This window comes from Sorex fumeus, unplaced genomic scaffold (assembly GCF_029834395.1).
Source record: "Sorex fumeus unplaced genomic scaffold, SorFum_2.1 ptg000078l, whole genome shotgun sequence".
NCBI classification, from domain to species: Eukaryota; Metazoa; Chordata; class Mammalia; order Eulipotyphla; family Soricidae; genus Sorex; species Sorex fumeus.
Genome location: NW_026606135.1, coordinates 5620461 through 5764639, shown reverse-complemented (window position 1 = coordinate 5764639; position 144179 = coordinate 5620461). Strand labels below are relative to the sequence as shown.

The 144179-nt window shown below is 40.9% G+C and overlaps 3 protein-coding genes across 10 annotated transcripts in view; all 3 read right to left on the bottom strand.

Moving 5' to 3' along the window:
* MARCHF8 (membrane associated ring-CH-type finger 8) overlaps positions 1-14374 on the bottom strand; it is a 116640-nt gene extending 102266 nt beyond the window's left edge. For 2 of the 3 annotated variants that reach the window (XM_056130424.1, XM_056130426.1), the window contains exon 1: positions 13818-13964. The gene's annotated coding sequence lies outside the window, so the exon portion shown is untranslated. Of the gene's footprint in view, positions 1-13817; positions 13965-14278 lie in introns of those variants that run through there. The other variant, XM_056130425.1, reaches the window with a different exon arrangement.
* A 13671-nt stretch (positions 14375-28045) lies between these two features.
* ZFAND4 (zinc finger AN1-type containing 4) lies at positions 28046-61362 on the bottom strand. Of its 5 annotated transcripts, none has more exons than XM_056130454.1 (10): positions 61305-61362; positions 57986-58286; positions 56408-56483; positions 55333-55400; positions 48684-48870; positions 42272-42419; positions 36716-37879; positions 35844-35898; positions 30179-30296; positions 28046-28934 (listed from the first exon to the last, which is right to left on the bottom strand). In XM_056130454.1, the coding sequence occupies exons 2-10, from the start codon at positions 58254-58256 to the stop codon at positions 28799-28801; spliced, it is 2223 nt and encodes a 740-aa protein (XP_055986429.1). In that variant the 5' UTR covers positions 58257-58286; positions 61305-61362; the 3' UTR covers positions 28046-28798. The 5 variants fall into 5 exon arrangements, 4 of the variants coding, with proteins under 4 accessions (XP_055986429.1, XP_055986428.1, XP_055986430.1 ...); XM_056130453.1 differs by lacking the exon at positions 61305-61362 and adding an exon at positions 60926-61055; XR_008794740.1 differs by lacking the exons at positions 35844-35898; positions 61305-61362 and adding an exon at positions 60926-61055 and having other exon boundaries at positions 28798-28934.
* Positions 61363-63807: 2445 nt separating this feature from the next.
* Positions 63808-120732, bottom strand: WASHC2A (WASH complex subunit 2A). 2 transcript variants are annotated; one of them, XM_056130415.1, is made up of 31 exons: positions 120712-120732; positions 120476-120598; positions 119209-119373; positions 114570-114632; positions 111277-111450; positions 110448-110541; positions 108996-109057; positions 106550-106597; positions 104320-104427; positions 103701-103788; positions 102878-102934; positions 101726-101844; positions 99624-99681; positions 98277-98336; positions 96551-96724; positions 92429-92547; positions 91094-91180; positions 88717-88818; positions 85642-85773; positions 83951-84120; positions 82034-82136; positions 78898-79053; positions 75374-75553; positions 73482-73610; positions 73282-73362; positions 72197-72307; positions 70993-71055; positions 70444-70659; positions 67288-67902; positions 66149-66326; positions 63808-64156 (listed from the first exon to the last, which is right to left on the bottom strand). In XM_056130415.1, exons 2-31 carry the CDS (start codon positions 120596-120598, stop codon positions 64017-64019), a joined length of 3975 nt encoding a protein of 1324 aa, XP_055986390.1. In that variant the 5' UTR covers positions 120712-120732; the 3' UTR covers positions 63808-64016. The 2 variants fall into 2 exon arrangements, with proteins under 2 accessions (XP_055986390.1, XP_055986391.1); XM_056130416.1 differs by lacking the exons at positions 70444-70659; positions 70993-71055.
* Between the last annotated feature and the right edge of the window lie 23447 nt (positions 120733-144179).

Here is a 144179-nt window from a genome sequence, read left to right as displayed (position 1 = left end):
ATGGGGGGTAGGGGATGATGGGAGAGAAACTGGGCTGGGGACACTGGTGCTGGGAAATGTACACTCGTGGCAGGATGGGTGTTGAAATACTGTATGACTAAAATCCAATCACAAACAGCTTTGTAAGGGTCTATCTCACAGTGATTCAATAAAAAAATTTAAAAAAACAAACTATCTCGCCTTCCCTAGCCCAAGCTTTTTTCTTCTCCAGGTCATAAAATGGGCTCCTATAACTATAACTAGCTTGATTAATATTCAGGAGAGCTGAAATAAAGTACAGGTGTAGGGTGTAGGGCGCATCCAGTTGTACTCAGGTCTTACTTCTGGCCCTGTGTTCAGGGATCACTCCTGGTAGTGCTTGGAGAACCATATGCAATGCCAGGGATCAAACTGGGTCAGCTTCATGCTTATCACCCGTGCTATCTCTCCAGCTCAAAAACTGCCTTTATTTTTTTTAACTCTGATGACAAAAGAGTAACATTTTCCATTTCTATAGGTTTTTATTTAATTGTCATAATTATCACAACTACCATATGTAAAGTATGTCTTACCATCTCCATTAAAGGATAGAATAACCCAGGCCTAAGGTGATAATGAAAGCATCGAGTTAATATCCTTAACCACAATGCCACCTGGGCATATACCAGAACATTTATAACATTGTCACAAATAAATTAACAAACTTAAGTCTTCCAGTAACTCTCCAAAATGTTAATGCTTTGCTAGCATATAATAATGACCCTTCCTGTGAAGGAGAAGGTATGTGACTCAGTGGTACAATACCTGATTTTAATGCATGAGGCCACCAGTTCCATTCCTGGCATCAACCTACACTGCTGAGTGTGATGCCTGGCACCACTACTGTGGTTTCTGACAACACAACCTCCAGTATGCCACAACCAAATGTATGCAAACATCATGATAGAAGTGTGCAATCCCCAGCAAGAAGTGAAGCCAAGTGGGTGAGCAATATACCCAAGCCTATGTGACCCTTCCATCAAGTCACTGAAACAATTAAAAGGGAAATGCTCACCTCCATCATAAGGGAAATACAAAACAACTAAAATGAATTATTACCTCACATTTGTGATAATACCTATATGACAAAGACCATAAACAACAAATTTGGAAAGATTGTGGAGAAAAACGAATTGTATATTGTTGATGAAAATGTGAACTAGTCTAGTCTCTTCGGAATCAGTGTATAGGTTTTGTAAGATTCTGAAAGCACCATACAAATTAGCAATTCCACTCCAGGTGTTTACAGAAGAATATACAAACTCTAAAAGAATACATGTGCTCCTATGTCCATTGCTGCACTATCTGCAATCACCAAGATACGGAATACCCAAGTGCTCAAGGACAGATGAGTGGATAAAGATGATGTGGCATATATTCAGGACAGAACAGTACTCTCTGTAAAAAATTAGGAAAGCTTGCCATTTGTTACTAAGGGGGGTGAGTGGGAGGGTGTAATTTGGAATGATATGCATCAGAAAGAGAAAGACAAATATTGAATGATTTCATTCATATGATGACCATTCAAAATAAAACAAAAGAAAAAGAACAAGATAAGGAAAAAAATTCACCCCAGTATTTAGATAACAGAACTGAAGTTACCAGAAGGCATGACTCACAAAAGACAAGGGGTTGGGGCAGGGAGCGGGGCGGGGGGGTGGGGGTGCGAAGTCGGGGATCCAACTATGGTTGTAGAAGGTTTTTAACGGGTGTTGGGAATGGTGTTACAATTTACTTTTGAAAAGGTGCAATAATATATTTAGGATACTCCTAAATACATTTATATACATGTATGTATAATACATATAATGTATATATATGTATAATACATATAGTATATATATAATAAATATGCATACATGTATGTATTATATATACACACACAATAATGTAACTCTTTAATTTTTAAATAATACATGAATTTAAAAATTAAATAATGGCATCAAAACCCATAAGCTGCAGAAGATAAAAAGAAATCTGATCACCTTGATATTATCAGTAAGAATATGAACTGTATATTCACTCTAGGAAATAATTTTGGCAATTTCCAAAAATGAAACTAAATATATATCACACAACCTAACAACTGCACTTGATAATATTTATTCTAAGGCAATAAAGTCACATAAAACCCTACACAGGGGACCCAGGAACAGCTCAGTAGTAGAATGCCTGTTTTGCAAGCATGAGATCCAAAGTTTAATCTCCAGAACCACCTCACATGAAAGTAATAGTCCAGCAGAACTGCAGTCTGTGATGGTAAGCACCACAACAAAGTCCATGACTGCCAATGAACACACAATAAAAAGTAAAGTGGGGTGACTGGGAGATAGTTCAGTAGGGCATTTGCCTTGCAAGCAGCTGACCTGAATTCATTTCCCAGCATCTCATATGGTCCCCCAAGCCTGCAAGGAATGACCCCTGAGCGTGGAGCCAGGAGTAATCCCTGAGCACCACCAGCTGTAGCCCCAAAACCAAAAAAAAAAAAAGAAATTAATTAAATTAAAAATAAAAATAAGATAGTGTCTGCACAAAAAATTTTGTAACAATTTTATTTAACTAGTCCTTCAGTTAAATAAATTATAGTATATCCATACAACAGAATACTACATAGCAATGTAAAAAGAATTTTTTTAAAAATGAACTATCTGGACATGCAACAACCAGGACAATTTTTTAAAACTGTGTTGAGTTTTAAAAAAAATCTAGCCAAAAATATGTGATTCCAATGATATAATATCCTTGAACAAAATTTAGAAATGTGAGAACATATTAGTCGTTTCCAAGGGTTAAAAAGGCAGTGGGTAAGGAGAAAGGAAAAGTGAGAATATCTATAAATGGCAACATAAAACAAAAAGGGGTTTCCTGTGGGATGTTTTTCCCCCTAGACGAGCTACAACTTACATTATGGTCCAGATGTCCTACATTAGAAAAATAGTGACATAGAAGAAAATCTGGAAAAGGTAAAATACATCCTTCTACATTATTTTACAACTACAGATGAACCTAGTTTATTTCAAAATGAAACATTTAATTTTTAAAAGTTATAAATGATAATACCTCAAATGAGCAAAGAGGAGTAGCACCCAAAGAAACAAAAAGATTCTGAAGACATAACATATAAAAAGTTATTAATTCAGCAAGGCAGAAAGCCATATCATAAAGTACAAGGCATGATGGATATGGACATAAAGTGAGCTGGTATGCAAATATGATACCAACGGGCTTGGGCCTCAGGTTATCAGAGTGGAAACCTTCTGTCTAAAACAGAGAGATAAAAGTCTACAAATGAAATAACTGGTCGCTTAGGCCCCTAGCCAACCAGTGAGTGCTACCAGAAGCGAGGAACGGTCATAAAAGAAACTAAAACAACTAGAATTTGCTTAGTCATCTTTCTGTAGGCATTTAAAAACTTCATATAAGAGAGAGAATTAAAATATGATGCTCCAAAATCTCTCGAAAACCCATTCCTGGCTGAGACCCCGGGGGTAGTCTTGGAGGGCGGCAGGCACGCCCAGGCAAAGCCCCAGAAGCAACTCCCACATCCCAAAGCTGCCATCGTGCCTCTGGCTGAACCTCTACACCTCTGGACTGAGCACCACAGAGAACATAATCTGCAGGAAACTCCAGGTAGAAGGGTCTTTGTGGCTAAAAATCCTAGGTCTTCTCAGAGTCAGGGGAGGCGACACCTCCCCCATCTTCCCAAACTTCCAGAAGACCCTGCCAGCCATGCCCAGTTACATTAACTGCCCAGTTAACTTCCCAGCTAAATATTCTGGATTTTCTGGAGCTCATGCAAACTCTACAACACTGACATTCCAGTAGTGCATACCAGATTGGATGGGATATAACGCAGAGCCAAACAAAGTAAACTAACAAAAACATTAACACAGAAGGTTTAACTTTCAACAGGAGCTCAGTAAAACCTCAGATAAGAACTGAATGTCCCCATGATGAGATACACAATTTTCACAACTTTTTTTCTACAAAAACAAGGTTTTGATCATTCCCTTAGCCATTCAATGGCAACAAGCAATCCAAAATAATCAAAATTATTGCGGGCCTGCTATGGGTTAGGCTTGAGAGGTGGTTGGGAGACAATGGTGGAGGGAAGGTGATAGTGGTGATGAGATTGGTACTGGAATACAGAATTCCTGTAACGAATCATCATGAACAACTTTATAAACCATGATGTTTAAAGTCTGGGAGGAAAAGATGCTCCAACTAAGCAATGGAAATAACTCAGAAAATCTGTTGATGACTAAACTTGGTTATTGGCACTTAAAGTGACTGGACGCAAATAGACACAAAGCCTGCTCAAGACTGTACTGGCAGAAAAACAACTCCGGGCTGAGAATGTCTTTTCCAGAACAAAAAGACAATCTCTGGAAGTTCAACTTTGTACATTTAGGCCAACTTCACAGAATCCAAGGAGATCATTCTCCCAACATCAACTGTGTCTGTATGATATGGCCAAATACATAATAGAAAATGAAATCTCCTAGGGGACGTGCCTTGGGTACATGAAGGAAACGGGATGTGGCTATCTCCTGAAGGCAATTCCCTTCCAAGAAGGGGACTTTTCCTTTATGTCTGTCCACAAAGATTATAGAATCCCTGAAGGAATGATGCTATGCTTCACCTTTCAAATGAGATCTAGCAACTTTGTGCTCTTATCATGCATAGTGTGCCTTGGTTCACCTGAAAAAGAACTGAGATCCAGACTGAGACACCTGAGCATCACTCAGAATAGGAGGCAATGTCTACTTAGATTAGTGTGGTCTGTCTACACATGGAAGAATGAAACACTTTGCAACCAGAATGGCCAGTTCCTGAACAAATCAGGAGATTACATTTTCCAGTCTCCCTTGCAAATATATTAGAAGTCGAGTGATTGCTTTCTGGTCAATATGATGAGGCAAGTAATGTCAGCCACTTCTATGTCTGGCCTTTAAAAACATCCACTGACACTCTCCAGCTCCACCTTCTACTGACACTTTGGAAGCCAGCTGAGAGTTACAGCTGGAAGAGTTACATCCAAATTGTGATGGGTTTGGCATGACAGACATATATATTTCTGGTTTCTACTGACATAATTATTAGCACAGCACAATGTTTTCAAACTGTTCATGTTCATACAAATCATTTTATTCTGACATAGTAGGTTTGTGATACAGCTTAAGAATCTATACTTCTAACAAGCACCAAGATAATGTCTTTGTGGCTGGTCAAGGAATACACTTTGAGGAATAACAGCGAAAATTGCCAAAACTAAGTATAGGGGGAGAACAGACATTTCTCTGGAGAGACTGAAAAATGCAGAGAAAAAGAAACAGCTGACATGGGAAGTTGGTAGTAACCTCTCATCAAAATATTCATTCTTAATTTCTCTAAAATAAAATAAAAATTTCCAGGTTAAAAACTCTAAACAAACACATCACTTCCAACTGAATTCAGGTTTACATTAATCCAAAGACAGGATTATGGAACACACTAAAACAAAACGCCTCCAGAGAAACACAGAGATTGATGGGAAAGGTGATATGATAGAGCATTTGATAAAAATTAATACATATGAGAAGTTATATAGGGGCTGGAAGAACTGTACAGCAGGTAAGGTGTTTGCCTTGCAAACGGCTGACCCAGATTTGATCCCAGGCACCACATATGGTCCCCCAATTCCCCTGGGAGTGATCCCTGAGTGCAGAGCCAGGTGTAAGCCCAGAGCATAGTCATGTGTGGTCAAAATATAGTTATAACTGTCACTGTCTTACCATTGTTCATCGATTTTCTCGAGTGGGCCCAGTAATGTCTCCATTGTGAGACTTTGTTGCTACTGTGTTTGGCATATCGAACACATCACGGGTAGCTTGCCAGGCTCTGCCGTGTGGGCGAGATACTCTCGGTAGCTTGCCGGGCTCTCCAAGAGGGGCGGAGGAATCGAACTCGGGTCGACCATGTTGGCCGCTTGCAACGCAAATGCCCTACCCACTGTGCTATCGCTCTAGCCCAGTTATAACGGGTTAAAAGAATTTAAGTTATTTGTAAAGATACATAATAAAGGAAATATGGGTGCTGGGGAAATAGTTTAAGTGATAGAGTACATGCCTAGCACACACATGACCCTGACTCCAAATCCTACCACTATATGGTTCCCCAAGCACTATCAGGAGGCTTAAACATCAATCCATCAGACCCATAGAATACTTTAAATTGTGTACTCAAAAACATCATGCCATGAGCACCAGAAGATATGCAAAGAATGTTCATATTATCACTCTATTAACAGGGGGAAAGTCTGATAACACAATCATTTCTCAAAACTGAAAAGATCAAATAATGGAATATATAGTACAAGTATATAATGTAGCAATGAAACATCAATAAATTAGTCATATAAAAATATGGACTCTCTAGTCTGATACTACATAGGACAAAAGACCATACAGCTGACAAAGAATTAATATCCAAAATATTTAAAGCACTCACAAATCTCTGTATCGTTCCAATTTTAGTTCAAGCCAGGTTCAATTCCTCCGCCCCTCTCAGAGAGCCCAGCAAGCTACCAAGAGTATCTCGCCCGCACGGCAGAGCCTGGCAAGTTATCCGTGACGTATTCGATATGCCAAACACAGTAACAACAAGTCTCACAATGGAGACGTTACTGGGACCATTTGAGCAAATCAATGAACAACACAGTGCTACAGTGCTACACAAAATTCAACAAGAAAATAGCAAAAAGACCCATTAAAAATGGCGAAATTTCTGCCTACTCTAGATGAAGTCCCAGTGACCAAGAGCTTCCACAAGCAAGGCCCAGGTATGCGGGTTCCAGGACGGAATCTCCAGACTGCATGGCAGCAGAGGAATTGGTTTGTCCCTCCCCAGGCCCCCAACAGCCCAAAAGACTGGCTGTCATGCCCACAATTTGCGTCCAGGCGCCATCTGAGCACACCAACAGCCCTGGCCCAGAGACACAGCAGCAAGTCCTGAAAGACGCCACAGTGCTGGAGATATCTCCGGGACCCATACCGAGCCAATATCACCAGGGCACCCCAGATGCAGCAGGTGTGCTCTCCCAACCTACTCCAGAAAGAATCCTGCAACCAAGAGCTTCTACAAGCAACCTCTCCCCAACCTCCCCGCCCCAGCATTCGGGTCCCAGGACTGAATCTCCAGGCCGCCTGGTGGCAGAGGACCCAGGCTGCCCCTCTCCAGGTCCCCACCTACCAAGCAGACTGACTATCGCGCCCACAATTTGCTTCCGGGTGCCATCTTAGTGTACCAACAGCCCTGGTCCAGAGACTCCTAACTGGATCCCAAAATGGATTAGTGCCATACAGAGATGTCTCTGGAACCCAACCACTTACAATCTAGAAATTTACATTTTTTACAATCATGGCCATGTGAGCTCTCATGATATTCAAAATGAACAATGGAAAATAAATTATCTAGCATCTGCCCCTGGCAGGTAGGCTTTAATGGTGGTGGGAAATTTCAAGCAAAACATAATGCCCAAAATTAGAGAGAGAATATTGGAGAAACTGTCTGCAATAGAGGCAGGGTGAGGACTGGGATGTGGGTGGTGGAAAATGTGCACTGGTGGAAGGATGGGTGTTTCATCATTGTGGCTGAGTCTCAAACATGAAAGCTTTGTAACTTTATCTCACAGTGATAGATTTTTTTTAAAAAAAGTAATATGGAGTTCATGCTCAATTCAATCAGCTTAATCAATGGCTGAAAAAATAGCAGTATTCCTACAGTATTAAAAAAAATTAAAAAATTAAAAATTAAAATAAATAAATAAAAATGGGGGGAAAAGTTGAACAAAGACAGATGTCTGAGAGGCACGTGTAAATGTGTTCATCATTACAAATTATCAGGAAAATGCAAATCAAAATAATAAGATTATCACCTCACAGTAGTGAGAATGACCCATATTAAAAAGTCCAGAAGTAACAGTGATGAAAAGTGGGGAGCCGGGGAGGAACACACACACAAACTTTCATTCACTGCTGACTGGAACAATCTCAATGAACAAACAGAATGGCGATTTCTCAAAAAATTAAAATTACGCTCCACATTACTAGTCATCAGGGTGATGCAAATAAAAACAACAATGAGATATCATCTCACACCACAGAGACTAGCACACATTCAAAAAAACAAAAGCAACTAGTGCTGGCATGGATGTGGGGAAAAAGGGACACCCTTTCACTGTTAGTGGGATGTTGACTGGGTCCAGCCTTTCTGAAAAACAATATGGACAGTCCTTCAAAAACTACAAATTGAGCTTCCATATGACCCCACAATGCCATTTCTCAGATTATCCCATGGATGCAAAAAAAAGCACAGTAGAAATGACATCTGTACCTATATGTTCATTGCAGCACTGTTCACAATAGCCAAAATCTAGAAACAACCCAATTTCCCTAGAACAGATGACTAGTTAAAGAAACTCTGGTACATCTACACAATGGAATACTATACAGCTGTTAGGAGAGATGAAGTCATGAAATTTTCTTATAAATGGATAGACATGGAGAGTATCATGCTAAGTGAAATGAGGCAGAAAAAGGACAGACATAGAAAGACTGCACTCATTTGTGGAGTAAAGAATAACATAACATGAGGCTGACACCCAAGGACAGTAGATACATAGGTCGGAGGATTGCCCCATGGCTGGAAGCCTGCTTCATGAGCGGAGGGGAGAGGGCAGCTGGAATAGAGAAGGGATCACTAAGAAAATGATGGCTGGAGGAATCAGTTGGGATGGGAGATGTGTGCCAAGAGTAGATAATGTGCCAAACCTGATGACCTCTCAGTGTCTGTATTGCAAACCATAATGCCAAGTAGAGAGTATGGGGAATACTGTCTGCCATGAAAGCATAGGGAGGGTGGGGAAGGGGGGTATACTGGGGAGATTGGTGATGGGGAGTGTGCACTGGTGGACATTCATTGTGTGTTTGATCATTGAGTGTTTGATCATTGTGTGACTGTAACCCAAACATGAAAGCTTGTAACTATCTCATGGTGATTCAATAAAATTTTTAAAAAATTTCAAATTAGAATTACCATATGATCCAGAAATTCTACTCCTAAGAACACAGAAACATTATTTGAAAAAGATATATGCTTATCTACTTACTGAAGCACTATTTACAAAAACTGACATCAGAGATGTATAGATGGAAAAATCCTGGGGGAAAATATATTTATATATATATTTTAAAACATATTATATATAAAGATATATAATGTATATTTGATATATAATATATATTTTATATATATAATGGAATAGGGCTGGAGTGATAGCACAGCGGTATGGCGTTTGCCTTGCACGCAGCCAACATGGCCAACCCGAGTTCGATTCCTCCACCCTCTCGGAGAGCCCGGCAAGCTACCAAGAGTATCTCACCCGCACGGCAGAGCCTGGCAAGCTACCCGTGATGTATTCGATATGCCAAACACAGTAACAACAAAGTCTCCAATGGAGACGTTACTGGGCCCGCTCGAGCAAATCAGTGAACAACAGGAGGACAGTGACAGTGATAATGGAATAATACTCAGCTACAAGATGAAAGCTTGTATTTTTCTAGTCTGATGCAACTAGAGGGGGTCATGTTAAGCAGAGTAAGTCAAGAGAAAAACAAATACCCAGGAGCTCACTTATATGTAAAATATAAAGAAACAAAGCAAGAGAACAATGGCTGCTGGAAACAAATTCTTAGACTCAACAGAATTAAGTTTACCAAAGTGGTGGGCTGCAGTCTGGGGAAAAGAAAGACAAGGAAAAACTTAAGAGACATAAGTATAGGATCCTATATTGGCACTTTGCTGGTAGGTATGGTACAATAACATTGTATGCCTTAGACATTAATATTCACGCTGTCAATATATTAACTAAATAAAGAAGTATAAGTGTATATAAAATAATACTAGTATTAAGTTGAGCAGCACAGAGATAAAAACTATATGGATATTCAAATGTGTAAACTTTTTAAAAAAACAGAAAATAATAAAATATAAAATATAAATATATAAAATATAAAATAAAATAAAAAATAATAAAAGCAAATTGTAAGGTAACAGTTATGTCTGTGATAAGGCAAAAGGATACAGTGAGAGAGAACAATTAAAAGGTAAAGGTAAAGGCCCTCCCGTTGATCGTCGATTTGCTCGAGCGGGCCCAGTAACGTCTCCATTGGAGACTTTGTTGTTACTGTGTCTGGCATATCGAATACTCTCGGTAGCTTGCCGGGCTCTCCGAGAGGGGCGGAGGAATCGAACTCGGGTCGGCCATGTTGGCCGCTTGTAAGGCGAACGCCCTAACCGCTGTGCTATCGCTCCAGAGAACAATTAAGGGGCTTTAAAGCTAGTAAAGCTACCCAGCATCATATCACGCAAGTAGTCCTAAATTCTCTGGTTCTTGCATTGAACTGTCCAATGCAACTGGACAAGCACTGCTGAGAGTGACCCATTTGTACCTTGGGAGGCCCCCCACTACTACAAAGTACTAATAATACAAGGTTGTATAGATGGCAGTCATTATAGAATAATAGCATTTAAATTCTAAACATATTTTCTAATTATTATCATGATCACCATCAAGATCATCCTGTTGTTCGCCAATTGCCTCGAGCAGGCACCAGTAATGTCTCCTTCGTCCTAGCCCTGAGATTATAAAATGTGCCACATTCAAGGTTCTTTCAGGGTTAGGAGAATGAAACCCATCACTATCACTGGTATTTGGCATATTGGGTACGCCACGGGGAGTTTGCCAGACTCTGCCACGTGGGCAGGCTATACTTGGTAGCCTGCCAGGTTGTCAAAGCAAGAATGAGATAATAAGATGTCGTGTGGGCACAAATGCGACTAAAAACTTTTCAAAGTCTTTATTTTTTTAACTTTAAAATTTATTGTTGAGTTCCTTATTCATAAAGTCAGTAAACTTTTTTGTTTTCTTTGTGTGTGTAGTGGGCTGGAGCGATAGCACAGTGGGTAAGGCATTTGCCTTGCAAGCGCCTGACATGGCCGACCCGAGTTCAATTCCTCCACCCCTCTCACAGAGCCCCGCAAGCTACGGAGAGCATCTCGCCCACACAGCAAAGCCTGGCAAGCTCCCTGTGATGTATTCGATATGCCAAAAACAGTAACAACAAGTCTCACACTTTGTTGTGAGATGTTACTGGTGCCCACTCAAGCGAATCAATGAACAATGAGAGGACAGTGCTACGGTGCTACAGTTGTGGGACACATTCAGGGGTGCTAGGGGGTTACCACTGGTTCTGCACTCAAGAATTATTGCAGGAGGTGCTTGGGGAGCCATCTAGGATGCCACGAATCTAACCCAGGTTGGCTGTGTGCAAAGCAAATGCTCTAACCACTGCACTATCTCTCCAACCACCAATTTTTTATTTTCAAATTGAGTTCTTTTTATAGAGATATGAGTTCTCTAGATACTCTAGATAATATCTTATTATTAGTTTTATGATTATCTTCTACAGAAGCGTTCTACTGACAGGAAAACAACAGAACTTCTAATATGCTATTGGTAGGGAAATAAAACAGTACAACCACACAGAAAAAAAAATCTGACAAGGTCTAGTAAGATGACAAATGTGTACACTTGTGTACAGCAGAATCCTGGGTGTTTGCCTCTGGAAATCCTTATACTTGAAAAAAATCCTACATGGATAGAACGGTGGGGGAAAAAAATCCATGAAAATAAAACAGTAAACTAAGTGGAGAAAAAACACATTATGTAGCATTTACATGAAATTCAAAAATATTTTAAAGTAATCAGTGTTTTACACAAATTTATGTGTAGAAAACAAGACTGAAGAAAAGCAAAGAAAGGGAGTCAGAGAGCAGTCAGGATGAGGCACTCAGGTTTCAATGGCGTAGGTAATATTCTATTTTTGAATTTCGTAGATGCAGATCTCGTAGTTTTGTATGTGTAGCATTTCATAAATTTTTCAAAGGGCTATTAGAGAAGCAAAAGTTCTAAATATAGGCATGGCCTATGCAATATTTATATTAAAAATTTATTCAGTATTTAAGTGATTAAGTGATTCAGTGAAATTCAAAACCGGTAGTCTATATTTTTTCTGGCAACCCTAAAACATGCTAAAGGGTGGTGCAGCATCTCAAAACGTAGAATGAAAAATGATAATTACGCCATAGAGGATAGTACAGAGAATATGTGGGCATTCGCTTTGCACAAGGTCAACCTGGGTTAAATTTCCAGCCCCTCCATAGAATCCCTGAGCCCACCAAGAGTGATCCCTGAGTGTAAAGCCAGGAGTAAGACCTGAAGCACCGCTGACTGTGGCCAAAACAACAGAAAAGAAATAAAAATGCCTGTCCTCAACCAAGAAAAAAAGTAGAAAGGTACAGTAATCAGTTTCCTCACTAGGTAACAGAAACTGACAACAACAAGGTAAGTGACTTGCTAAATTTAAAGAGCCAACAAGAGAGTCTACTTTACAATGAAAAAGGTACTTTACCAGGTACCTTGGGTTCTATTCACCATCCAGTTGATGCCCACTTTGGCTTACCATCCAGAAGCAGCAACGCAGATGCAGTTAAAGGCTATCGGCTTCCTCTTTTACTATCAAACTTGCTTTATAGTTTCAGAAACTGACTAGAGTCAGTTTCAACTCTAGTTTCCAAAAATAAATTAGGAAACTATTTTTTATTAACTTCCCCCCCCCAAAAAAAATCCCTGAAAACTTTTTTGGAGGATCTACACACATGCCCTAACACTGATGTTCATTCACTATAGGAAAAGAGGGCCACATTTTCTTCTAGACCCAGTTCTCTGAAAATACAAAATTGCCTTGCTTCAGGGTCTCAAAATTTAGAATATGTCCACCATATTTCATAACTCTGAAGAGCTTAGTTCCATTTTTCATGTTTTCAGAGAAATCATCCTAATCCTTTCATTAGCTCTCATAAAAGTTTAGTTTTAAAAAGGAATCTGCCACTCCCATTTTGTGCCTAAGCAACCAAACCATGTCAAGAGCAAAAAGAAAAAAAAAAAAAAACTATGCTCCAACTTCTCCCGGGAACGGAATGCAAGAAAAGATGACGAGAAAGTTCTTTATTCCTGGCCTTTCCTATTATGAAGCACATACTGTCTCTCCAGCTGCATGACATACATTTGAACAACAATCAAAGAAAAAGAGAGCACACAGAAAGGATTCAACTTCCATATCCCATCAAAAGTCCTCAATTCTGAAACAGAGTTTCTAAAGGAAAGACCTCTTGGGCTGGAGCACAGCGGGTAGGGCATTTGCCTTGCACGCGGCCGACTCGGGTTCGATTCCCAGCATCCCATATGGTCCCCCCTGAGCACCTCCAGGAGTAATTCCTGAGTGCAGAGCCAGGAGTAACCCCTGTGCATCGCCAGGTGTGACCCCAAAAGCCAAAGATAAATAAATAAATAAATAAAGCAGAGACTTCTTGGGGGGAAGAGGGGGCCCGGAGGGGGTCAAAGGGGATGAGGGTAGTGGGGAGAATGTGACACAGATCCAAGTTTCTCTTACACGTTGGCCAAAGAAGAAAGGTTCCGCTATATTAAGGGGGGCGGGGGGGGGGGGGGAGTTGGGGTGGACTGCCTGCAGGAAGCAGAATCTACACCCGTGATGACTTCTTGCAATTCCTTTTCACTGGAAACTCGACCCAGGTGAACAACAACCCAAATCGTGCGGAGTCGATGACAGACTTCGGGGGGGGGGGGGAGTAGCAATTAAAAGGGGGGTCGCGGGGGGAGGGGAAGGGGGAATATCTACCTCCGCTTTCCCCGTGGCAGCGTCCAATACACGCGGTCTCCCTCGCGATCGCACACGCCAGAAGGGGACGGTGCTGGCGCAGCCCCCGGCCCAGGCTCCTCATCGACGCGGCGCGCGCTCGGGGCGGGATCGAGGTCCAGGGCGGACTTTCCCCGCGTCTCCCGGCGCGGCCTGGCACTGACTCACGCGACGCGACCCGGGGCCTCCGCGCCCGCTCTGTGGTGTCCGGCTCGGCCCGAGAGGCAGCCTCGAGCCCACGGCCCGATCCCGCCGTCGCCGCTCAGCCGGGCCCGCGCCGGTCCCCAGACCCCGGATGACGCACCGGCCCACCTGTCGCGGAGCTCGCCGCCAGCAGCCACACCCCCGCCGTGGCCCCGGCTGGGCCGCCGGGTCCCGCGGCCGAAGGCAGCGGCTGCTGAGCGCGGCGTGGGGTCCGCCCGTCCCCCGGCAGCGCGAGTTACCTCAGGTGGGCGCGGGGCTAGCGGCTGGGCCGCCCCGGCCTGCCCCGAGCATGCCTGAGACGCGGACGCGGCAGGTCCACAGCTCGGCCGCCGCCGGGCCTGCCCACTGTGCCCTGCCCGAGAACGCCAACTGGGCTGTCACGTGACGCGCGCGTCACGTGCTCGCCTCGAGGGTGGGCGGAGCCGTTGCCTAGCGACGCGGCAGCCGCAGCTGGCGGAGGAGGCGGCGGCGGGGCTGCTGGCTGGTGGGTGGGCAGCGCTCCCGGCGCACCTTCGTGCTTCGGCCGCGGGGAAGGTTCGAGGCTTCAGGGCCCCCCCTGCCAAGATCGGAGACTCCCACCCACCCTAGCGTTGTCCTTCAGGGAACCCCACCCCCCACCCCCACCCCGGGCCTGACCGCTTGTTAGTGTTTGGGCAGGAGAAGGAGATTATTTGGTTGGCGGTATGCTCCAGCCATAGCACAGCGGGTAGGGCGTTTGCCTTGCACGCGGCCAACATGGCAGACCCGAGTTCGATTCCTCCGCCCCTCTCAGAGAGCCCGAGCTACCGAGAGTATCTCGCCGGCAGGGCAGAGCCTGGCAAGCTCCCCTTCGCCAGACACAGTAACAACAAAGTCTCCAATGGAGACGTTACTGGGCCCGCTCGAGCAAATCGATGAACAACAGGAAGAGAGTGACAGTGGCAGTGACTTTGCAGAAGTGGAGCTTTCGGCATTACCAGTTTCTCCAAAATTGTTCATTATAGGTGTCAGAGCAATAGTACAGGGTGTAGGGCACCCCATCATGGTCCTCTTAGCCCACCAGGAGTGATCCCTGAGCACAGAGCCAGGAGTAAGTCAGGAGCAGTGCCAAATGTGGTCCAAATCAAACAAAAAATAAATGTTTGTCATAAAAACAATAGTCTATATTACTTCATAGTAAATTCATGAGTAAATTATGAGAATGGCCAGCAAATGTTGTTTTTATTTTTTTTAATCTATTGGACAATTGACTACTCCAGGATATTCTGATTATTCAATGCAATTATGAGCACTTTGCATACTTAAGAGCAAACTGACAGGGTCAAATTAATGAATTCAAAATATCTTCAGTTCAGTACAAGGCCAGGGCCAAGAATGTAGGTCTAGGGTAGTATATGCTTTACAGCACCACCACTAACACACTCGCGCGCGCACACACACACACACACACACACACACACAATCAAATATCCTATTTTTGTAACAAACTTGAATGCATCTTTTTTTTTTTTGCTTTTTGGGTCACACCTGGTGATGCACAGGGGTTACTCCTGGCTCTGCACTCAGGAGTTAATCCTGGCGGTGCTCAGGAGACCATATGGGTTGCTGCAAATCGAACCCAGGTCAGCCACTTGCAAGGCAAATGCCCTACCCGCTGTGCTATTTCTCCAGCTCCGAATGCATCATTTTTTAAAAGTACAACATACAGTGATAAATTTCACATATCCATCTTAAAACAGTTTGCAAGGTTAGCTACCGCAACCTGGTTGACTTCTATTGCTTCAGGCAGGAGCTGTTCCATAAAGAACAAAGATATGACTATTATCTTCCACTGATATATCCCATGCCTAGACCAGAGCTGCTTAAACTTTTCCCACCTCTTGTTACCTAATAAATGTAGTCAAGAGAAGCACTGACAGAAACTCTTTAGATTCATTGTGTGTTGTTGATTTTGAATAAAGTTTTGGTGGTGATTCTTTCAAAAATCTTACACTGTTTCCGACTTGTTTGCAATTCCCACATTTATACTTATGCTCCAAAGGGTTCAGTAGCTAAAACCTAGACATATCCTGGGTAGTAAAACATGTTGGCTGATGTAGGGATATGGATTCCTAGCCGCCTTCTGTCGGTAGTAGGAAAGAGCCTTCCAGATCTAGAGGGCTATGTGAGTTAGCCAGTTGTCATGGAGACAATACAAGCATGAATCCTGATTCAGCTGTAACTACCTAGCTGTAGTTAACGTTTTCATTTCTCTAAAGGAAAAAATGTATTGACTTGTTAGTAATGAGCATGGAATTAGTAGTGAGCATGCTGACATGGCACTTTGAAGTATCCAATAAATATGTATTCAATAAATGTTAAGCATACACCTAGAAGAGGAGGTCAGAGTCCTCAGGGAAAGGGAGCTGACAAATCGGATGTGTCTATGTCCTTGCCACCCAGACTAGAGTTGAGGCTAACACTGCCATCAAGGGAACCAAGCCTCGTTGAGAAAAAAAAGTCTTCATTTAGAATGAAAGACCATCAGTAAGGTGATCATTCATGGGTGACCAAGTGCTAACTCCAAGGGAAGTGCTGATCTTGTAGCAGGGTAGCAGTGGAGTAATTTCAACTCCCCTTAGTGGTGACAAGGAGTCCAAATTAACCTTCCCATTGCCTTAGTGTGCATAGTGAAAGCATCAACTCCGTGTTAGGGCATGTGGAGGGGGGGAAAAGGAATTTAGGCCTCGGTCGTGTCACCAGCCAGAGTCAAAGTGACTCTCCACTGAAGATCTAGACTCTAACCTTTCTATTTTTACCAGAATTTAACTGCAAGCAACAAAAACATATTGAGAAGGAAAGTGCCTGCCATAAGAGGCAGGCTGGGAGTGGTAGTGGGAAATGGACACTGGTGGAAGGATAGGTGTTGGACCATTGTATGACTGAAACCCAATCTTTAACAGCTTTGTGAAAAATAACAAGAAAACATTGTCAGTTGAAATGGATCACAAGAAGTCCTGAACTACTAAGCTACTAAGATGTAAAACTATGGTCTGGTACAGCCAGTTTTGAATTTGTTTCCAAATTCCAAACCTTTTTCTTTTTTTTTGGCTAGTAACAATGAAGAGGTGCCTTCACTCCCTTTGGTTTTCCTTGACGTGGGCCTTTCTGTGCCTTTCTTTTCCCAAGGAAGACTTCCAAGGGAATCTTTAGGAGCATCATTTTTTACTGTTTCTACTTTTTTTTCCTTAAATTTTTATTAGTGAAATACCATGAGGTACAGTTGCAGACTTACAAATGTTTGTGCTTGGGTTTCAGTTATACAATGATCAAGTACGCATCCCTCCACCAGTGCTCATTCTCCACCACCACCAGTCCCAGTATCTCCCCCCATCCCCCCATCCCACCCTACCTCTGTGGCAGGGCATTCCCTTTTGCTCTCTCTTTCCTTTTGAGTACTGTGGTTTGCAAAAGAGATATTGAGTGGCAATCTTGTTCGGTCTATAGTCTACTCTCAGCACGCATCTCCCATCCGGAGAGGAACCTCCCAACACCCTTTATTTGGTGCTCCCTTCTCTATCTGAGCTGCCTTTTCCCCTAGCGTGTGCTAGGAGTATCATTTTTTCTATCTAATTTCTGTTGATTTATCTTTAACAAGAGGCCTAAATTGACCTGTAGTATTTAAAGTCACAGGATTGAATGAGATCAGAGATGTAAATTTCACACTTTTTGACCTTAAACCAGTGTACAAAACATACTTCACAGGAGCCAAAGAGATAGCGGATGGGTAAGGCACTTGCCTTACATGGGGCTGATCTGGATTCAATCTCCAGCATCCCATATAATCTCCCATGCTTCACCAGGAGAGATTCCTGAGCTCAAACCTCTGAATAAACCCAGCTGGATATGACCCAAAAACAAAAAAGAAAAAATACACTGCACAAACTGACCAAATACATACGTATTTCAAGAAGCAAATTCACACCCTCCCTCTCTCTCAATGTAATTTTTATCTTCTTCCATATAGTTCCATTTTGTAAAACCTCAGCTGCCAGTTCAACACATTTTGGGGAGGATCACATCCATCAATACTTGGCCAACCAGGAATTAGGACCCAGAATTGCAGCACTCCTAGAATCCAGCAGAGCTTAAAGCGATCAGAGTACATCTATCTGTGCTTAGGTGTCCATTTGGTGCCAGGGATCAAACTTCGAACTTTCTACATGCAACGCATGGATCCATGTATCATCTCTGTGTGCCAAATAGATTTTTCAAACTGAGCAGACTTTCCTACAGTTAGAAGATAACTGGAAACCCTGACTCAAGACATTAATTGAAGCAGAGTTGATGAGTACATTTAAAAGTCAGTCCTTATGGCCTTTTTGAGATAAGACACCTAGGGCTAGAGAGAGAAGAATGCGTAGGGAGCTTGACTTGTATGTGGCTGACTCAAACTCTGGCAACACACATGATTCCCCTGAGCCAGAGAGACAGAAATAAGTTTGAGTAGTGCTGGGTGTGGCAAGCAGAAGACAAGCAAAGGACATTTAATCATGTCCAGAGGTAGGAGGAGACACACAATAGAGAATTTCTAAAAGCTAAGTAGAGAAAATTTTTCAGGGAGAAATCAATGCTTAAGAGTGTCATTTGCTGTTGAGGTTGAATAAGACAGGAATTGACCTTCAGATTTGGCAGTGTAAAGCACTCTAAAAAACTTGAGAACTGCGCAATTAAGGTGGTGGAGATAAATGTATAGAGATTATAAATGATGCCCATCAGAAGATTTATTTTCACACCTAGTAAGGATTAAATCTGGGTTGGCCACAGTCAAGGCAAGTGCTCTACTCACTGTACTCTCTGGATCCAGATCTATTTCTTTATGTTGTAATGAAAGCAGGCAAGAGATGGGGAGGTTAAGATTTGTTTAAATATTTATATGCTTATTTAAATGTTCCAGAGATTAAGAACTATAAATGTAGAAGAGCTTGACAACTCCATTCTCATAGGAAGGAAATGTTGGCTGGAGGGGTCACCCGTAATTGAGTGGCCAATGGAGAAGGCAGAGATTCAGATTGATTCTCCTTCCACTTTCCTCTTGATATTGTTGCAGTGACCAGATGTTGGACACACACTGGGTTATGGTTTGCACACATTTCAGCTGTGCTGTTTTTCAGTAACTGTATACCAGATTGAGATACTAGCACACATAGTAACAGTGCTTGCTGAAAGCTAAACTACTTTAGTTGTGGTGCTTGGGCATTTACTGGTTGGAATACACACCGGGGGTTGTATAGTTCTTGAACAGTGCTTACGATAACAATTCTTGGCCATGGCACTCATATCTTATTTTTTTTATTGAGAAGTGCTCAGGAGGCCACGGGCCATACCTAGTGAGACAGTTAATACTGGTGGGGGGATCATGGTCATGGTCCTCCCATTGTTCATTGATTTGCTCGAGCGGGCCCAGTAACGTCTCCATTGGAGACTTTGTTGTTACTGTGTCTGGCATATCGAATACGCCACGGGGAGCTTGCCAGGCTCTGCCGTGCGGGCAAGATACTCTGGTAGCTTGCCAGGCTCTCCGAGAGGGGCGGAGGAATCGAACTCAGGTCGGCCATGTTGGCTGCATGCAAGGCAAACACCCTATCGCTGGAGCGATAGCACAGCGGTAGGGCATTTGCCTTGCACGCAGCCAACATGGTTGGGGGATGTGCTGCAATATTATTTGCCTAAAACTCAACTCTGAATAACTTTGTAAATCACGGTGCTTTAATTAAAAAAAACTGTTTAATGGGGCTGGAGCGATAGCACAGCGGTAGTGTGTTTGCCTTGCGCACAGTCGGCCTGGCCGAACCAGGTTCGATTCCTCCGCCCCTCTCAGAGAGCCCGACAAGCTACCAAGAGTATCTCGCCTGCACGGCAAAGCCTGGCAAGCTGCCCATGACGTATTTGATATGCCAAACACAGTAACAAGAAGTCTCACAATGGAGACGTTACTGGGCCCGCTCGAGCAAAAAAAAAAAAAATTTTAAAAAAAATTTGTTTTGCTTTTTGGGTCACACCCGGCAGTGCACAGGTTACTCCTGGCTCATTCACTCAGGAATTACTCCTGGCGGTGCTCAGGGGATCATATGGGATGCTGGGAATCGAACCCAGATCAGCCGCGTGCAAGGCAAACGCATTACCCACTGTGCTATCGCTCCAGCCCCTAAAAAATTATTTAAATGGAAATTTGTTTCAAAATATCTCTAGAGCACTACCATTTTAATATTTTTGATGTATTTTAGATTTGCATGCATTAGTTATCTTTTCATTTTTGTTTTAATAATGTCATGGATTGGTTGAAATATTTCATAAGTGCAATTTCGCTGAATTTTGTGGTTTGATTTCCGAGTTCTTTCCCCAAGTTTCATATAATTTTTCTTTTTCTTGGTAACAAATACTTCTGCTTTAAGCCATCTCTATAATAAAGAATATCACACTATTTTCCAGTAATTACAGCTTTGGCTGTTTAACAAAATATTAATGTTTATAAGTATCAGTGCATAAAATGTTATACTCTACGATTTTTATAGTGTGAATTTTTTGTCTTCAGTTAACACTCATTTTCAGACACAACTTTTATAATGTAGTGTAGGATGTTGGTTTTGCCCTTTCTCCCTGGCCTCTGGGAGCTTGTGTTTGTTGACTGCCCCCAACCTGTCAATTATCTTTGTCTCCTGATCAGACTCTTGTAAAAATTGTCTTTCTCTTCTCCTTAATGTCTTTTGCATGGTTAGTTCTTAATCACTTAATCCCCGTTATTCATCGATTTACTTGAGCGGGTGCCAGTAATGTCTCCATTCATCCCGGTTGCGTGCTAGTGTAGCCCAATGGTATCTGTTTGTTTTAGGAACATGCAGAGCCTCAAACCGATCATTCAGGGTCTTGACGAAGAAGTCTGACCATCTTGTAGGTGGGCGTCCACGTGATCTTTTGATGTCCCGTGGAATCCAATCAGTAATGGCTCTAGTCCAGCGGTTGTCTGTAAACCTCATTACGTGTCCAGCCCATCTGATTTTTGATGTCTTGGCAAATGAGACAGCGTCCCTGATTCTTGAGTGTTGACGAAGATCAGAACTCCGGATTCTATCTCTCATTTGAGTGAATCGTGATATTCCAAGCACAGCTCTTTCGATTCCTCTTTGAGAGACCCGAATAGCGTTCTCATCCTGTTTGCGTAGGGTCCAGGTCTCTGAGGCATATGTTAATGCAGGAAGAACAGTGGAATCAAAGAGATGTGCTCGTAGCTGGAGGTTCTTTGTCCTTTTAGTTATTTCTTCAATGTTCTTGAAGGCATTCCAAGCCGCTCTCTTCCTCCTGCGCAACTCAGGTGCCAGGTCATTCATCATGTTGATTTCTTGACCTAGGTATATATAACTGTTGCATTCGGAGATGGTGGTTCCGTTGAGAGCGAATGGAGCGTCAGGAACAAGGCTGTTTCTCATAAACATTGTCTTCGTAAGATTCAGCTGTAGTCCGACCTTTCCGCATTCACGGTCAAAGTCATTCAGCATTTGTGCTGCTTGGCTGATGTTTGGTGTTATTAGAACGATGTCATCAGCAAAGCGGAGGTGGTGTAGTTGCCGACCATCTATCTTCACTCCCATGCTTTCCCATTCCAGTCGTCGCATGATGTTCTCGAGGGTGGCACTGAAGAGTTTTGGTGAAATGGTATCACCCTGCCGAACCCCTCTCTTGATATGGATGATTACTTCTTTGTAGAATGGTGAGATCTTGGTAGTGAATCCGCAATAGAGCTCACGAAGGATCCTGATGTATTGAGTTTGTACGCCCTGATTAGCTAGGGCTTCCATGACCGCTTCCGTCTCAACAGAATCAAAGGCCTTCTTTAAATCAAAGAACATTAGACAGAGCGGCATCTTGAACTCCCGAGAAACCTCAATGAGCTTAGTAATCGTGTGGATATGGTCGATGGTACTGAATCCTTTTCGGAATCCGGCTTGTTCACATGGTTGTCCTTCATCTAGTGTTCTGCTAATCCTATTCAGGATGACTTCAGTGAACAGTTTGTAGACGACAGACAATAGGCAGATTGGGCGATAGTTGCCAATGTCGTGGATGTCTCCCTTCTTGTATAGTAGTACAGTCCTGCTGGTTTTCCATTGGGATGGAACCTTGCATTCAGACAGGTAGCGTGTGAAGAGCTGAGCCAATGTATTGATGAGTACTGATGGTAAGTTCTTCAGGTGTTCAGGTCTGATCTTGTCTGGGCCAGGTGCTCTTTGTTTCTTTACCGACGAGATGGCATGTTGGATTTCGGAAGGGAGAACATTGGGAACGACATATCCATCATGTGGTATGTGGTATGTGGGCAAGTGGACGTGGCTATTAAAGAGATCTGAGTAGAAGTCATGAATAATCTTCTCCATTGCCCTTCTGGAAGATGTGATAGATCCATCATGATGTCGGAGGGCAGTCATCTTGGTTTTGTAGTTGGTGAAGGACAGGCGGGCATTACGAATGCTTTTCCCAGCTTCTGCCGCATCTACCAGTACTGCTGCTCTCCTGTTTTTGAGGTCATCCTTGATGGCTTCTCTGCACTGTTTTGCCAGTTAGGATGTTCGCTTGTGGTTGCCTGAGGCACGTGCCAAGCCACGTTGGCGAATAAGTTCAAGAGTGTTCGAAGAAAGGCGGTTTTTTGTGGTTATCTCTCTCTTGGCATTCCTCACACAATCATGGAGGTGCTGAATCATTCGATCGTATTCCTCATCAATGTTGTCAATGACGGCATCTTCCCATGTTGCCACAACAGAGTCAAAGAGCTCCCAGTTGGTGGTCGTTCTGGGAGTCCTCTTCTTAAACCTTGCATTCTTTTCTCCTCGTTCTGTGAGGTAGAATTTTGCACGAAGAAGACGGTGGTCTGATCCCGTTTGGAATTTTGAGACAACAGCAACATCGGTTAGGCAAAACCGCTGATTGAATATGATGTGGTCTATTCCATTGTGGAACCGTCCATCAGGAGACTCTCATGTCCAACGTTTAGATTCAGCCTTTTGGAACTGTGAGTTACCATGGAAGGTTTTGGTTGACATGATGAACTCAGACAGTCTGTCACCCTGTTAGTTCCATTCTAGGCCATGGGTCCCGATGTGGAGCTCATCGACTGATCTTCTTGGTCCTATCTTGGCATTAAAATCACTGACAATGATCTTGTAGAAGGTGTGATCTTCTTTATAGAACTTCTCCAGCTCCATGTAGAACTTCTCAGTTTCTCTTTCACCATAACTGGATGTTGGTGCATAGACAACAAAGATAGAAATTGCCGGTAGTGAGCCACATCTATTCAAGTGTAATCGTCCGATTCGGGTTAGGCATTCGAATGAATCAATGCTCGTGGCTAAGTTTGTGTTGACAAGGATACCGACACCACCGACGCCTCTTTTATCACATGTTCCAAGGAACAGTTCTTCTCCAGTGTCGAAAACGGCATGATGTGATTGATGTCTTCTCGTTTCGGTCAGACCAATGATGTCGTACTTGATCTTTCACGCTTGTACCATAAGGTCTTCAATGGATGCAGCAGATGCCAGCATACGAGCATTAAAAGTACAGACAATCATTTTTGTTTTCTTCATTTTGGCAGCCTATTTCTGCCTTGGTATTTTATCAGCCTTTCCTTCCATATCCTTCTCGACTCTGCCATATTTAGGGTTAGGGGAATGAGATCCATTTTTAGTTATTTCAGAGAAGGATGGATATGTATGGATACAGGAAGACAGTTAAAAAGACTAGCCTGTGGCTTGGGAGTTGATTGACTCCAGATAATATACCTCCCTCCTGGATATCTGCTCTCTCGACTTAAGCCTCAGTTGCCCTCACTTCCTAGATCCCCAAAAGCAGGGTCCGACGAGGGACTGAATGGACCCAGGGCAAGCGGTGAGCTATAATCTATCCTGGCATCGAAATGGGCCTGGCCAAAGTGCCCTAATAAGTTAAGAGCTTGGTAATGGACAAATTCTGTCATGATCAAAAAGTAATAAGTAGAGTTGGACCTTGCTGGGGTTAGGAATGATTGATCTGGCCTGAGCACTGTAGTCTGAGTCTGTGGTAAGATGTCCCCAGGAGGGTCACCCTGCAAGCCTAAAAGTGTCTATTACTGTGCCCATACAGAACAGTAAATATGAGGAAGGAGAATTAAAGATGCTAATTAAGTTGCAAGTCTAAGGAGAGGAGAAACACACATTAAGGGCTGTTTAGCCCTTGTTGGCTGCAAGTGGTCGGTAAGAATGTAAAAAACATTTTGATCATGCTTCCTGTGGGGAGGCATGGTTGGGGCGGCATGGTGAGAGGATAAAAAAAAGAGCGGCTTCGAGAAGAAATGGATTGATTGAAGGAAAGGGGACTGAAGGAGAGATGGTTATGGAGACAGCAGAGAGAGAGAGAGAGAGAGAGAGAGAGAGAGAGATGGGACGAAAGAATTGCACAATTAGACTGAGACACACAGACACAAAGAGAGAGGGTTGGAGAGAGCTGGGAGAGACAAGATGGAGTAAACAGCAACTAAGCAGCAACCAGCTTGGCCCTCGTTCTTCTTTCATCCATCCAAGGCAACAGCCTTCTGGGGTGGAGAGGCGGCTGGAGAGCACCGAAGGTGGGCAGTTAGAGAGAGCTACGCAAAGGACCTGAGAACATCCTTTTACGTGTAATCCCAACGCACATGAAGGACTTACAGAGACCACGAGCGAGTGCAAGTGGAGATTTTCACAATCCAGTAGTTCTAAAAATATAGCACTTGATAGGGCCAAAGCAATAGTACAGCAGGTAGAGTTTGCCATACATGTGGCTGACTTGGGTTCAACTTCTGGCCCCTGATAGTTTACCCTGAGTGATCCAAAGCCAGGAGTAAGTCCTGAGCACTGCCTGTTGTGGCCCCAAACCAAGTATATATGTACAGTATTTAAAACTTCTACTTTGGGGACAGAGGATAACTCAACAGTCTGGAGTCCTTATTTTTCATGTGTGGACTCAGTTTAGATCCTTGTACCAAATGGTCCTTGGAATTACCCCTGAACACCATGCCATGAGCAGTCTCTGATGAGCACAGCTAGATGTTACTCACCCCCCCCCAAAAGTCATCTTATAGCAAAACAAAAACATGTGACCCCCAGTGACAAAGGTTACTTATGGGAGGGGTTTGAAGGCAGAATGAAGGCTACTAAAACCTCTCTAAGGGCATCTCCCTAACTATACCAAGGAAGACTGTTTATCTTTTCAGTGGAAACGGAAGAATTACATGAGTACATTCTGTCAAGACTATTGTTGACCTTGGTAACCTGAAGTATAGTTTGTCATGCTTTCCCATTAAAAAGTTACTTCCCACCCCGCGTTCCATATTGTACTTGTTCGAAGCCATAGTTGAGGTGAGGTCTGAAGAGTTATTCCTAAGTATGGAATTCCTCTACATAAATGATGACTTGCATGTTTTTAGTGGGGGACGCACTCGGGAGTACTCAGAGGCTGCATTCAGTTCAATGTTTGCAGTGCTCCAGGGTACCAGGCAGTGCCATGAATTGAAATTGAGGCCTCCTATATGCCAAGCACAAGCACGTATCAACCTGTTGAATGCTTGTGCTCGCTCACTGTCTCTCCCCCCTCTGTTTCTCTCTCCTCTCTTTCTTCCACGTTTTAAAATGTAATCAACTTCTTTATTTAAGTATACATTTATGAATATTCATTTTGTAATTTAAGTTGTAACCCAGTACTTAAAAATCATTCCAGACTTAGTTCTTGGTGGCTCTTTCAATTGTTTTTTATGTACCTGTTACATATCCTATTCATTACTGTAAGATTTGGGTGTGAGGTTTTTCTTATTTTTAGGGCTGGAGCGATAGCACAGCGGGTAGGGCGTTCGCCTTACAAGCGGTCAACATGGCCGACCCGAGTTCGATTCCTCCGCCCCTCTCGGAGAGCCCGGAAAGCTACCGAGAGTATTCGATATGCCAAACACAGTAACAACAAAAGTCTCCAATGGAGACGTTACTGGGCCCGCTCGAGCAAATCGACGATCAACGGGAGGGCCTTTACCTTTACCTTTTAGCATTCTTTATTTTAGGACTATAAAAGTTTTATATATATATATTCTTGGTTTCATTATTTGTCAATTTTAGTCTTTTCTAATTTTATTTTTATTACAGTTCATTTTTATTTTTTTCAATTTAAGTTACTTAGAAATATATTTTCTATATGATATTTCATGTACATGAAAAAACATTTTAAACTATAAAACATTCATCTATATACCATCTAAAATAATCTTATGTTCTGGAGTGGAATAGGAGTCAGACCTTAAAAAATACTGCTAGGAACAAAATTAGGTTCTCTCTCATGATGACCTTAAAACCATACTGAACAAAACCAGAAAGCTAAGTACTGTATTTGTTCTAACTATATTCCTGCACACATTACAACACTGGTAAGAATTTAAAATAAGAATATTTGAACTTCCCGTAAGTTGACCAAAATAAACTTTAAAATATTTTACATAGCTCTAAGTTAAAGAATTTCAAGACTTTCTGTACTAAAATAAAATGTTATTTAGGGTTCAGAGAGACCGTACACAGATTAAGGCACATTCCTTGCATGCAGCTGACCCTGGTTTGATCCCCAAAACCAAATGGTCCCAAGAACACTGCAGCCTACAGCTCTGCATGACTGTCAGGTGTGGAGGCCTCTGGATACCACAAGGGTAGCCTGGGCAACCCCCAGCACCAAGAATTCCCAAGAGCATTCTCCTGTGCACAAAATTGGAGAGAGATTTAAAAAAATCTAAAAGCCTGAATTGTTTAAAAATAAATCCAAAACTTGAATGTTATAATAAAAGTTTAGTTACATAAAATATAAACAACTTTATCGTAGTTAAAGCTGCACAATGAAATTAGTTTGATGGTCAACCAGTGAGTGTATGCGTGACATGCCAATTGCTTATAATGCAAAGGCAAATTCAAGGTCTCAAAATAATTTATTTGTAAAAGAATATAGACTGTGACAATTTCCCAATAGTTATTTTTTAAATAAAACTGTTCTCTACATAACTTATAAATTATGCAAAAGACTCATTATAACCAAAATTTTTGGCAAAACTGAAGACTGAAACATAGCGTTGGTAATTTAGAAAGCATAGTCAATTAAGTTAACACTGAGCATGCTCTAAGCAGTCACATTCTGGTTCATGGTCCATTTTATTCAGCAGCCTATCCATGTAACATAATTCATAGATTTTAAATGTCAAAAGCATGCATTATCTTGCTAAGGCAGGAGAAACTGAACTGCTTGACCAAATGGAAATCTTTATCATTTGCCTATGGATCCCCCCTTAAAAAGTATGCCTTCAAGCCCTCATTGTATCACTTTGCCACTAATTTCTTATTTTCTCTCTCAAGTGAATTTTCCTCCTGATTTGAATGGATATTTTTCTATTTGACATTTAATTCCTTACAAAGTAGAGGAAGTAGAACAATTAGAGGAGAAAAGAGCCCCCTGGATCTCCAAAATTAGTCTTATGATTCCCTTGCAGATCCCACTTGTTCAGATTGGAGTTCAACAGATTAATCATGTTGTCTTGCAGACATGTATTTACCAGGGTTTAGCAACATCCTCAACTAAGTGTCTAAGAAACAAGCAGCTTTCCCAAAGCCTGGATGATATATGATCACATCTACAAAGAAGGACCCTAATACTTTTTCTGTTTGCTCTGGGGCCACACCTGGAAATGCTCAGGGGTTACTCTCCTGATTCTGCATTCAGGCATTACCCTGGTGGTGCTCAGGGGGACCATATGGGATGCTGGGAATCAAACCCAGGTCAGCTATGTGCAAGGTAAACACCCTACTCTCTGTACTCTCTCTGCAGCCCCAGAAGGACCCTTATAACTTTAAAAGCCTTTATTCTGGTAACAATTTTTGTAGGCATAATTACATATTTATTAACTGCGTTTTAAGTAATTATAGAACTAAATAATAATAACCAAATAATCAAACATGTAATAAAACTGAATTTATTATAATATCTCCTGGTTATAGCACTCTACATATAAATAAAATAAACCAAGCTGTGAGGTTGTTTTAAATGTAGCCATTTTTCAAAAAGTGCAAAGTTGGATTCTGTATGAAATGGCAACAAGTGGGACATCTATTTTATAACTACCATTCAAAAAGTAGTATTTAAGTAATATAGACTATAATTAACATGATGTTTTATAGAATGGACACATAGCTCAATGCAAATATGAATATCAAAAAATATTTGTGTTCAAACTACACTGAAGAACCAAATGTTCTTTTTTATAAAAAGTAGCTTGAGATAAAAAGGAACTTGGTAGTAAACTCAATAACCTTTCAAATATGGGGAAAAAATCTCCACCCAGCCCACCCACATGAACAAAAAAGTGGGTTTGAGTAGAGGCATTATATGACGACTCATTTCTTAAAAATGTGGAACTAGCTACACAGTTATTGTTAACTTATTAAAGTGCATCTTCTGAAGGCACTTAAGTATAAAATACTTAACATTAGACATGCAATAACAAAGCTAAATCGTTATAAAGATTTTTAAACCACTTTTAAATCGTCTGATTCACCAAATAATAAAGATGTCAAGTACAGTAACATTTTCATTTTTACAACACGATGCTTTTGTTATTTGGAACTCTTTAGGAGTCGAACAAAAATAATGCGATCTAAATATTTCTCTGTTTTTGTAAGATAGTTCCTCAGGCAGAACAGTTAGATGTAGAGCAAGAGTTAGATTTTCGGAAGTTTGGGTGCGTTAACCACAGGATTTGCCTCCTGTAAGTATCTCCTCCCTGCACTCTTGTAATCATAGGTGCAGCCGTGAGTTTCTGCATAGCGATGAGATGCACAGAAGTTGTTTCCACATCTAAAGCACAACAAGAAGTTTATGTGAATAGTGACATTTCTATGAGAAGCTTATCTCTTTGAGAGATCAGGGCTTGACTACAGGAGCTCATTGGTTCAACTTAACAATTTCCATGCTGACATTTCCCTTTCACTGAGGGGAATAAATTGCCTGTGAACATTAGTTTCTAATAGTCTATTATGTAATAAAGCAGGGTATAGATCACCTTTATGAAATACTAAAATTTAAAAAGCTAAAAATGTTCCTACCATTTGCATTATACCTAATAAAACTTAGAAAAAACTGTGTTTCTGGTAAATTCAATCTCATAAAAAATTAAATAATATAAAACCTAACTATGCCATGAAAGGGTTTTAAAGAATTTTTAACAATTGTCTGGAGATGTGGCTTAGCAGCAAAGCACATGCCTTGCATGTGTGAGTCTCTGGATTTGATCCCTGGCAGTGAAATACATATATTCAAAGTCTGTTTCAATATGAAGAGAATCTACCTAAAAAGCAGCAGCTAGGGGCTGGGGAGACAGCTGGAAGGGCTAGAGCGCATGCCTGCCCTGGAGCATCCTGCCCCTTGAAGCACCATCTGGAGTGGCCCTGATGGCCTCCAGCACTGAACTGCCTGGTCTGGTTGGCTGAATATCACTGAGAGAGGCCCCCCAGTCCCCCCTGAGCATAGCTTGGGAGGCCCGTCCCACACAAACACACACACACAAAATTATTATTTTCAAAATTTGGTCTCAACCTAAAGGCAAATACCATACCTGAAGGATATTAGTTGATGATATGAAAGAATTATGGGTGAAAAATGTTTTGTTAATGTATTTTTAAATACAAACTCACTGAAGTAGAAGTGTAATATATAAGAATCTTTTTTGAAGTAAAAGTATGATATATAACTATAAAAATATATAGTACAATAACTATAAATTCGGTCCTTTTTTGATTTAAAATTGAATCTTGAATGAGGGGTTCTTTCAAGCTATCTTGGATGATTCTTCCAAGTTACATTGAAATATAAAACAAGTGTATCTATCATAATAAAGAAAAAGGAAATAGCCCTCCCACTGGTTTAAATCTCTTAATTTAAAAAGAAGATCATCTCTTGACTTGAGGAATTCAACTGAGGGCTAATTGGCCATCATCTTAATAAGGTTATGGAAAAGCTAATTTAAAGGACGTTTTATATGTATTCCTCAAGCTGGAACATCACAAAGAAAGCATCTCAGCTTTTCCAGCTGGCCAACCTGCCTGCATTCGTAGCTAGTAGCTAGTCCAGTTTTCTTTCCACAAAGAAAACAATGCTTTGCTGTTTTCTTCTTTGCCTGAATAGGGGCTTTCACAGGTGGTAGATGATGGGCACATTCTCCTGTTTAGAGAAAGAATGCCTTGATTAGTAGTAATAATTTATCATTATCTTATACTGTATTTTTTCAGAATTACTGTTTCATACCTGATAACCTATGATTCACTACAAAATACCTATCTCCAACAATACTATCAGATTGATCTGATCTATCTACCCTTTCCTTAACTCCCTCTCCCATACTTCCCTTGATTGATAACCATATTTTCACAGTCCAGTTTATTTTTGTTGTTACAACAGTTGATTTACTATAGTTCTTTGTATTCCATGTGTGAGTGAAGTCATCCAGTATTTGTCTTTCACATTCTGACTTATTTCACTTATCATAGTCACCTCAGGTTGCATTCATGTTGTCATGAAAGGTAACATTTCATCTTCAATAACTGAGCTATACTCCTTTAGGTATATATTCCATAATTTATCCAGTCATTTGTGAATGAGTGTTTTGTTTGTTTCCCTGCCTTGACTACTGTTATATGTTAAATAATGCTGCTATGAATAGATGGGTGCAAATGTCTTTTTAATAAGTGTTTTAAAAGGCGTACTATTGCACTGCATTCTCCTATTTTTAGTTTTTTTAATTTCTATATTATCTTCCAGAGATGCTGAATTATTCCCCAATAGTAGATGTGAAAATTCCTTTTCTAACACCTTCAACGATGTGTTTGATTAGACTACTCTCATAGGTATGAAGTGGCATTTCACTGTGGTTTTAATTTAAATGATATGGCATAAAAATATATTAAAAAATAAAAATTGTAAGAGTAAATCAATCACTACTTCATATAGCACAATATATATAGGAAATCCTAAATACCACAAAAAACTAATATAAATAATAAATGGATACAGTATACACAAAGAATAAGTTAGAGTAAAGAGAAATAGTAAAACCAATTCCATGATAAAAAAAAAATACCATGCAGTAAAATTTAAAAGGAGGTGAAAGGGCCTATATACCAAAAATCATGACACTTTAAAAAATAAAATAAAACATAAAGAAAATATACCCTATGGTTATGGACTGAAGGAATAAATATTACTGGGTGGAGGGTGTGGCTCTAGTGGTATAGCACATGCCTTGCAGTGAGAAGCCTGGGTTTGATTCCCATCACTCACTATATACTCTTGATGTCCCAAGTATTGCTAGGTGAGGTCCCAGTGCTCTCCCCTGAGAGTGACTCGAAAATAGAAACCGTTAAAATGGCCAAATTATTTAAAGTAATAAATTAATTCAATGTAATTCCTATCAAAATCCAATGACATTTTTTAAAAAAATTTTATTAGTGAAACACCATGAGGTACAGTTGAAGACTTACAAATTTTTGTGCTTGGGTTCCAATGACATTTTTTAAGGAAACCTAACAAACAATTTTAAAATTGTATGAAACCATGAAACACCCTTAACAGCCAAAGCAACCCTGAGCAGGAAGGAAAGGTATCTTGTTGGTCATAAGTTATACTACAAAACCACTATAATCAATACAGTATGGTATTTAAATAACAAGAGGACTATGCAAATAAAATGTTAAAGTTTCTGTATAGAGAAACCACCAAAAATGTAAATGTGAAATATTTAGCTGGAGGGATATTTGGGATCATTGGTGGTGGAGAATGGGCACTGGTGGAGGGATGGGTACTCCATCATTGTATGACTGAAACATAGGTACAAAAGTTTGTAAGTATGTAATTGTATCTCACAGTGTACCTCACAGTGATTCACTAATAAAGTAAATAAATAAATAACAGCACAAGATGAGGTGATCCCTGAGCACAGAGCTAGGAACCAGGTGTGGTCCAAAAAACATAAATGGAGGTTTGTTAGTTTAAAATATAGAGAGAGAAATGAAGAATGAAGAGGAGTAAGAAAAGCACTGGGGCCAGAGAGAGTATAGTGAATAGAGCACCTGCCTTGCTTGCAATCAACCCAGGTTTGATTCCCAGCATTCCATAAAGTCCCCCAAACCCTGCCAGAAAAGATTCCTAACCACAGAGTCAGGACTCAGCCCTGAACACCACCGAATGTGGCCCCAAAAACAAATCAATCAATAAATAAATTAAATTGAAAAGCACGGAAACCTAAATTAGAGCTGAAAGAACAGAGGTAAGTTCAACACAAATGTCTAAAATACTGAGATGGAGTTAAGAGAAGACAGATTGAATGTGTCAAAGAAAAAGAAATTTAACAAATTTAACACTAAATAGTAGATATATTGGGCCCAGGAGATTGTTCAAAGGGCTACAGTGTTTTTATACATGGTAGGCATGGGTTTGATCTCTGGCACGACATAATTCCCCAAGTATCAAGCTAGGCGTATTCCCTAAGCACTACTTAGGGTGTGCTCCACAAACTAATTATTAAATTAATTAGGATAATAATGGTACTGACGTGATATACATATAAACAAAAGAACACAACAGAAAACCCCAAAAATAAATCCTCACATATAGTCAAGTGATTTGACAAGGGTACCATGAGAACAAGAGATAGTACAGTGCGGAGGGTGCTTGCCTTGCACGTGGCTGACCCAGTTTCTATCCCTAAGCCATGAGATTTGCTCCACTGAGCCCTGAGCCCTGCTTGGTGTGTCCTAGAGCAGTAGGGAGGGAGGAAAAAGCGAGGGAGGGATGAAGGGGAGGGAGAGTGACAGAGACAGAGACAGAGAGACAGAGCAAAGTTCTTTTAAATATTATCGTGAAAACTGAATATTCACATACAAAATATAAGGTCAGATCCTTATATTATACAATATACCAAGACTAATTTAAAAGTTATCAAAGCCCTTGGGAGCTGGAGTGATAGCACAGTGGGTAGGGTGTTTGCCTTTGTTCGCAGATGATCCGGGTTCAATTCTCAGCATCCCATATGGTCCCCTGAGCACCGCCAGGAGTAATTCCTGAGTGCAGAGCCAGAAGTAACCCCTGTGCAACGCTGGGTGTGATCCAAAAAGAAAAAAAAATTATCAAGTCCTAAATGAGGAGCCAGGGAAATTGCAAGGACTGTAGTGCATATTTTCATGCTAAGGTACTGAGTTTGATACTCAGCACCACATGATCATACCCCTAACACTAAAAGATGACTCTGATGGCCCCCTTCATGGTGGAGCCTGAGTAGAACTGCATTGCTAGGCCCAGATACCAAAACTGAGCAGCTGGGCTGAAGATCACTGGGAGCTTCAACCATAGCTGATGAACCTCTCACCCCACCCCATCTCCCAAAAAACAATGCCTATATGCAAGATCTAAATAGTCCGGGAGAAATTGTTGGGGAGATGGTTGTATACATTGGATTTGGCAATGATCTATTAAGCATGACAACAAAGGAAGAAACTACAAAGGAAAGGATAGCAAATGGACTTCATGAAAATCAAAATCTATTGCACATCACAAAACTTTTAGCAGTTGAAGTGGTGATTTACAGGTGCTGGATCAATAGTACGGTGGGTAAGTTGCTTGCTTTGCAGCAGTTGACCCAGGTTATATCACCAGCATGCCAGGAATGATCCCAGAGTGTGAAGCCAGGAGTAAAATCTGAGCATCACCAGGTGTGGCCCAAAATCAAACAAAAAGGTAAAGAACAGCAGAAAATATTTACAAATCATAAGAACATATTTTAATAAAAGATTAATATTAATATTTATGTAAAACCTAAAACTCAACAACAAAACTGAATTCAAAAACATGAAAAAATGTAAATAGCCACTTCTTCAAAGAAAATATACAAATAGACACTGGGGGATCGCTTAGGGGTTGGGGATACATGCCGTGCATGTGTAAAGACTCAGATTCAACGCCTGGAACTACATGACACTTCTCAGCACCACCAGATATGGCTCTGGTAGTCCCCACCACTGGGCCTGAGAAGCATCATTTGCTGGGCCAAGCAGTGAACCATCTGGCCAAATTAGCCATGTATTGCGTAGAGTGACACACAGGCCCCCCAAATATTGCTTGGTAGGTCTGGAAAAAAGAAGAAATACAAGTACCCGCATATTTAAAATAATAACTTTAAAGATACTCAATATAACATCACTAATTATCATGAAATTGCAAATAAAACCACAATGATACAACCACTCTAAGCCTGTTAGTGTGTTTATCTTAAATTTAAACAAAAAACAATAAATGTTGATTAAAAATGTGAAGAAATTGGGAACTTTGTATACTACTGAGGGTATCATATCATGTTATATATATTATATATAAAGTAAGTCTTCAAAATTTTTAATAGCTATATTATTCCACTTCTGGGTATGCTCAAATGAACTAAAAGAAGGAATTTAAGGAAATATTGGCATACCTATGTCCATAGCAGCATTATTCAAAACAGAGAAAATGTGAAAGTAACACAAGGTCTTATTCACAAGTGAGTAGATAAGAAAATGTTGTATATATACACAATGCAGTATTTTTCAATCTTGAAATTATGGAAATTTTTGCCTATGCTACATCATAGGTGAATCAGTATATAACAAGTAGCCAATTAAAAACATAAGTACCCATAATATAGAGTGCTAAAATTAAAAAGACAGAAGGTAAAATGAAGATTTAGGAGGAGGGAGGAATGAGGAGCTAGTGTTTAATGGCAATTTCATATATAAAAATGAAAAGATGTGTGATAAACAGTGGTGATAGATGCCCAACAGCATGAATGCACTTAATGTTATTGAACTGTGTACTTGAAAATGATTAAGAGAGTACCTTTTATGTTGTATTTTTACCACAATAAAAAGAATTGAAAAATACGGATGAAACATTAATACTTTATGACCTTAAGTCTTATAGAGTGGTGGAATTTTTAAGATATAAAATGTAAAGACTTAAAGACATAAAACATAAAACATAAAAGTCTTTAATGAGACCCTGAGTTTGATCCTTTGCACCAAAAAAAAATTACAAACCTTATATTAAAATGATAAAAAATAATCTATCCAATAAGACCCTGGAGTTACAAATATAGTGCATAGTAGTGAATTTCCCATCGCTGGTTTAAGGTTATTGAAACACAAAAGATGAAAGTAGTGGCATTCTTGGAAATGATGACTTGCCAGCGCACTTTCAGGTGTTATTGGTAAAATAAAGTTACAATATTATAGTCTCTTCTACACAATGCCTTGAAAAAAGTCTTAAAGATTGTCTCATTTATTCAGAAATAACCATTTCATTAGAAGGAACTTTTACTACCATCATTAAAACTGGGTCAAGATGTTAGCACCTTTCTTGGTTACTTCCTTAAAACCCACCCAGAAGATAAACATTGCTCCAGAGTGGGCAGTATTAGGGAAGGGAAGAGAGCAGTAGTGTTTGGGAAATATATGTTATTTCTCCATTCATCTTGTCTTCCTAGACAACAGAGACCTCAATTTTAGTTATTTTATTCTCCAGAATTATCTTGAGGTCAGTTCTCATAATCATCTCTTAACAGGTTTAAGGAAAGTTTATTCTCTTCATAACACAAGGAAGTTCTTCCCATTTATCTCTTATTCAACATTACCCATTCTAATTTAATTCTTAGTCTTACATTGTTTTTAAAAATCAGCTGTAGCTTACCTACTCTTTTCCCTGTTGCTGCATTATTTCCATTCATTCCAATACCACGGGCAGACTATAATTAAAGCACAAAACATCTAACAGGTAAGTTAATGAAGAATGAAAGAAAAGATCGCCAAATTATAAAAATATTTGTATTTATTCTAAATATGTTACTGTAATTTTATTTTAAATTAGTTAATTTATAACTAACTTGAAATCTGATTCTTTTATCTAGCAATATTATTCTTAATATTTAAGGGAGTAAAATTGGATTACTCAAATCTCTTATTTAGAAACCATACTAAAATATTGGGCTGGAGCGATAGCACAGAGGGTAGGACATCTGCCTTGCATGCAGCCAACATGGCCGACCCTAGTTCGATTCCTCTGTCCCTCTCAGAGAGCCCGGCAAGCTACTGAGAGTATTCGATATGCCAGACACAGTAACAACAAAGTCTCCAATGGAGACGTTACTGGGCCCGCTCGAGCAAATAGATGATCAACGGGAGGGCCTTTACTTTACTTTACTTTACTTTACTAAAATATTAAGCATTTAAAAATGCATGGTAATTGACAGAAAACTATTTTCAAATTAGTTCTCAACTTAGAATCCGAACATTATTTGAAATACCTACCAAAAAGATTTTCTACATACGTGTACTTTGAGAAATTCAATGTTATGGCTACTAATTTATTTTAAAATACCCCCCAAAAAAACCTTTAAATACATTGAATCACTACAAGGACTAGTGAAGGAGCATGTGTTATTTTCTTCTATTTATTTTCACTGATGATCAAACACAGGATCTCATATATGTGAAACAAATGCTCTACCACTAAGCTATATTCCCGGCTGGTTTAATAGACCATATTGAAAGGCAAATACTTACTAAAAAAAAATCTGTAGATTCTATTGGGGGGGAACTCTTTCTAAGACTTTCTTCCTGAAAATGTGGGAGGTTGGTGGACAACCCAATTCCAGAGGTCCGAAGCCTTCCTGCACCACGTGAGCTCTGTAAACTGTCTCTGCTTGCACTCCGGGCCAGCGAAGCGAGAAAACCTATATTATTTACACAACCAACAGGTTCTTTGGAAGCTTTGTTAACCATCTCTGTGATATCCCGAGCCTCAACTTTAGAAATAATATCAGATCTTTTTCCAGGTGAGTCAACTTTAACAGCTCTAAAGCGAGTAGTCCTATAGAGAGAAGAATCAGTTACATTTCTAATGTCCAATGAACGAAGCACATTTTGTGAAGCAGAAGATTGGATGTTCCCAGACTCAAAACATTTAGGCTGCCGCTGTGATTTTACCAGAGAATTATGAATTGATGCAGAACAGCGAAGCGGTGACAAGAGTCTATTTTTGTGAGGACTTAATTCACGGTGGTTAAGAACTGTAGTCTCTACTGATTCACCACTCAGCACTCTTGCAACATGTTTAAGTTGTTGCTCCGTAGTTTTCAACCCTTTATCACCATTATTGAGTAAGAACTCTGGTTTTACCTTCTGTGTACCTTCTAAGTCACTGATCTGTTCATTTTTTATTTCTTCTGTAAATGAAGTAAATGATCCCACTTCCGGTAAAAGTGAGTCTTGAGCTATACATTCATCTGAAGATGGAAATAAAACTGCCTCATTCTCAGTATTAGATGACAAATTTCCTGGAAAGTGTTTTATCTGCCTAGGCAGGGATGATCCAAAGTGGAGAATAGACTCAGCAAGCTTTTTGTCATTTTCAAACTCCATATGGGGTAACTGGGGTGGCAGTTTGATGCTACTATTGGAGTGAGACTGTGTGTTACTCTCCCAATTATCTTCCTTAAGAAAATCACTAGTAATAGATGATACAGGTCTATCAGCAGCGGGAAGGGTTACCAAACTTGAAACTGTATTCCTAGATGTTTCAGGTAGATGTGTATTTCCAGAAGGTAAACAAGACTGCCCAATGTGAGGGAGGACCCTTAACAATCTGTGGCGAGCAGCTGACGTGGAACTACTAGAAGGTCGAGAAGTTATTGGTGGACGAGGTTTTACCTTGACAGATTTCTTAGGCTAAAAATAAATAAATAAATAGCTATATAATTTCTTTGCAAAATCACTTTTTCCTCTATCCATTAACAAAAACCATAATAAAATATTCTTTACTGTAATGCTGACATTTTGATTACTTCAAATTAAAATGTTTCAAAAAATTAAACTCCTAAATTCATTACTGAAACGAATTTTTTCTGTCTTCCTTAAGTTAATTTTCTGAGAATTGAAAAAAATCATTTTTTTCCGACTATGACAGTTTTGCTAGAAGGGAAAATTTAGTGGTTATATTATACATAGCACTGCTGGTTTACTTCAGGTTTCAAAAACCTTTTTCTAGTAAAATTAACAGGTATGAATGATTAGGGAGATATTGCTGAAAAGAGTTAATAGTACTAAGCAGCTATCCTTGAAAGGGTTGCTTGCAAGGCTGACTATTGGACAGCTTCTGGAAACTTGTATATTAGAGAGTTCCCAGCACTCTGAGAGGAGATATAACAGCAACTGTTTTTGCAAATGGTAGGGTAGTACAGATGATACAGCTTATGCTGCATGCTCGTTTCCTAATGAGAGTCTAGAATTTTAGTATACAGCAGGCATAACATGCTTATAAGAATACGTTCTAATGAAACTGTTGGCAGTCTCTAAGTTTCCTTAGTAGAGAACATTACACATATGCTGGCACAATTTACTGAGAGAAGAATTAATTACATTCTATGAGACTACACTGAGAGGACTCAAGGAAGCTTTTGACTCATTTACTCTTAACTTCACTCCAAATGCCTCTGCCTTTTGCTGATTTTGCGTTTGTACTTTTCTGTTGTAAGACGTCTTAGTCACAAATATACTGCATGCTTACCCTGAGGTATCAAAGCAAATTATCAAAACTAAGAATGACTCAGAATTTACCAGTATTAATAAAGTTTAATACTGGAAAGAGTATATTATCTGAATTGCTTCACTAATAATAAAACATTATACTTTTGTATTAATAAAACAATTCGTTATTTTGGGTGTATAATTAAAATCTGGATAAGAAGTCTTAGCTTTTGTAGATATGAACTGATATTGATGACTTAGCAACACTCTGAACCTAGAAATGTTAAGAAAAGCTAGACAGCCCAGTGGTAACTAACTGAAGTGAAAACTAGAGGCGCTACGAATTCAAAAAGACCTTAGGAAGATAAGCTGGTTGTGAACAGGGAAAGTGTACAGGAGGTAAGCACTTGTCTTGCACATCACCAACACAGGTTTGATCCTCGGCACCACATATGGTCCCCAAGCACCAGCGGGAGTGATCCCTGGACACAGAGCCAGGAGTTAAGTCCTGAGTATAGCCAAAGGTGGCCTGCCCAAATAGATGATGGCTCCTAGAGGTCCTTTTATTTTCTTCTACAACAGGATTCAAATATTCTTGTAAAATGAAGGTAAAGTTAAAGATGAGACTCAAGTGACAGAGCACATGTCCAGAATGTGTGAGGCCCTGAGTTCAATCCCTAGTACCACATGGTTTCTCCAGTACTGCCAGGCCCAAGATCCATTGGGAGCAGCCCCTACTCCTTTTTAAAATGAAGGTCAAGCTGGAGAGATACATAGGGTAGAATGCTTGCCTTCCATGTGGTCAATCTGGGTTCTATCCCTAGCATCCCATATGGCTCCCTGAGAACCACTAGGAATAATTCCGGAGTGCAGATCTAGGAGTTACCCCTGAATGTCACACATGTTTGGCTCAAAAACAAACCAAAAAAATGAAGGTGATGAATCCCAGGTTACAAAGATTAAATGTATAAATATTAAATGAGCTATTGGCAAATAACCATACAGATCAACAATAAACAAAAACATTCATAACCAATACTACCACCAAAACCAAGAGTGCAGATAAACTGATCTGAAATTTACATGAGAACATAAGTACTCCAACTTGGGAGACTCACTGCAAAGCCTATGCCTATAGTAAAAAAAAAGTTCAAGCAAAAGTAGAGTATGAGGAAGGGAGGGAAAAAAGGGAGTTGGGATAGAGACAGGAGAGGTGAAAAGGGGAAGACTGGAAGGCAGAAAGGAAAGAAGGAGGAACAGAAGAAAGAAGGACAGAAATAAAGATAAAAGGAAGGAAAGAGAAGGAAGGAAATGGGAACTTCAGGGATAATCAGTAGCAAAGTACCTCTCTTACAAGCATCAAACATCAGTGCCTGGAACATATATCACAAGTGACAAACATGATCCAAGAAGCACTATCATTTGTGATTTCTGGTGACAATAAAAAGTATGCAAACAATATTCATAATGTTCACTATTTACAATAGCAAGAATCTTGAAACAACCTGAGTGCCTGAGAACAGATGACTAGATAAAGAAACTATGGTACACCTGGAACAATACACAGACTATGGTACATACTGAAATACAAAACAGCACCATGAAGTCATGAAATTTATTTATAAATGGATGGACATGAGAAGTATCATGTTGAGTGAACAGTCAGGAGAGCAAAAGACACAGAATGACAGCACTCATTTGTGGGATATTTTTAAAAAAGTATGAGACTAATACCTAAGAACAGTAGAAAAGAAGGGCAGGAGGACTAGCCCACATTTGGAAGCTTGCCACAAATGTATGTATGTGGGGACAGGCAAGGAAAGGCAGTTAGGATAGAGAAGTTGGAAATGATAGTTGGAAATTATCATATTGGACAAAAACTGAATGCTGAAAATAGGTAAACCAATATACATAATAACCTTTCAGTGCCTGTATTGCAAATCATCATGCCCCAAAGAAAAGAGGGAGAAAGAGCAAGAGAGAAAAAGCTTGAGAGAAAGAAAAGTTCCTGCTGTAGGGGCAGACTAGAAGGTGGGGGATGGAAGGAGGGTAACTGGAGAAATCACTGTGGGGTGGGAAATGTACACTGATGAAGGGACAGGTGTTGGAACAGTGTATGACTGAAACCCTGTCATGAACAACTTTGCAACTATATATCTACACATCTCATGGTGATTTAATAATTAAAAATAAAAGTGTGCAATCTAGCTGCACCCCAACAACCAAGAGTACCAAGTGTGTGCAGGCACCATATCCGAAGTGTGTGATCCTTGAGAAGAACCACAACAAAGTATATGTAGCCTTTAGTCATAACAATGTTATTTTTATAGGAAAGGAAGGGGGCCAGAAGATAACTCAAAAAGGGCTCTAATGCTTGCTCTGTGTTCTTATGGTCAGGGTTTGATTCCAGGCACCAAATGGTTCCCCAAACACACAAAAACAAAAATTATAATGTTAAATTTTCTTATAAATGCTTAACATTATTATTTATATATTACATTTCAATAAATAAAACTGATATATTAATACAATTAAAGAAAATAAAGTGGTACTACATATATATGTATATGGCATCGTCACAGCATCATGGTCCTCCCATTGTTCATTGATTTGCTCGACTGGGCCCAGTAACGTCTCCATTGTGAGATTTGTTCTTACTGTGTTTGGCATATTGAATACATCACAGGTAGCTTGCCAGGCTTTGCCGTGCAGGCGGGATACTCTTGGTAGCTTGCCAGGCTCTCTGAGAGGGGCGGAGGAATCGAACCCGTCTTGGCCGGGCCGGCTGCACATAAGGCAAACGCTCCACCGCTGTGCTATTGCTCCTGCCCGGCCGGAGATCCAGTGGCGCAATCGTTTAGTGCACGGTATATATATGTATATATATGTATATATACATATATATACATATAAGACAATCTAGAAAAGATCTAGAAATTAAAAATATTTCAAGAAAATCAAGTTGTAAAAAAAATATAATCCAGTAGAAAAATGGGCAAAATATTTCAAAGGGCATTTACAAAAAAAAGTCCAAATGTCCAATAAACATATGAAAGCTGCTCAGTTTCTTTAAAGAAACGTGAATTAAAATCCCAAGATTATGCTATTATAAATCAAACAAAATGGGAATAAATTAAGTAATTCAATCTGATAAAAATGCATGAGAACTATAAATTGTTACTATTGGACAGGATGCATATTGGTTCAATTATTTGGAATCACATTAGAAAACTGTCAAGAAGTACAATTTAACATTGGCATGTTATTTATCAACACTCAAAATCCTTAATAAGTAAATATTAAAAGAATTTTAAAATAGTGACTATAAGATTAATATCAGGTTATTTTATTATTCTCAGTTCAAGAACTAACATTTTTTAGATTAAAAATTATTTCAAAAATAATCACATTGGATGTGTTGTGGGCTTTAACAATGAATTCATAATTTTAATGTACGAATAAAAAACTGAGGCAAAAAACTTGAAGTAATATTTTATAAATAGGAATTTTCCGCACAATTACCAACAGACCTCAATGCTGTGTCCCTGTAAAGATAACCTAGAAAAAGGCTTGACCAACTGCTGACAGCTTCACCTTTTTACTGAGATTCATGTTCTCCATCTTAGCCTTCAGCAGCTTCATCTTATTCATAGTTATTGAATTTTCAATTATCTGATGCCCAGAAGGAGAAGGCTCAATTTCTTCATCCTCATCAGTATACAAATTATACACAGAGCCACCACTGCAAAGAAAATGATAATTACTATTGAAATGAGCTTGATATTTACCCAATGACCAAAAGCGTCCTAGTTGCAAATTAAGTACAGATGCGACTAAATTTACTACAATAGTCCATCAGTGTAGATGGAAGGGAGATGTATTTCAAAATTACATTTCACAATATATAAAAATAAATGGAAATAAATAATCTAGCATTACTGAAATTCTAGTATAGCTGAGCTTTCCTGAAGTCAGTATATCATAAATGCAGATCTTTGGGCACTTGCTTGATCATTCCCGAAGAACCAGCTGCACAGAAAGGCCCTGATTACATTTTATCAGTCACACCTGATCATTTGTAATTTAAACCGCAAGCTGATGAGATACCCATTAATCAAAATGAAAAAGAAATCGACATAGATATAGTGTTTTTTTTATTTCTGATAGGATTCTCAGTAAAGGAGGAATTCAGATAGTGCCATTAAACATTTTCTGTTATTAAAAAACAACAGAGAATGATGTAATATTTTTCTGTGTTGGAAATATAACCATCAAGAATAAGAGATTCTAATATGAAAAAAGAAATCCCAACTCAACTCATGATACAAAATATTAAACATACAAAACATTTCAATTGTTGTTCAATCACCATGACATTTACTCATACCTTAAGTTAATTTTTCTTGTGACTGAATATAATGGAATTTATCATATTATCCTCATATGTACTTGTATATACGAGTACCCAAGAGTTGACTTGTTCATCCTACTCTCCCTTCAACTCAAGTTGAAAGTTGATGTTAGGTTTTATTTCTTTTTCTAGTCTTAGTACCTTACAAAAGGCTTAGCATATGTCCAACAAATATCTGTTGAACTAAACAGTAACAAACATAAACATTAGAATTTTATTCAGCTTTTATAATACCCAATCACTAATTAGGTAGGTAAAGAAGTTAAGAAATGTAAAATTAACATATTTGAAGAATGAAAATTTTAGTGTAAAATGTATTAGTCATTGTTCCTTATTAGCTTACAAGAAATCTAACAGTGTTTCTATGCAAGAAAATATGTGATTTAATCAATTTTCCTCTTCTGTGTGGATACAAAAAAGTGGAAATAAGATAGTGTGAACAGGGCATAATCCATAATAATTTTCAAGCACATACAACCTCCACACAATGACAGAGAGAGTGTTTAGGGTCAATGCTAACTTTTACATGGTGAAAATGATATTGAAATCATGTACTAACTAAATGCAAAGCAAACATACATATCAAGAGGAAGATTCTAGATACTGGTTTCCAACACCAATTCAGTCCCAAGTGGTTGACTTGTGAGATCATTTCTAGCCACTGCAAACAAATACTGTAAGTAGAAAACTGACACAACATTCACAACAGTGCATAGTGACACTGCTATCATTTAGTGAAGAACTACTGTATTAGGCATATCTAACATCGTTATCCTCAACACGGCTCAGGAGGCCATGTGGTGCCAGGGATGAAACCAGGCTTGGCTACATGCAGGTCATGTGCCTTTACCCCAGAACTATCTCTCTGCCCCTTCCCCAAGTTTATTCTTTATTTTACTTCCTATTTCTTCCAAAATCACCCAAAATCAAGACTTAACTGCATTATATTTGTGTGCTCAGATGAGTGACAGGACACGAAGTCTAAGTCTCAAGATTAACTACACCTGAAAGTGGTTAAGTAAAAATATTTACCATTCCACAAAGATGAAAAAAAATGACTCCCCTCTATTTTTAATTCCCTTCCTTGCAATATTGTAACTATTTATCTGTTATATCAAATGGCATTTTAATTATAACGAATCATACTGAATAGTCAAAGAGATTATTGACTTTTTCCTGTCACTAAAAATTGTTCCCTAATTTCTTTCCATGAAGAACAATTATATAAATATATATATATATATGCAGAGTCTCCTGCCCCCACACCTGGCTGTCCTCACTGGGGCGGCCCCTTGGAGGGGAGCGGGTTGAGTTTCCCTCCCCGCCCTGACCAGGGCTCTGGCAGCCAAAGACCTCCAGAACCAGCCACAACCATGCTGAGACCACTCTCCACACACATGAAGGTACCGGCAGAGGAACAAAGGCATGCGGGTCACGGGGCTGAGATCGCCAAGCCTGCTCGGATCGGGGCTGAGCATCCTCCACCCTGATCCTCCATATTCCAGTAGGCAGGGTCACACCCACCAACTGGCCCCCTGTCGCCATGTAATCCCATTAACGGCCAAGACCCAGAGACTATAAAACCCAGCTCCCGAAAGCGCACGGCCTCGCGATATCTTATCATCTCATTCTTACTTTGGACAAACTGGCAGGCTACCGAATGTAACCTGACCACACGGCAGAGTCTGACAAACTCCCCGTGGTGTACCCAATATGCCAAATACCAGTAACAATGATGGGTATCATTCTCCTAACCCTGAAAGAGCCTTGAATATGGTACTTTTTTAAAAAAATCTCAGGGCTTGGATGAAGGAGACATTACTGGGGCCTGCTCAAGGCAATCGACGAACAACAGGATGGTCATGATCATGATATATGCAAAAAGTACACTCAATAAATATTTCATTTGATATATTTTAAAGTATAAAAACTATGTTTAATGATTTTTACTAGTAATTTTTTGGGGGAGCCATATCCAGCAATGCTCAGGGGTTACTCCTGGCTCTGCACTCAGGCATCACTTCTGGAGGTGACTGGGGAACCATATGGGATGCATATGGGATCCCAGGGAACAAACCTGGGTCGGCCACGTGTAAGGCAAACACCCAACCTGCTGAACTCCAGCCCCCAAGTATAAAAGCTTTTGAATTCAGCTTATCTTTTTCAAAGAACCACATTATTGTGTTTTCTTTGTGTTCTATGTGTTATCACTATACCATGATATGATTAATTATAAATACCAAGATTGTCAAATAAAGAGAGAATACTTTGACTATTATAGTTTTAAATTATTTTATCAAAAATATGGCAATATTTATTGTGAAATGATACTATAAATATAGCTATGATTTTTTTTTGCTTTTTGGGTCACACCTGGCGATGCACAGGGGTTACTCCTGGCGGTGCTCAGGGGACCATATGGGATGCTGGGAATCGAACCTGGGTCAGCTGCGTGCAAGGCAAACGCTCTACCCATTGTGCTATCGCTCCAGCCCCAGCTATTTTTATAAAGCATACTTAGAGATCACAAAACTAAGTACACATCATAACACTCCAAAGTTGTAGACTAGCAATAGTCAGAAAAACTTGGAAAATTTAAAATGAAGTATCTCATCACAACAGTTTCTTTATAAAAATGAAAAGTTAAAATGCAATAGCAACCAAAATTAGTTACTAAAAAGCTTATTTAATAATAATAAAACCAAGGGAGAAAATTGTTTACTGACAGTGAATTTACTGAATCATGTTTGATCACAGCAGTGAAAGAAATGTGATCAGAAAAAAATAAACTAGTTTAAAAACAATTCTGTCAGCAGGAACAATTTTTTTTTTTACATAGGAGTACTGCTATTTATTCAGCCACCGATTAGGCTGACTGAATTTTGCATGAACTCCACCTTACTTTTTTTTCCCATTTTTTATAATTTTATTTATTGAATCACCGTGAGAGCAGTTACAAAGCTTTCGGGTTTAAGTCTCGGTCATACAATGAAACACCCGTACCTTCACCAGTGCCCATCCACCTCCAAAAACCCCAGTATACCTCCATCCCCCACCCTCCCCCTACGTGTGGGGCAGATCATTTCCAAATCACTCTCTCTATACTTTGATCACATTCAACATTTCGACACCACACCCACCATTATTATTTGGGATTTTACCCCAACACTCAGATCTGCCGAAAAGGCAACAGTAGACAATTTGTTCTCTATTGCTGGTCATGAATAATATATGATGTCGCATGGTTGCAGTAGTGGCTGTGCAATTTTGAAATTCCGAAATTTTAACACTTAAATCTGGAGGGATTTCTGCCAAAACCTGCTGGGTTCTGAGATTTGTTCCTGAGTCTCTGCATGGCCATTAAGCAGCTTGATCAGGAGCCAGAGAGGTCGTTCATGGGCGGAGACTTGCGGCCTCGTTGGGGTGGAGAGGACAGGGCCGGCTCCACCCCTATCTCATGAGGCCCCACATGTCTCGTCACTGCGGACCCAAACCTGACTGTCCAATGGTCTCTGGTGGATGATGGCCACCGAGCTGCCAAGGGGGAGCAGGCTAAGGCACAAAACCTATTCCCACCTGGGGTGGCCCAGAGCCGGTAACCTACTCTGTGGCCCACATGCATTTCTGCCAAAAGCCGCTGGGTTTCGAGATTTGTTTCTGAGTCCCTGGGATCATGGCCGTTAAAAAGTTTGATCAGGAGCCAGAGAGGCCGTTCGTGGGCAGCGACTCTGGTCTTGTTGGCACGGGGTGGAAAAGGCCGGCTCCACCCCATCCCGTGAGGCCCCGCGCATCTCATCACTGCGGGCTCAAACCTGACTGTCCAGTGACCTCTAGAGGATGGCGGCCACCGGGCCACTGGGGGAACAAGCCAAGGCACAAAACCTATTCCCACCTGGGGTGGCCCAGCACTGGTTGCCTATTGCAGAGACTGGGCGCATTTCTGCCAAAAGCCATTGGGTTTCGAGAATTGTTCCTGAGACTCTGGGATCATGGCTGTTAAGTAGCTTGATCAGGAGCCAGAGAGGCTGTTTGTGAGCAGCGACTGAGGGTCTCGTTGGGACGGGGAGGAAAGGGCTCCACCTCCGTCCCGTGAGGCCCCACGTGTCTCGTCACTCACTGCAGGCCCAAACCTCACTGTCCAATGGCCTCTGGAAGATGGCGGCCACCAAGCCACCTAGAGGAAGCGGGCGGAATTTTTTTTTTTTGAATCACCTTGAGATACACAATTATAAAGTTGTTTGTGACTGCATTTCACCAAGAACAATTTCTTAGTTGAAAATTTTGTAAGCAACATCAACAGCTAATTAAAATTAGGCAAATAACTGAGAATACATATATTATCAGATCTAAGCTGTTTTTGCTTATTCAAGTTATCTTCAGAGCAGCACCCCCATATACACAAGGATATATTCCATAACTCCAAGTGGATAAACTAAAAATGCAAAAAGTATCAAATAATATATTGTATGTCTGTGTATATATATTTTCCTATACACACTTGTGATATCGATTATAAGTCTATAGATTGTACATGGTAATAAATTAATAACAGTACCAAATAATAAAATTATGTGGATGTAGTTTTATTATCAAAATATCTTATTGTCCATAGTATTTTCAGACTATAGGCAAATAATTCATAAAATGTGTAACTTTGGATAGGCTGGGTTATTACTAGAGTGTAATGACTGAAAAACTAGTCTTAACAACCTTCAAGAAAGTATTAAATATTTTCAAAGTTGCTAAAAATTTTAGTACAACTTGAAGTGAAACCTGCCAACAATTCAAGTAAAAATTGTATGTGTAACATAAAAAAATTTTAGTTGAACAAATATACAAAGTAAATAAAAACTTCAAGATATTTATAAAATCACATGCTTATTTGTATTGTTCATTAGCAGGTGTTCAGAGTAAATATATGAAATTATCATACATTATTTAATGAGTAATACCAATGGTAAACTTTGTCTTATGAGCCATCGATTCAATCCTTTAGCAGTAGTGGTCTTTTTTTGCTTTTTTTTTTTAGCTAAGGAAATGACACTGAATTTTCTAACTATAATCAGTGATCATCTTAGAGTTTTCACACTGTCACTGTCACTGTTCTCCCGTTGTTCATCGATTTGCTCAAGCGGACCCAGTAACGTCTCCATTGTGACACTTGTTACTGTGTTTGGCGTATCGAATATATCACGGATAGCTTGCCAGCTTTGCCGTGCGGGTGAGATACTCTCGGTAGCTTGCTGGGCTCTCCGAGGGGGCAGAAGAATCGAACCTGGATCGGCCAGGTCGACCACATGCAAGCCAAACACCCCACCCGCTGTACTATTACTCCAACCCAGAGTTTTCACAAAGTGACTAATATTTTTATGAAAAATCCTACTCCATAAATAAAGTTTATATATTATTCTCTAACAACAAGTCTCACAATGGAGATGCTCGAGCAAATTGATGTAACAACAGGAGGACAGTGCTACAGCGCGGTGCTAACTATCAATCATCTGAAGAACAATTTCAACTTATATACCTGGGAAAGAACATGTAAATCATACAGCGGTTTCCTTTTCTGAGACATACAAATGAAAACCTATTTACCTTAAAGATTCAGATAATGGTGTTAATGTGCCATCTCCCCTATCTATTACACGAAAGAAATTCAATTGATCTCCTTCTCGGTATACCAAAAACGTAACTTGTTTGTTGCAGGAGGTCTTCTCCCAGACCTCATCTCGACTGGAATCCATGTATTCAGCCATCTCCCTAAGTGGGTCTTCCATTGGAACTACAAAAGGAAAAGTTGAAAAACAAGCTTTCAAATTCTATTTTATGAATATAGTTGACAGGACATGGAGGGCTGGAGCAATAGCACAGCGGTAGGGCGTTTGCCTTGCACGCAGCCAACATGGCCGACCCGACTTCGATTCCTCCGCCCCTCTCAGAGAGCCCGGCAAGCTACCGAGAGTATCTCGCCCGCACGGCAGAGCCTGGCAAGCTCCCCGCGACGTGTTCGATATGCCAGACACAGTAACAAGAAAGCCTCCAATGGAGACGTTACTGGGCCCGCTCGAGCAAATCGATGAACAACGGGAGGACAGTGAAAGTGAAAGTGATACTCTTCAAATAAGTTTCTATTTCTTTATAGTTAATAGAGCATTCCCTATGCCTTATTAATATAAAAAACAAAATGAATTATTACATACAAAGACAGGAGTTTTGTGTACATTATTATGTCCAAACACAGGGTTTAACTAAATACCACGTTTTTCCTGTACCATTGGATTTAAAATATTTTATTGATTTTATGACATAATCATTTATGACTATTCTCCCTTTAAACTGCTTCCTTTATTTTCTAATACTGATTCTAACAAATAATTAAAAAGCAATATATATACTTTAGATTTAAAAATAAACACACAATTGAAAGGCATATGTAAGAAATTGGAAGTAAATCCCTCTCTTTCTGGAGATGACATTAAGTAATTTGAAGTATACAACTCCTCAGAACACAAGATGGCCACTTAATTGTACCAAGACTACAATGCACGTAATGAATTTTGAAAATATATCTGAAAACCTACTTCTAGTACCCCAACTATCCAACAGTGTATTCATGAATCTATTCAAAGCACTTAGACTGAAGCCACTCCAAATTCCCCAACACTTGTAGATTCCAAAGGTTCAGAATTGTCTTCAGGCAATATTCACTGTCCTCCCATTGTTCATCGATTTGCTCCAGCGGGTCCAGTAACGTCTCCATTGGAGACTTTTGTTGTTACTGTGTCTGGCATATCGAATACTCTCGGTAGCTTGTCGGGCTCTCCGAGAGGGGCGGAGGAATCGAACTCGGGTCGGCCATGTTGGCTGCGTGCAAGGCAAACGCCCTACCGCTGTGCTATCGCTCCAGCCCAGGCAACATTATATGCAGGCAAAATCAAACTGCAGGCAATATTTCAACTTGCAGACACATAGTAGAATATTATGGTGAAAATGTGTCTCAAAAGATTGCTGGCATATGGGATGCATTTTCAAAAAGCTCTGAACCCCAAAAAATGATTATGTGGGATATGGGTCATTTCCAAAAACATTCTCATGTCAAGGTACAGAAACATGTTGTTGCCCAAAAAAGGCAATAATTTTTCAAGTCAAATATAAATTATTAACAGAATTATATTGTATCCAAGTACTAATGGAATCACAATGTCTTTAAATAGTTTGAAGCTACAACAAAATATTAAAGTCTAAAAGAAACAAAAAAAGTTAAAGATATCCCCATTTCCCAAATTCAATGCCAAATACAGTAACAAGTCTCACAATGGAGATATTACTGGGCCTGCTCGAACAAACTGATGAACAGTGGGAGAACAGTGACAGTGACAGTGATAAAAATACCAAATTTTTAGAAATATTTAGCTTATTTTAATGTTTTGATTGATTCATGGGCACAAAATGTGAATATTAAGGCATTTTTGTGGCTTTTGTTTGTTTGATTTTTTTGCTTTTTGGGTCACACCCAGCAATGCTCAGGGATTACTCCTGGTTCTGCACTCAGGAATCGCTTCTGGCAGTACTCGGGGGACCATATGGGATGCTGGGAATCAAACCTGGGTTGGCTGCATGCAAGGCAAATGCCCTACCTGCTGTAATATCACTCCAGCCTCGAATATTAAGGCATTTTTTATTATAAAACTTGCTTCTATTTTAACTTAATGGCACACTTTCCATATTTATAAGAAATAAATGCTACCACCATTGCCAGAGTCACATTAAAGCCTTGCTTAAACCAGTATAATGTGCTTTATTAATATGACACTGGGATTACATATGGTTGAATATACTCAAATCTTTCTGAAACAGAAAATTCAAGCTACAAAATAATTCCATGTACTGAGCATATGCTTTGCATGCAGGAGGTCAAGATTTATTTCCTATACCACAGGGTTACGAGCACTCCCAGGAGTGGTACCTGAGCATAGAGCCAGGCATATCCCCTGAGCATCACCAAGTGTAACCCCAAAAGAAAAACAACTGAAAAAAAACCAGAAAACTCAATTTTATCATTACTATATGTAGCTTTGAATCTTTTTTTCTGTGCTGTTTTGATAAGTTACTTCAAAACCAACTTTAGAGGTGAGAAATACAGTTCAGTGGCAGAGTACACGCTTCACAGGTATGCAAAGAGTCAATCCCTGGCTCTAAATAGAAATACCAATTTCAAAAGTTAAGTATTGAGGGGCTGAAGTGACAGTACAGCAGGGCGAGTGTTTGCCTTGCATGCAATTGACCCAGGTTTGATCCCTGGTACACCATATGATTCCCCATGCCTACCATGAGTGATCCCTGAGCACAGAGCCAGGAATAAGTCTTGAGCACTGCCAGGTGTGGCCCAAACCAACTCCCCCCCCCCCCCCCACCGAAAAAAAGGAAAGGAAAGCTAAATACTCGGCACCTGGAAGAGATAATACAGAGGGATTAAGGCACTTAGAATGCATTTACTCAAACGAGTTTGAATTCCTAGTACATGGACCCCAGAGCATTACGGGGGTCACAGATCCTAAGCACCGCCTGAAGTGCCCCCCAAGCAAACAAAATAATCCATTAATAAAATGAAAGCTAAATATTAGGACTGGGAATCTGCTTCAAATGAAAGAACATGTCTGACATCAGAGAGGCCCCAGGTTCAAGAGCTGGTATCACACAGCACCTTCCCCAACATTGCTCATTGTGACCTTTCTGACCTCCCCCTTGTCTCTAAAAAAAAACCCACATAATAATCCTGACTTCAGTAGAATGTACATGATAAAGTACTTTCTAAGCCATAACTTTTAAAACTAAACATCTTAAAAAATGAGTTCTGAAATACAACATGCATGTCTTTTGCATAGTTTTCAGTGACATAAATATAAAGCAAAGCTTTTAATTTTAAAAAAATGATTTTAATTATGACAAAGCTATTATTTTGGGCTGCACCAGAAGTTGACCTTGAGTCTTCTAGATGCCAAGAAAATACTCTTCCTCAGACTCAAATTATTAAACTATTAATTTGAAGTGGGTTGGAGCGATAGCACAGTGGGTAGGGCATTTGCCTTGCATGCGGCCAATGTGGCCAACCCAAGTTGGATTCCTCCGCCCCTCACAGAGAGCCCGGCAAGCTACTGAGAGTATCTCGCCCGCACTGCAAAGCCTGGCAAGATACCCGTGACATATTTGATATGCCAAACACGGTAGCAATAAGTCTCATGATGGAGATGTTACTGGGCCCTTTCGAGCAAATCGATGAATAACGCGAGGACAGTGCTACAGTGCTAATTTAAAGTATAAAAAATACATTATAGTTATCAAGTTTTGGGGTTTTTTTTTGTTTTGTTTGCTTTTTGGGTCACACCTAGCGATGCTCAGGGGTCACTCCTGGTTCTGCACTCAAGAATCATTCCTGGCGGTGCTCAGGGGATCATATGGGATGCCAGGAATTGAACCTGGGTCATCCACGTGCAAGGCAAACTACTTGCTGCGCTATCACTCTAACCCCAGTTATCAAGTTTTCAAATGCAGTCAAGGCTCAGTAAATTATGGAATAAGGCTTCAATTACTAAAGAGTAGTGATGTCTTTCATTTTCATTAAAAATGTTTAATATTCGGGGCTGGAGCAATAGCACAGCGGGTAGGGCATTTGTCTTGCATGCAGCCGACCCGAGTTCGAATTCCAGAATCCCCTATGGTCCCTTGAGCACTGCCAGGGGTGGAACCTGAGTACAGAGCCAGCAGTAATCTCTGAGCATTTCCGGGTGTGACTCAAAAAGCAAAAAAAAAAAAAATTGAGTATTCACATATCAAATACATATACAAACAGGTGTGTATTTGTGTGTGTATATATATGTGTATACATATAGGGCACTTAAACTACACCTCATAATTATAACATAATTTTAGAATAATAAGCAGGTTCTCCAATAGTCAGGTTTAAAGACAATACTATACACAATAGTCAACTTCCAAAAATATATATTGGCTCGGAATTTATAGTGTCATCATAGTAAGGGCCCTTTTTCTTGGATTGGGGGGGGGAGTCAGTCATATAATGTCCCAATACTTTTCCCTTTACCGGTGTACATTTCCCACCACCAATGTCCCCAGTTTTCCTCCCACCATCCCAACCTGCCTATATGGCAGTCACTTCTTTCTCTTTCTCTCCCTTCCTCCTTCCTTCCCTCCCTCTCTCTCTTTCCTTCCCTCCTCCCTTTTGGGTATTATGGTTCGCAATACACATACTGAAAGTTATCATGTATATCCCTTTACCTACTTTCATGTTCACTTCTTGTCTAGAGTGATCATTTCTATTATTGTCATACTGGTCCCTTCTCTATTCTAACTGCCCTTCGCCCCACCCCCACCCCCCACCACACACACACACACACACACACACACACACACACACACACATACTTGTGGCAAGCTTCCAACCACTGGCCAGTCTTTCAGAGCCCCAGTGTCTAATCTGGCCCCAGTTTTTCTGGCCCTGTGTTTAATCTTCAACGCTCATGTATGTGCAAATATACCTTTATTAAAAAAAATAAAATAAAATAAAATTCACATCACAAAATATAAAATTTTGGGGGCTGGAGCAATAGCACAGCGGCAGGGCATTTGCCTTGCATGCGGCCAACCCAGGTTCAATTTCCAGCATCCCACATGGTCCCCTGAGCACTGCCAGGGGTAATTCCTGAGTGCAGAGCCAGGAGTAACCCCTGTGCATCGCCAGGTATAACTCAAAAAGCCAAATAAATAAATAAATAAATAAATAAAATACAAAATTTTGTCTAACTAAAAAATGGTTTGTTAAACACTTAGGATTCCTGTATTACCCTCAAAATCAGTGAAATAAAAATTATTTCACATCAGAAAATGTCTTAAGTCCAATTAATATAAAGCTCCTAATATTAGCAGTAATGCTAGTTTACCTGGGCTGGAGCGATAGCACAGTGGGTAGGGCATTTGCCTTGCATGCAGCCGACCCGGGTTCGGTTCCTCCGCCCCTCTTGGAGAGCCCGGTAAGCTACCGAGAGTACCTCGTCCGCAAAGCAAAGCCTGGCAAGCGCCCCGTATTCGATATGCCAAAAACAGTAACAACAAGTCTCACAGTTTGTTGTGAGACGTTATGGGAGCCCGCTCGAGCAAACCGATGAACAATGGGCAGATTCATTTGATATAACTGAGTAGGGATGGATGTGAATACTCCCAGCACTTCCTGTATTTAGAATACTTCTATTGATCAAGTGGTTCTGCATCTTCTTTGGGCCTTTGCACAATGATCCTCATAATATACTGTGGACCTCCATAATCACTATAACATAACCCGATTTATTCCACAGCACTTGTGACTATTTTTAAATGATATAATTTTTTTTTATTTTGACATAGTGATTTACAAGTTTGTTTACAATAGGAATCTCATTTTTAAAAGAAATAGCATCCAGGGCTGGAGCAATAGCACAGCGGGTAGGGCGTTTGCCTTGCATGCAGCCGACCTGAGTTCAATTCCCAGCATCCCATATGGTCCCCTGAGCACTGCCAGAGGGGATTTCTGAGTTCAGAGCCAGGAATAACCCCTGTGCATTGCCGGGTGTGAACTAAAGAGGAAAAAATAAATAAATAAAAAAGAAAAAAGAAATAAAAGAAATAGCATCTGGGATACAGTTCAGCAGTTAGGAATGTGCCTGACCTGGGTTGGATCCCTAGCACCACATGATTTCCCAAACACTACTGGATTGCCACCCACTCTGGGATGTCCCAGTAATCCTTGGCACTACAAGGCCTGAACAGCACTGCATCCTGAGGTCCCTGTATTGAACTATTGGTCGGTCCTATTGGCTAAAAATTACTGGTGGGGTCCCTGGACCTCCCAAACAGTTCTTGAGGCCCAAAAACCAAAAAATAAATAATTAAAAAATGTAAATGCTTTTAAAGGTAATAAGACCAGTATGAACCTAAACAACATACCATCTCATTCCTCTTCCCTATACTGGAGAGATTTACTTTTAAATCTTCCTGATTAAAACAGGAATCCTGAGATTTTGTAGAATATGAGTTCCTGCTTCTGTGTATTTATGTTTTGCAGAACAATACCTAGAGAAACAAATATGGTCCTTCTAAGACTTAACAGCAGAAAATGAATCCAACTAAAACTTGAAGCTAGTATAGCTGACTTGAATATTGATGCTACCAAATAATCTTAATATATGCTTACCTCTTCTAGTATTTATAGGTCCACCACGCATAGCCAATACCAACTTCAAGGTACAACCTTCTGAAATGCTGTGAATAATTAAAACAAAAATTAATCAATGGAGTCAGTGGTATATTTACACACAATTATGTACTGGTTTATCAGACATAGTTTACCCTCGAAAATATTAAAAATACAGTATTGTTTGTAACTGTAAAGTATTAGCATAATTACTTATACAAATAATGCAAAGATAAAGGAGATTTTGTGACACTAGTGAAGGAGTGTGGAATGCTGCACAGCCGAAACTCAATTATGAATAATTTTTAACTTTGTAATTCACAATGCTTCAAAAAAATTTTTAAGGTTTCATAAATCTTAAATATGACACAAAAGTACTGAAAATAACACCTGCTCTATAATTTATTCTCCTTTCTGTGTTAAAGGAAAAAGAAACACTAAGAAAAGAAGATTGTTCAAGACACAATGTTCTAAGAAAAAATATATCTATTTAATAATAGGGAAATTTAAAATCTACAGTGTCTCTGGACTTCAAGTGATGTACCCATTTTTCCACACTGTGTCTGTTTCATTTGTAAGAGTAAAGAAGTATGCTTTCACTTGTAAGAGAGAAGAAGTATGTGAGAAAAGGAAGAAATAAAGACAAAAGATCAGATAGTGTACCTCTAATCACTTGTGTACACAGTGTCACTTAGTAACAGGATAACATAATGAAAAATGAGTCTTGGTGAATAAAAACATTCCATTTCAATACTCTTGTACCAAAAAAATGTAAAAATAAGGAATGTAGCCTGGTAGAAGTGGGTCAATATTCAAAGATAGGAGCAAGAAAACGAGAGAGAGAGAGAGAGAGAGAGAGAGAGAGAGAGAGAGAGAGAGAGAGAGATGAAAGGGCCAGGGATAAAGATAAATCAGAAGATATAAGTTAATCAATATAGGTTACAAAACCAACATATCTCAAAGTTCAGAATCAATACCGAAATCTAGGTACAGAACTTTTCTTGAGATATGATCCAAAAACAATGTAGTATAGAATTTTAAAATACGGCATCTACAAAATTGCAATTACACTCACTTGTAATCATTCAAGCAATAATCATCTTCAAGTTCCATGTTATTCCAAATTAAATGCTGCTGACAGATGGGAATACCTTAGGGGAAGGTTATAAAATAAAGTTTAAGATGTAATAAGAATTTTCAAAAGAACATGATACAAAGCCATTTTATTAAAGATCTAAACTTACTAATAAAAATATATCTAAGTGAGATGTAAATACCATATGTCTAACAATTTTACTCTTAGGTATATATCCCAACATGAAAGCACTAATTTGAAAATGTATGTTCACACCTATGTTTAGTGCAGCATTATTTACAATAGCCAGTATCTGGAAATAATTCAAGTTCCCTATGACAGAAGAGTGGGTCAAAAAGTCATAGTATATATACAAAATGGAATACTACACCCAGCTATAAGAAAAGATGAATTTTTTTTTCCTATAATCTGAATAGAATGCAGGGGTGGGGGGCATCGGGACAGAGAAGAGACCATTATGACAACGACGTTTGGAAATGATCACTCTGGGCAAGGACTGAGTACTGAGGTCAAGGGCAGGCTATAGTGGGGGTAGCATGAGCAAATTTGGGTGTTGGAACATCGTATGACTAAAATCCAATCATGAACAACTTTGTAACTGTGGATGGTACAGTGATTCAATTTACCAAAAAAAGGAGGAGGCAAGGCAAGTTTTAGATGTAGCTGACCCTAGGTTCAATCCACTGGGGCTCAATCCCCTGCACTGCAGATGATCCCCTAAGTACTACTTGAGGTCATTCGTGAACGCTTAATCCAGAAATAGCCCCTGATCATCAGTGGGGCCCTAACACTGAAACTAAACAAGCATCATGAGAACCAAAGGTTAAGACACTTGCCTAATATGTGGCTATACCCTGGTCTGAATCTCCAAGCACTGTCAGGTTTGAACCATGAGCACACACCCAGGTATGTCCCATCACAAAAAAAAGGCAATAAGGTGAGTAATAGACAATGTCTGGTGAAAACAAACCTTTATACTTAAGACAGAACTGAAGTTACCAAGGGTAAGGAGTTAGAAGTGGAAGGCAAGAGTCCTATCGTCAGTGAAAGGTGGATATTGGCACTTTGGTAGTGGGTATGCTGTGCTTTGTACCCCTTAAAACAAATACAGCTGAACATAGCTCAATGTAAGAGCATTTCCAGTGAGCCTTTTGGTTCAAACTCTATCACTGGTAAAACATATAAACATTTACACTCTTAGAAACCAATTACCTCAATGAAATTAGATGTTATTTCATATTATTAACATTCCAAGGATTTGCAAAATAATATACTAGGGTCTGGAGATGACTCAACAGGCTGAACACATGCTTTGCCATAGGAGACCATGGCTCCACCCAAGCACTGCTAGAACCCACCCCTGAACACAGAACCAGAGGTAGCCCCAAGCACCAAATGAAACAAGATAGTTCATGAGTAGGTAACTGCTAAATCTGAGTAAGGGTACTAAGTATTTGATTCTAATTCCACATTTCAAATTTTCTCCATAAAAATGGTAATGTTATATACTCTTGAACAAATGTAATGCCATATCCTAAAAAATAAAAAGTATAGTACCTTCTAATCTTTGAATTTTTGCTTTCACAGAAATAACAGCTTCAAATGGTGAAACTCTCAGTTCAAAGCATGTTCCAGTCAATGTTTCAATGAAGAGCTCCATGGTATCATAGAAAGGAAGTTTGTAGTAAAATGGTCCTACATTATCTTCATTGAAAAATGGAGGCTCTTTTCTGTTATCCATCACTTTGACTTTTCTAAATTCTCTGGGATATGTTGTAGACAACTGTATTCCAGTTCTAGCCAAATCAGCTTTGAACATTGGTAACATATATTGTTGTTCATGTTTTGAGTTTTGTACCTAAAAGACAAGAATAACTTTTTAAACAAATATATCTGAAAGTCTCACTCAATAAAGATTTTCCAAACAACCTCTGGTCTGAAACTACCATCTAGGTGGTCCCATAATTCACCTTAGTGCTTAATTATGTCTAATTCTTTTCAGATTTATCTCTGAAATCAATGCCCTAAGTAAACTAAGATTATTTATTAACAAGGATTTTTTAAATACTTTTCTGCATATTTTCAGAGCTCAGCAGTTATTTACATAACCTTTATTATTAATGATATTTAAACTAAAAACTCAATACATAGGTATATGGCTTCAAGACTTTAAGGAAAAACGTCCAAAGGGATAGTATAGTAGTTAAGGCTTTTAGTCTTGCATATGGCCAGCTTGGTTCTTTCCCTGTAGCCAACACAGCCCACAGAGCACAGAATCTGAAGTAGTCCCTAATCACTGCCGTGTGGTTCAAATGCCCCACCCCCAGAATACATATTCTTTTACAAAAGTACACATATTCCTTTCTGAAATATGTAAATTATACTTTATAAACTACACAGAGTAGAGCCAGAGAGATAGTACAGCAGGTAGGGTGCTTGCCTTGCATGCGGCTGACCCTTGTTCAATCCCCAGCATCACATCCCAACCCTGCCAGGAGTGATCCCACAACACAGAGCCAAGAGTATGCCCTGATGTGACCTGAAGAACAAAAAATAAAAATAAAACAGACTACACAAAATATACTTTTACAGAAAGGGGGAGTTTGGGGCCACTCAAACCATGATCTGCTGCAGGCAAGGTAACTCTTGTGCTCTCTCTCCAATTTGACATTGCACATTTATCATACTGAATCAAAGAATTAGTGACCATCTTAGTAGGTTCAAAGAATTACTGACCATCTTAGTAGGTTCTTTTAATAGGACTTTTTAATGAGCTACTCACTTTTCAAAGGATATTGGTATTGCACTGGACTCAGTATTGATAATGGACATTAGACATTAATATTTACAAACATACAATAGCTAAAAAGAGAACAATAGATATAAAACCAAGATTAAACTAAGAGAAAACAGAAATATTGAAGTACATGTGTATAATTATAAAACCTATGAATATCAAATTGATAAATTTTCATCAATCAATTAACTGTAAAGGTGAATCTTAAACTTGAAGGACAGATGATACAAATTGCTAGGGTGATATTATTAATCTTTTATTCCCTTAATGGAAACTTATCTTTTTTACACACTTTTGACACAAATAACTAGCAAAATGATATGAATAGTTTTAGTTCTTCCTAAAAAGTTCTTCTATCTATACTGACTGTGGTGAAAAACTAAAAGTATAAAAATCACATCTTTTGAAGTTCTTTTTAGTGTGTCGTGTATCATTTGTGTATCTTTTTAGTGTGGCTTTTATTCCTATCAATAAAAAAATCTTTATTTTCTGGATTTCAAACAAATTAGGGAAGGAATGGAACAGAAAAACAAAGGCCATTTTCATGCACAGATAAATGACAAAATTGAACTTTGGACAGCTTCCACTAAAGCTTACATTTGGAATTTAAGATGCTAATTTTTATATACCAGATGTCCTTAAAAGGAAAAAGAAAAGTAAAGATGCCACCCTCGTGGCCAATTTTTGTGCCAGCTATACTCTCTAGAACAGGTGTTTGAACTGTACATCTGGAGGGCTCTAGGCTTGCTCTTCTCCTTTTTGCATGAAAGGTGAACAAAGGTGAACACATGAGAACACATGAGAATACATGAGAGTAGATGAAGCTATATTTTGAAGTAGGATGACAACTTCTGAAAATTCTAATACTAAAGCATTTCTGTGTCTAAAGTATTATAAAACAGTGTTGTTCTGAAATCTATAGAGAAGAAAAAACTGATATGATGCCAACAATGAATCAGTAATTCGTATCTCCATAATGAATCAGTCACTTGATCTTGGCTACACTGATCAGTGCACAGAAAGAGGGAAGCGATGGTTCTGTTTTCCTATCTGGTTGCCATCTCAGCTGAAATTAAATTTGGTTTCACCTAGCTTTTATGGTTAACAACTGACTCAAACAAGACACGACACAAGTGCGATACTCTGAGTGTCCTTAAATAAAATCACAAAGGAAACTGAAGCCACGGCTATAAAGAGCATCCAAACACATTCCTCAATCATGCTTCAAGCATCGCTCACATCTCTTCTGAAAAGTTAAAAAAAAAAAAATCCAAAGCTGGAAGGGAAGTTAAAGACAGACAGGGCAGTCGCGTAGCACCACACAAGTATAATGTGCCCAATTTTGCATACAAAAATCAAAATCGAATTCAATTTTTAGTACCAAAAAAAAAACCCAAAAAACTCCTGTGCACCATTTTCAAATTTCAGCAATTTGAAAACTGCTTTGCCTTCTGCTGCACAGAAGCAGAACCCCCCCACCCCACCCCCCCCACCCACCCCCAGAGCCGTTATCTTGAAAGCGTTGTCTCCAACAGCGAAAGGAAACGGTGGCTTTGAAGGAGCGAATAGGTGGAACACATCCCTAAGTTTCCGATGCAAGCCTGAGGGGGGACAGCCCCCCACCACGTCATGCACCCGTCCCCTCAACCAGCCTGGGGTCCCTTTTCCCGAGGGGCTGCGGAGGGAGAGGACGGAGTCACCTGCGCAGCCCACGCTCCTTCGGGATAAGCTCCAGCCACCCAGGCGCGTCGGCCGCTCCGCGTCTCCCACCGCGCCTCGCACCCCAGCACCGGCCGGCCGGGGCGGGACCCGCAGCGTCGCGCTCGCCGAGGGACACAGTCCAAGGAGGCTGTTTCCTCGGCCGAGGCGACACCCGCGCGATCTCGGGGCGGCGACGACGGCGGCGGCGGCGGCGGCGGCGGCCGGGGGCGGGCCCGCTCGGCGAGCGGCGCCGATGGGGGCGCGGCCCGGATGCCCCGCGCCCGGGGGGCCGGCGCTTCCTCTCCGCCTCGCGGAGTCCGGCTCACCGGCCTGCGGCCCCGGGCGCCCTCCCCATCCGGCTCGCCCGCTCGCCCTCACCGCCTTCGCCTCGACTCGCTCGCCCGCCCGCAGGCCTACAGGGAGGGGCGGCCCCGCGAGCGACGCAGCGGCCGGCACTGACCGGCAACGCTTCGGGGACGCGCCGCGCCGCGCCGCGCCCCGCCCCTTTGTGACACCGCTGCCAATCGTTCGCCGGCACTCACGGCCTTGTCCAATCAGCGAGGGGCGGGGCGGGGCCTGGGCGCAGGACGCCGGCGGTTGCTCGGGAGCCGGGACTCCCTGAGCGTTCGGTGGCGGCTGTCGGTTGGGAGATGCCCGGATGCTGACCCTTTGTCACTAACCCTGGCTACCTGACCAGGGCAGAGGCGTGCGACGTGAAGACCCAGTGCACAGCCCGCGGGGAACGGCGGGGCTGTGGCCTTTGAAGGAAGGTGCGGAGAGCGCTTTCCCAGAGAGCCTTCTAAAGGCCTTTATTTTTTTTTTTTTGGTCACACCCAACGATGCTCATGATTTCCTCCTGGCTCTGCACTCCTGGCGTTGCTTAGGGGGACCACATGGGAAGCCAGGGATTGAACCCGGGTCACCCGCCTGCAAGCAAATGCGCTATCCGCTGTACTATCTCTCTGGCCCCTTTCTTAATGTTGCCCTGGGAGGAGAGGGGGGCTGTGGAAAGTCTTTGAATAGGACTTTTTAATGAGCACCCCAGTGGCTTGTGGGTCAGCCGGCCCAGAACAGAATCCCAATTCTGTGCTTCACTGCCTTATAATGTTTCTGGTCTCAGTCACTCCATCTGAAATATGGGAGCATTTACCATGCCTGGTGGAAGACAAGAGTGAAATCAAATTTAGGTTGTATGCATTTATTCCTCATACAACTTAGCCAACTTACATATTGGAGTGGACATCTTGGCCGTTGAATTGGCTGGGGGAGGCAGTACAGGGGTTAAGAAGCTTGCCCTGCATGCCCATTTTATCCATGGCACCGCATAGGGCTATCTCCCTGTCTCTCCGCATCCCTAGCAGTGATCCCTGAAAACGGAGCCTGGAGAAAGCCCTGAGCACAGATGGGTGTCATCCCCCACCGTAAATAAATAAGTAAAGCCTGAATTAAAACATTTTAAAAAACCATTATGTTAATTCCAGCCCCCTTTTAGATCTAGTTCCGACCTGCTGATCTCCACTGCACATAACTGGTTTCAAAACAACACAGCCTTCCAACCTCAATGGGCACCCTACCCACTGTACTATCTCCCCAACCCCCAAAACCAGATTTTAACCTAATCTATAAAATGAAGAGACTTGTATTGGGGGTGGGGCTCAGCAAGAGGACACGTTATCATAGGGTTAGTAAGCACAATCTCCCTCCCCCTTCAAAATAGCAGTTCACCTATTTTTCACTCTTATTTATCTTAGTTCCCTAGAATCAATCATAGACTGATCAGCAGATTACATTGCTCCAAAAGGGGAGAAAAATGTGTTAGCAATTGCTGAGTTGACTGCACGCACACTGTTAGTGCAAACTAACAGTAAGATGCATGAGAGCTCAAATTTACTTATACATGGATGGACACGGAGAATATCATGCATGAGTGAAATGAGTGAAGCGAGACAAAGAGAATGATTGCACTCATTAACGGGATATAAAAATACATATAGTATTAGAATAATACCCAAAGACAATAGTAATGAGGGTCAGGAGGACTGGTAGGAAGCTTGTCACAAGTAGTGGGGGAGAGTGTACTTAGGACAGAAAAGGGACAACCATGACAATGATATTTGGAACGGATCACTCTAGACAAGAACTGAGTGCTAAAAGAAGGTAAATTGATATGCATGATACCCTTTCCATAACAGTATTACAAATTGCAGTGCTTAAAAGGCAAGGGAGGTGGCGGGAGACATTGTTGGCAGGAAATGTACATGGTGAAACCAGGTGTTGAAACACTGTATGACTGAAACTTAACCATAAATCACTTTGTAACTATCTCATGGTGATTCAATTAAAAAAATATTCCTTTTAAAAGATGCATCACAGCAAGGAGTATGTGCACCAATAAAAGATTATTTATTTAAAAGAAAATTCCCAGTAAAGGGTTTGCCAAACTTTGCCTTTATACTTAGTAGAGGTAGAATTTGGTGAAATCTCTCCCAATGCTAAGGCTCTTGTAATCTGTAATGCTCATCTTTTTTATCACCTGCCCAGAATGTAGGTGAAGGTACCCATCCACGTAAATTTATGGAGGCGAGGAGTGGTTCAAATATACAGTTACATGTCTTGAATGTGTATGGCCCTCGGTTCAACCCCACGCTGAATGGTACTTTGGACAACTGCTAGGTGGAATCCCGAAGGCTCTTGGATGAGATGTCTTCCCCACCATAAAAAGAAAAATTTCTAGCCAACTATTGTACACTTGCTACCTTTGGAATACCCTACTCACCCATACAGTCACACACAGGTTTCTTGTCTAACATGTTCTAACTCATGCTATGGCCAAACCAAGGCCATAGTAATAATTAAATGAAATAATTAAATGAAAATATACTTTAAAAAACAAACACCACTGAAAAACATTTATTTTTGCTTTGCAGTATTAAGCAAGATTAAAATCAGTGCAGAAAAATACTGAGTACATTGAATAAGAGAAAAGCTAGCAGACTATTTGCTTTTTATAATTCAGTTAAGACAATGAGCGTACAGCATCATTAATCGAAGGATGCAGCCGTAAGTTGAGGTGGGATAGCGCTGCATGCTCTACTGGCCTCCAAAAGCATTTAAGGGATCATCAAATATGTTGGACACCTTCTGTTCGGAGCTTGCTTCGGGTGCTGCCTGTGAAGACTGACTTTTTGTTTTGGTTGTTTTAGACTGGACACCAGGCGAGAAGATATCATCTTTAAAAAAAAAATAGAGAGAGACAGAGTTGCTAAATAGAGAAGGGAATGGATCCTTATTAAGAAACATTTACACAAACACCAAAGACCAAAGACTCACGTCTATAAACAGTATGAATATATACAAAAAAAAAAAAAACCCCAAACTGGTCTTAATTAAGTTTCATGATCACATACAAATTATAGGTTCTTTTTGGGCACAACTCTCTCAGCAATAAAGGTGTGCATGCTGCAGCACTATTCACAATAGCCAAATCTTGAAAAAAACTGAGTGCCCAAGAACAGATAACTGGTTAAAGAAATGTTGGTATATCTACACATGGAATACTATGTAGCTGTAGAAAAGATAAAATCATGAAATTTGCATATGAGTGGATGGACATGGAGAGTATCTGCTAAGTGAAATGAGTCAGAAAGAGAGGGACAGACATAGAAAGACTGCACTCATCTGGGGAATATAAAGTAACAGAAAAGGAGACTAACACCTAAGGACAGTAGTAATAAGGGCCAGGAGGACTGCTCCATGGCTTGGAAGCCGGCCTCACATGCTAGAAAAGACAGCAGGAATAGAGAAGGGACCACTAAGTAAATGATGGTTGTAGGGCTTGCTCAGGATGGTAGATATGTGCTGTAAGTAGACTACGAACCAAACATGATGGCCTCTTAGTACCTGTATTACAAACCATAGCACCCAAAAGGAGATGGAAAGTAAGAGGGAATGTGCCTGCAACAGAAATGGGGGGTAGGGATGGGTACTTGATCATTATGTGACTGAAACGTAAACATGAAAGTTTGTAAGTCTGTAACTATCTCACAGTGACTCAATTAAAAAAAAGGTATGCATGTTCACCTGTGAGAGGAAAAAAAAGCAGGATACATGGTCTTCACTGAAGCTCCTGTCTTTACTGTGATATCATTCATTTTTATATCTTTTCCCAATGGTTTTTCCAAAAAAAGGGCAAAATAGTTATCCTTGTTTAGAAGAAATAACTTGAAGTCTTGGTGCCAATATCTGCATCACACTGACTATGTTTCAGGATTCACAACGCTCAGTAATATTACTGAATCTAGCCTATAAAGATTTTAGCATGTGCATGTAATGATATGCATATACAGATGTTAAACATGACAGTTGTGGTTGACGAAAGAAAAAAGTTTATAAATAAGTTAGATCACTCAGGCTAACTGATTAAATATAAATAGCATGCAACCATTAAAAATAATGCAGTAAGATAGGAAGAAATTAAGTCACTAAATTTCAGGGCTAGGACGAATGGAAAGAAAAGTCTCTTGCAGCTCTGTGGTAGGAGTGGAGACAGCATTTGGCTTGCTCAGTGAATACAGAGCGTACTCTGCAGCACCTGTTTTTCCCAGTTAATCCTAAGAACGAGGTAGATGAGAAAGGCCAGGGAGCAAGAAGGAAGTCTACCTTTGGCTTTAGCCCTCGTCCTCTCCACCGGCATAGGATATATAACACAAACCAGCATGTATGGCTTTTGGCATGCACATTAGGGAAACAGATGTTCTACCACAGAGGGGAAGTGAATATGTTTACAAACACTGAAGAGCTCTCAGCAGAAGCAGAGTTTGAGTTATGCAGTCTCTCTTTTCTCCTACATTGCTCCTACATTTTCTGAATGACTGAAAACCACTCTGAGTTAGCCCCAGTCATGTCATCACCACAATCTAACCTGTCAGGGCAGAAACCTTAGCCCCCCCTTAGCCTGCCAGGGAGCTTCGGATTCTCCTTTCCCAACATCAGAAGCATACTAATATAAAGATTATACTTGAAGGTCAGTTTCTGAACTTCTTCATATTCCTTACTACCCCTCATACCAAAAGGTTGCTTCACCAGAAAGAACAGTTCACTTACATGACAAGCCAAAGGAAACCCACCAGGAAAAAACACCCAGGAAACACCCAGGAAAGGGCCAACCAATGGTTGCAGGAGAAACAGTAAGGACTGTGTCATGTGTAGAAAATTAAACTTACCCATATCATCATCAAATATAGACTTGGCCTCCACTTTCTTTTTGGACTTTTCTTTTGGCTTTACAGTTAAGTCAGCAAAGATATCAATGTTATCATCAAATAAGTTGGGTTCAAGTGTTCTTTCCTTCTCTTTTGTTCTTTGAGAGGGTTTAATTGCTTCAGTGGCAAATATGTCATCCTTGAAAAGTCAAAGGTAAGCAAAATTAATTTTCAATTTGAAAAGTTTAATCACTTCAAAAAAGTTATAGACATGCTCATCACCAAGGTGTTTTGAAATAGTCATGAGCTGCCCAATCCAATTAGCTTAATCAATGGCTGAACAAATAGCAGTACTCCTATAGTATTTGAGAGAGAGAGAGAGAGAGAGAGAGAGCGAGAAAAGAGTCATGAGCCTAGAATGCACTCCTCCAGGACTTTGCCAGGCCAGATCCTTCACATTCTTCTAGATTAGCTCAGATGCTACTGTAGTAGATAGGACTTCCCTGGCATTCCCTGCCTGAAGGTGCACCTCCCATTTCTCCCAATTACCTGGAGCTACTTTCTTTATCGCACTTAAAAATAATTCAAACTATTGTTCAGTGGGTAGGGTGTTTTCCTTCATATGTTTGACTGAGATTTGATCCCCATCTGGGCCCTGGAGCTCACCAGGAGTAGGTACTGAGCGCTGCTGCATGCGCAACACTTCAGAAAAATAATCTCAAAATATGTATCTTGATTCCCTGTCTTTTTGATTTCCTAGCCCAAGAATTCTAGGATGCGAAGCGCTGATCCGAAATTGCTTTGTGTCTCCAATTACCTGGATAGTGAAGATGTATACACAAAGTAAGTGCCACAAAGGCATTACTACCTGTGCTAAACCAACATGAGCTCCAATCAGCGCCTGGTTTCCCTACGAATCAAAAGTTAAGCATACAAGTTGTATGGAACCAGCTTTCTGTATGGCAGTGTGACATGCCAAGGAGGCTGACAAGTAATATTCTGACAAAACCTAGAACTTATGGGCACATACTGCTTTAATGAAAGTTTGAAACTACCTTCGAGTTAAGTTTGAGTTATTATTAGTAAGAGGACCTAATCATAAGTACTAAGCAAAACAAATTTAATGCACTCAATAGTTCTACAGCGGTAATACTATTTACCTCAAAAATATCTTGAGATTTGGAGATATCCTGCTGACTGCTGGATTTTGACTCAGTCTTCCTGCTTTTCTGCTCTTTAAAGAGATCATCTTCATCTTCCAGGAGAGGGAAGGGAGTTGTTTTCTTTGCTGGCTTTGGCTTAGCAGACTGAAAGAGATCTTCATCACTGCTTGTCTCACTCAGAGCAGAAAACATGGGGCTCTTTTCTTTACTTCCCCCAGGCGGACTGACTAAGCTATCTGCAACATTTGTCTTTGCTTTTGTTCTCCCAGTGGACTGCGATCCAGTGCTCTTGGAAAAGATATCACCAGAATCAAATAGGTCATCCTCAAAAGGCTGCCCCTGAGATTTCACAATGGAGCTTCTGTCCACTCCAAACATCTGACCACCTGCCCAAGCTGGGGTTACAGCTGCCACGGCATCTTCAGAGCTGTCTTCTCCATCAGCTGGCCTAAGTTGCGGCTGATAGGCATTTGGTAATAGGGAATCATCTGACAATTGTGCCCTGGATCCTCTAGAGACACTCATATCCTCAGCTTCACTGGATTCCTGGGCAGCCAACCGCCGTGCCGCACGGGTCTGTGGTCTGCGCTTCCCTCTCACCTTGACGCGACTCTGGAATGGTGAAAAAAAAAAAACACTGTGGGAAGGGAGGTAGCGCAGAGGTGGAGTGCATGCTTGCAGGTATAATACAATGAGTTCCGTGCTACCACCACAGGAAAAAACACATCCAAATAAAGAATAAGCATATATGTAATCTGATGATTAAAATAAGTTCTAAAGTCTACACAGCAAACAGAGGTTATTTCTTAAAGATTTCAAAAGGCGTTTCAGAGTGTCTAGTAATCCAAAACCAACACATTTCTTGATCCTTTAGTAATCTCCATTTTACTCTTTTGAGGGGAATGTTTAAGTACATACAAAAGACTTAATTTTCCTCTGGGACCCTACAAAGTAGGCACATTGGTACTGTGCCCCATGGCCTCCCCAGCCATATATTCTACCCTCAATTTAAATCCGAGTATATTTCAAAATAAAAAGAACTGGAAAATTCTGGTAGTGACTTTATAGGGAACTAGTTAAAAATTAGTCTGAAGAACAAAGATAACAAACACTAATTCATATGTTAACCATTCCACATAAAAGATATGGATTAGAAATCAGAACCCTTACTGTAACCTTAAAAATAGTTGTTAGAAAAAAGCAACATCTGTAAGATTTTCCAAACTGTATAATCAAGTTATTTTGAGCTACTTGAGCTAACTACTTGACTTTGTTTGCCTAATGAAAAGAAATTTCATAAATAAAAGGATCCCTTTCCCCAAACAGAAAAAGGGTTTTGTGATAATGGCCTAACACGAGAAACAGAAGTGCTGGCAGGAGCTGGGGCAAAAATACATTAGGCAGGGATTTGCCTTGCATGCACACAACCAACCCAAGTTCGATTCTGAGCCCGCCAGGAAGAATTCCTGAGATCAGAACCAGGAGCAACCCCTTAGCATGCCAGGTGTCGCCCAGAAGGCAAAGATTGTGAACAAAAAATAACCTTTGCTCACTGTTGGTGGGAAGATACACTGATTTACCTTTTGTAAATAAGCAACATTTTGGGAGCACTCACGATGTTAAAAAACAGACTTACCCATGATCTAGAAATTTCACTCCTAAGTATCTATCCAAAGAATGTAAAAAATACTAATCTGAAAGGAAATATGTACATTTTCTTCACACTGTTATTTACCAAGATAAAGAAACAAGCCACGTGACCAACAAAGGATGAATAGATAAAGAAGCTGTGCTATACATACACAATGGAACACTGCTCACACTATTCAACAATACAAAACAGAGAATACCTGACGTGTGCATCAACATGGATGGAACTGTAGGGTATAGTGCAGGATGAATTAAGATGGAGAAAGGCAAATATCAGATGGTTTTAGTCATATGTGGGATAAAACAAAACAAGAGAACAGATAAAAAAAACCACCATGAGTTTGACCAGAGAACCTAAACTGCCAGAGAGGAAGGAAGAATGGGAAAAACAGAAGACCCAATAGATGCGGGGAGATTTTATCACTTTAGTTATGAGAAAGGATTCCTGAAACAAATTCAATAATGTAAATCAATGTCACATCAAATAAAAAAAAGGTGGGAAAGGCATGGAAAGATAATACAGTGGTAAGGCACTTGCCTTACACACAGACAATCCACACAGACACCACATATGGTTCCCTAAGCAGAGTCGGAAGTGGTCCCTGAGGACCATCAGGTGTGGTCCCAAAACCAAATAGATTTTTACAAGTGGAAGAGGAGGTTTCATTTTTCACAAGGAAAATAGGGTTGAAAATACTAAAATATAAGTGCCTGGGCTTACTAAGTTCTGTTCTTCACTCAGAGATCGGGTATTCTCTAGAGTAGGGAGAGTGGATAGGAGGGGATGGGGAAATTGAATCACCTGAAATAAAAGCATAACCTGAAATAAGTCATGTAGTCTCGTGGAACCTTGTGAGGGGCCCATACTCCGGGAATTATTCCAGAGGATCTAAGCTGAGCCCTAGACAGGAAAGCAAGAGGGAAAACAGCACAGACACAAGAAGCTTGAACAGGGCTGCAGATAAGGAAAAGCACTCCTGAGACAGCAAGCAGAGTGAAGTACCTGCAGCAGCAGGTCAGACAGAGAGTGTGTTCAGGGAATGGGATCCAGTGTAACTGGAGTTCAGTGGACAGCGAGGGATAACTGATGAGGGAGCTGAAGACTTTGGTTGTCACTGATTTAAAGAGGCATCAACACCAAATCGAAGAGCTCAAATGTTCTCCAAACAGTAAGGAGCCAGCAGAGGAAAAACACTGTCTACTTTGTGTTCAAAAGACCCCCTCCCCTCCACCCACCCATTTATAATGAGGAGAGCCTGGAGTTAGTGGAACTGCACTGCAGCTAAGGAGTAGAAGTGAAAGAAACAAATGCAGACAATGGGGAAAAGGGCAAAGAGTCAAGGAAGCAGAACGGGGACAGGGAAACTGAAGAAGGATGAGGTACTTCCTTCAAATGGGGATTTGGGGGTCAATCTACTGTGAGTAATCGATGCACTAGGAATAAACACACACACAGTGCTCTGGTTGAAACAGTAATCCAGCAAGCAAAGATGGTTTCATTACCTTGTTTGCACTGTGCAAGGTATCTGCCTGAGCAGGAAGATCAAAACTCACGCCGACCTCCCCACTCTCAGGAACAGTGGGCACACTTTCCAGACTGTGAATCTTCCCAGGTTCAGGCGAAGGAAAACCCAGTTCCGGCAAAACAGGCTTCACTCCAGGCATCTGGGGGGGAGCTGCAGCAGGCAGCAAGGCTGCCGGGTTAATTGCTAAATTTGCCTAAAGAAGAAAGATCAAACTTACCCCCTATGTTTTCTCGAACTCTACAGCCTATCGTTATTACCATAACACACAAGCAATTCAGTATATGCAATGCATGAGAAGTGAAAGAGAAATGCAGGGAATTCTCCCAAACTCAGCTTAGAATTAAAAACAGAGAATTTCCACCACTGGGCTCCCAGAACAGATGTTAGGCACCGCATACAAGAAGCAACAATCAGAGGATGGGGAAGAAATGAGAAAATGCCTGGCAGAAGCTGACAAGTACAACTCCAAAAAAGTTTATAGATGCCACAAGGCAGACTATGAAGATTCCAGAGGTATAATAATTACTTGTATTTTCCAGATCCGGGAGGATGGCTCTCTGGTTTTAAATGGAGCAGGATCTGGTGAGTCCTGTGTGAAATTACATTCAGTTAAAACTCCACTAGAGAAATAGAAAGAAAAGTATCTTTTGGATTATAACTTATACCTATAAACAAAACCGTGGTGGAGTAAAGTTGTCACGTTCTCAAATTCTGTAATGGCAAAAGGCATTCAAATCTCTCCTGGGCCCTCGAAACATTTCCTTGATAATATACCACATATGCCCCCTTAACTGTAATACAAGTGGAAAGGCTGTCAGACTACATCCATGGAATAAAAGGAAACACAACATGAATAAGATTCTTAGAAGTCATAGTGTATCACAGCACCAAAACCTGAGCAGTTTGCAGTATTACCAGGCTGCTCACCTACAGCAAATATTATGGACCATATAGGAATTCACCTAAAGCTGAGTGGCTGTGGTGAAAGAAACTGATCCCTGGGATGAGTCACTGAGACATACTAGGCCTAGTGTATGTTCTTCACAGCAGAGAATAAAGAGGGCCTCACTCAGTGAGATACCCTGAGACTATCATGAGCCAGAATCAGACTCACTCTCCAACCCTGGTGTGTTCTCAGGAGCTTCATAGAGAAGACTCTGAAGATGGAGTGACTGCAGAAAAGTTAACAGAGGAGAATCAAGTAATCGTGCAAAATTCACACATTTAATTTATTTATTTATTTATTTTTTGCTTTTTGGGTAAAGTACCTGGCGATGCACAGGGGTTACTCCTGGCTCTGCACTCAGGAGTTACTCCTGGCAGTGCTCAGGGAACCATATGGGATGCTGGGAATCGAACCCGGGTCACACTGTGCTATCTCTCCAGCCCCTACACGTTTAATTTTAATGTCATTGTACTATTTCAAGGCAGTCCAAAAGAAGAAATGGAGTTCAAGAGGGAAAATAATTCTTCATCCTAACATATTTAATTCTATCTTGGGATCAAATTTGGAAACAGTTAAAAAGTAAAATAGATTTATAGTGGTGTGCAGAGAGAAGAGATATACATATAAGGCTTTAATAAAATTCAGTAAAGAAAGCAAAGATTCTGGATTCGTGGATACTATTTGCTCCTCAAATTAACAGAACTCCAAAATAACCTTGGATCTGAATGGTGGAGTTAATCTGTACTGAAACAAAAAAAAAATCCTTAAACAGATCAGTTCTAACCTGAGGTGTTTCCGGTTTCCACATGCTTTTTTCTTTGCCATCAGGATATTTCTGATTCTTTAAAGATGAAGCAGAGTGATCTTTTTTCACCACCTTCTTCTTCTCTGGTATCTTAAAGAACAATAGTAAACAAATATGACTTTCAAGTCATTTTGGATTTCTTTTGGGGTCATACTCAGTTATGCTAAGGGGTCACTCCTGACTCAACACTAAGGAAGCATTCCTGGTGGTACTTGAGGGACTATATGGGATGCTGGGAATTGAACCCAGGTCAGCTGCATGCAATGCAGGAATGTTACATGCTCTACTATTGCTCCAGCCCTTGTTCAGCCCCTGGATTTTAAGTCTTAAAAAGTCATTTCTCAAAGAAGAATCAAATGAAATCTAAAGTGTCATTTCAGAAATAGCTTCCTAGAGACTGCATATTTTTTATTTTATAATGAGATGGTACAAATAAAATCTACTAGAGCAGGAAGGAAAAAGTGATATACACAGGGTAATACTGAGATTTAAAGTTTTGTAAATGAAAAGTAGAATATTTAATCACTCACTGCATTGTATGTTCTGCCCTTTAAATAGCTTTAAAAGGCAAACAATTTATAATAAAGTAAGAAAGTCAGTATTTGTTGATGCTTTTACATTGAGGTCATAATATAGAAATAACTCAACAATCTCAACAGTGTTCGATTAGCTGCTCACTTACTAATAAGAATCACAGTCCTCTATGTGATTCTTATAATCATCTTATAATTCAGTTTTTCCACTGTGGACAATACTGCCCCCAGGAAGAGGGGGACGCAGGTGCTGGAACAATATTGCAGGACCGAGAAAAAGGCCTCTGGAGCAACTGGGGAGTGCTTCCTATTTGTTCACTTAAGGAAGATAATTTCCAAGGGAGCAACCGGTCATGGTTTTATTGGTTGTTTCTTCTTTTCTTTTTTTTTTTTTTGAAAAGAGGGTGGTAAGCAGGTAAGTTTGAGAACCAAGCCAAATAAGTTTGGGAACCTCTGGTATTTCTGAACATTAATTTTTCTTTCCCAGACATTTTGCCACACACCCCAGACTTGAGAACAAAAGGCTGGTACCAAAGACGGGGACTTGGCAGAGCTGAAAAGATCATCATCGTCATCATCCCCAAACAGGCTCCCGACACTTGGCGCCAACAACTGCAACAGACAAAACACTCAAGGTCAATATCAAAAACATCTCCAGAGTAAGATGAGCTGCTAAGAAAATATCTAATGCAATAATAAAAGTCACCACTGGAGAATCATTTCGGACTGACCTTGGTTTTCTTGGTGCTGGCAAAAAGGTCAACATCTGGGTCATTGTCCTTCTGGAGCTTGTGACTAAAAAGCAACTCTTCATCCTGAAAGACACCTGTGCTCTTAGGGCGGGTATCAGGATCAGGACTCTGAGGGAAAAAAAGGGAAATCCGTATGTGCTTAGACGTCTCAGATTTATCTCAAAGAGATCAGACTACAGCTACAAAGATGAAAACACCAACATGCTCTGGAGCATCTGCTTACAATGACTCAAGGCTGGACACAGTCTAAGTGCCACTCAGAAAGAGAAGGACACTTTCACACATCAGAATAGTATTGACTGACCCAAAATGAGAGAGAACATGCCTACAGCTACATAAAACATATACAAAACAATCTAACAGTTCTGTACTGAGAAATATTCTGGAAATCAAGTTATAAAATAAAACAAGTTCTATCTACTTGACAAAGGGAAGAAGAAACAGTAGAATTAACCCTAAGGGACTACCTAAAGCTGTCGTGCACGTATTGCTAACTTATTAGGACCCTTAGACCTGGCACTGGGAAGGCCAGCTAAATTTCTAGGACATCCATCGACTTGCTACCCCTGTTACTTTCAGACTCCAAATAATTTCATCTAATTTGAATTAAATACCACATCTGAAAGTACTTGCATCACTTGGTTTGAGATTATAAAGCTTCACACTTGTCATTTAATTAACATAAAAATGTCAAGCTCAATTTCTTCTACTATCAAAAGCCCAGATTAAAACCCACTTCAAAGCATGTCACATTAAAAGTGAACAAGTAATTATTATTACTAAATAATAGATGGTTACACTTCACAAATACAGGGAGAATTTTCATAATCCTGAAAAACATACTACAAAACCAACACAGCATGAAGCTTGACTACACTAAAAGACTGAAAGAAACGGATAGCAAATTATTCCTATCTACTGAGTATAGCTCTCATAAACGTGGTTGCACTAATAATGTTACTAAAAAGTCATGAAACTTCCTTTTCTGTAGAAATCAATATGGACAATGAAATAAATACAAAGAAATCAATATGCCCATAGTTTGGTTTACCAAAAAAACACTGGCAATCTTTGGCCTCAAACTAAACTTTCTCCTTAACATCTCTATTAAGATTTTATAAGTCCCAACTACTCAAAATGCATCATTTATTACATCCGTATTTGGGCAAACACACCGACAATCTAGGTTTAGATTACTCTCATTCCCCACAAAGAAAGTCTATTAGCAGTCTCCTCCCATTACCCATTACGATCTAGTCCCGCATTCTCTCACAGATACAAACAAATACTGATCTACTCTCTATGGATGTATGTATCCATGGATTTTTCTATTCAAGGTATTTCAAATACATGGAATTATATATTTTGACTTCTGTCACTGGTTTCTTTCACTGAGGCACGTTTTCAAAGTTCACTCAGTTCAAGTTTTCAAACTGTGTTAAAGCTTGTCTTACTAACACTTTTTCTTATAATATTCCATTATATGGACATGCACATTGTATTTACTTTTCATCAATTAACATTTGAGCTGTTTCCATTTTCTTGGATAAGTGAAAAATGTTGGTACATTACTTTAAAGTTTTCATGTGAACATGTTTTCATTTCTCTTGGATTTACCTCTAAGTAAAACTGCTAAGTCCTGTGGTATCTACCTATAACAATGATCCGAAGAAACACCAAATTGTTTTACCAAGTGGCTGCAGTATTTTATATTCACAACAGAAATGAATGAAGGTTCCAGTTTCTCTATATCCTTACCAAGTCTCGGCTGTTATTTAAAATCCTTATTTCTTTAGCAACTCAAAAACTGACCATGAAATGAAATCCTTTGACCCTTCTAAAGACGTGAACCTTTATTTCTTTCTGCTCACCTTTCCTGCTTCTTTCTTTAGAGGTTGGATGCTATTTAGATCATCTGTTTTATCTTCTTCCTCATCAAATAGACTAAGAACAGTTTTGGTTCTAGTTTTGGTTCCTTTTTCCAAAGGAGACGATGAAAATAAATCAGAATGCTTGGTTGCTTCCTGAGTAGGTATGTTAAAAAGACTTTCCTGAAAATGAAAATGAGGAAAAATATATAAAAAGTAAACTTATGGGAATAGAAATTTTATCACAGGGCTTCCCAAGCTCACATTTGCATATTTCAGGGCATGGCAGCTAATAAATCACTTCTACTTCCAAGGAATAAAGATCTAAAGCTTTTAAAAGTATCTCTTAAAGGACTATTATTTTTCTGTTGTCTAGTTTAATTTATGAATCTCCAGGTTTACTCACAGTGATGTCCTTTAAGGCGTCATTCCTGCAGGGCCTGGAGAACCATGTGGTACCAGACCTAGAACCTGGGTCTTCCAAATACAAATCATGCACACCACCCCACTGAGCTGTCTACGCTAACCTGAGGTGAGTTCTTTAAAAGATGTCCAAATGGTATCTTGTACAAATAATCCATAGTCAAAGATAATTTTCCTAATCAGTTTAAAGTCATGGGTTTCTCCTTCTTACTAAGATATGTTTTATATATTCACTCTAAACTACATTCTAAGTCACAGAGAAGACACACATGTCAGAATTACTGTGGTGGATCTTCTATTTCCTAATATTTAGTATATAAATACCCAAAAAAAACTCCAACTGACAAAAATTAGAACAAATTACAGAAGGCTTATGTTTTGAATCATCCAATTAGGATAATCTCTCAAGCGATTCTAAAGTAGAACACTTTTTTATTCAGCCATCACCATATTTCAAGTCAGAAGTCATCCTTCATAAAATCACTACTACTGTTAGGAGCTAGCAAGAAAGAAAAATTGGCTCCTCGTTAAACGTGCCATTGACTCTGAGATGTATCCTGATTTCAAAGTGGCTAAACTGAAAATACATGGTACTTCAAAGACAACTGTAATTTTAAAAGGCCTGCCTTGTGCCCAGTAATAGGCCAACTATGACAGCAGTGAGCAAAACAAACCTGGCCCCAATCTTCAAGTAGCGCATACTCAAGCAAGCTCAGCGGCACCAGCTTATACTCAGCAGTACAAGAAGTAGTTTGAATTCAAGTGTGGAATGAGCAATGACTGGGGTTACTAGAAACCACAGAACTACAGGAACACAGAAAAGGTCCAAAATGCAAATAAGAGACCGTCACACAATTTCTGGTACAAATGAAATGCACCACCGTATCACGGGTATCCAAGGAGCCTCGATAAGAAAAGTGCATGTGGTAGGGTCACAAAAGTCCTAAAAGAGTTTTTAATCTAAGTAGTTAAGGCACAGAATATAAGAAAGCTTAAAAAGAAAGAACTAATTTGTAGGTGGAAGGCAATCTTTGACTCCCGATTCAGTCAGTAGCACAACTCAGTAGTCCGTAGCAAGTTAGCAGATTTCCTTCAGGAGATGACAGACCACCTAAGAGGAAGCTGGGGTTTTAGCACACACATTTCACTTAGCTCAAATTTACAGCCAACATTAAGTAAATGTCACTGTCACTGCCACTGTCCTCCTGTTGCTCATCGATTTGCTTGAGCGGGCCCAGTAACATTGTGAGACAGCTTGTTGCTATGTTTGATATATCGAATACGTCACAGGTAACTTGCCAGGCTTTGCTGTGCGGGCGAGATTCTCTCAGTAGCTTGCCAAGAGTATCTCTCCTGGCTCTCAGAGAGGTGGGGAAGAATGGAGCCCGGGTCGGCCCGTCGGCCGCGTGCAAGGCAAACACCCTACCCGCTGTGCTATCGCTCTAGCCCTAAGTAAATGTAAAACAGAAAATACAAATCTCAAAAAATTGCCATTTGGGGGCTAGAGCAATAGCAGAGCTGGTAGGGTGTTTGCCTTGCAAGCGGCCGACCCGGGTTTGATTCCCAGCATCCCATATGATCCCCTGAGCACCGCCAGGGGTGACTCCTGATTGTAGAACCAGGAGTAACCCCTGTGCATCAGCAGGTGTGACCCAAAAAGCAAAAAAAAAAAAAAATTGCCATCTTAATTCAAGAACTGGTAGGAACTAGCAGGGAATTAAGGGTAGCAGAAAAGTATGGAAAGGAGGATAATTCTGAAAGAGCAGATATGCAGAAAGAAAACAAAAATGAAGAAGCAAACTTTGAAAAAACACACTGGAGAAAGGAAGGCAAATAGAGAAGGCAAAATCAGAAAGAGAAAAGGCTAAGCGGACACACAACGACAATGTTCAACAGCAAACACACATCACAGTGTGTGCACACATGCCTAGAGAACCTCAGCAAGAGCCCATGGAAGGTTTCCCTGACACTGGATTTGGAGATTTTCTTCTTCAACCTTTACAGTAAATGTTCAAATTTTCAAAAAAAAAAATAATATATCCCGGAGAGGCAAAAAAAGTATAGTCGAAATGAGATCTGCACACGTATGTTCATAGCAGGACTGTTTACAATATCCAGAATCTGGAAAAAACCCAACCGCCCAAGAACAGATGACTGGTTAAAGAAACTTTGGTACATCTACACAATGGAGTACTATGCAGCTGTTGAAAAGATGAAGTCATAATCTTTGCAAAGTGGATCAACATGAAAAGTACCATGCTAAGTGAAATGAGTCAAAAAGAGACAGACATAGAAAGAGATTGCACTCATCTGTGGAATATAAAGTAACAGAATGGGAGACCAGCAGCCAATAATAACAGAGGTAAGTACCAGGAAGTTTGCTCCACAGCTTGGAAGCTGGCCTCACATACTGGGGGGAAAGGCAGCTCAGATAGAAAAGGGAATACCAGGTAAAATGTGGCTGGAAGACCCGCTTGTGATGGAAGATACGTGCTAAAAGTAGACTATAAATCAAACACAATGGCCACTCAATTCCTCCATTGCAAACCACAACACCCAAAAGGAGAGAGAACAAAAGGGAATGCCCTGCCACAGAGGTGGTGTGGGGGGGGGGGGGAGGGGAGGAACAGGGTGGTGTGGGTGGGAGGGATACTGGGATCATCAGTGGTGGACAATGGGTACTGGTGGAGGGATGGGTACTCGAGCATTGTATGACTGAAACACAACGACAAAAATTTGAAAATCTGTAACTGTACCTCACAGTGATTCACCAATAAAAAAAATTTTTAAAAAAGTTCATTTAAAAAAATTAAAAAATAAAACACAGATGTTGGTGGCAGATAAATGTGAATGTTGTGGAGGTGTGTATTTCATAAGAACATGCAAGAGACAAAAAGCAGCAGAACGCAAAAAAGCTGGAGCAATAACACAGTATGTAGGGCATTTGCCTTGCACATGGCTGACCCGTGTTCAATCCCTGGCACCACATATGGTCCCCAGAGCCATGGCAGGAGTGATCCTTGAGCACAGAACCAGAAGAAAGGCCTGAGCACTCCTAGGTGTGGCACAAACCCCAAAAAGCACACAGAGGATAAAAAGCTCACCTTGTCTGACTCTTCAGCCATAGGAGTTTGCCCCAATTCTGGTGAGTCTTTAGTACTCGTATCTTTCTTGGCCACAGGTTGCTCTCCCACCAGTGCCTCCTTCTCCTCTTCGTCACTGAACAGCAAAGGCGGTCCCTCGGGGACAGTCTCTTTTTTCTACCATGAGAGTGAATGACATCCTCAAATTAAAATAAAAACAAAAAGTGTGCCTGACTCACGACACATAGAATGATGCACAGAACAAGTCAAAACCACAGTCCCCTCTAGGGAGTGGCAGCACAGGTTAAGGATGTGGCATCAGTAGAAAAAAAGCACTGACCGCGACTTCCTCAGGCTTGCCAGCTTAGCACTGGAGTTTTGGCCACTATGTCTCTAAGCATCTATGTTTCCTTGCGTCTGTTAACTTCACAGACACTGCCTTTGAGTGATCCTTCCCTCTGCCACCCACACTGGTGTCTCATTGGTGTCTCTCCTTTTAAGAGTTCAGTTACAGAATATCACCCCATGTGTGTGGCTAAAATATGACACCCACATCACATCATCTCCTACCCCAAACCTACAGTCTGTATTAAGAAAATGCTGACTGCGGCCATCAACTGCTGCCTCATTGTAACCCTTGATCCATATACTAGGGCCCACCTGAAGGGGCAATTGGGGGTGCCCAAAGAATCACTCCCGGTGGGGCTTGGGGAACCAAATGGAATATCAGGGTTGAACCTGGGTTGGCTGTGTGTAAGGTAAATACCCTATCAGCCATATTATTGCTTGGCCCCTCACTATTCCTTAAACTTAGTGCAAGCTTTCATACTTCCACATCCTACTCCTGTCTATATAAAAGCAAATCCTTATTTTCAAGCCAGGCTTAGTTAGTAGTTACGAATAAAGATATATTTGTTCTTGGGGCTGGAGTGATAGTACAGTGGCTAGAGCGCTTGCCTTGCATGTGGTCAACCTGGGTTCAATTCCTAGTACCTCATATAATGCCCTGAGCTCTACCAGAAGTGATCACTGAGAGCCAGGTAGGTCCTGAGAACAACAGAGTGTGGCCCAAACCATCCTCCATCCTGGCATATATATATATATATATATATACACACACAGATAGATAGATGTATCTATATAGAGATATTGTGTGTATTTCTGCTCTCTTTAATAAATTGCTTCACTGATATGAATCTAACTTCTATCTCTATCCAGTACTTCCTTTATTTCTTTCAGCTATACACTAAAATCCATCATACAGCTGTCAACTTGAAAAGATCACATAATTTCCACAGCTAGTGATGGTGCTTATATGCACTGTTTCAAAAGAAGGCAAAACTGAAAGGATTCAAATAAAAAAAAAATATGGAATGTGCTGAATTCACTGAAAACTGCCTATAATTTCAAATTCAAGTTCATCAGGGTATAGAATGCATGAACTAATAATGCACCAAATTCTCCCTTCATATAACATATACCATCTTCTCCTTTAACCTAGAAAAAGTCACTGAAACTAGTGATTTTAAAACTTCTTAAAGATAAGCAATTTTCACAATGAAATTAAATTCTTGACAGGTTACAATATTTTACTTTAAAATGCAAGAAGGTTGAGTGGGTGGGGTGGGTGGCAATAGTGTAAAGGGCTAGAAGTCTGGGGCTCAATAACCTCCCAAGTATCAAGCTGGGAGGAGCCCCCAAACACGGCCAGGTATGGTATGGGTCGAAAAAGAAAATTTTAAAAAATGGTCTAGGCTAACATCCAAGGACAGTAGAAACAAGGACCAGGACGATTGGTCGATGATTGGAAGCCTGTCTCAAGGGTTGGGGGAGAGGGCAGTTGGGATAGAGTAGGGACCATTATGACAATGATAGTCACAAAGAATTGCTCTGAATGGGAGATGTGTGCTGAAAGGGGCGGGGGGGGGGAGGGAGCATGGGTGGGACGGGGGGGGGAGGAGGAGAAGGAGGAGAAGAGTGCCTGTCATACAGGTAGGCTAAGCAAAGAAGGAGGGGGTGGCAGGAGGGATTCAGGGAATACTGGTATTAGTGGTGGGAAATGTACACTGGTGAAGAGATGGGTGTTGGAACATTGTATGACTAAAACCCAATCACGAGAGGTTTTTAATTATATCTCATAGTGATTCATTAAAATATAAATTTTTGAAAAATGGGTGTGGGTTCTCTACACAAAAAATACTCGTACTGTTGTCTAGCAGCAATTATCTTTCACAACTGTAGAATTCAACTGTGAGGGTTGTTCAGCAATGTTAGATTACCTATCTTTTGGCCCTTGTTTTACCTAACAATCACAAATCACAAATCACCAATCATCCTGTTAATCGTTGATTGCCTCGAGCAGGCCCCAGTAACGTCTCCTTCATCCTAGCCCTGAGATTATATTCAAGGCTCTTTAGGAGAATGAGACCCATCATTGTTATTGGTATTTGGCATATTGGGTACGCCACAGGGAGTTTGCCAGACTCTGCTGTGTGGGCAGGCTATATTCAGTAACCTGCCAGTTTGTCCAAAGTAGGAATGAAATAATAAGATGTCATAATAAGATGTTGCGTGGCCACGAATGTGGCCCTTGTTTTACCTAACTATCATAATAACTATAGATGGAAAGAATTCTTCAATTCCCTAAACCTTCAAAATTCATTGGATTATGGTATATTACTCTAAAGTTGAAGTTTCTATTTATACCTAAAAAAAAAAAAAATACACAAAAAACCTTGGCTGGAGCAGCAGTTCAACAAGTAGGGCACTTGCCTTGCCTTGGATGCAACTGACCCAAGTTCAAGTCTAATCCTCGGCACACCATATGGTCACGCAAGGAGTGATCCATGAGCATTCAGCCTGGAATAAGCCCTGAACACTGCCAGATATGGCCCCCAAACAAACAAAAATCACAACTTAACTTTACCCAACTCTTTTAATAATGAAGACGTTCTTCAAAGAGATGCAAGTGGAACCGAAGAGAGAATGCAGTGGTCAGTTCATTTGCACTGTCTGACCTGCCCGACCCTGGTTCCATCCCCACCACTTCATATGGTCCGCCAAGCACTGCTAGGAGTGATCCCAGAGTGCAGAGCCAGGAACATGTCCTAAGCACTGCTGGGTGTAGCCCCCAAACCAAATTAATTTTTTTAAGTACCATTGCTGCAGGAGGAACTGGTGCGGGAGGAGAGCCAAACAGAGAGCTTCCACTGTCAGCGTCATCTTCAAAGAGGAGAGATGCTCTCTGGGACTTCTTTTGGCTACACAAATAAACAAGAAAAGGCAAAAGGGATTTTTAAAAATATGAGATTCTTTCTAGGTCACACCTAACACCAAAACGCCAAATCTATGAACCTTACACAGCTGAAAGCACACAAGAAAAAGCTCTGAAGTGGACACAATTTCTATTTAGCCACTCATGAGTCTCTGAGCCTCAGCTTATGCAGAAGAATCCAGAGCCCTCCTCATCTTGTCCCTTCTAAATACCTTTGACTTTGTGGAGGTGTCTCCACTGTGACCTTGACCAAGGAGCATAACACTTGAGCACTCTCAAAGGCAGTATTCCCTGTCACCACTTTCTGTGGCAAAGGAAGAACCAGGAAGCAAGGGTGCTTTTTCTGGAGGTTGCTTTCAGGCAATCACAGGGCCAGAATCTACTGTGGCACCTCCTTCAACACTTAACTCCACCTTTTTATGGGCCTCTTTGATCTTCTGTTCTTATTTTCAGACCCTAAAACTATCCGATTCTATCCCCTACACATATAGTCTCTCAGAAGCGGCAGAAAGTCGAGCTCCTTGTCATTGCTCACTCTTGGTACTCACCCTGTTGGTGGGGAAGCACAGTCAAAATCTCACTAAACGTAACTCTCCTCACTACATTCCACCAGCTTCCCCATCTACTACTGTTGGTCAATAAAAATCTGCCAGAGCAAACACCAGTCAGACCCTTTCATGGAATAGAAATGTGCAAGTGCAGAAACCCAGCCCAGTGTAGCACTGGAAACAGGGAGTCAAAAATAGATAGGATGTTGGGCTTACTCCTGGCTCTGTGTACGGGGATCACTCTGGGGAAGGGGTAGGAGGGAGAGGGGAGGGACAATATGGGGTGCTGGGAATTGAACCCAAGTCAGGTGTATACAAGGCAAATGCCCTATGTGCTGTACTATCGCTCTGGCCCTTTTCTTATTTTTTGGTACACATTTCACATTTGGATTTTATTTAATTCTATCAACAATCCTATAAGATAAGTATCATATGATTTTTTATTAAACAGGTGAAGAAACCTAGACACACAGATTAGGTAATTTGCACAAGGTTATTCAAAAACAAACAGGCAAGGTTACAAACCCAGTATCAGGTGCCGGAGGCAGATACATCTAGCACCCATTTTCTTAACCAGAAGCCAAAGATAGAGTCACAAGTAAAATAACAGGGGCTAAAGGTAGAAAAGGCAACATTTGATGTGATGACTATACTCAGAAATAGAAATTTTGGGGAACAGAATGATAGTACAGTGGGTAAGGCACTTGTCTCGCAAGCAGACCACCGGGGTTCAATCCCTGGCACCCCATATGGTCCCCTGACCACCACCAGGAGTAATTCCTGAGTACAGAGCCAGGAGTAATCCCTGAGCATCACATCAATGTATAGAACTTATAGTCATTCAATTGTGTCTTTATGATACCACCATTCAGATGAATTTCTAAGACTCTCAAGAGAAAAAAATATATACTAACAGGGAAATTATTCTAAATTCGGTTAATTTGGCAACATGCTATACCATGCTCCCTTCACATATCTGGCTGGCTTTTATCCAAGTATTAATGTTCAGAATCATCCAGAACAGCTGAGGGTCACCAGCAACTGGTATGATAAAGAACAACTCTGCAGAGTTCTAGCCTCTAACAGTCTTATCTTCTGAATTATTACTAGGCAACAAACAGAAAGCAAGCCACCTCCAAGAACTGACAGTTTAACATCAAACACCTTACTTTGTTACCAAAAACACTGAACATTATTTTTTAATTTTCTTTAATTTAAGAAAAAGTTATTTTTTTTACAAGGACTGTCTCACCTGTCCTTAGCAATAGCAAACAGATCATCTTCATCATTATCATCAAAGAGGCTGATTTTTTTCACTGTTTTTGCTTCCTGGACCTTGGTGACCCCAGGGTCTCTAAGTTCTCCTTTTGATCTATTGTCGGGTGCTGACTTGGTCTGTGAATCAGTAATACTCCATTGGTCCTAAAAATAGAATATGCAAATTAAAATCCAATGGCAATTAAGAAGAAATCGGAGACTAAAATAAAACTTATGTTTGCTAGACAAGTCGTATTTACATTTATTATATTAAACTACATGGCTCATTCCTGAATTAAGTTTCTACCCAAAGGCTTTGCTTAGAACTAGAATCTAGACGTCCAGGTTCTTTGAACTGATAGAACTTTTCATGCTTCATACCCCACACTGTCTGGTCTGGCAATGCTTCTCCTCTCTGAGATTCAATATATGTTAGAACAAGGAAACTTGTCTTCTTTTGATGTTTAGAAATAATGACTGGGGGATGAGAGTGTTGTTAAAAAATTATTATTAAAATACCAATGGGTTGGAGGTCAAGCTTTGCACGCAAGAGGCCCAGGTTCAGCACTGCATAATTCCCCCAGCAATGCCAGGAGTAGGCCATGAGTACTGCTGGGTATGGAGATCAACCCCCACTCCCCAAATAAAAAACCAAGTAATTTTAAATTTTTTGAATAAAACTTAAAGCTTCTAGTACAGGGAGTGTGGCATAGTGGTAGAGTGCCTGCCTTCCCTAGAACCACATACCAAAAAAATTTTAAATAAATTAATATAAAACTTTAAGAACTCCCAATACGGAAGAAAAATAGTATTCTATAGTTTTAAAATCTCAAAATATGCTTTGATAAAAAGTATATAAAGCTCATGCACTGTGCATATAAGTAAGATTCAAGTATGAATCTACCCTTCTTTAAAACACATTGAAGAGAACTCCATCTGGGTTTGCTCACCTTTTCACATCAAGGAGTTCTTGCTTATTTGCTTATGTGTGATCCGCTGGTCTCTAATATTCAGAGCCCTTTATAGCAAAGTGGGATCCACAAGCGAATGGCTTGTTATGTAAGTCCCCCTCAAGACTTCCTGAATCAGAGTCTATACTTGCTGACAGGGCACCCTCATGACTACCTCACACATTACTCTAGGAAAGTTTCTCCAGGAAAACAGCACTCCACAATGATGACAGACCGGAATCCCAGGGGGAAAAAAAGTTATAGAAAATTACAGGAGTAAGACATATCTGAAACTGATTAATTCAGAATTACCAGCAGTATTCTTTAAAATTTCCCAAGTGAGTCAATAAATAACCAAGATAGAGAACTATGACTCTAAAACCTTGGATTTAACTTTATGCTTTGTGTATTGTTACCCCACCTTTATTTTTATTTTCCATAATATTATGGCAGGAAAAAGTCTGCTAATGGTTGAATTACTACAGGAAGAACAATCACTTAAAGAGATGTTACAAATTTTAAAATGCTTTCAAATGTTATATAGTGTGTGGCAAATGCAATGTAGTATACAGCATATACTATGTTATATATCTTTGTTCAAGGAAGTCACTACTGTCCTTAGTGACTAAACTTTAACAGATACGAAGTAGACAGAAAGAAAATATTTAGGATATCCATGACTCTTAAAACCCATTAGACAATCTTTTACTCTTGTCTAGAAGAATTTTCTACCCACCTCCTCGTCACTACTGAACAGTAAGGCAGATGTTTTCTTTTGGAGGACTTCGGAGGGTTTTGCTTTCTCTTTGCTCTGAGCAGGGAGAGATGATGTGGACTTCTTAGCAGCTGTTGCACTAAAGAGATTATCCTAAAAAAAATAACAGAAAAGCATGATATTTTGCACATATGAAACAAAACTTGCAAGACATTCTCCCAAGTCAAACTGTTAACAGAGTTAGTCTTTAATAAAGTACAGACTATGTTTACTGTCTGTGGGGAAAGAAAAAAGAAAAACACAAAAAGCTAGAAAATTCCACTTCCTTCTTATGCATAACCCACAACAACAGTCCAGAATTTCTAACTGTATTTTTCATCCACATACCGGAAACTAGGGAAGGCAGTAATGTGACTACAAGGTGCAGAAGCAGTGCAAGATGTGGCCCCTGCCAGTGTGCCTATTAAATACAGATGTGATGGGTAGGAATGCTATGCTCATCAGGGAGGGCCTAGAGCCTGCAACTGCTACAGAAGTAATACAGCAACCTGCTGCACCAGTAACTTGCACCCACTCCCTGTGAATTAGATATAAGAGCAGTGGATAAAAGGAAACAAGTTCTCCTCACTCACTTACAACCTGAGAGACACACGTGTGACAGAGGCAGGAGCCACTGTATTTCCAGTTCCCTTTAAAGAGCAATACAAATTGAGGAAATTAACTACTGCTAATAGCCCATTAAGAATGGATTTTTATAGGTTCAATGCATTTATAAATTTCTGGCTACCCTATAAAAGTGTCTACTAATATATTTTTACAAATAGGAGTAAACATCAGATACCTGGAGTGCAAAGTTCACCCCAAAAAGAACACTCTTAATGATACACTACAGCAGGTAACAGCCCTGAAAGGTAAAAATTTGATTAAAGAGAGACTTTAAGGAAAATGTGGGAAGGTAGAAAAGGTCATAAGAACAACAAATAGGTGTCAGTAGAAATACTGGTAACAAGAGCTAACATTCATGATGCACTATTTGCCATGCACTGTGCAAAGGGCAAAGGTCTACATAATGGCTCTTTTAGCTGTCACAACAAGCCTATAAAACTATTACTCCACATGAGATTTACGAAGGTTAAGATATTTGCCCCAGAGCATGGTTTGCAAGCAGTGGAGCAGGAATATGAACACAAGGATCTCATGCAAATGCTAATTCACATTACTGCTTAAGTTTAAGGCTTAGTTGGTCTTCCCTCTTACTGCTCTCTCTCATTTTGCTCTCTCTACCCACAGTGGAAAGCAAGAAAAACTTGTGCATTTGTATTTTTCCTCATCATTCTTATTTCCTGGAAAAAGTTCTTGTAGACCACTGGATATAACACAGATCTATAAACTCTACAAAATCTTCCACCAAGAAACCATTGACGCAGTCACCCCTATGAACCAACTCCAGTACCATGTAAGCTCTTCTACCAGCAGCCTTGCTCCAGAGACCCATAAATAAAACTTATAACAGATAAAAGCCGCAGTTTATCCTGTGGAAGGCTGAACAACCCAGGCCACAATGGAGTCAGGGCAGGTTAGTCCACGGTCCACCCAAACAGAGCCCCTGACAGTCACTTGCTTCTACAATACAAAGTCACCACCATGCCCCCCATCTCAGGATGGACCTTATGAAGATATTAACCTGCTGAAAATTTAGGTATGCAGGTTTTGTAACTGATATCTCCAGGATTCCTTGGAGTCAGGATGGGCTACCTTCCCCCACTTCCCTATATTCCCTATACTCCTGGAAGCCTCGGCAGTCACCCCCACATGAACCAACTCCAGCACTATCATGTAACTTCTTCTACCAGTCTTGCTTCAGAAATCTATTAATAAATCTCAAAAGAGATCAAAAGCCACAGTTAATCTCAGACCCGTGCAAGACTGAACAACTTTGGGCACATTTCTAGGTTTTCTCAGGGTTGGGATGGGTTACCTCCCCCACCTCCCTGTACTTCCAGAAGTCCTGGCAGTCAAATCCACACTCCAAAGCTGAAACCCAGTTAAGAAAATAGTTACTCGAGCTGTACCTTCCCAATAAAAATACTTAATGCCCTGAACAAACACAATGACCTCTTACTACCGGTATTACACAGCATAATGCACAAAAGGAGAGAGAGTGAGTGAGAAGGAATAAAGGTGTCTACCATAGAGGCTGGTGGCGGGGCATAGTGGGTGGTGGGAGGAAACCGGTGACACTGGTGATAGAAAATATACACTTGTGAAGAGATGGGTTTTGGAGCATTGTATGAATGAAACCCAATCATGAATAGCTTTGTAACGGTCTATATCACAGTAACTCAGTGAAAAAACAAAACAAAAACCATCAACAGCAGAAGGAAGCCTTTCAGTATATAACTCACCCAAAGAGCTAGGACAATAATTCCATGCCTTGCCTAATGTAGCACTCTCCTCCCATTGCTCATCGATTTTCTCGAGCAGACACCAGTAACGTCTCCATTGTGAGACTTGTTGTTACTATTTTTGGCATACTGAATACACCACGGGTAGCTTGCCAGGCTCTGCCATCCGGGTGGGATACTCTCAGTAGCTTGCTGGGCTCTTTGAGAGGGACAGAGGAATCGAACCCAGGTCGGCCACATGCAAGGCAAAGGTGTGGTCCCACTGTGCTATTGCTCCAGCCCCTGCCTAAATGTAAAGCTAAAGCCAAGAATACAAAACAAAAAAAAAAAGTACACTGAAAGGAAGAGTGAAATATCTATGCCACGTTGAGACAGTTTTACCCCTGCCCAATTTCCCTGTCCTATTTTACAGGAGCCGCTGGTGCTGGCTCTCAGATAGAACAGCAGGTAAAGGACTTGCCTTACACGTGGCTGACCCAGGTTCAATTCTTGGCATCCTATATGGTTCCCCCAAGTCCACCAGGAGTGATCCCGGAGTGCAGTGCTAGAAGTACTGAGCACTGCAAAGTGTGACCCCCAAAACAAAAAAAAAATAGAGAGAAAGAGAGAGAGAGAGAGAACCTCTGACTATAAAATACATCAGCAAGAATTCTCTACTAATCATAGAGATGAGTCTCGTGACAATGCTTACCTCTTCATCTTCATCATCAAAAAGCGAAACGGATGTGGGAAGCTTGCTGGGCAATACAGGAGCATCTTTTGGCTTACTCACATTTTGAGAGGAAAACAAATCCTGTTGGATTGAGATCAGAGATCCTGGTTAACATACTATATTGGTTTCTAAAGTATCAGTTCCATCTAGAACACTTGTAACTATGGCATGATGGTTGTCATGCACATTTAATAGAGAAGAAAGCTGGGCCAAACTTGAGGAATCACAATGGAATCTGTCCTAGTTGTGTGACAAACATTTATTGAATGAAAAGGAAAAGACCAATATGTAGCAATAAGAGGTCTCACAGCAACCCAGAGGTTTTTATACTCCACTTGACTGACTCTAACATATTAAAAAATTAATTTCTATTTTCTGTTCAATAAAGATAAAGGTAAAGGTAAAGGCCCTCCCATTGATCGTCGATTTGCTCGAGCGGGCCCAGTAACGTCTCCATTGGAAACTTTGTTGTTACTGTGTCTGGCATATCGAATACTCTCGGTAGCTTGCTGGGCTCTCCGAGAGGGGTGGAGGAATTGAACTCGGGTCGGTCATGTTGGCCGCTTGTAAGGCAAACGCCCTACCCGCTGTGCTATCGCTCCAGTGATATTCTGTTTAATAATCATAGATTAAATGAATTGATATGGCTGGGAAGATAGCACAGCAGTAGGGTGTTTGCCTTGCGTGCAGCCAGCCTGGCCGAGCTGGGTTCCATTCCTCCGCCACTCTTGGAGGGCCCAGCAAGCTACTGAGAGTATCTCGTCTGAATGGCAAAGCCTGGCAAGCTACCCATGACGTATTCTATAGGCCAAACACAGTAACAACAAGTCTCAAAATGGTGATGTTACTGGGCCCGCTCAAGTAAATCGATGAACAACGGGAGGACAGTGACAGCGACAGATATGGAAATAGATACCAGATTCCCAAATTATGAGTCTATTTTAGTACAATTCCTTTCTTCCCTTAAAACATAATATTTTTATACAAACACAAATATAATTTTATTATAAAATTTATAATAATGTATTTTAAAGTTATAAAAATAATATAATTTATAGTTTTATATATGTGAATTTTTGTTATTTTTGAATTGGGCCTATACCTGCAGTGCTTAGGGCTTACTCCTTGCTTCGCACTTAGGGATCAGTTATGGCAGTGTTCAGGGTACCAATATAGGGTGCCAGGAATCAAACGTAGGATGGCCTCCTGAACAGCAAGTGCCCTATCCACAATACAGTATCTCTGGCCCCTATATATATTTTTTAATTTTATAATTAAAAAATTCAGCTGCAATTGATATACATGTACATTGTGTATATGTTGGTTGGGGGCTCCCAAGTGGTGCTTGGGAGGTCTGGGGTTCCCACTGGCAATTTTCAGCCAACTGGTCAGTGGTTCAATGGCAAGGCCTGAGGATAACATGCTGTCTGAGCCCTGCAGTGTTGGGAATTTCCTGGCCACCCTGGCATTGCTTGGTGGCTTCCAGGGCTATACCCAGTGATGCTTGGGGAACCATACAGTGACACGGGTCAATGCCAGATCAGGATGCATCCTAACTGCAGCCCTAGCTCCTGGCCACAAAGACTAGTGCAATATTTGTTTAATACTCTACTTGAACTATGTTAGGCGATGTTGTACACTACAGAAAGAAAAGACCTAAAAACTAAGCCACCTGAATCAGAAACATAAAGTAGAACAATTATTCACTTGGGAAGAAACCTCCATACACAAGAGCCAATTAAATAGGATATGCGCATAGTTTCTAAGGTCCTATAGGACTAATTTTTTCTTCTTTTATGGAATCAGTGTGGACTGCTCAAATTATAGACCTAATGAGTTTCTTAACTGAGAAGTGCTGTTTCTAGCACAGCAGCTTTGCATGAGTCCCACAGAATGATTTAAATAGAAGGTACCAGACAGGGCATCCAAGGTCTTCCATGCCCTTGCCATATTTTATTTTATTACTATATTTTTTATGTAGGAGTACTGTTATTTATTCAGTCACTGATTAGACTGATTGAATTGTGCCCTAGCCATATTTTAAATATTGGCAACACTTCACTGAAGAGTTGAATCTACTAAAAAGAAAGCAGTGTAGCAATTTCCATAGTAGTACAATACCTTACCACACTATGGATCAACAGCCCAAAGAAAGCATATTTCTTCCAGAAAATGCATCAGGTTCAAACCCAACAGAGAAAATACAACATATACTGTTCTCTAAAAACACAAAATTATCATTTGCAAAGAAACACTTAAGGTACTTTAAAGCCCCAGCTCAAAAACAGTTTCTACTGTCATATCCACAGACAAATTTAAGAAAAACAATTTAAAAATTAAAAAAAAAAATCCTTACCTCAGAATCCTCCTCATCTGAAAACAAACCTTTTTGAGTCTTTGTTTCTGATGGGGGTTTGACAATTTTGCTGGAAGGAAGGGCAACCTTTGTTGGAGGCCAAAAAAAAAAAAAAAGTTGAGAGTTAATAAACAAGGTATCTAGAAATGGTTTCCTCTTTTTTCCCCACCCAGTCACTCATATTCTGAAAATGTATTGTCAGCAAGGATAGGGTTCCAAATGCCTGGGAAATAAGGACACTGTGAACCTGGATCAAGTACCAAGTTTGCACAAAGAATTAAAGCTAAAGAGGTATCATGAGGAAGAATTTCCAAACTGGCATAAGGAATGAGAGAAGAAACAGATCCTTGATAAAGTAAGTTTCTCAGGACAAAGTCTGAACGTGGGAGACAGTGCAGCAAGGGCATTTCAGCCAGAGGGGCCCTATGAGAAGAGAAAAGCCAGATAAAGCAGAGGGTATAGGAGCTCCAGTGACGCAATCAGCTAGGGTGTGGTACTTACATAGCAAAAGGCACGTTTGGTGTATAGATGGGACTGCCTGCCTACCTCACAAGTGCCCGAATAAGATGTACACTGCTGGAGCCAGCACAGGAGCATGGCTTATTCTGAGCGCTGTGACCAACATGGCCAGCAGCAGGAGTTTATGGCATGTATGGTATACATTTCACAAGGAGGACTGATCAAAATGTGCAACATCGCCTGTAAAGGCATAACAGCAACCAACAAAAAGCCGAAGAATGATGGGGATACACCCTACTTGTCAAACAGAGATCAATTTGAGTATAAAAAAAAGAAAACAATCTTTTTGAGTACATGAACTTTGATTATGTTTGGTACCATAAGCACCTTCTCTGAATGGTTTTACACACACACACACACACACACACACACACAAAAAAAAAAAAAAAAATGCCCACACAGAACAGAGAACCCATGTTCCCTGTAGAAAATAGGAAAAAAACTTGTTTAGGAGGATGTCAACAAAGTAGAAGAAATGAAAACATTAAGAAAACATTCTTTTGCACTCCACTACTAGATCAGCAGATCATCGATGGATACTTACACTACCGAGTAAGGCAAATTTAACCATTTCTGAATCTAAGTGTTATTTACTTGAATATTTATTGTATTCTTTTTATTTTTTCAATTTTTATTAGTGAAACACCATGAGGTACAGTTGTAGACTTACAAATTTTTGTGCTTGGGTTTCAGTTATACATGCTTCACTTATACAATGGAAAAGAAAGAATACTTCCCTCCGGGTGCAACAAGTAACAACCACTGATACCCAAAATCAACACACTCCTCCTCTGTTTCAGCTTTTCCCCTGCTCACCTTTTTCTCTGTGCTTGCTATACTTTCACCCATCTGATTCACAGTAGGTTCTGGTTCTTTTTCACTGAATAGATCACTTTCTTCATCATCAAAGATGTTGGCAGAGGATTTGACTTTGTCTTTAGAAAGATATCACAGCACAAAATTACACGAAGGTCAAAAATACAAGCACGAAAAGTAGATATTAAAAGACCTTCCCCGGGAACTGGAGAGATAGTACAGGGTCAAGGAACTTTGTCCTGCACACAGTCAACTCTAGTTTGACTGCCAACATTGCATACGGTCTCCTGATCCCTGCCAAGAGCGATTCTGAGCACAGAGCCAAGAATATGACCTAAGCACTGCTGAGTGTGCCTCCCCTGACCCAAAGGAACAGAAAAGGTGCTGATATTTCTTGCAGAATTATGAAGTACTAAGTAGACTGTAGCACTGTAGCACTGTCCTCCTGTTGTTCATCGATTTGCTCGAGCAGGCACCAGTAACGTCTCCATTATGAGACTTGTTGTTACTGTTTTTGGCATATCAAATATGCCATGGGGAGCTTGCCAGGCTCTGCCGTGAGGGCGGGATACTCTCAGTAGCTTGCCAGGCTCTCTGAGAAGGAAGAAGGAATCAAACCCGGGTCGGCCACATGTAAGGCAAACGCACTACCCGCTGTGCTATCGCTCCAGCCCACTAAGTAGACTAGATTGCAATTTTTCAGAACACAACAGCAGCTCAAATGAAATACAAGACAGATGGTCTGACCATCTGGTTTACATATTTATTCAAACAGGAGGGAGGGAGAGGGAAAGAGGGGAGACAGGGAAAGAGAAAGAGAGGATTGAGAAAAAGAGGATTGGGGGGAGAGGGAACAAAGAGAGAGAGAGAGAGAGAGAGAGAGAGAGTGATGGAAAGTACCTGCCATAGAGGACAGTATGGGGAGGGTGTGGGGAGGATGTGGGAAACTGGGGACACAGATAGTGGGAAATGTGCTCTGTTGGAAGGATGGGTATTGGTACATTGTATGACTGAAACCCAACCACGAACAGCTTTGTAACTGGGTAACTCAGGGTGAGTCAATTAAAAAAAAAATTAACTTAAAAATTAAAAAAAAATTTAAAAGCAGCACCTTCTTACGTTTAGAAACATTTAGACGGACTCCAAAGATAATGAAAAAGCTACTAAAAATCCCCAAATAAATTCTACATAGAGATAGCCCAATATGTAACACCATGAACCTAGATCACAAAGCCCTTGGTTTGTTCCCTAGCAGCAGATAGCATCCTGAGTACACAGGGAATAGAGCTCATGGGTCCCAGAACCACTAGAAGCATCATCACACCCCCCACCCCACCACCATCACCAAATTAAAATTCTACAGAAATATACAGAAGAAAATACTAAAATCTGCCCCATAATTTTACCCACCTACCCAAACACTATGTCTACTGGTAACAGTTTGGTATACACACTAATTCCCCAAAGGATATATTAACATACTAACTCTAGCTATTCACAGTAAGACTACCATTGACAACATAACTTGACCAATGTGTCTTACAGCTTGTGTCTTTCATTTAAAATGTCTGTGGTAGGGGCTGGAGAGATAGCATAGCAGGTAGGGCGTTTGCCTTGCACTCAGCCAACCCAGGTTCGATTCTCAGCATCCCATACGGTCCCCCGAGCACTGCGAAGAATAATTCCTGAGCTTCATGCCCTACTGAGGTTACGAGTTGCCCCCCACGAGCGGCTCCAGAAGCACAAGGACTTAATGCAGAGCCTGGCAGCTTGTGGCAGAAAAGTGAATGGACTATGCATTAATCCACACCACCATGCCTACCTGGAAGGGAAAGGGCGTTGCTCCCTTCTGCCTTTTTCCCTCTGGACAGCAAGATGGCGGCCACCTCGGAGCTTTTTGGAAAGCCAGGTATAAGCCGGCCGTAACGGGGCGACTGAAACCACATGGGAAGGGGGGCATTCCCGGCTCGTCCTTCCCGCCCTACCAAGGTCATGAGTTGCCCCCCACAAGCGGTTCTCCGGCATGTCCATGGCTCCAGAGCCACAGAAACCAATCTCATAATTATCTGACTCTCGGCAGAAATACCTCCAGGCTTAATAAGTAAAATATCAGAAATCCAAAATCGCAAGGCCGCTATGCGGCCGTGCAACATCATTTGATTCTTGTAACCAGCTGTAGAAAACAAATTATTTCACAATACCTTTTCAGCAGATCTGATTTTGGGGTGTAAACTCTAAATAATCATGGTGCATCTTTTGTCGAAACAATAAATGTAATCAAAGCAGATAAAGTGTTAACTAGAATTCATCTGCCTCATGGGCATTGGGAGGGTTGGGAGGGGGGGTATAATGGGGTTCTTGGTGGTGAAAAATAAGTACTGGTGAAGGGAAATGTGTTTGATGATTGCATGACCGAGAGTTAAACCTGAATGCTTTGTTACTTTTCTCACAGTGATTCAATAAAAATAAATAAATAAATAAATGTGGGGAAAAAAAAACCTACAGAAACCTTAAAAATAAAAAAGATTCCTGAGCTCATGAACTAGGAGCATCACCTGTGCATCACTGGGTGTAACCCAAAAAGGCAAAAAAAAAAAAAAAAAAACCCTGTCTGTGGTAAAATAAAATAAAATTGTCTGTGGCATAACATGACAACACAAACAGACCTCATTCTTTTAACAGTGTAACTAAATTTCTTTGAATGAAAGAACATCATTTTATTCTAGTGATGAATATTTGGATGGTTTCCAAACCTTCACTACCACAGGCCCTGCTGCAGTGAACGAGGCATGTGTCACTGAAATGAGGACACTGGTTCATTAACGTCCCAGGAGAGCAGCCGCTGTGACAGAAAGCAGCACAACTTCTTTGTAATTCCAAACCAGTTGTCAGTGATATGCACTAAGAGCCCTTCTGAGCCTTGAAAAGCACTATTCCTTTTCACTTAATTTCAATCAGCTTGCATCCGAGTATATTACATGAATGGTTTGCACTCTTACTACTAGCCTTTCCAAGCCATGAGAAACACTATTCCTTTTCACTGTCATTTCAATCGGCCTGTATCTGGGTATATTATGGGAATGGTTTGCATGATCTCAAAGAAGGAGGTTTTTATTTTTCTTTTCTACTCTTCATATCTACCAATGAAAAAAGAGCTACGTCCAGAGAGCCTGCTTCTGAATGCAGCCTGATCATCTAGTTCTTATGAGAAAAAGCCCTTCACTCCAGGAGTTGGAAACTGTGTGCCCTAGTGATGTACCCTACTTTTCTGGAAAAGCACCCACTGAATCCAAGCCTTGCTAACCCAAGAAGCAATCTCTTTAAACCATGGAATTTGTTCCCAATGTAAAATCTCATGCTGACAAAAGAGTCTGAGAATAGTCACCTCCATAATAAAGAACAACAGATCAAAAGGAGTGATTTCATCAATACTCCTGCTCAATACATTGTCTCTGGAACTTTAAAATGTGTTAATTAAAATGAAATTCAAGTTTATGCCAGCATCTTGGTGATAAAATTGAAAGGAGTAAACAGGGTAGTGCCAAAATGGCTAAAGGGTCTTTCATACAAGGGAAAGTCAAGGTTACCTGGACTTTTTGGCAAGTCTAGAGGCAAGAAGCTAGGAACTAAGAATCTTGTACTTTAATAAAAAGTGTAGTTGGGGGTGGAGAGATAGGGTAGGGAACTTGCCTTGAATAAGATCAACTGGATTCACTTTCTGGTACACACAAAGCCCACCAGGAGTGATCCTGAGCAAAGAGCCAGGAATAAGTTCTGAGCACTTCTGGGTGTGACCCATCCCTCTACCCCTCTTCCCCAAAAAAAGTGTAATTAAAACTTTCCCTACAATTCAAAGGTCTATACTAAAAAGCCCTAGCAGTTTTTTATAGGAGAACATACTGTAATTATCCAGAAGTGATATCCCAAAAATTCGTTTTCAAAGAAGAAAAGATTGGTTCATAAAATAGAGCCTTCCAAAGGACCAAAACAGTTTAGCTACAGATGAGACAACTCTGACAGCAATGTGCCAGGTACAGAACAGGTGAGGCTATATGTTCTTTCTAGGCCAACATTTTCTTTTTTTCTAGCTAAGTTCCCAAATAAAAGAAGTCTAACAGGTACCTGTCTTGGGAGGCTTGCTGCAGGAAGCTGCAAAGAAGTCATCATCGTCATCATCATCATCAAAAAGGCCAGCAGGTGCCGAGGGGTAAGAGCCTTTCCCTGATGTGGTCACCTTGGGCTTCTGGGTCTCCTTTGCTGCTGGAGCTGAGACACCACCAAACACATCAGGATCCCCTGTGAAGGGCAAGCTGTGAGCAAGGGTGGGCAGGCCTCCTGACTTTCCAGAAAACAGAGCCATCCACCAAGAACTTGTGATTTCATTCCACACAAATCACATTAACAGGACTCAACCTCGATCCTTCGCTACCAGGGAATGTTCTTTGTTATAGAATCTGCTAGTCACACACAAATTTCCAAGGCTACAGGGTTCTAAGAGAACATAAGCAAACATCAGTGAATGAGCACTCCCTGTAAGCTGTCTGATGTGTCTGAAACTCCTGCGCTCCAAGCATTACTTACACCCTTTAAAATAACTACCCCGAGAGACACACAAACAAATCTCAGAAGAGATCAACAAGTTGCAGAGATGTCCCCAGACCCCGCTCATGCTTGGGGCACCCCAGAGTGGGGCGGGTCAGTCCTCCACCCACCCAAACAGAGCCCTGGCAGTTGAAAAACTCCAGAATCCACTCACCGTCGTGCTCAGGCTCAGAAGAGCCTCATCCACAAATGAATCTGCTGAAAAAACTTAGGTATGTGGGCTATGTGACTGAAATCTCCAGGCTCTCACAGAATCTGGGATGGGCAACCTCCCTCCATCCCTCTGTTCATCTGGGAGCCTGGAAGTCATGCCCATGAACTGCCTCTGGTGCCACATAAGCTCAATAACTGGCATGATCCAGAGACTCACAGACTCACAGATAAATCTGAGAAGAGATCAATAAACTATAGAGATGCCTCCAGACCCCAGGCACCATCAAATTAAAAATTTAACTCCAGCTGTATCACCTTATTTAGAATCCCAGAATTCCTGGAGCGCGCGACCATGCAATATCTCATGCTCTATACCACTGATGTACCAGGAGTAGCACAGCACATTGGATAGGATATAAAGCAGAAAGCAACCAATCTTAATTTGACAAGGCTTAACCTAAAATAACACACTGATAATTTCTTGTATAAGGGTTTAATGGCTCCAGGGTGAGATACAAAAATCTTCACACTCATTCTTTTAAGGCAATCTTTTTTTGATCATTTTTAGTAAATTACTCATAATAAGCAATATGAAATAAATTATTTAGAGTCTTCTATTGGGGCAGGCTTGATGGTGGCTGGGAAAATTTGAAATAATAGTGGTGGGAAGGTGCAACGGTGGCGGAATTGGTGTTGAAATATTAAATGTAATAAATTATTGTGAACAACTTTATTAAAATTAAATACAATTTTAAACATAAAATAAAAATAAAATAACTATTCTGTGGGAATCAGGGAGACATTTCAAAGATAAGAACATAGGCTCTGTGTGAATTAGGCCCTGGATTTTATTCCAGCACCAGACCATCCCCCAAGTTCTGCCAGATGCAGCTTTGGTGATCCCAGCACTGCTAGGCCCAAGCAGAGTAACTTTGAAGCTAAGCACTGTATTGTCAGACCTGAATGATCAAGTATTGGCAGAAATGGCCTGAGGCCATCCAGCATGGTTTGAAGGAATACCTCCTACCCCTACTCTGAACAAAACATTATACAACAAAAATAAATGTAATTGCAAAAAAAAAAGTTATGATACCTAAAAATACAGAAACAGCTCCTGCTGGGATTTTCTTTCCTGGTTTGGAGGATGAAGATGCTAAAATGAGAAAGAAGAATGTCAACAAAGATAATGACTCTCCTTGTCAAAACACCTTCCAGAAAGTAAAACACACCAGAATTAGCTGGCACTAAGTATAACAGTATATAGGAAACCTTTGTCAAACTAATTTTTTCCTGAAATAGGCCATTTAAAAATTGTAGAGCACAGTCTGCTCTATTGGTGTCTGTACAAATATAGTTCATTGCAATTCCATGGAAAAGCCCACTGACTGGATAAATGGGCAATGAAGGGGTTGGCTGAGAAGGGAAAGGAAAGCATAGGTATGGGCGGTGCAGAAGGAGAACATTTTTAAGTCTAGCCTTTTCAGTGAGATGAGAATGAACTAGTGAAAAAAAGAGGGAGTTAACGCAAAAATACATTGAGTAGGGCACTTGCCTTACATGCGGTAGACCTGGTTCAATCCCCAGCACCCCATATGTCCCTTCAAAGAAGGATTCCTGAGCAGAGCCAGGAGTAAGCCCTGAAATACACTGGATATGGACAAAACAACAACAACAAATCCCAATAAAATATCTGAGATATCAGTGAGGAAAATAAGAGGAAAAAGGAAAACTAGGCAAGACACCCATCTCCAAGGTGGAAAACAGGAACTGCAGGGCAGGCAAGTCAGCCAACAGCATAGCAAGTCCCAATCCATGACTGGGGAAACTGAGTCACTTAGAATGATGACACCCTAATTATCAAGCCACAGATGTAATGAGATTACATTTGTATGTCTGTCTCTGTTTCTAAAAACTCCACAGACAGGAATGGAGGGATAGTACAGCGGGTAGGGTGCTTGCGGGCTCAATCCCCACCAGTCCATATGGTCCCTTAAAATGTCAGGAGTGATTCCTGAGCACTGCTGGGTGGGGCCCAAAAACAAAAACAAAACAAGCAGAACTAAATAAAATATAATATTCAGGATTCTGAAATACAGTAGGTTGGGCGATTACTGATCTTCAATTTATGAGAAAAATTTTAACACTCTCTAGGAATTATAAATTTTCTTCAGCACAATTCTAGAGTACTTTCCTGTTTGACATTTTTATGATCTTGTAACAAGGATAAAACTGTGATGTGGAGTTGCAGGTGGTACTATTGTATTCCCAACATACAAATTAGTGAAAATGAATTGCTTCCAAATAGATTAAGGCAGGAAACACTACAGTTTCTTTTCCTGCCTGAAAAGACTTGGGAAAACCTTGAGGGGGTTATCTTGAATGAAACAGTTTTAGAAATCTGTGCAGAAAGAATCTGAGTTAGCCCACAATGAACACTTACCTTCATTAACAGATGCTCGAACTTCCGGGTCCGGAGGGGCATCCTTGAAGAGGTCACTCTGGGAGTAACACAGAATAAGACAAAAAAAAACATTTAAAAGCAAAGGAAAATGTACTTGCATTTGAGGCACTGTAAAGGAAAGAAGCTTGTAAAGCTGAAAACTACATACTTATTGCTTTGCTAGAAATTTAGCTTCAAAGTGAAGGCTGGCAAAATCAGATTCTTAAATAACTTAATACAAGTGTGTCCAGGAATTGTATCCCTGTATCACTGTCATCCGTTGTTCTTCAATTTACTCGGGCGGGCGCAAGTAACATCTCCATTCATCCCAGCCCTGAGATTTTAGCAGCCTCTCCTTACTCGTCTTTCCCAACGTATTGGAGGCTCTTTCAGGGTCAGGGGAATGAGACCCATTATTATTACTGTTTCTGGCATATCAAATACACCACAGCTAACTCGCCAGGCTCTGCAGTGTGGGCGGGATACTCTCGGTAGTTTACCAGGCTCTCTATCAAATATGGCATGGTAATTATGGAAAACGGGTAGGGAGTGTCTTAATGATGTGTCCAGGAATATGTTCACTCATGTTTGAGGCTTGGCTGAGCATGTGGAAAGCGGCTTAGAGTGTGACGGTGGTTGGGAAGTGGAGGTCGGCTGCCAGGGCTGGGTCCCTTGGGGTGGGGAGAGCTCTCACCCACCCCCTCTGGGGTGCCTTGAGTGAAAACAGCCTGGCGCGGAGTACAGTCTTATAACTGACTATATAATTTAAATTTTCAGTAGTGAGAGCATAATTATTTGGATAATCCGATGATTTTTAATCCAAGAGTACAAAAAGAGAGATAAACTAAATAGCAGTTTCTTTCTCAAGCATCACTTTATCTGGATAAGGAAAAAGCATAGTACATTTTTCCTAGGAATAACACTGTTAAAAATGCATGCTTTTTCTGATATGACATGAGTCCCTATAAAGCATCGTATTTTGGTATCTTTTGAGGGGGGTTTGGTGGGGAGAGGGCACTTTAGGTCACACTTGGCAGTGTACAGGGGCTACTCCTGGTTCTGTGTTTAGAAGTGATCCCTGGTGGTCCTTAGGGGACCATACATAGAGCTAGGAATCAAACTAGGATTGCCAAAAAACCCCACGTTTTATAATCCCACATACTAAAAATAGGGTTTAGGGGAAAGCAAGGTTAGGGAAATGACTTGAAACCAACACAAATCTGTAATGACAATATTTAGTAACTAGTATTCACCTGTTCCTGTCATCAAGAGAGCTTAGTAGGCCTGAAGGATACCCTAGCTGTATGTTACCTTTATACCTCATTATGTATGGAAGAATTCAAGCAATACAAAAATGTCTTGCAACTTTCCTAATTCTAAAACGTAAACCTTAGTCTCCTTCACTAGGTGTGCACTATGTGTTGAATACTTATAATGCCAACTAAACTAAATTATCAGAAAATACTGATGGTATGAGTTTTTTGTTTTACTTCATCCATCCAAGGAGGCAGGCAGACTGTTCTGCTGTGGAATGTGTTTGAGAGATTTGAGTTGATGTATTCACAGTTTGACACAGAGGGCAGTCATACCAGTTTAAGGCAAAGGCATTTTTTGTTTCCTGTTTCTGCCTGGGGATGAGTGATACTTCTCTCGCAGGAGCCCATGCTGCCATATTTTTAGAAAATCTAAAGTGAGTCCCTTCTCTTTGTTCTGTCCCAGTTTTGTACAGCTCTCCGCTCAAGTCAGATTGTACTGCACATGGTGCCCACTTGAAGAGCTAGTCCCACAACTCTTCTTTTACGCACACATCATCCATGAACTCACTAATTCTTTACTAAGACAAAAAAAAATGTCCAGGAATTAAAACACAAAAATGGAAGACAACAATGTACTTTTGTTGAGCCAATTTTCTTGATTAAAGTAAGTAATTTATTAATACTATCATACCCTGTCCCCACCTAAAATAATGACAGCAGGATAATGCTCTCTTCTTGACTTTTAATTCAAAATCTCTCACAATATCAAAGTATATGCAAATTTTAACTTAGGAGCCATGTTTCCTCCTTTTTTCCTTGGGACCTCTGACAACCATGCAGACTCACCTCGTCATCCTCATCATCAAAAAGTCCCTTTCCTCCACTGAACAGGCCACCTTTGGAGCCAAATGGTGAGAAATCTTCATCAGTCAGCTTGGGAGGTGCAAACAAGTTATCTTCTTCATCTAGTAAAGAGAAAAAAATGCTGTACAGGAAAAGTTAAAAATAGGACTGGTTCCTCTCTGGAAAGAAAGATGGCGGCCACATGGGAGCCTTGTGGACAGCAGGTGTGAGCCGGGAGTGTGGGGGCGACTAAAACCTCATGGGAAGGGGGGCGTTTCGCTCCGCCCTTCACGCCCTATTGAGGCCGCCGGTTGCCCCCCGCGAGCGGCTCTCCAGCGCGGCCACGACTCCAGAACACAGAAACCAATTTCTTAACTATCTGACTTTCAGTAGAAATATTTCCAGGGTCAATAGGTAAAATAGCAGAAATCCAAAACCAACATTTAATTCTTGAACCCAGCTGTAGAAAGCAAATCACTTCACAATGCTTTTTCAGCATGTCTGATTTGGGGGGGAGGGGGGGTAAACTCTAAATAATAGTGGTGAGTCTTTTATTGAAACAATGAATCTAATCAAAGCAGATAGAGTGTTAACTAGAATTCATCTGCCTCACAGGGACAGGGAGGGGTGGGGGGTGGGGTTTTATTGGGGTTCTTCATGGTAAAAAATAAGTATTGGTGAAGGGAAATGTGTTTGATATTTGCATGACTGAGACATAAACCTGAAAGCTTTGTAACCTTTCCCACAGTGATTCAATAAATAAATTAAAAAAAAAAAATAGGACTGGTTTTGGAGCCACAGCCAACAGTGCTCAGGATACTCCCTGCTATGCTGGGGGACAGCAGTGGAAGTATGGGGGGGAAATGGGGGTGAGTACTAGGTGTTGAACCCAGACCTTCTGAACTCAGCACATGCACTCAGCCTGTTGAGCCATCTCACCAGTCTTAAGGATCTTGAGTCTGGAATTCAAATTAAAGTGGTTTCCTTTTATAACAGATCCAAACTTGGAAGGTTTTGCTAATAATATGTAACAAAGTACTTGAGAACTGAAACCCTTGGTCTGCCCTCAAGGCAGAATTCATTTGTCAGCACTTGAAGCATCACTTTATAAATTACATGATATCCCAAAAGAGCTGATTGAGGAAAAGGGCCTACCATCGGAGAGAGTTCTCTTCTCTTTCTCTTTCACCATCTTCCAAGGTTTTGCGTCTCCTGAGGATGACAGTTGAAATATTTCAGGGTGTTTTGTTTGTTTGGGGGCCACATCCAGCAATACTCATGGGTAATAATTCTGGCTCTGCACTCAGTAATTACTCCTGGTGGTATGCAAGGAACCGTATGGGGTGACAGGAATTGAACCTGAATCTGCTGCCTGCAAGTCAAACATCCTACTCACTGTACTATTCTTCTGACCCTTATATCTGAGTTAACAGACTCAGTCTACCCATCTTAGTATAGCTAGTGATTCTTTACAGGTACCTCCACCAGCTCCATGACTCCTTAGCTCAGAGCAAGACACTGGGCTTTGTGTCTAAACTCCACCCAGTACAACGCGCAATACCCTCCATGTACCTCTTTCTAAGGCAAACAGCTTTAGCTTCCATACTACGGCCATGTGCACACCACGACTGTTCCTGTTCAAAGAATCATTCTGACCTCTTTCCATTTCTAAATCACTGGAATAACATATGTGCAGAATTACTTATTCACAATACAAGACAAATGCTAAGCGAGAGTTTCTGAATTTGACATTTAAGGAACCCTGGAGTATCCATCAGTTCCTGAAATTCCACAAAAAATACTCGACTGATAGGGACATTTTCAGTCTGCAGTGTTATCAGTGTAGAAGCCAAATGGCAACAAGCTCTACAATGCTGTTCCATGCCTCGCTAATTAATTAGAGAAATCTACATTTAGTGAAGACCAGCAGGATGTCCTCAACCTCCCTGCAACCCTGTTAACTCATTTGGGGATGTACCTATTTGTTCTTCTTCTATATGGCTTGCAGTATCCCCTTTGATACGAGCTGCCAGTTCATCAGCAAATGACGTAGGTCTATTTTTTTTCTATAAGCAGAAAAGAGTAAAAGAATAATTTTTGTAACATCGAACTAGTCAAGTTTACTGTTGGTCACCTAAATATGAAGTTAACAATGGCAAAGACACTGATCAGAAAACAGGGCTACCTAAATTGAAACAAATCAATCAATAGAGATGACCTGAGAAAGAGGATACAGTACTCCTTCAAAGTATTAATCCTCTTGATTTTCTTTTTTTTTTTTTCTGAACTTGACTCTAATTCTCTATGACCAGGATAAGAGAACTATCCTGACAGGCTTTGAGGGTAAGGCAGAAAGTAGCAGAATATGGAATCTTAAACCCTGGGATCTGAACATATTTTGAATAATCTAATTTATAAAATTATAACATTTGGAGAGGTGCTACTTATGTGGCAAATTGGGATACTCAAACATTATGTGCAAAAGTACAAATAAAAATTCAAAGTAAAAATTTGAGATAGATGTAAATGACAATTAAAAAATGAGTCATAAGTGTAATTTCTAATGCCTTGTCAATAGCATCTACAATGTTCCTTACAAGTCTCGTGTTTTCTTCAATGTCTTCAATATCTTCCTCCTTCTCAGAATCAGCAAAAATGTCACAACCATCATCATCTTCTTCATCATCACTCATTTGTGCAGTGTGCTAAGAGTACAAATGACCACATAGAACTCTTAGTTATTAAGCTGAAAAAGAGATACCTTAGACTTTAAACTTCTCCTTCCAAACAGTAAGCTTTTAAGAGCAATAATGATGAAGCAAATCTGAGGAAGCAGTCATACTGCTAGAAAAAAATACACACGATGATTTTTCATGCAAGACTGCAATTGAAATACTAAAATATTGAAAATGTTCAATATTTGAGAAATAAGTAAACCAAGTAATAGTCACACTTAAATCAAAATATTGCTAAGTAAGAGAAGTAAGCTGTTAACAGAGAGTCACCCAAAACAGAGAGTCATCCAAACAGATCAAATGAAAGGAAGCTGAAAAATAAAACCACACTTGGAAATATAGAATCCTATATCATAAGAGGAACTGCCCCCCGAGACTATGAGATGACAACTGAAGGGCTCAAACTTAGCCTTATATGTTAATTCTGACTTTTACAAAGGAAGCCACTGGCATGCATGATTTTTTAAAAACTGTTTAAATCATTAACTATGCCAAATACAATGATAATAGTATTTTATTATCTGGATTCTAAGAACTCCAAGGCCAGCTAGGGTCTATCTTTAAATAAGCAAATGGTTAAATCAATGCTTTTATTATTTTCTGGTTGTGAGCCACAACCAGGGCTGCTCAGGGATCACTCCCAGAAAGCTCAGGGGACTATATGGAGTGCTGGGGACTGAACCTGAACTGACCATGTACAAGGCAAAATCCCTACCCAGTACAATATGGCTCTAGCCCTTAAATCAATGCTTTCGATCACAATACTGTATTTCTGGAAAAACTGAATATATGAATCTGGTAAATTTCATATAAATTTATAACCTCTAAAGAAGATTGATGTGTTAAAATTATAAAAATCTAGCCATCATTGTGAATGCAACTGGAAAAATACAAGTACAGAACAAAAATAGGTTAAGTCCTTCATTTGATTTAGTTGAAAGTCTTTATGAATGAAGTATTTCTCAACTGGAAAACTAAAACGCAAACTAAGGTAAATTTCCATATATCACTGCACATACAATATGGCTATAAAAATCAACTCCAGTATTGATGAAACTGTAGACACATCATTTGTAGTCTATAGAGATTTGGAAGATCTGGATTTGAAAAATTTGGAAGATCCATTAGCCAGCAATTTCAAGAGCCTTGAAAGTAATTCTATCTCATCTTATTCCTAAATAAATAGTCGCAGAATCAAAAGACCTTTATGATTGCATCAGTATCTCAAAATTTAAACCTGGAAACAGATGTTCTTTTATGTATTTAGAAACTATAATGACAGTAGGATGCTGAAAAAGAAAAGTTTACCCCAAAAATTTACAAAGGCTATTAAAATGAATAAATTCTTACGTTACTAGAAAATAGAAAACAAATTACAACTGCCCTCCTCCCTCTCCCCAACACACACACACACACAGTGGCTACAGTCCTGCATCATTCAGTGGATTCCTGAAGCCTTCTGACTCCCAAGAATAATATATTTTTTTCCCTATACATTCATATCTATAGTAGTTTGACTCATAAATTAGGCACAGTAAGATACTAACAGCAATAAGTAATAGTAGATGAATATGGTGTCTCTCCAATTATAAATTCATTGTATGTACAATTTCCAGGCCATGTTCTAATAAAAGAAGGAAAGCAGCAAACAGAGGATTCGAGATCAGGGCCGCCAGAACACACATAATGTGGAAAGAGCTTTGAAGCATAAGACCGTGTTAGAATTGTGGCAGCAGTCTAGAAACTCCCATTCACTAAATGTTCCTTAATGTTACTGCTACATTATCTTAAATTTTAAAACAGTAGTGGGGAATTCATGTACAATAGTTCTGTTTAAATAAGTCTTCTTTTAAACTTTTTTTTTCAATTTGGGGAAATTTTGCTTTCCAGTTTTTTTTTTTCTAAGAAAGCACAATAAATTCTAAAGCAGAAAATATATGCACTAAGGGTAGGTAGTCTAAAATTATGCAAGAAAACTATATACATAAATTCTTTCTCATAAGTCATTCAAAAGTAATTTTAGTACCTGCTTATGTATTTATATTTAACATATGTACTATGCTACAATTAAAATTTTAATTGTGAACCTTACCCGATTTTGATCATTGTCGCTATGATTGACAAAATCTTCATCTGACTCCTTTAGAAGGGAGGAAAAAAAGGCTTTGTTGTTAACACAGACTTTACTCAAGAAAAGTAAAGGTTTCATTTTACAGAAATGACCTAACATCTCTGTCCCTCAGGCAGGTCACTACTTGGCCTCATTATACTGATTACCAGTCATCCGAAATACCATCAGGTAGAAAGCTGGCAATATACCTAAAAGTTGTTCCAGTTAAAATGTAATTCTTGTGGTTCATTTAAACATTTACATCAATTGCTAGTATCTTCCTTCACTATCATCACAAACCTTCAGAGTTAAAGTAAAAACCTGAGTGTTAAAAGGAGGGAAAGTGATGTACGTGAGAATTTTTACAGTACTTGTATTGCAAACCACAGGCTTGGAAGGAAGAAAGGAGGGAAAGAGGGAAGGGAGGGAGGATGGGGGGGGGGGGGAGAAAGAGAGAGAGAGAGAGAGAGAGAGAGAGAGAGAGAGAGAGAGAGAGAAAGAGAGAGAGAGGTGTCTGTCATAGAGGCCGGCAGGCTGTGGGGCAGGTGAGGGGGGAGCAGCAGGAGGGAAACTGGGGACATTGGTGATGGGAAATGTACACTGGTGAAGGGTTGGATGTTGGAACATCTCATTGAGTTCATGAAACTCAATCATGAACTACTTTGTAACTGTGTCTCAGAATGATTCAATTAAGAAGAATAAATTGAAAAATTGAGGCCAAGGATGTAGCTGCTCGGTGGCAGAGGGTACGCTTTGCCTGGCCATAAATAACATAATACTACAAAGTAAAAGTTGTATATTTAATTAAGGCTTAGTTTAATGCATTCTTAATTAACTTAATGTGGAAGCATTTGGAGTCCTCTACTATGTGCCTCTAAGTAGGAAAACCACTCCACAGGCCACGAAGGAGATATTAGTGTTTGCTTTCAGCCACTCAGGAAAAAGATCCCCTTGAAAGCTAACAGCAAAGGATACAGCTAACAATTAATAGTTTTTTTTTTGAGTTAAGAAAACAGTTCTTCGTGGTTATTATCTTAAGAACTCCGTATTTCCTACCAAAACTTGGTTGTATTTGGAAGGCTAGGAAGAGGAGGACAGGAAAGAGGGTCTACGAAACAGAAGGGAAGAGAAGAAATAGCATGCATAAAATGCTATCTGCTTTTAGAAGCTCAGGCACCAAGATTATACTTAAAAATGTCTCTGCCCTTGGCAATAACAATATCCCATTCTTTTAAAGGAGGAAGTCCAGACCTATTCGCGGTCAGGACCCAGAAACATTAGAAACCTCATAGCAGGGAGGAAGACTATGTTCTAGAAAATGAAGGTGGCTGAGAGGGCCACAAAGATAAAATGTCTACAGATGTTGTAAGAATCCTTCAAATGGCAGATTTTCACAGGCTCGTCCAGAGCCCCCCACACAAGAGAATGAATCCACTGAAAAACCCAGGTACTCGGGACCAGTGACTAAAAACTCCAGGCCTCAAGAAGTCAGAAATGGGCTGCCCCTTCCCATCTCCCCACCCTTCTGGGGTCCTGGTTGTCACGCCCACAAACTGCCTCCAGGTGCCATTTAAGCATATTAATGGCCATGATCCAGAGACTCACAAAAAAATCTCAGAACAGAGCAGCTTGCTGCAGATATATCTCCAGACTCCAGTTATTAAAATTTTGGAATTCCGGGGGCATTTTTTTTTTACTTTTTTATTGAATCACTGTGAGACAGGCCCTTACAGACATCTCCTACTATTCATAACATGCAATACAAAATAATGATGGTGGTGGGAAGGTATAATGGTGATGGAATTCATGTTGAAGTACTGAATGTAATCAATTATTGTAAACAATTTTATGAAAATAAAATTTAAAATTAAAAAAAAAGAATCCTTCAAACTTAGAGTCTTATAGTAAAACTATTTGAAATGTGCAATATTTTCCCTAGACTTATTCAAAGATCTCAGGCAAGGAGTCCACCAAAATATCTAAATTTCCCTCCTTAAAATATATTTACAGGGGCTGGAGAGATAGCACAGTGGGTAGGGCGTTTGCCTTGCCCTCGGCTGACCCGGGTTCAATTCCCAGCATCCCATATGGTCCCCTGAGCACCGCCAGGAGTAATTCCTGAGTGCAGAGCCAGGAGTAACCCCTGTGCATGGCCAGCTGTGACCCAAAAAGGAAAAAAAAAAAGAGGTTTAGGTGGTGAGATGGGAGAGAGGGCAACAACAAAGGAAATTCAAAGAGTTTTCCTTATTTTTGTACTCAAGACAAAAAAGAAATCCAAGTCTGAGGAAAAAACTTCAGAATATGACTTCTAGAAGAAAAGACTTAGGAAAACAGATTGCTCATATATAAATACATTATCTACTTGGTTTGCTAACCACAACCTGTCTTTCCTGCCCATAAAGGCCTGGACACACCAAACAATTCTTACCTCCTCTTCATTCTCCTCTTCGCTGTCTGCAATACTACCACGGTCACTGCCCACAGAGCCTTCTGTTAAAAGAGAGGTAAGAGTTATCATCAATTTCCCTTTTTAAAAATGTTCTTAGTTCCTTCTCAAAATCACAAACTAGAAATCACAAAATCTAGAAAACTAGAGAGATTTGACAACTAAATGTGATGAGTAATCCTCAAGTGAATCTTACACCAGAGAATAAAAGAAACTGTAAAGGACATTACTAAAACAACTGGCAAAACTTGAATATAGTTAAAAATTAGTTAACAGTATTAATACTAATAGTGATAGTGTCCAATAAAATTTCCTGACTTTTAAAACTATAATGCTGTTATACAGAACTGTCCTTAGACAAAACATAGACTGAAACATTCAGGAGTGAAAAGGCATAGTATCTGCATGATGTCTCTCAAACATTTCTAGAGAAAAAAAAAAGTTATATGTATAGGCAAAATAAAATAAATGTGGTAATAGCCAGAATCTGGAAACAACCTGAGTGCCCGAGAACAGATGACTGGTTAAAGAAACTTTGGTACATCTACACAATGGAATACTATGCAGCTATTAGGGAAGATGAATCATAAAATTTACTTATAAGTGCATGGTCATGGAAAGTATCGTGCTAAGTGAAATGAATCAGAAAGAGACAGACATAGAATGACTACACTCATTTGTCAAATATAAAATAGCATAATATGAGACTGACACCCAATGACAGTAGAGACAGGGCCAGGAATATTGCTCCATGATTGGCAGCCTGCCTCATGAGCTAGGGGAGAAGGAAGCTGGAATAGAGAAGGGATCACTAAGTCAATGGTGGTTGGAGGGATCATTTTGGGTGGAAGATGTGTGCTGAAAGTATCTAAAGGACCCAATGTGATAGTTTCTTGGCACCTGTATTGCAAACCATAATGCCCAAAAGCAGAGAGAGAGTATGGGAGAAATTGTCTGCCATAGAGGCAGGGAAAGGGGTGGGATGGGGGCAGGAGAGGGGATACTGGGGACACTGGTAGTGGAAAATGGGCATTGGTGAAGGGATGGGTGTTCAATCATTGTATGACTGAAACTCAAACACGAAAGCTTTGTAACTATCTCATGGTGATTCAATTAAAATAAATAAATAAATGTGGTGAAATATTAACTGTTAAACTTGAATAAAAAGGCTTCTTTCTTCAAGTCCATGTTCTCTCTCAAACATGTCTATTCCTATGTCTCTTTTCAGGCTCGTATTCTCTCTTGAACCCATATCCCTTTCCTTCTCCTCTAACATCTAAGTAAGCTTCCACTCCATCAAGCTGGGGTAAAATACAAGGAAATTCTTTTCTATAGCCATAACATGATATTTATTTTAAATTATTTTAAAATAAAACGTTTTAAGGAAAAATGCAAAATTTATTAGAAAAAAAAATATTTAATGCAAAATAGTACCTTCACTAGACAACTCTCCAAGACCTACGTCTTCCTGCTCCATGAACAGCTTGGATCCAATCAAATAAGGTAAAGGACGATCAATGTAAAGATCCTAAGAATAAAGAAAGAGAATAAACCACTAAATAATTAAGTTGAGAAATAAAGTGTTGTATTTGGTGGATTATTCCATCTGATTATCAAAACAAAGTAGCATTAAAAAAAGGAAAATAAAAAAACACTTGAAGGGGCTGGCGCGATAGCACAGCGGGTAGGGCGTTTGCCTTGCACGCAGCCAACCCAGATTTGATTCCCAGCATCCCATATGGTTCCCCCAGCACCACCAGGAGTAATTCCTGAATGCAGAGCCAGGGTAACCCCTGAGCATTGCCGGGTATGACCCAAAAACAAAAACAAAAACAAAAACAAAAAAAAAAAAAAAAAAACACTCGAATCATAAGTGCCACCAAAAAAAAAAAAGGACTGATATAAGGAATAAAATCCTAGGTAGAATTACAGCAAATAGCTCTTGTGAAGTATCTAATATTAATGGGAATGGCAAAAAAAAAAAAAAAAAATTACCAGCAGTAACCGAACAAGGACAGGGGCACAACTTCAGAGGAATAAGTTCAAAAGAATCTATCAAGTAAAAAACAAATTCTGCTGAGTTTTGATGTATACTTAATCCTATTTTTCTCCCCTAAGAAGTACATTTTAGTGCCACAAAAAAAAAAAAAATCAAGCAATCTTAGGCTTATTTATCCCATTCAATCTTAATAATTCTATGCCCAAATAAAGCACCCAGAACATAACAAACATAATGATAAACATTTAAGCTGAATGTCTTTACCTTTGGTTCAAGGATCAGTTCTACCCGCTCATTGGCATCATCTTCTTCAGAATCTGAGTTTCCTGCTTTTATATCAAGTTGCTCAAATGCACTGTCCAATACTTGTAAACCATAGTTCACAGCCTCCTGGACTTTTGGAATTAGATCTACTTCTTTCTGCTCCCGGGTCTTTTCCTAGAAGTTAGTATGCTCATTATTGATCTCCAATGTGGTGATATCACCACTCTACACGAGCCCCCTGCCACCCACAAAAGATACTAAGAATGTTTTTTAGATGTTTCAAGCACATCTTAATTTAAAAATGCTATCAAACTGAGATTCTGCTGAATGCCTTAACAGACATCGAAATAAACATTAAATCCCAAATTTGTCACTTTCTGGATATGAAACCAACTACATAAAGTCCCAGAGCTCCGGCTTCATCATCTATGAAGATAAAAGTACAACCACTATGTAATCATTCAGCTACATAACATATAAAATATAAAAAACGAAATGTATGAAAATAGTACACAGATCTCCAACTCCTACAACAGCAGATTGCAATGACAGCTTCCTCCTACACTCACCTATAAAAAATAAGTACTGTCATTTCCCCTCATCACAAATATTCTAGAAGTTTACAAACAAAGAATCACGGTGCTATTTTGAGGGTCAAAGGAAAAACCCCTGCATCTTATACTCTTGTCTCAAATACACAAGTCTTTCTAGTTTATTCTTTGTTTTAGCTGCCGGCTTTTTCAAAACTCTGGTATGCCTGATTCTAAGTTGAACAGATAACACTGCAATAAATCTCTGGAAATATGATGTGCAATCTATACTGGCTTTTTTCTAAGTCCAGGAAACACTCCACCTTACATGTAAGCCAAGCCCTAACTTAATACTATCGCATTCAAAAGCAATGGCTTGGGGCTGGAGAGATAGCACAGTGGGCAGGGCGTTTGCCTTGTACATGACCGACCTGGGTTTGATTCCCAGCATCCCATATGGGCCCCTGAGCACCACGAGGAGTAACTCCTGAGTGCAGAGCCAGGAATAACCCCTATGCATCGCTGGGTGTGACCCAAAAAAGGAAAAAAAAGGCAATGGCTTAGCACCATCAAAAATAATGAAGTAACATTTTTATGAAGCCAGGGAGATAGCACCTAGGGGCAGAGTTGCATGCTTTGCATGTGTATCCTTGGCAGGGAGCCCTGTTAGTTCCCTGGCACCACATGGGCCTCCTGAGCACTGCTAGGTGCAGCAGCGCTGGAGGCCACAAGCTCCACCAGGTGAGCTCCTAGTGCCCTCCCTGCTCCCACACAACACAGTATCTTCAAGCTCTGAGCATTAAACTGTCTTGCCTGAGTATCCAAGTATCACTGGGTATGGTTCCTGGGCTCCCTCAGCACTGCTGGCGAGGCCAAAATAAAAGGTCATTTTGTTTGTTTTTTTTAAAACTGTTTCTAATATCCTCTTCTAAATAAACAAACTTTGTATGTCACAAATAATAGTTACTGGGAAAGTACTAAATTCCTCAGGCAAGTTGTACTTTCTACATAAATTACACCTGATTCAAGATTCTCTCCTAATAAATTGATATTTCACTATGCCTGAGTAGAAAGAAAAGAGTCTAATTCCTGCCTGAATGCTAGCAAGTTAGGAACCTCTTATCAGTGCTTTTCCCTATGATGTGAGAAGACCCTGGAAGAAACTAGTTGCATCTGTAACAAAAAAAAGCCACAGAGGGCAAGAAAAGACAGGAACCAGTGGCCCTCTATGACTCAGTTCAGTTTATGAACCCTCTGCCTTTCCCACCTCACCCCCCCACCCCCATTTTCCTTCCTCTTGCTTGATGTCCTGTGCCTTCCACAAGTATTGTCCATAAACTATCAGGCACAGGCCCCAACCCTGAACCTGAGCACAATGGCATTCTCTGTTAAAAGTGACCTTAACATCTGGTGCTCCTTTCCCCACCCAGCCTCCCAGCTATTTTTTAAGAATTCATCCTCTCTAAACCTCCAAAAGGTAGGCAGCTATGCAGCTAAACAGTATGTCCTGTCGTCCTATCCTTAAATGTACTCTCTCAAGGACAAAGGTTTCTCCTGGGCTACCAAAACAGCCATCTTACTAGGATCTGTAGTCCAGAACCTATGTACCAATAGTTATACCATAAGCACCCAGAAAGGTCTTAAATATATAGGGGGCTTGGACATTATAATGAAGATTGTTAGCATTCACCTCATAAGCCCTCTTCAGATGGTAGGAATTCTAATCAAAACAGTCATGAAGGGGCTAGAGAGATAGCACAGTGGGCAGGGCGTTTGCCTTGTATGCAGCTAACCCGGGGTTCGATTCCCAGCATCCCATATGGTCCCCTGAGCACCGCCAGGAGTGACTCCTGAGTACAGAGCCAGAAGTAACCCCTGTGCATCGCTGGGTGTGACCCAAAAAGCAAAAAAACAAAAACAAAAACAAAACAAAACAAAACAGTCATGAAAAGGAACAGAGAAGCACAGGCTTGACAACTAAACTGAGTTCCCTGGCTGCAGCTGAGTCTAGGGCCTGATTATGATAAGGATGGGTTTCACAATATGAGGCAAGGTAAAAATAAAGGAAAAGGAAGAGGAAAAAGAAGAGAGGCAGATCTATGTGGCCAGCAAAACCTGAAATATTTATTATCTGGTTTGTTTTTCAGAAAATCTTTGCCAATGTTTGGGGCCAGAGCAATAGTACGGCCGGGAGTCAAGTCAAGTGGCCAACCAGGTTTGATCCCCAGGATCCTGTACTGCACCACTAGGAATGATCCTGAGCACAGAGTCAGGAGCACAACTGGTTGAGACCCCAAAAACCAAAATAAAATTAAAGCTCCCCAAACATACACATAAAAAAATTAAACACAAAAAGAAAAGTACTGCTAACTTCTGTTCTACTCTCAAAGACAGAATTCGGGAACTTTCTCTACTAATTTTTTTTTCCCTTTGAACAGGTTTGGCCCACACCCAGTAGTGCTCAATTATTATTATTTGCTCAATGCTCAGGGATCACCTCTGACGGGGCTCAGGGGACCATATGGGGTGTCAGGGATTGAACTCAGACCACATGCAAGGGGAAACACCTTGCCCACTGTACTATTACTCCAGTGTATTTTTTAATACACTAAATTTCCAGAGTAAACTAAAGAGTTCAAATGTTGACTATCAGTCTCATTTACCCCAATATCTAACCCCCTGCCCACCAGATCACAAATCTCCAACACTCTTCCGTCCTCGGTAAGTCAGATATGCAACAGAAAAGTGACTTGATACAAATACCTGCTCTGCTTTTTCTGTCTCAGCCTTGGGTACTGGCTCTTCCACTTCTTCATCATAGACACGCTGAAAAAGGAAACAAATTAATTTTAAATAGTCAAAACATCACTTGGAATAAATCACAACTCAAGAACTGTTCACTGTTAGAAGGAATTGGGAATTCTGTCGGGGACAAAAGGCTCAGAAACCAACTGACCAAAATTAAATTATAAAAAAATTTAAAATGACTGTGAAACATAAAAAAAAAAGTTCAACCCACTACTAACGAAAGGATCATAAAGGCAGAAGATGCCATCTTTCACATCTCTTTTGTTTAACCTATCACTTTGCCTAATATCAAAATACAGTACTGCATGTGAGGCTAATGAAAGTGTCAACTGGTAGGATCGGTTTGCTAGGGTTGACCATTTTAAGGTTTTTAGCAATAGAAGTGCTACAACCTATTTTTGTTCTGTCACTTCAAATACTTAATAAAGATCTCCTGCCCCTTTAATATATAGCAGTTAAGTCAATCTCACCCATGATTTGCCAGAGAAGTCAGGCATTTGACTGATTCAAATAGTGACATACTGCCATATCCGAGAATGAAACTGTGCAGCCTCATTGGCCAAGTATCATAGGAATGGACCCTGATTCCCAGAGCGTTGCTTGGCAGTCACCTCCCTCCTCCAAAAGAAAATAGAATTCTTGGATCAGTGAATATGAATAGCTGATAAGAACATTTGGATGCAACACTGATCAAACTGGTAGTTATTTCAAAATGAGGACACTGCGGAATATGAATCCCAGAAGGTTTTAGAATTTTAATGCTGCTTCTCTTCCCCTTTGCTTCTCTTTCTAACTTGTCTATAAAAAAGTAAACCTTAAAACTGAGACTCAAGACATGGCAACTGCCAGGACTACCTTGATATTTACATAGAGACCCTTTAACCCCGAAATTTAAGCTTCACATGGAAACCTGAATAGCATGAAACCCTACTTTTTCATCTGCCTGGCAATAAAAAAGACATCATCAGATAGGAGCAGTCTGCAGCTGGAACCCAAATGTAATATTAAGAAACCATCTGGCAAGCAGATGGAATACACAGGATCTTTACAGTGTTTTGGACTGTGTATCATAAGTACTCAGTACACAGAACATAATTCCAACCCCTTCACTTTTACCAGGGCAAACAGTATCATTTGGTTTTGGGGCCACACCCCGGCAGTGCTCAGGGTTTACTCCTGGCTCTGTAGTCAGGGATGACTCCTGGCAGGGCTCAGGGAACAATATGGGATACCAGAGATCAAACCCCAGTTGGCCACGTGCAAGGCAAGAGCCCAACCCTCTATACTATGGCTTCAGCCCCAGCTTCATGTTTTGTGACCATTATAAGATGAGGGTGCTATATCCAGAGCTGCTAAATATCTTTACTATTTTCCCTCAAAGAACCTTTTCCAGACCAAGGACTAATCTCAGAAGAGATGCAAGCCAAGCTGCAAAACTTCACAGCTGAGGGGCTAAAGGTATAATATAGCGAGTAGGGCATTTGCCTTCCATGCAGCCAACCTGGGTTCGATCCCCAGCATCCCATATGGTCCCCAGAGCATTGCCAGGAGTAATTCCTGAGTGCAGAGTCAAGACTTAACCCTGAGCATCACCAGGTGTGATCCAAAAAGCAAAAAAAAAAAAAAAAAAAAAAAAAAAATCACAACTGAATTTGGTCTCTGGTCTCCCAGCTGAAAACTCTGGTGCCATCAGCCAAGTCTGTGTCCTGCTGAAGCCCTGGCAGCTGCACCCACCCACACCCAACAGCTGCTGTTATGCCAACAGCCCAACTCCACTGCTTCACAACCAATCCCTGCAGATACACCAAGCTGACAAAAATTCCAGGCACACTGGTTTTCAGGCTGAAAACTCTGGGGTCTTCTCAGAGTGGGGACAAGCAGCCTTGCCCCAGCTCACTTCCCCCTTCTCCCTACTTCTAGAACCCCAGCAGCCATACCCATATCCCATAGCACCACCAACTAAACTCAGGGCCCAGTTCTACAGATCCTGGAGTTTCTCAAGCATGCTGCAGCAAATATAACTACGAGACATCTTCAAATTCCACAATACTGACATCTTAGTGGAAGCACACCAAATTAGAAAGGAAAGTAACATAGAAGCCAACTAAACTCGGTGAATAATAATACAGAAGGCTCAAGTAGCAACAAACACCGTAGTAAAACCTTGGACGAATTTAATGACCCTATAATGAGATATAACAATTTTCACAAATTTCCTTTTTACTGAAGTATGTCTAGAGTCATTGAGTTGTATATATGAAGTAAATGTAAAGTAAATTATTTTGTGCCTGCGAAGGGGGAAGGCTTGAGTGATGGATGGCAAAACGGGGACAAAAATAGAGCGAAGTTTACACTGGTGGTAGAATTGGTGCTAGAACATGGAATGTCCATAACAATTGTACTGTGAACAACTTTATTAACCATGATGTTTAAATAAAGTGGGGGGCAGGGAAGAACATTTGGAAAGATGACAAGGAAAGAGGTGAAGGTGAACTGGAGAAAAAGAAACCAGGGGCTGGGATTTCCCAACAGACTATAAAAAAAACTCTTTTATAGAAAGTCCTTTGAATGTACATGTTCTACCATTTGTTCACTCAAATATTCCCCAAGACTCTAAATAGCAAGTTTTTGCTAAAAGAAAAAAAAATTCACAAAAGAACAGGACTCGACTCCTATTGGGAAAGTTACATATCAACAAACATAAAATTGCAATTGTAGGAAGTGCTATAAAGAAGTCATGAACTAGATCACTAATGTTGCAGGACAAAATCCCTAAATTAGCAGATTAATGAAGTACTAAAAATTGTATTCCCTCCAGAGTTCCCTCTTGGGCTGTTACCAAACATACTAATTTCTCTTGCCCTAGAAAGCACTGATTGTTCTTTGGCTTCAGTAACTCTGTAATGTAGTATGTGACTGACAGCTGCTTCCAGGGTTAATTATCAAAATCCAGAAACCTACCTGGCTTTGAACATTTTCCCAATTGATTTAAAAACAAACAAACAAACAGTACTATCATTCAAGCCAGAACAGTAGTGTATAACCTCCAAACCTCAGGATTTGAAGAAAATACATACAAAGCTGAATCACTCTCAAGTGCATTATCAGCATACATATTTTCTTCAGTCTTATTAATGATAAACTTGCAGGCTATCGAATGTAGCCTGCCCACAGGGCAGAGTCTGGCAAACTCCCCGTGGTGTACCAAATATGCCAAATACCAGTAACAATGATGGGTCTCATTCTCCTAAAGAGCCTTGAATATAATCTCAGGGCTAGGATGAAAGAGACGTTACTGGGGCCTACTCGAGGCAATCGACGAATAACAGGATGATGAATGAATGAATTAATGAATCATTAGCCATAGTATTAATACCATCTGCTCTGCCACCGAGCGGAAGAAGATTTAACATGCAAATGGACACGTGGCCCTCGTGGAAGTTGAAGTAGTAATAATTTAGCAGTATTGACAAGCATACTCAGAGAGGAATGCTGGTTACAGACTAGATGGGAAGAGATAAAAGGGATAAATAAAAGGGATGCAGAGTCGGGCTGGATTGACAGTACAGTGGGCAGGGTGTTTGCCTTGCACGCAGTCAACCTGGCTTCAATTCCCAGCATCCCATATGGTCCCCCAAGCACCACCAGGAGTAATTCCTGAGTGCAAAGCCATAACCCCTGTGCATCGCTGGGTGTGACCCAAGAAGAAAAAAAATGGGGAGGGGGGATACAGAGAGAGAAAACCCAGGAAATAAACTGAGTAAAAATTGTTTAATAAACACAACACAAAATTAAAAGATCCTGGGGGTCAGGGAGATGGTTCAAAGGTCAGTATATCTGATACCCAGCACTGCACAGCTCACCAAGCATGCTAGGAGCTACCCTGAGCGCTGGCGGAGGAATAGTCACCCCCATTCACCACAGCATCTCTGAGTGCAACCCAGGAACAACCAACAAAAACAAAACAAAAGGAAATTATTACAAACTCAACATCTAACGAAACATAAATTTAACAAAATAGGTGAAAAAAGAGCAGAGCAGAAGACTGCAATTCAGAAAACCAAGTTTAATATGTCCCTGTCAACAGAGACACTAATTGATACCAAAGTGGTACAGATTCATCAGATAAAAAAGAAGTCTAATTCTCTCATTCATTGACCAGTTTAGAGCCCCAGCACTGACTTCAGAGAAAAGCTGAGCATGTCATCCGACAAGAAAGATACAGAATGAGACCAACAAGCAGATTGTATTTTTTTATTTTGAGATTTGTGGGCCACACCTGGCAGTGCACAGGAGTTACTCCTGGCTCTGCACTCAGGAATTACTCAGGGCAGGACTAAGGAACTATATGGAATCCTGGAGAATGACCAAACATGATGGCCTATCAGTGTCTGTATTGCAAAGCAAACCATAATGCCCCGAAGTTGAAAGAGATTAAGAAGAATAAGTGCCTGCTATAGAGGCGATGCACATCCATCCCCTCCCCCCCAGCCCCCATACCAGGGACATTGGTGGTCGGAAATGTTCACTAGTGGAGAAATGGAGGATGGGTGTTGAAACATTGTATGACTGAAACTTTAACAAAGTAACTCACGTTCTCAATGAACTGGGTGTTAGACAGCATAAGGAAGTCATTGAAGACATTATGCAGGCGGCAATCTGTGGCTTTAGTTTCCCGGATTAGTCCGTCCACTTGTTTCTTGATTTCATGGGTCCTGGAGATAGTCTGCTGTGAGAATTCCTGTAGAAACTGCAAAAGCTATTTAAAAAACAAAAAACAGCATAAATATAACATGCATCTACTTTATGTGTCGAAATAAAAAACACTCCTTTCACCTTTGTGAGACTATGCTTGTGAACAGCAATGCAAAAAGAAAAGCTGCTTTTGGCAGTACAGTAATCAGAAGCACTGAGTAACTACAGAACTGTTGCTCACGAAGGAAGTCTAAAATCCTGTTTGCCATCTTTAGGGATCCCACACAAAGGGTGAAGAATGTTATTTGTATGCTTTTGTATGTATATCCAAATCTCAACTGTAAACACGCCCAGTTCATCCTCATTTACAAGTTTAAAGTAATTTCAGTCAAAACAAGATGTCTTGGAACTAAACAATCCGATGACCCGGAGCAATAGTACTTCCTTGCATGCGAACAACCCAGGTTCGATCACCCGCATCCCATTCGATTCCCCAAGCTCAGGAGTAATTCCTGCGCGCAGAGCCCGGAGTATCCTCTGAGCACCGCTGGGTGGAGCCCCCAAACAAAAACAAAATCCCAGCGGCAAGAAATAGGGCAGCGGGTAGTGGGCTTGCATTGCATGCGTGCAACAAGGGTTCCCATCCTTAGCAACTCGGGGCACTGTCAGAAGTGATCCCTGAGTACAGAGTCCTGAGCACCGTCGGGCATGCCCCTCCCCCCCCCCCCAAAAAAAAAACACAAGACAGCAACAATCCTAGTCTTTTGGGAAACCCAGTTCTGAAGGCTGGAGCCGCGGCCTCAGGAGCCCCACCTGCAGGCTGCGCCCCCTCTGACTCCATCACCACCCTCCTCCAGGTGCGTGCGGGTGCAGCACCGCGTTTCCAAACGGTGCCACTAGGACCGCGCCACGCTGGGACCCCACCTGGCCCCAGCGGTTGGAAGGTGGGAAGGGAAGGCGCGCTAGAAAACCCGAACCGGGCCCCGAACCAGCTGTGTGCGGGCCTTCAGGAGGCCAAGGCCAGCGGGCCGCCCAGGGGGGCGTTTCCGGGCAGAGGAGACACGCGTTCTTCTCCAGTGGACCGGAGGCTGCGGGGCGTCCCGGGGCAGGGGGGCTGGGGGCCCGGTTCCCACCCCATCCCCTCCCCGCCCGGGCCCGCCGCTCACGCCCGCGTCGGCCGCCAGCGACCAGCTCTGGCTGCTCCTGCGGATCTCCTCCACCGACCAGGGCCGCTCCCACACGGGCTCCGACGCGGGCGGCCGCTCCGGCTCCCCGGCGCGCTGGCTCATCTGCAGTGACAAGGGCGACAGGGAGGCTGAGCGGCGAGCGGCAGCGTCGCCGGCCCCGCCCGAGCCCGAGCCCGAGCCCGAGCCCGAGCCCGGCCCCGGCCCGCAGCCCTCACCGTCACGGCCTCCGGGCTCCCCCGTACCGCGCCCGCCCAGACGGAGGGATCGGCGCCCACGTGACCCAGTCTCACGTGACGGCGCGAGCACGTGACCGGATGCGGTCACGGGCCTGCGTGGAGCTGGGGGTTCAGGGAAGCCGGAGATCCCCGGTCCGGAGGTGCTGAAGGAGCAGGGTCAGTCTGGTTTCTAAGCCGGCTCCAGGATTAAGATTTCGGTGCTGCATCTGCCCCGTAGCTCGCCGTCGGGCGGCGGCATCCGGAGGGATGCCCCGGAGGAACCCCACCTGGGGCTACCGGTCCCGATCTATAGGCAGAGAAAAAGCCCGCAGCCCCTGTGCCTCCGATCTGCGTGCCGGGGGGTCGCATGTGGACTCACCCATCCGGCCGTCTTTTTGTTTCTGACATGCTTGTGTTAAACTCTGGGGGGGACCTTGCCAAAAATCCGTTTCACCCTGGCATTGCCTTCAGGTTTTCATAGGACAGGCCAAATTCTATAAATAACCTGATTCCCTACCGGATAAGTCAAAGTCCGTTCACCTTGCCCCCCCCCTTGGTACCCCCACTCTAGTTCTTAGTTTATCTTAGCTTCGTATTTTGTTCAAGTACTTTTGATACACAGATAGGGAAGGCCCCCTCCCAAGGCAATGGCAACAGCTGACCTTACAGAAAATAGAAACTAAGGCCTGGTAAGACCCTCACCTCACATATCTACAGCAACAGACCCAGAGAAGCTCCTGCAGAAACAAAAGGCCAGGAAAGGAATTTCCAAGAAGACCATCACCACAACCAAGCCCCTCCAGGCAACCTCCTTAGCAATGGACTTTTACCTAGGTAGAAGCCCCACAAGGGGCAGGTTGGAGAACACCCGTTAAAGGCCACCCTGAACAAAGGAAACGCATCCATATGCTGCCAGAGCCCAAGTGTTCCTTGTACCTAGGTGGCTGAGCACATGCGGTGCCCGAACACATGTGTCTCAGTTTATCTCCCCTCTTGAGATATGTACTTTCATGCTTTCATGCCTAATGTTGGGATGTGTGTAGGGTCTCTCTCTGCCCTTGGAGAAATCTGGATTCTCTCCTAAGCACGTTACTCTCCAGTTTCCCACTTTCTCTTCTTCCTTCCCTTCAAAATCTCCAAATAAAATCTGTTTTACTTCTCTGTCTACTCCTGAAATTCTTTACTGCGAGGTGAGACAAGAACCCAGTAACCCTAGGTCCTGAGGCAGATGTGGAGAAAGTGACCATCTTCCTCCTCCCCACTTCACATAAGTCACCAATGGGGCCCACGGACATCACCATCTAAGTCTTTTGAGCTGGGACAATATTTTTTTCAGTTAAAACCAAAATTTTTTAATTTAATTTAATTTTTTTTATTATGAAACACCATGAGGTACAGTTGCAGACTTACAAATTTTTGTTCTTGGGTTTCAGTTATACAATGATCGAGTACCCATAACTCTACCATTGCCCATTCTCCACCAACACTGATCCCAGTATCCCTCCCACCCCCCATCCCCCCCATCCCACCCGTCCTCTGTGGCAGGGCATTCCCTTTTGTTCTCTCTCTCCTTTTGGGTGCTGTGGTTTGCAAAAGAGGCATTGAGTGGCAGTCATGTTCGGTCTATAGTCTACTCTTAGCACACATCTCCCATCCTGGAGGATCCTCCCAACACCCTTTATTTGGTGTTCCCTTCTCTGTCTGAGCTGCCTTTTCGCCCAGCATGTGCGGCTGGCCTCCAAGCCATGGAGTGAACCTCCTGGTACTTATCTCGGCTATTCTTGGGTATTAGTCTCCTATTTTGTTACTTTATGTTCCCCAGATGAATGCAATCTTTCTATGTCTATCCCTCTCTTTCTGACTCATTTCACTTAGCATGATACTTTCCATGTAGTACCACTTGTATGTAAATTTCATGACTTCATCTTTTCTAACAGCTACATAGTACTCCATTGTGTAGATGTACCAAAGTTTCTTTAACCAGTCATCTGTTCTCAAGCACTCAGGTTTTTTCCAGATTCTAGCTATTGTAAACAGTGCTGCAACGAACAAACATGTGCAGATGTCACTTAGACTATACTTTTTTGCCTCTCTGGGATATATTCCCAGGTATGATATTGCTGGGTCAAATGGGAGCTCAATTTCTAATTTTTTGGGAATCATCCATATATTTTCCAAAAGGGCTGAACCAGTCAGCATTCCCACCAGCAATGAAGGAGGGTCCCTTTCTTGCCACATTCGCACCAACACCAGTTGCTTTTGCTCTTTTGGATGTGGGCCAGTCTCTGTGGTGTGAAATGATATCTCATTGTGGTTTTGATCTGCATCTCCCTGATGATTAATGATTTAGAGCATTTTCTCATGTGCCTTTTAGCCATTCGGATTTTTTCTTTGAGAAAGTTTCTGTTCATTTCATCACCCTATTTTTTGATGGGATTGGATGTTTTCTTCTTGTGGAGTTCAACCAGTACTTTGTATATCCTTGATATCAACCCCTTGTCGGATGTGTATTGGGCAAATATCCCTTCCCATTCTGTAAACTGTCTTTGTATTTTGATCACTGTTTCTTTTAAGGTGCAGAAGCTTCTTAGTTTAAGATGAACCATTTGTCTATCTCTGTTTTCACTTGCTTGGCCAGTGGCGTGACATCTTTGAAGATACCATTAGCTTCAATGTCAAGGAGGGTTTTGCCAACTTTGTCTTCAGTGTACCTTAAGACCAAAATTTCTTATCTTCCTGCTTTCCAGGGACAGTTTTCTTCCCTAGGAAAAGATACGTATCTTGCAAGGAAGTTTTATTAAATTTGATAGTATTTGTAATTAGAATAAATTGCCCTCCTTCCGAGTGCTGGCTTTAGGGAGTTTCAGACTGAGTGTTAGTGCTCTTTTCCTTACAGCCTGCCTTTCATTTTCCTTCCTCTAGGCAAAGGGATCACAGGGGTTCGAGTCAGCCCAGAGACTAGTCCCAGCACCAAGTCAATGGTGAAGGAAAGGAAAGAAAAGATTTTTTTTTCTTTTTGGGTCACACCCGGTGATGCTCAGGGGTTACTCCTGGCTCTGCACTCAGGAATTACTCCTTGCAGTGCGCAGGGGACCATATGGGATGCAGGGAATCGAACCCGGGTTGGCCGCATTCAAGGCAAACGCCCTAACTGCTGTGCTATCCTCCAGCCCCCCAGGAAAGGAAAGATTAAGGAGTTTTAGACAACCACTTTTAGATGCCAGCTAGTTTACTGCTGCATTAAAAATTCCAAAGGTGTGCCAGAGAGAGGGTGTGTAAGTAAGAAACTTGCTTTGTATACTGTAGCCAACCCCAGTCCCATGCCTGACACTTTATTTGATTCTCTAAGCAGCTATTGGGGTCACTCCAGAGCACAGAGCCAGGAACAGCATCTGAACAATACTTGGTGTGCATTGTTCAAAAGATCAAAAGAAAAAATAAAACTTCAAAGGAATGCAGTATAATTAGCAGTACTAGAAGAATTCAATACTGGGCCTGGAGAAATAGAACAGCAGTAAAGTGTTTTCCTTGTGTACTGTCCAAACAAGGCTTGGATCTCCAGTATCCCATATGGTTCCCAGGCCTCTACAGGAATGATCCCTAAGCACAGCCAGGTGCCAATAGTCTTTCTCTGCGTATCTCACTACAATCTGCTCAGCATGAATGGGAGCTCCTCTGCTCTGAGGTCTGGTTTTAACTAAGACCGTATCCTCACTGCTGTAGCTGTAAATCTTGAGCACTTACACAAAAGACCACAAGGTGGTAATATACTATCAGTAAATGAGCTGCATTTCTCTTGATAAATTAAAAGGCGTGCTTTTAGAATGGAAAGTTTCTTTATTAAATGTGAGCAAATATTTGATTCCTGAGACCATATATGTTCCCCTGAGCGCCACTAAGAGTAATCTCTGAGCACCGCCAGGTGTGAGCCCCTCACACCTGGCAATATATCAAAAAGGCAACAAAAAGGCAATATATCACTTTAATTTATATATAATTAACCATCTGCATCCTTCTAAGATAAAACCCACTTGATTTTGATGTATGATCTATTTAATATACTCATCTGGGATTTTATTGAGAATCATTTCATCTATATTCCTTGATCTGCTTTTTTTTAGTGATTTTCTGTCTGCTTTTGATATCAAGGTAATGTTGGTCTTGTAGAAACTGGTAGAGTTCCCACTTCTTTAACTTTCTGGGGAGGTTGAGAAAAATGAGTCCTCTTTGAAGGTTTGAAAGAACGCACCAGAAAATCTGTACAATTCTGGGGTTTTGTTTTGGGGGAGATTGTTTTTCACTAATGTTTCAACCTTCATGACATTAAGAGGTCTATTAATAGATTGCCTACTTTCTCCTGACTCAGTCTTGGGAGGTTTTAAAACTTTAAGACATTATCTATTATCTATTTCTTCTAGATTACCTTAATTTAATGGCATAAAGTTATTCACAGTAATATTGCATAATTTTTTGTTTTTATGACTTATCTGTTGCAAAATCTTTTTCTAATTTTATATGATTCATCACACTTTTATCTGTTTGTGTCTAGTCAAAGATTTGTCAATCTTATTAATTCTCTCAAAAAAACATTTTGGTTTCACTGATCTTCTGTATTGTGTTTTTTAATTTATATCATTGGATTCTGAGGTCCTTGTAATTCCAACATCTTGACTGATTAAAGACTGAATTTCTTTCTTGAGAATGTAACTTGAAGGTCTTGAAAATAAATAAATAAATCACATTAAGTGAAAACAATTTTTCCCTGAAGGTAGTCTCTGTGCTGAAAACTGTACTTAGTGATTCTCTAAAGTCACATGTCCTCACAGGTAAGTAATTTTTTAGCTTTAAGATACATCTACACAAATAAATGTCAGAAGACAAAAAGGACAAATACTCAAATACTGTATACAATTACGATTATTTGAGTACCTAAATAGTCACATGGAGAAAACATAATCGTGATTGTTGGAAGTTTGGGGAAGGGGCCTCCTTATTAGTCATCTGATAAATAGTTTCAGTTTAGAATGGAAAATTCGCCGGCGATGCACGGGGGTTACTCCTGGCTCTGTACTCAGGAATTACCCTTGGTAATGCTCAGGGACCATATGGGATGCTGGGAATTGAACCCGGGTCGCCACATGCAAGGTAAATGCCCTACTGGCTATGCTATTGCTCCAGCCCAACGTGGTTCATTTCAGAAAGAAGGTTGGGAGGGACACTGACCTAGGAAAGATTATATGCCTGCACAGTGCGCCCTCTAGCGGTTGAATGAGACATCAGCCAAAGATGCGCTAGACTTTCAAACTTAATTGAAGCACGAAACCCAAGAGGAAGACTGGGCTAAGGCAAAAACCCCACCCTTAGGCCTTTAGACATATCTTGGGATCAACTTTCAGCCCCCGAAAAATGCCTAGAGTTGGTGAGGACTGTGGTGGCCAAAGAGTTGGTCAGCCATCCTCCAGCTGGTCCCAGTTCCAGAATCATGTCTGTTGGTCAGCTTTCCCCACACTTCTTTTGACAGATGATGCGATTCAAAAACAAAAATGAGAAAAAAAAAGAAAAGAAGACATAATCCTTACTTTCTTTGGGGGGAAGATGGGAGGAGTAGGGACTTGGAGTCAAACCTGGCTCTGTGTACAAAGATCACTCGTAGTGAAGCCTCAGGGGACCATATGTAGTGCTGTGGAGTGAATTGAACCCACGTTGGCTTCATGCAAGGCAAGCTTACCCATTGTACTACTTCTCTGACCTGGTTCTTGCTTCCATGGAAATAAATTTTGTGACAGAGATAACAATTATCTACATGCTATATGGAATTAAGAATGATATCAGAGTAGTGGGTTTTTAGTTGCTTGGTTGGTTGGTTAGATTTTGGGCCACACCCAAGTGGTGCTTGGGGAGTACTCTGCCTCTGCCTGGGGTTGTTCCAGGCAATTCTCAGGGAACCATGTGGTGCTAGGGATCAGGCTCTGTCTTCATGCAAAGCCTGCGCCCAGCCCATTGTGCTATCTCTCCTTCCTCAGAGCAGGGTGTTAATCCCACAACACAAATAATTTTTTTTGCACCATACCACTTTTTTATAAGGTTTACTACATCCTGCCTTTGGCATGTCTTGAACTTTTCACCACCCACTTGGTAATTTGGAAAGACAGTTGTGAATACTTGAGTCCTGGGACGAGAATGGGCAGGTTATCTGGGTTGGCTCATTTCTACACTGAGGTCCAAGTGTGGCATTTTTGAACTTAAAAGAACACCGAACTCTTAAATGTGATTTCTACATGGTAGATTGTGGTTGGACTCTGGAGAAAAGTTTAGTCTCTGCAGGTGAGTGCATGGAGGGAAGAGACTTGTAATAATGCTGATGAATGATTGCCTCCTGGAGGAGGTAAACTTGGAAGTGAAGGAATGAACTTTAGAATGTCAGGAGGAAAGTGCCCTGAGGCAAAACCTGACATATTCTTGCTATTAGGGATATGGAAGGGGGATGAATTTAACAACAGACAAATCAATATTTGAACCATGGGAACACCTACAAGAGCGATTAGAGGCCACCCTAAATGCCTCTATCCCTCTTGGAGAGCCTGGCAAGCTACCAAGAGTATCCCGCCCACATGGCAGAGCCTGGAAAGCTATCAATATGCCAAAAACAGTAAATACAATGGGTCTCATTTCCCTGACCCTGAAAGAGCCACCAATATGGCAGTGTTAAGAATTATGAGGAAGGAGAGACTGATAAAATCTCAAGGCCAAACTAGGCTGCCAAAACAAGGAAAGACTAAAACGACTGTCTGTACTTTCAACGCAAGTATGCTGGCATCGGATGCATCCATCCAGGACTTGATGGTGCAAGCACGAAAGATCAAGTACGACATCATTGGTCTGACCCAGATGAGAAGGCATCAACCACATCACGCCACATTTTTGACACTGGAGAAGAACTGTTCCTCGGAACATGCGACAAAAGAGGCATCAGTGGTGTCAGTGTCCTTGTCAACACGAACTTGGCAATGGGTATTGATTTATTTGAATGCCTAAAAACCAGAATTGGAAGAGTACACTTGAATAGATGTGGCTCACTGCCGGCAGTTTCTATCTTCATTGTCTACGCACCAACATCCAATTATAATGAAGAAGAAGTTGAGAAGTTCTACATGGAGCTGAAGAAGTTCTATAAAGAAGACCACATCTTCTACAAGATCATTGTTGGTGATTTTAATGCCAAGATAGGACTGAGAAGATCAGCCAAAGAACTCCACATCAGGACCCATTGCCTAGAATGGAACAAATAGGGTGAGAAACTATCTGAGTTCATCATGTCAACCAAGACCATCCATGGTAACTCACAGTTCCAGAAAGCCATATCTAAATGTTGGACATGGGAGTCTCCCGGTGGACGATTCCACAATGAAATTGACCACATCATATTCAATCGACGATGTCGCTGTTGTCCCAAAATTCCAATTGGGATTGGACCACTGTCTCCTTCGTGCAAAATTCTACTTCATGGAGCGGGGAGAAAGGGCTGCAAAGTTTAAGAAGAGAACTCCCAGAAAGATCACCAACTGGGAGCTCTTTTTTTTTTTATTTATTTATTGAATCACTGTGGGAAAGGTTACAAAGCTTTCAGGTTTAGGTCTCAGTCATGCAAATATCAAACACATTTCCCTTTACCAATACTTATTTTTTACCATGAAGAACCCCAATAAAACCCCACCCCCCACCCCTCCCAGTCCCTGTGAGGCAGATGAATTCTAGTTAACACTCTATCTGCTTTGATTAGATTCGCTGTTTCAATAAAAGATTCACCACTATTATTTAGAGTTTATCCCCCCCAAATCAGACATGCTGAAAAAGCATTGTGAAGTGATTTGCTTTCTACAGCTGGGTTCAAAAATTAAATGTTGGTTTTGGATTTCTGCTATTTTATCTATTGACCCTGGAAGTATATCTACTGAAAGTCAGATAGTTAAGAAATTGGTTTCTGTGTTCTGGAGTCGTGTCCGTGCTGGAGAGCCGCTCGTGGGGGGCAACTGGTGGCCTCGGTAGGGCGTGAAGGGCGGACCGAAACGCCCCCCTTCCCATGGGGTTTTAGTCGCCCCCACATCCCCGGCTCATACTTGCTGTCCACAAGGCTCCCATGCGGCCGCCATCTTTCTTTCCAGAGAGGAGAGGGCGAATGGGGCAACACCCTTTCCCCTCCGGCAGACTTGATGGCCTGGATTAACGCATAGTCCGTTCACTTTTCTGCTCCAAGCTGCTGGGTTCTGCATTAAGTCCTTGTGCTTCTGGGGCCGTGGCTATGCTGGAGAGCCGCTCGCAGGGGGCAACTGGTGACCTCAGTAGGGCGTGAAGGACGGACCGGAACACCTCCCTTCCCATGGGGTTTTAGTCGCCCCCACGCCCCCGGCTCATACCTGCTGTCCACAAGGCTCCCATGTGGCCGCCATCTTTCTTTCTAGAGGGAGGAGGGTGGAAGGGAGCAACACCCTTTCCCCTCTGGCAGACTTGATGGCCTGGATTAACGCATAGTCCGTTCACTTTTCTGCTCCAAGCTGCTGGGTTCTGCATTAAGTCCTTGTGCTTCTGGGGCTGTGGCCGTGCTGGAGAGCCGCTCGTGGGGGGCAACTGGTGGCCTCAGTAGGGCGTGAAGGACGGACCGGAAGGCTCCCAACTAGGAGCTCTTTGGTTCTATTGCAGCAACATGGGAAGATGCCGTCGTTGACAACATTGACGAGGAATACGATCGACTGGTTCAGCACCTCCATGATTGTGCGAGAAATGCTGAGAGAGAGATAGGCCATAAAAAGACACCTATCTTCGAAAACTCTCGAAGCTCATTTGCCAGTGTGGCTTGGCGCGAGCCTCAGGCAACCGCAAGTGAACATCCGAGCTCGCATAGCAGTGCAGAGAAGCAATAAAGGAAGACCTCAAAGAGAGAAGAGCAGCAGTGCTGGCAGATGCAGCAGAAAACGGGAAAAGCATTCGCAACGCCCGCCTGTCCTTCGCCAGCTACAAAACCAAGATGACTGCCCTCCAACATCCTGAAGGATCTGTCACATCTTCCAGAAGGGGAATGGAGAAGATTATCCATGACTTCTACTCGGATCTTTTCGATAGCCACATCCACCTGCCCACATACCAAATTCCGCAGGATATTTGTGTATGAGATTTAAATTCTGTTTCAGAGGGATCCATGGGAAGTTCACAGCACTTTAGTTACTTTTCAAGCTATTTTTTAGCACTCTTAACATTTTTACTCACTATTTTTATTTTGACTTTTTCATAATAGACATATCAGAATATACATAACAGAGTTCACGAATAATTCATTCTTGGTGTATTCACATGCACTAAACTTATGTGAGGGTTATGTTGACCATTTTTATTCTGGCCAGTTTTTTAATTTTGGAACCACAACCAATGGTGTCTGGGATTACCCCTACTGTTATACTTTGGGGTAGCTACCTGCATTTGGTGAAGAATCTAGCTCAGGACTTCAGCTTGCAGAGTTTGAGTGAGTTGTCTCCCCAGCCCGTGTGGCCAGTAGCTTTAATAGTGTGTCTGCACTTATTAAGTCATAATATTACAGTCAGAATGTATAAACTTCCCCTCTAGCTTAGTATACTTCAAAATCTGGCATGTTATATCAAAATCACAAATCATCCTGTTAATCGTCGATTGCCTCGAGCAGGCCTCAGTAACGTCTCCATCCTAGCCCTGAGATTATATTCAAGGCGTTTTAGGAGAATAAGACCCATCATTGTTACTGGTATTTGGCATATTGGCTACGCCCCGGGGAGTTTACCAGACTCTGCCGTGTGGGCAGGCTACATTCGGTAGCCTCCCAATTTGTCCAAAGTAGGAATGAGATAAGATGTCATAATAAGATGTCGCGTGGCTGTGAATGCGGCCGCGCGGTTCCGGGAACTGGTTTTTATAGTCTCTGAGTCTTGGCCGCTGATGGGATTACACGGCGCCAGGGGGCCAGTTGGTGGGTGTGACCCCCGCCTACTGGAATTTGGAGGATCTAGGTGGAGGATGCTCGGCCCAAATCCGAGTAGGCTTGGAGATCTCAGCCCTGGAACCCGCGTGACTTTGTCCCTCTGCCAGTACCTTCATATGTGCGGAGAGTGGTCTCAGCATGGTGGTGGCTGGTCCTGGAGGTTTTTGGCTGCCGGAGCCCTGGTCGGGGCGGGGAGGAGAGCTCAACCCACTCCCCTCCAAGGGGCATGTTATATGTATTGGCATAAATTCGTTGGCACGTGAACGAAGTAGTAATTGTGAGAGTGTTTATTCTGGTTGTTAGTAATAATTCACATTTAATTAGGCTGCAAAGTAAGTAATTCTAAAGTTGTCAGGCATCTTTTGTTAGAACAAACTTAACTTCTGATGTGAATGTTTTATTTCCTCACTCCTTTAGCCATTCTTATCTCTCCCATTCCTACTTTGTCCTGACTTTATGATGCAGTGGAATCATTTTTGTGACTAGGAGTAATTGAGGGATCACTTTTGAGACACAATATTCCTTTGATCCAGCTTTGGCTTGAATGCAAATCGAACATGTTAGTGAAGGTCAGTGAAGGGTAAAGTATAAGACAAATGAAAAGGTATTTTCCTTATTGATATGAACATAATAACCTGGTTCAGTATTTTTTTACTTGGCCACAGATTTAGTAAGAACATAATATTGGCTAAATTCTGAACTTTATTTTGGCATTATTGCTAGTTCCCCAGACTTGAGGAGGGAAATATTTTATCACTTGTTTGCTTCTGTGGGAAAAACCACAAGAAAACAAGTTTACCATAGAAAATCAGGGATAACATTATATCATCATGACAATAGACATGATAATAACATGTTTTTCTCATCCTTGGTCATGATATGGCAGGAAGCTGGAGTTAGTCCACAGCCCTATTCCTGAAATTATACCAAAGCTCTGTGCTACCAACTGGAATTTATGTGGTACTGCAAAATCTTAAGGGTCAAACAGCAGCATTACATGTAAATATGGATAATGTTTTCCCTTTGACTCACCTACTGTTGGTTGTGAATCTAAAGCTGAGGTTTGATGGGTAATATGTAACCGCCATCAAATTATCTCAGGACCCTCTCTGGGATACTGGTTCTAGTTAAATCCAATGAATGCTTAATTGAGGTGAATTTTATTGTCATATAATTTTGACTTACTCTTAATATTTGTAAAATAGCTTCATATTCATAGTTCAGAGAAATTATTTTATTTAAAAGTAATTGTAAGGTAGAGAGATAGTACAGGGGTTATGACACTTGCCTTGTACACACTTGACACTGGCTCGATCCCCAGTATTACATATGGTCTCTGAGCACTGCCAGGATTGATCCCTAAGCTCTGCCAGTGCTTAACTCAAGGAAATGGAAAAATACATGAAAAGGTAACTTATTGAAGACTTGAGATGCTGATACAAAGTTCTGGAGCACATTCTTTACATCCAGAAGCTCTGGGTTCAATCTGTAGCACCACATGAGTCTTCAGCAATGCTAGGAGAAACCTCTGAGCATTGTGCAGGGAGCAGCCACCAGCTCCACTAGAATTATACAGATACTTAAAACAAATTAAAATTAAAAACAAATTGAAAGGAAATGATAGTGCTGTGTGAATTTTGTCCTCTAGATGATGAAATATGTAGGCTATAAGGATTATTTTTAGAGAATAGAGAACTAAACAAAGACATACTGTGACAATTATAACCAGCAAATAGCACTGTAACACTGTCCTCCCGTTGTTCATCGATTTGCTCGAGCTGGAACCAGTAAGTCTCCATTGTGAGACTTGTTGTTACTGTTTTTGTCATATAGAATATGCCACGGGGAGTTTGCCAGGCTCTGCCGTGCGGACAGGATACTCTTAGTAGCTTGCCAGGCTTTCGGAGAGGGACGGAGGAATCGAACCCAGGTCGGCCGTGAGCCAGGCAAATGCCCTATCCGCTGTGCTATTGCTCCAGCCCTAACCAGGCAAATAAGTAGTACTACTTTGTGCCTAGAATTGCACTGCACATTATATCTATATTAATTTATATAAGTCTTGTTGAATTATGCCAATCATTATTTTCCCTATCTCATGTGGAGGGAAACAAATGGTTAACTAAAGTTGCACAGCATTTAAGTGGCAGAGTTCTAATGGTCTAGCCCCACAGTTACCTTTTTGCTATTATGCATTATTACCATTATTATTATTATTGCTAATAAAATAATAATATTATTATCATTGCCGGACAAAATGGCAGGCTACTGAATGTAACCTGCCCACACGGCGGAGTCTGGCAAACTCCCTATGGTGTACCCAATATGCCAAATACCAGTAACAATGATGGGCCTCATTCTCTTAACCCTGGAAGAGCTTTTAATATGGCACTTTTTAAAAATCTCAGGGCTAGGACTAAGGAGACGTTACTGGGGCCTGCTTGCGGCAATCGACGAACAACAGGACGGTCGTGATGGTGATTATCATTGCTAGTATTATTAGTACATATGGGTCTAGCCCCATTTGTAGCCTCTTAGCTGCTGTATCTTATTACCGCCCCTGCTCTGTTCACTGTGATACTCCCAGCACCTAGAAAAGTGTTTACATACCACCTCCATATAGTAGTAGGTGCTGAAACAACGTGCTGCTTCAAAGCATTCTGAGCGTTCAAGGCAGCACTGAACTGAGAACAAATTTAAGTGAGAAACGGGAGAGCCAGAAACAGACATAAATGTGGTGGCTGGTGTTGGTGGGCCACAGGTGGGAATGGCTATGTAAGGGCCTGAAACCAAGCCAAGGGCTTGAGCAGCTATGTTGCAACCCTAATCTCTGCAGGAGCAGGAAACATTCCAGTAGTAAGTCTGTAAGCTTTCTGTTTTTCAGCAGGAGCCTAAAATCAGAGACGCTTTGAGACTTTGGTGTGGGGAGGGTGGACCTGGTCTAAGACTGGAGCAGGTAGGCTTAGGAGGGGCTGGTGAGGAGCCGCTGGTGCCCTGTCTCCCTAGTTCTTCCACCTTATTACAGGCTAGTTGTGGTAGGTGACATCACTACCTTATTAAGGGGTGGTTGGAGCATGTGATGGAGGCCTTGATTCTTGTGCACAGTCATCAATCAGCAAAGAATTCAAAGAAACACACACACACACACACACACACACACACACACACACACATGACTTCTGCAGCAACAAAGTGAGCAAATTTATTAAGGCACAAGACACTGACTGGGTTGTCTTTGTGCATCATATCCCAACCCTGTTAATACTGTCAGTCCCTTTCTTATGAAAAGGGGCCAGAAAAGCTCTCCCTGCTCTTGTCCAAAGTTAATGTTCTTCATGGAGACCTTCCTGCCATCCCTAAAATAGTGGTATCTTGACTGTGTTTCCTGGGAATTCACTTTTATTCTCTTTACTGACATTTAATCCATAGATTGCTTACATTTTCAGTCATTTTTAAAAGGATGTTTTCGTGTTAGAGAGTTTTAGAACTTTTAATAATCTGCTGGACAATACAGATAAATCTGCTCGTACAGCATATTAAAACTTGCTTGATATCCACTTACAAGATCAAAAATTTTTAAATAGTTGGGACATGCATTGGAATTTCAATTCTGATGCAGTTATTTAGATTTTGGAGGATATTATGTGATATTAAATAGCATTGTCATGTGTTTATCTCAGTTTATACTTAAATAGTCACTAACAGAATTTTGCTAGAAAGACACATGTTCTTCAGGAGAAAAATGCACCAGCATTTAAGAGATTATTCAGGCTTTTAATTCTCAAATAAAATCTTCAATCTTAAAAAAATCTCTTGTTTTCTTTCATTCTTTTTTGCTTTAATTTCTTCGCTGCCACACCCAGAAGTGCTAAGACTTACTCTTCTAATGACACTCAGACCACTTACTCCTGGCTGGGCTCAGGGAACCGTATGTGGTGGCAGGGATTTAGCCAGGGTCAGCTATATGCAAGCCAAGGACCTTAACCTCTGTATTATCTCCCTGGCTCACTCGTTTCTATTTTATTTTAATAAGCATTCAACTTCTTTTGACTCAGCTTTCACCAAAAAACATCAGAAAGCAGGTGTTCTTCCTGCAGCTTCTAAGAAAGCCAAAGCCTTTGCCTGGAAGTTGTTGGCAAATCCAATCGGAACTCCTCTCAGAATTCTTCCTAGGAGTCCAATTTTTGCACTGAGAATTTAATGAAAGTTGAACAACCGTAGGAAATGCTCCCACACCAGGATTGTCTTATTCATTTTCTTTATTCTTGCCAGATCAATATATTTGCCTTCATTGGAAAATATATTGATCATATATCACTGACTTATATAATAAACATTTATGATATTTAAAACCTTTTTCATCTTTCAATGTTTACACTTCAGTTTGAACAGTTACTCAGGTTTACAAAAGAGTTTTAAAAATAATACAAGGGCTGCAACAATAACACAGCAAGTAGGGTGTTTGCTTTGCACACAGCCGACCTGGGTTCAATTCCCAGCATCCCGTATGGTCCACTGAGCACTGCCAGGATTAATTCCTGAGTGCAGAGCCAAGAGTAACCTCTGTGCATCACCATCTGTGACCCAAAAAGTAAAAAAGAATAGTACCAATCTCCCCTATGTCCTTTATCCTATTCCCTCAAATGTTTATATTGTACATAAATGCAGTACAAGCAAAATCAGGAACTCAATATTGTTGTATCAATATTATAAAATCTATGTGCTTCACTCAGATCTCATTACTTGTCGTGTGTTCTTTTAGATACAAATTCCATCTAAGGCTAAATAGTACACTTGTCTCATCTCATTAATCTCCTTTAATGTTGGGCAATTTTTTCTTTTGAATAGAAAAATCTTATTTTGTCACTAAAATCACACTCATCAGTTTATCTATATAAAACCAAATTTTTAGGTAATATTTTTTCTTACAACATACCAGGGTTATCAAATGCATCTAAGAAAGTAACAGTTGAAATTCAGTGTATTCTTTAACCACAGCAGTTGTGACATTCCTTATCACTACCCATATGTTCTGATTCCGTTTTGCATATCTTTACACGTTCGTATAAGATTCAATTACAGTATGTAGAGGGAGGAATTTGCAATAGTTGAAAAACTATAAATCTTCACTAAGATGATACTAAACAACATGGAAAATTAAGTGATAGAATAAAACAGTTTTTAAGATAAAGTATACAGGGCTGGAGAGATAGTACAGCAGGTACGGCACTTGCCTTGCACAGAGCTGGTCTGGGTTTGATCCCCAGCATTACATATGGTTCCCAGAGCACTGCCAGGAATAATTCCTGCGTGCAGAGACAGGAGTAAGCCCTGAGCATCACCAGGTGTGGCCCCCAAACTAAAAATAAATAAATAAATAAATAAAAACAAAAAAGAAACAAAACACCACCAACAAGATAAAGTATACAGTAGCAAGGAATCTGACAAAACAACCAGTCTTAGCAAGTGGATGCAAGTTATACTGAGAAATTTGAGGTCTGTGGTCTAAAGGTAACATTTTTCCTTGACCTTTGGTTCTGCTCAAATGTATGGTATTTTGACTTAAGGAACTAGAGAAACTTTTTACTTGGTGACTTCTTTCTTCAAAGAAAAGAGGAAGAGGGTGAGACACATGTTTTACCATGTGAGGCTCTGGTTAGGTCAGGGGCACAAAATGCCCATCCCCTCCCAGCATATGACCCCCCACCCCCAACAACAATAACAACAAACAGAAGGAAAGCCAAAGAATTACTAAACCAAGTATACATAGGCACATGATGACAGTTATTTGGAATTTAAATTAGGGAAGAGCAAGTACTGGATATGGATGTTGTCTTCCTCCACCTTCGCACTTGTATTCTTTTCAAGAATTTATCATCTGTAAGCCTGGCAGCTTGCAGCAGAAAAGTGAATGGACCATGCATTAAACTACGGCACCATGCCTCCCCGGGAGAGAAAGGGTGTTGTTCCCTTCCCCCTTTTTCCCCCCTGGCAGCAAGGTGGCTGCCTCCTCAGAGCTAATTGGAAAGCCAGGTATGAGCCGGCAGTGACGGGGCAACTGCAGTCTCATGGGAAAGGGGTCGGTACCGGCTTGTCCTTCACGCCCTACCGAGCTCACGAGTTGCCCCCCACGAGCGGCTCTCCGGCACAGCCATGGCTCCAGAGGCAAAAGGACTTAATCCAGAGCCTGGCAGCTTGTGGCAGAAAAGTGAATGGACCATGTGTTAAACTATGGCGCCATGTCTCCCTGGGAGGGAAAGGGTGTTGCTCCCTTCTGCCTTTTCTCCCCCCCAGCAGCAAGGTGGCCGCCACCTCAAAGCTTATGGGAAAGCCAGGTATGAGCCAGCAGTGACGGAGCAACTGTAGTCTCATGGGAAGAGGGGCAATACCGACTCGTTCTTCACACCCTACCGAGGTCCTGATTTACCCCCCCCTCCCCCCGTGTGGCTCTCTGGCACAACCATAACACCAGACACACAGAAACCAATCTCTAAATTATCTGGCTCTTTGCAGAAATCCAAAATTGCGTGGCCACAATAGCGGCCGTGCAACATTATATAATTCTCATAACCAACTATAGAAAACAAAGTATTTCACAATGCCTTTTCAGCAATTCTGATTGTTGGGGGGGAAATTCTAAACAATAATGGTGCATCTTTTGTTGAAATGATGAATGTAATCAATGTAGAGAAGAGTTAAGTAGAAATCATCTGCCTCACAGGCATTTGGAGAGGTGGGAGGGGGGATATACTGGGGTTCTTGGTGGTGAAAAATGAGTACTGGTGAAGGGAAAGGTGTTTGATCATTGTATGACCGAGACTTAAACCGGAAAGCTTAGTAACTTTTCCCACAGTGATTCAATAAATAAATATAAGAAGAAAAATAAATAAATAAAACTATGAAAAAAAAGAATTTATCATCTTGTAAATATTGTTTGTTCAATTGATTATACTTTTAAAAAGGATGTTCATCTGACAAATTATGCAATCATTTGAGTTTAGAACAAATGAACTATAGGGTGGGCAGAAGTTCTCATTTTTCACATTCAGTATGAACAATTAGAGAAGTAAATATGGAATATTTTTCCATTTCCTTGTATCCTTTTTATTTCTTTTAATAATGACAAATTTTTCAACATGTGTTTCACATGTTTTGTTAATTTAATTCCTAGATACTTAATATTATCTTGGGCACAATTTTAAGTGGTTTTTCTTAAAACTTTTTTTCTTCTATTTTGTTGCTTGTTTATAGAAATACAAGATATTTTTGTGTGCTGTTTTTTAGCCTGTTACTTTAGTATATTCATTTATTGTTTGTAAGTATTTATGTAGACTCTTTAGGATTGTCATGTGTATTATCATGTCATCTGAAAATAGTGATAGAATGACTTCTTCTTTTCTAATTTGAACCACTTTAATTCTTCTTCCCTAATTGCCTAGTTAGAATTTCCAATATTTCTTACTATATTAAGTAATAGTGTTGAAAGTACACGCTGGGGTGTTTCTGCAGCAAATCTCACCTTTATTCTTTTGCTTCCCTTATTTTTCTGCTTGAACTTTTACACTGACCTTTATTCTAGTGATTTACCCATTGCCTCTTTTTTAAAAAAATTTATTTATTGAATCATGATGAGAAAAGTTACAAAGTTTTCAAGTTTAAGTCTCGGTCATACAATGATTAAACACCCTTTCTTTCACCAGTAATTATTTTTCACCACCAAGAACTCCAATGTACCCCCCTCCCACCCCTCCCGATGCCTGTGAGGCAGATGATTCCTATTTAACTCTATCTCTACTTTGATTACATTCATTATTTCGACAAAAGATGCACCATTATTGTTTGGAATTTCCCCCCAACAATCAGAACTGCTAAAAAGGAATTGTGAAATAATTTGTTTTCTATTGGTGGTTATGAAAACCATATGATGTCACGATGTTGGATTTCGGATATTTTACTAATTAAGTCTGGAGGGATTTCTGCCAAGAGCCGGAGGGGGCAACTCGTGGCCTCGGTAGGGCGTGAAGGATGAGCCGGTACTGCCCCTCTTCCCATGAGACTGCAGTTGCCCCATCACCACCGGCTCATACCTGGCTTTCCAATAAGCTCTGAGGCGGTGGCCCATTGCCTCTTCTTGGGAGTTTCTTCTAAGTGTTTCTGTTTTGAGGGTGCCACGTAGCCTACATATAAATCTTTAAGTTTATTCTTCTTAAATTTAAAGCAAGTAATTATCAAGTTATTCTAGGAAATTCCCTTATTGCTCTCATTCTTTCCTCCACTTTATGTTTTTTTTTTTTATTAGTGAAACACCATGAGGTACAGTTGTAGACTTACAAATTTTTGTGCTTGGGTTTCAGTTATACAATGATCAAGTACCATCCTTCCACCAGTGCTCATTTTCCACCACAAGGGGTTCCAGTATCCCTCCCACCCCCCATCCCCCGCATCCCACCCTGCCTCTGTGGTAGGGCATTCCCTTTTGTTCTCTCTCTCTCTCTCTCTCTCTCTCTCTCTCTCTCTCTCTCTCTCTCTCTCTCTCTCTTCTTTTGGGTTCTGGTCCACTTTATGTTTTTTTATATCTCCTTTGGCTTCAGAGTGGAGTTTTCTTAGCTCTTACAGACTATTTTGTAGTTCTAGCAGAACTTTTGCCATGAGTACCTTTAACTGTCTTTTTGTCTGCAGTGTTTTTTATCACTCCCTTAAGTGGCAGGATAAAAGATTTATTGTGTGTGTGTGTGTGTGTGTGTGTGTGTGTGTGTGTGTGTGTGTGGCATTTGGGAGCCACATCCTACAGTGCTTAGAGCCCATTCTTAGCACTATTCTGGGGAGTCTCCCCTAGTAGTGCTGCTTGAAGAACTGTATGGTGCCAGAAATAGAACTAGAGTAAGCCCCATGCAAGACAAGTACTGTCTCTCCAGTCCAGGACAGAGGATTCTGGTTGGAGATTCTCTGTTATATAATTCTTTGGATATAGCCAAGAGCACTCTTTTCTCGCTCATAGAGTTTCATTTAAGAAATTTGATGAAAGTCATGTGGGAATTCATTTACATGTAGCTATGCTTTCCTTTTGCTGCTCTAAGGAGTCTCTCTTTTTTTCTTGCCATTTTGATTATACTGTGTCTTGATGTGTTTACATTTGGATTTATTTTGTCTAGATTTGTTGGGCTTCCTGGACTGGAGAACATGTGACTCTCCCTAGCTTGGAGAAAGTCTCATCTACCATCAGCGGAATTCCCCTTCCTTCCTTCCTTTTTTTACTTAGAAATTCCTGTGATGTGAATGTTAACCCTCTCCCTCTGTATACCATGTTCCTCTTAATGTTCTCCCTGTATATCATGTTTATTTGATTTCTAAAAAATTCTTTTTTTCTTTATTCCTATACCTTATTTTCAAGGTGACTGGTTTGAGTTTCAACTTCTATTATGATGCTGAGTCCCACTAATGTGTGTTTTAGGTCAGTGACTATACCCTTTTTTTAAAATGTAGGAATACTGCTATTTATTCAGCCACTGATTAGCTGACTGAATTGAGCATGAACTCCACCTTACTTTTTTTCCATAATTTTATTTATTTATACTCTTTAGTTCATTCATTTCTTAATGGAAGGGAGTTTTATTTTTGTTTTATTTCGTGCCTTATTTTTTTTTTGGTTTGGGGGCACACCCAGTGGTGCTTGGTGAACCTTGTGATGCCTGAAATTTAACCCAGGTTCTCTCACATGCCAGGCAAGTACTCTAACACTGAACCACATTCCAGGTCCTGAGAGTTTTTTCATGCTTTCTTTCAAATTTTCTTTTCCACTGACTTCTTAATTTTATTGAACATCACTAAGCTTATTGCTAAAAAGTTTTCCTCATACAATTTTAAAAGTTCTGGCAGGTTTTTAAATCTTTTGAAGCTTCCCCCGCCCTTCCATTGGTGAGGATGAATTTTCCCATTTCTTCAATAGGCTATGTATGGACTAGTGGTAGAGAGCCTAGCACAAGCTGTTCTGAGCAATGATCAACCTTTCATGTTCACCAAAGTGAGTCTGGGCCTGTGGTTTTGAGATTGTGTGGGCATGGAAGTCCTCTGGGGATTCATGACTTATACAGTGTGACTTGTAGCAGCTACAACGCTCCTGAGAACTTGTTGACACAAGCTTACTGTGTCAACTGGTTCCCTAAGATAGACCACGCCAGCATGACAATCCTGTAACTGCAAGCAGCATTATCCTCAGTTAATATGTTTGCATTTACTGGCACCTGACAAACTGCATCACCAAGCTCTAGTTGGTCTGGGGACTGTCCTATGGCCACACCCTAAGTTTATATAGATAAAACTGTATGGTCAACATAGTAGGCAGAGGAAATTCTGCTCCCAGCTTCCCTTATTCTCTGCAGATTAAGTCTGTCAGATTGTATTGGTGAGAGGGGACTTTTCTTTTTTTAATTTTTATTTTATTTTTAAAAAATTTGTTATTAATGAATCACCGTGGGGTACAGTTATAGACTTACAAACTTTCGTGCTTGTGTTTCAGTCATACAGTGGTCGAGTACCCATCCCTCCACCAGTTCCCATTTTCCACCACCAATTGTCACAGCATCCCTCCCACCACCCCCACCCCGTCCCCTCCACCCCACCCTGCCTCTGTGGCTGGGCATTCCTTGTGTTCTCTCTCTCCTTTTGGGTGTTGTGGTTGGCAATAGAGGTATTAAGTGGCCATCATGTTCGGTCTATAGTCTACTTTCAGTCCACATCTCCCATCCCGAGCAGGCCCTCCTAGCACCCTTTACTTGGTGGTCCCTTCTGTATTTGAGCTGCCTTTTCCCCCAGCATGCGAAGCTGGCTTCTAAGCTGTGGAGTAATCCTCCTGGTACTTATCTCTACTGTTCTTGGGTGTTAGTCTTCCATTCTGTTACTTTATATTCCACAAATGAGTGTAATTCTTTCTATGTCTGTCGAAAGGGAACTTTTCTTGTAGTTGTTTTTTTTTTGGTTTGTGGGTTTTTTTTTTTTTTGAGTCTGGAGGAAACACATGTCATTCTACCCACTGGTTTTCGTATTTAAAAAATCGTGGAATTTACCCTTGGGTTATTTCCTGCTCTAGGAGCATTCAGACCGCACTTGCAGAGGGAAGCTGAGAGCTAAAAAATATTTACCTGGATTTACATATTACTTCCAGCTCAGATTTTATGGGAGTGGAGATTTATGTCAGGTGTGGGTTTTGGGCTCATGCTCCCTTTTCTCATGTGCCCTGATGAGAGCAGTCAGTGCAGGCCTTCCTCTTCCCTTTCCCTGGGGTCCTGAATGAGCTCTGAAATTGATCACATCTTGTGTTCCACAGGGAAGATTTTCCTACAGGTAGTGGCTGGGATCTCCAGAGTATTTTCTCAGTGAGGACTCATGTGAATTTCTGTGTTTAATTCAGGTTTTATGTGTTCTTTGAAATGGTATTGTTGGAGCACTGTCAGCTCTTCTGTTTTTTTTTTTCTTAGTAGTAGTATTTAATTTGAATCAAGTTCAGAAAACCAAGGTTACTAAATGATAGCTTATGGTACAGCCTATATGGATGTACTTTAAACATTTTTTTTTGCTTTTTGGGTCACACCTGGTGATGCTCAGGGGTTACTCCTGGCTCATGCACTCAGGAATCACTCCTGGCGGTGCTCGGGGGACCATATGGGATGCTGGGAATTGAACCTGTGTTGGCCATGTTGACTGCGTGCAAGGCAAACGCCCTACCCGCTGTGCTATCACTCCAGCCCCTACTTTAAACATTTTAATATGAGAGAATCAGTGCTCATTATGAATGTAGAGAAGATTTCAACTCTTCGTTTTCTTTTTTTTTTTTTAAATTTTATTGAATCTCCGTGAGATAGTTACAAGCTTTCATGTTTTGGTTACAATCACACAATGATCCAACACCCATCCATCCACAAGTGCACATTCCCCACCACCAATATCCCCAGTATAACTCCCCTTTCCCACCCTCCCTCTGCCTTCATAGCAGACATTATTCCCCATAATCTGTCTCTACTTTTGGGCATTGTGGTTTGCAATACAGACCCTGACAGGTTATCATGTTTGGTACTTTACCTGTTTTCTGCATACATCTCCCATCCCCACTGATTCCTTCATCCATCTTTTTCTTAGTGATTCTCTTTTCTATTCAAGTGCCTTCTCCTCTTTGCTCATGAGTCAGGCTTCCAGCTATGGAGCAATCTATCTGTCCCATGTATCTACTATCCTTAGGTGTCAGCCTCATGTTATGTTGTTTCATACTCCACAAATGAGTGCAGTCATTCTATGTCTGTTCCTCTCTTTCTGACTCATTTCACTTAGCATGATACTCTCCATGTCTATCCATTTATAAGCAAAGTTCATGACTTCATCTCTCCTGATAGCTGCATAGTATTCCATTGTGTAGATGTACCAAAGTTTCTTTAACTAGTCATCTGTTCTAGGGCACTTGGGTTGTTTCCAGTATTTGGCTAGGGTGAACATGCTGAGGTGAACATATAGGTACAGATGTCATTTCAACTGTGCTTTTTTGCACCCTCGGGATATATTTCCAGAAGTGGTATGTCAGGGACATAAGAAAGCTCAATTTCTAGTTTTTGAAGGACTGTCCATATTCTTTCCAGAAAGTTTGGACTTGTGGGCATACCCACCAACAGTGAAAGTGTCCCTTTTCCCCACATCCATGCCAGCACTGGTTGCTTTTGTTCTTTTGAATGTGTGCTAGTCTATGTGGTATGAGATGATATGTCATTGTTGTTTTAACTTGCATCTCCTGATGGTTAGCAATGTGGAGCATTTTTTCATGTGCCTTTTGGCCGTTTGTATTTCTTTTTTGAGGAAACTTCTGTTTATTTCTTCTCCTCATTTTTTGATGGGGTTGGAGGTTTTTTTCTGGTACAATTCTACTAGTGTCTTCTATATCCTGGATACTATTCCCTTATCAGATGGGTATTGGATAAATATTCTTTCCCAATCTTTGGGCTCTTTCTGTATATTGGTCACTGTTTCTTTTGAAGTGCAGAAGCTCCTTAGTTTAATGTAGTCCTATTTATTTATGTTTACTTCCACTTGCATGGTCAGTGTCTCATTTTTTTTTATTAGTGAGACTTCATGAGGCACAGTTGCAGACTTACAAATTTTTGTGCTTGGGTTTCAATTATACAATGATCAAATACCCATCCCTCCACCAGTGCCCATTTCCCACCACCACGGATCCCAGTCCAGTATCCCTCCCAACCCCCATCCTCCCCATCCCACCCTGCCTCTGTAGCAGGGCATTTCCTTTTGTTCTCTCTCTCTTATTGGGTGTTGTGGTTTGCAAAAGAGGCAATGGGTGACAATCATGTTTGGTCTATAGTCTACTTTCAGCATCTTCATTTTCTTTTGGTAGTACAGTTTTTTATATATTTTTTAAATTAAGGATCCATTATTTACAAAGTAACTCATAGTAGTTTTTCAGTTGTAAGAT

Bases quoted from the DNA above. Each gene is read 5' to 3' on its own strand.
- ZFAND4 (XM_056130454.1), bottom strand. From the start codon at position 58,256: ATGTTACCAATGTTCAAAGCTGATTTGGCTAGAACTGGAATACAGTTG. The intron at 48,871-55,332 runs GTAAGCATATAT...TTCCTTTTGTAG, and splicing joins ACCTATAAATACTAGAAGAG to TTCCAATGGAAGACCCACTT. The intron at 35,899-36,715 runs GTAAGTATTTGC...CTTTAATTATAG, and splicing joins AATCTACAGATTTTTTTTTA to TCTGCCCGTGGTATTGGAAT.
- WASHC2A (XM_056130415.1), bottom strand. From the start codon at position 120,598: ATGAGCCAGCGCGCCGGGGAGCCGGAGCGGCCGCCCGCGTCGGAGCCC. The intron at 119,374-120,475 runs GTGAGCGGCGGG...TTTTTTAAATAG, and splicing joins CGCTGGCGGCCGACGCGGGC to CTTTTGCAGTTTCTACAGGA. The intron at 110,542-111,276 runs GTAAAGACATTC...CTTTATTCTTAG, and splicing joins AACTGATCCTTGAACCAAAG to GATCTTTACATTGATCGTCC.